The sequence below is a fragment of the Crinia signifera genome, chromosome 4 (assembly GCF_055691185.1).
Source record: "Crinia signifera chromosome 4, ASM5569118v1, whole genome shotgun sequence".
NCBI lineage: Eukaryota > Metazoa > Chordata > Amphibia > Anura > Myobatrachidae > Crinia > Crinia signifera.
In genome coordinates this window covers 41,146,949-41,268,844 of record NC_139220.1, presented here as the reverse complement: position 1 = coordinate 41,268,844, position 121,896 = coordinate 41,146,949, and the positions used below count along the sequence as shown (strand labels likewise).

The 121,896-nt window shown below is 45.4% G+C and overlaps 3 protein-coding genes across 6 annotated transcripts in view; 2 read left to right on the top strand and 1 right to left on the bottom strand.

Annotated features, from left to right (window-relative positions):
- The first annotated feature begins 209 nt into the window (after positions 1-209).
- On the top strand, positions 210-31,282 carry CENPK (centromere protein K). 2 transcript variants are annotated; one of them, XM_083181632.1, is made up of 12 exons: positions 210-620; positions 2,366-2,531; positions 10,650-10,676; positions 12,349-12,486; positions 15,784-15,846; positions 15,978-16,050; positions 16,763-16,809; positions 18,432-18,514; positions 20,903-21,001; positions 22,837-22,972; positions 24,866-24,919; positions 29,553-31,282. In XM_083181632.1, the coding sequence occupies exons 3-12, from the start codon at positions 10,656-10,658 to the stop codon at positions 29,709-29,711; spliced, it is 873 nt and encodes a 290-aa protein (XP_083037758.1). In that variant the 5' UTR covers positions 210-620; positions 2,366-2,531; positions 10,650-10,655; the 3' UTR covers positions 29,712-31,282. The 2 variants fall into 2 exon arrangements, with proteins under 2 accessions (XP_083037758.1, XP_083037757.1); XM_083181631.1 differs by lacking the exon at positions 2,366-2,531 and having other exon boundaries at positions 213-620.
- A 10,295-nt stretch (positions 31,283-41,577) lies between these two features.
- PARP11 (poly(ADP-ribose) polymerase family member 11) lies at positions 41,578-61,594 on the bottom strand. 3 transcript variants are annotated; one of them, XM_083181627.1, is made up of 9 exons: positions 61,430-61,593; positions 60,142-60,278; positions 58,234-58,356; positions 56,016-56,136; positions 55,010-55,085; positions 51,052-51,124; positions 50,837-50,967; positions 49,763-49,914; positions 41,578-41,897 (listed from the first exon to the last, which is right to left on the bottom strand). In XM_083181627.1, exons 2-9 carry the CDS (start codon positions 60,193-60,195, stop codon positions 41,584-41,586), a joined length of 1,044 nt encoding a protein of 347 aa, XP_083037753.1. In that variant the 5' UTR covers positions 60,196-60,278; positions 61,430-61,593; the 3' UTR covers positions 41,578-41,583. The 3 variants fall into 3 exon arrangements, with proteins under 3 accessions (XP_083037753.1, XP_083037754.1, XP_083037755.1); XM_083181628.1 differs by lacking the exon at positions 61,430-61,593 and adding an exon at positions 60,773-61,101; XM_083181629.1 differs by lacking the exon at positions 60,142-60,278 and having other exon boundaries at positions 61,430-61,594.
- Positions 61,595-67,276: 5,682 nt separating this feature from the next.
- The window catches only part of CCND2 (cyclin D2), a 565,323-nt gene continuing 510,703 nt past the window's right edge, over positions 67,277-121,896 (top strand). Inside the window, exon 1 of the mRNA XM_083181626.1 lies at positions 67,277-67,415. The gene's annotated coding sequence lies outside the window, so the exon portion shown is untranslated. The remainder of the gene's footprint in view (positions 67,416-121,896) is intronic.

Genomic DNA, 121,896 nt, shown 5'->3' with positions numbered 1-121,896 from the left:
GGGCGCTGTGAGGATGAGGGCCGGCAGCCAGGGGGCGCTGCGAGGATGAGGGCCGGCAGCCAGGGGGCGCTGCGAGGGCCAGGGCCGGCAGCCAGGGGGCGCTGTGAGGAAGAGGGCCAGCAGTTAGGGGGCGCTGTGAGGATGAGGGCCGGGAGTCAGGGGGCGCTGTGAGGATGAGGGCCAGCAGTCAGGGGGTGGCAACTGTTAAAAGGGTATGACCGTATGAGGATGAATGGACAGGCACCTTTCCGCTCCCCTATCTAGGATGCCTTGGGTGTAAGGGGACTGATCCAAGCCTAATCTGCTCCCTGCCGCTGCTGGTCCTCCTCATCCCGCTGCCGGAGGATGAGGAGCTGGACCTGATGCTTCTCCGTGTTCTCCGCTTCCTCACCGCCACCTTCTCTCCGCGCGTCACCACGCTGCGACTGACACCAGCCGGCGACCTCGAATGATGACGTCACGGTCGCCCGTCAGCCAATCCACGGCTGGCGCGCCGAATCTGGGATCTCTAGGCTATGTGCTCGGCCAAGGCTGTGGTGTGAGGAGTCTCCATCTGTACCTAGCAGACGCCGGAGAGCGCCGAGCGGGGGCCGCGGGGTTGCCGGATCTGTGTCACCATGGTAACGTGCATAACATTGCATTCTGAGATCTGTAGTGCCTGTCACAGTGTGCGACGCTCACACACACCTGCTGATACACACACAGCTCTTCCCTGATTCGTACTGTAGTTACTATACAAAGACACACACACACAGCTCTTCCCTGATTCGTACTGTAGTTACTATACAAAGACACACACACACAGCTCTTCTCTGATTCACACTACACACACATCTTCCCTGATCCACAATTTTCTCACACACACACACTGAGCTATTCCCTGATCCACACTACGCACATACAGCTCTTCATTGATATACACACACACACACACACAGTTCTTCCCTGATCCACACTACATACACACAGCTTTTCCCTGATCCACACTACACACACACACACAGCTATTCCATTATCCAACCTAGACACACCTCCCTGATCCTCAATACACACCCCCCCAAATCTACAGACTTTTCCCTGATCCACACTTCACACACACACACACACACACACACACACACACACACACACACACACCTCTTACCCGAACCCCACTACATCACACTACACACATGCAAATCCCTTTTCACTGATTCATACTGGGCACACACACACACCCCTCTTCCCTGATCTAAATTACTCAGACACACAACTGTTACTTGATTCATGTTAAATGTACACATTCACCCACCTGGATCTACGCAATACAAATTGGTCCACTATAATTTTTGTGTCACAGTTAGCCTGATCTACTGTATGAACAAGGCATACAGTAGATACTGGTGTGTGGATGGGATTGATGTATGTACTGGATGAATATGATCTAGATACAACAGAATATACATAGGTATAGTTAGTGTTCATTCTAGCACCCTGCACCTTTCAAAACATGTGCAGTTCCTCTTTTCTGCCTGGGGAGTCGCTCACTGCTGTGGTGCTACTAGCACATTCTGACATATATTTCAGCAGAGAAATACAGATCAAACTGTGATAGAAGCACCACACCGGAGCATGACACCCCAGGTAGAAAAGAGGAACTGCATGGATTTTGAAAGGTGCAGGGTGCTAGAATAAACACTATGGGGGAAATTTATTAAGATGGGATGTTGCTATGGGCAACCAATCAGATTCTATCTATTATCTTCTAGATGGTGCTAAATAAAAAAGAAATAGAATCTGATTGGTTTTTGCGTAGCATCCCATGTGAAACAGATTTCCCATCTTAGTAAATGTCCCCCTATATGTTTATGTAAAGTAACCATGCGTCCGGCAGGTGGTTGTTTGGCTGAATTATACAGCATTTTCAAAGTAATTTATATAACACACACATCACTCTTTGGTTTACAGAATATTCCAGTCATTTATATTAGTCCCTGCCCCAGTGCAGCTAACCATTTATGTGCCTAATTCAGCATGAATGGCTAATCTGAGAATTCGCAGATCTTGCGATTATTGATACTATTTTCCCTTGCATGCGCACAGGAAAATAGAAACTGAAAATGCATATGTATTGTAAACACAAAGTGGGTGGAGCTTGGCTGGGGGTAAAATCTTGCGGTTTCTGGGTGTGTCTGAAAAAACACTGGGCAGCCCAGGAGGAGGGTTTCTGACATTAAATACTCACAGTCTCCTGGTGGGTACACATGGTGAGATTTGGTTTTATGTTTGATTCTAGGAAGGAGATATGAATCAAATTCAGCAGTGAACACATTAGATTTGCACTGTATAGTCATGCCTGCCAAGACTATTTTTCTATTCAATTTAGACTACAAGGGAGCACGCAACGGGATCGAATCTGCATTGAAGGTGGAAAAACCATTCGATGTCCCCCCCCAACAATTTTTTTAATACTTACCTAGTCCCCCGGCGTCCACGGCAGGCCTTCAGCTTCGTCTCCAGCGGTCCCAGGAGTGCATTGCGCGAGTTCCCAGGCACGTTGGCTTACAATCTATAGGGAAATAGGCATTGATATATAAGGATAGATGCTGTATTCTTTATTGCATAGTTTCCACCAGAATGCAAGGTACCGTGACTGGTTCTGAAATATGATAAGCTTTCCATTTTACTCTGCTAAACTCCATGCTTTGGGTGCGACAATTAAGGGGTGCCTGAAACAATTGAATTGCTATGTCGGGTGATTCTACTTTGTGACAAACATAGTAATGATTTGTAGAACTGCAGGTAAAATTTGATGCATGATCAAAAATAATGATGAGTTCCTAATAGTGGGCAAAGGCCTGCACTCACCATAAACTTAGTGTGAGACCCTTTTCCGTGAAGTTAGCCTGGGTTTTTTTGGTACTTGTTGATTATCACGGCTCCCACGATGGCCATCGTATGCGAAAAAATCGCATGTGATCGCATCGCATGCGATTTGTTCGCATGCGATCGCATACGATTTTTCACTGAAAAGCATCCAAATGCATTGGAATTAGTATGAAACCTGTTCAATGGCCCCCAAATGGAATTTTTGAGGCTGTACCACCCCCACTATCAACGCGAACCCGAAGCGTGGCGAGCGCAGCGGTACGCGTCCTACGACCTTTTCATACCCCCACTATCCACATCGGCGTGGAGTTGAGAATAGAAAGTGTGGCGTGCGCAGCGAGCCACGGAGCCCGAAGCGTGGCGAGCACAGCGAGGGGGCGCGGATACCTTCACCAAGCCCGAAGCGCTCGACACGCTTCGGGCTTGGTGGCTCTCTGCGCTCGCCACACTTTCTATTCTCAACTCCACGCCGACGTGGATAGTGGGGGTATGAAAAGGTCATAGGACGCGTACCGCCGCCCCTCGCGGGCTCGCTACGCTTCGGGTTCGCGTTGATAGTGGGGGTGGTACAGCCTCAAAAATGCCATTTGGGGGCCATTGAACATGTTTAATACTAATTCCAATGCATTTGGATGCTTTTCAGTGCAAAATCGTATGCGATCGCATGCGATCAAATCGCATGCGATGCGATTGCATACGATTTTGTCAAAAACGGCAAAAATCTGTAAAAATCGCATCGCATGCCACTATATATGGCATGCGATGGGAGCCGTGATAATCCACAAGTACCGTTTTTTTTTATAAGATGGGAGATCTATTAAAGATGAGATGTTGCCCATAGCAACCAATCAGACTCTACTTCATATTTATTTATCACCTTCCAAAAGATAATAGAATCTGTTTGGTTGAGCAACATTCCATCTTCAATGGAAATCCCATTTTCGTGAATAAACCGAAGTCCTATATCATAAGACATATATCGGTTAGACCCTCTACTCACAACATGAAAACTGAACATGGCAGTTGCTAAGAATGGACTTATTCTGGTTCCTTCGCCAAGGCAAATTTTTTCTCAAGTGGACAAAACCATGTGCACTGCAGGGGGGGGGGGGGGGGGGAGAGATGTAACTTGTGCAGAGAGAATTAGATTTGGGTGAGTTATTATGTTTCTGTGCAGGGAAAATACTGACTGCTTTATTTTTACACTGCAATATAGATCTGGGTATGGGTGAAAACCGGACCAGGACAAAACCCCCGGACTGAACAACAAACGCTGCATTTTGGGGCTTGTAGCCTCTGGTCCGGGGGTGGCCTGTCTGGGGGGCTGTCTGTGACACCTGTCACCAGGTAGAGGAGGAGGGGTAGAATAAAGCCTCCCTGTATGGTCCGGGCATGTAGCAAAAACCAGACGGTCCGGACCACACGGGGAGGCTGTAATCTCCCCTCCCCCATGTACCTTGTCATAGCTATAACAGGGACCCCCCTGGACAGGACACCGCCCGGACCGGACCCTACAAGCTCTGGACTTCAGATTTTGATGTCCTGTCTGGCGGTCCGGAGTGTAGTCCAGGTCCGATTTTGACATAGTCCCTAAAGATCTCATTTTGAAGTAAGACCCCACCCAAATCTAACGCTCTCTGCACAAGTTACATCTGCCCCACCTGCAGTGCACATGGTTTTGTTCATTTGCGAAGGAATTTGCCTTTGCGAGTGAACCAGAATAAGGGTCAGTGGTTCTCAAACTTCTTTATTTATTTATTTTTTACGCAATCAGTGTTTATTATGATAAGATAACAAACATACATTGTAGTATATACATTTTCAATGGGATACAAAGAGTATCAAATCAAAATAGCAAACAGTCTGTATTGTTGGTAAACATATGTATTAACATTGTAAATCGAGGAAAATAACAAACTTTAGAGTGATGCTGCTTTCCCACTGCTTAAACGTGTCGTTTCCCGTTTTTTCTAAACGGGTTTTTAAACGGCAAGAGCCATAAAGACCCTTTCCCACTGCAGCTTTTAAACGGTAAATTACCGTTTAAAAGCCGTTTTTGGCACATTCACAATGCCGTTTAAAAACCCGTTTCACCCATAAAATATATGTGGGGGGGGGGGGGGGGGATTTAAAAAAAACCAGCGTGGGTTCCCCCCCACAGCTGTAACCAGCACCAAGCTGAAAGAGCCGGGGCCGGTAATTAAAAATCAGGGAACCCGACGACAAATAGGGTTTCCCCGATTTTTAACAACCAGCCCCAGGCTCCAGGTCCAGGGCTGGTTCCAAAAATATGGGGGACAAAATTAGTAGGGGTCCCCCGTATTTTAAGAACCAGCCCCACGCACAACCAGCCAGCAGGGTAATACCACAGCCGGGGGGAGACTTTTTATACAAGTCCCCCCGGCCAAAGCATTAACCCTACTGACCAGTCAGCCTGGCCAGGGGCCCTGGGGGAGTGGGGACCCCCCCAATAAAGGGGTCCCCCCCCCCCTCCAGGACTTACCTGACCAGGCTGAAGCCTGGTGCTGTCCCCGGTGGCCCTGTGCGGTGGCCACCGGGCTGATCATTGTGTAAAAAAATAGATGAAAAACCTATTGTTTTAAACTGTAGAACTATGAGTTCCAGCAAGCCTCCCCCCGCAAGCTGGGACTTGGAGAACCACAAGTCCCAGCCTGCGGGGCATTAAAGGGCCCGCTGCGTCTTGTAGTTCCACAGTAAAAAAAATTGATAAATAAATACACACTGACACATTATAAAAATAAAAGTTTAATACATACATTACACAAACACACTGATACTTACCTATCTTGATCCCATAGGTAGGTCCCAGGGTCCGGGGCTCCAGGGCTGAAGAGTCCGGGGTCCTGGATCCGTAGTAATCCAAAGGGGTACCTGGGGAAAGAAATCCTACTTACCTGTCCTCTGGCATCCACCCCGGCATCTTCACTTCAAGACGCGCTGCTCCCGGCTGTTGGTACCCGCTCCACTCCACTGTATACTAGAGACGCAAAGATCCTTCTTCCTCTGCGTCTCTGCTCAGAATGAATTCTATTGGCCGCCTAGCGGCCAATCAGGAGCCAAGAAAGTCGGCTCCTGATTGGCCAGAATTCATTCTGAGCAGAGACGCAGAGGAAGAAGGATCTCTGCGTCTCTATTATACAGCGGAGCGGGTACCAGCAGCCGGGAGCAGCGCGTCTTGAAGTGAAGATGCCGGGGTGGACGCCAGAGGACAGGTGAGTAGGATTTCTTTCCCCAGGTACCCCTTTGGATTACTACGGATCCAGGACCCCGGACTCTTTAGCCCTGGAACCCCGGACCGGCCCCGGAACCAAGCCACCGGACCCTGGGACCTACCTACGGGATCAAGATAGGTAAGTATCAGTGTGTTTGTGTAATGTATGTATTAAACTTTTATTTTTATAATGTGTCAGTGTGTATTTATTTATCTATTTTTTTTACTGTGGAACTACAAGACCCAGTGGGCCCTTTAATGCCCCGCAGGCTGGGACTTGTGTTTCTCCAAGTCCCAGCTTGCGGGGGAGGCTTGCTGGGACTCATAGGGCCTTATTCTGATCGGTGCGGATATTCCCGCATGCGGACGGACCGCCGATGTTGATCGTCTGCGCATGTGCAGAGGTCACTCTGCGCATGTGCAGGCGATTTCGCCGCACGGATTCTTTATACGCCGCACAGGGGGCGTAGAGGGGCGTGAGGGGCTACTTAGCCTCATTACCCTATGCATACGCCCCGCGTTTCATGGGCGTTCCCATGCAAACGCGGGGCGTATGCATGGTAATGAGGCCGTGACGCGTGTGTAGGGGGCGGGCATCTGACATCGCCGGATGTCAGCTGCCCGCCCCCATACATGATTTCACACGGACAAGTGTCCGTGTGGTCTTGTGTTGCGGGACCTGGTGGAGCGTGCGGCCCTGCATTCGATGTTCGGCGACCATCGAATGCAGGGGCTGCTCCCAAGACGGAGGAGGCGTATCCCCGTCCAATTTCATGCGGATCGCCACATAACCGCATACGGACGGCAGGTGGCGATCCGTATGGAAGGCGGGGATTCGCCTGCACGGTTGCGGCCGCATATTCTGATCGGGCCGCACTGATCAGAATAAGGCCCATAGTTCCACAGTTTAAAACAATAGGTTTTTCATCTATTTTTTTACACAATGATCAGCCCGGTGGCCACCGCACAGGGCCACCGGGGACAGCACCAGGCTTCAGCCTGGTCAGGTAAGTCCTGGAGGGGGGGACCCCTTTATTGGGGGGTCCCCACTCCCCCAGGACCCCTGGCCAGGCTGACTGGTCGGTAGGGTTAATGCTTTGGCCGCGGGACCTTATATAATAAGTGTCCCCCGGCTGTGACATTACCCTGCTGGCTGGTTGTGCCTGGGGCTAGTTCTTAAAATACGGGGGACCCCTACTCATTTTGTCCCCCGTATTTTGGGATCCAGCCCCGGCCTTTGAGTCTGGGGCTGGTTTTAAAAAATCAGCGAAGCCCTATTTGCCGGGTTTCCTGATTTTATTTTATTTTTTAATTCCAGCCCTGGCTCTTTCAGCCTGGTGCCGATTTTTTTTTTTTTTTAACTAAATACCATTTCAGAGGCATTCCCATTGCCTCAAAAACGGTATTTAACCATGTAGGACTCTGCTTTTAAAACGGGTTGAAATACCGGTTATCTTTAACCGGTATTTCAACTCTGGCACTTTCCCACTGCAGCCTTAAACGTTAAATTGCGCTGAAAAATCGGCAATTTACCGTTTTAGACCTGCAGTGGGAAAGGGGCATAAAAGCATGAGACAGGAAAATAAAGGTAGTGATAGAAGAATGTAAAGAGAAAAAGAGAGAGAGAGAGAACGGAAAGAGCAGGGAGAGGTAGAATCCAACCAGTGTCGTGTCATGGTTGTGGGGCAGGCGTCAGTGAGGGAGTACCAACATATAATGCATAATCGTGGCTTTCTTTAAAGAGCAGCCAAGGGGACCAGGTGGTGGTAAATGTATTAGAGAGCAGTTTGGAGGAAGAGGAAGACTTAAGGTCTTCCATGAGCATGTAACGATCTAGTCTCAGGAACCAATGGGAGATTGGGGGCCGTGTTTGGGTTCTCCAGAAACATTCATTAAGTATCAGAGAAGGGATTTCTTAAACCGTGAGATAGAAATATCCATGTAGTTGAGCAACCAACATTCTGGAGTGTGAGGTAAGGGAGTACCAGTAATCAGTATGGATAGTCTCCTAATTGTCGTCCAAAAATCAGTCGGCTCGGGGCACTGCCACCAGATGTGCAACGGGGAGCCTTGGGAGCGTTGACATCGCTCCTGGATAGTTGGGAACATCCGGTGTACATGTACCGGACATCTGTACCACCTTGAGAGGATTTTGTATTGGGTCTCAAGAATCTGAATCGAGGATGAACTGGCAAACGTACATTGGAATATGGTAGGCCACTGGTCATCTGGTATAGGAGTTGTCAACTCAGATTGCCATGCCTTAACAAAGGGGAGTAGTTCAGGCAACAGGGCTTCTGAGCACGTTTGATAGATTATAGATACGAGGTGTTTAGGTGGAGTGTCATCTAAGCATATTTGTTCAAATCTGGTTGGGTCCCTCTAAGTGGAGGGTTGTGGGAAGATTGGATGGGTATTTGTGTAATATATGGGCGCCCGATTTTTTTCATCGCATCGCATGCAATATAGTGGCATACAAATCATGCGATGCGATTTTTCATTGTAAAGACTCAATTTTTAATTGTATAGTCACCCATGGGTGATTTCATACCCCCACTATCCAACTACGCATGGAGCTGATTTTATATAGTGTGGCGAGCCCGAAGCGTGGCGAGCGGATGCAGAATACATGTAAAGTAATCCGCGTCCCCTCGCGGGGCTCGCTGTGCTCGCCACACTATATAAAATCGATCTTTACAATGAAAAATCGCATGCCTTAAGTAGTGGCATGCAATGATAAAATCAGGCGCCCAGATAATACACAAGTACCATTGGATGTAATGTCAAAATTTTAGGTATGCCCAGAACGAGCTTGCAGGTAGGGGGAATACGTCTGTTGGAGGTCAGTGAAGGGACATAGGCCCAAGTTGGACAGTAAATGGGAGACGCGGGAGATTCCCGCTATGGACCAGGTCGTCAGGGATGGGGAGGTGAAGCCAATAGGGAAGTCCGGATTACCAAAAAGGGTGTGGGAAGGGAGAGTCCAGGACTAAATAGGGTATGGTGTTTAAGCTGGGTGCCAGAAGGGGTCCCGAAAGTCATTTACCCGACGTCTGGATCCCGACTGTTAAAATACCGACGCATGGGTTCCTGATGGCCACCGGCTATTCTCCCTCGTGGGGGTCCACGACCCCCATAGAGGGAGAGTAGAATATGTGGCGAGCGCATCGAGCCCGCAAGGGGCTTTGTTGCACTCGCTCGCCACAGCACTTTTAAGCCAAAAGTTTCTTATTGAGAATTTCAGGATAAAATATATTTAATTAAATAATTTGTGTTTACATGTCATCCTTTTAGGGTCAGTTATGTAGTGAGGAACATGGTTTACTTCTGTTTGTCCGCATATTTTAGGATTGGATGCTACAAATAGTGGTTTTGCCTATTAAATTGTCCATAAATAATTTGAATTGGACCTGGAACACCAACCCAAGGCACCACTGCTACTAGCATGAGGCAACACTAGGTGCCAGGGCACACCGTTTGGGAGCCACTGTACTAAGTGAATGAGCTTAAGTACCCAAGGGCCCTAGCGGTATGGAGAGTTTGTAAAATGTAAAACTCAGTCTTCTGCACCCTGGACAATGCACATTTTCCAGGTCTCCTCACAAAGGGCCTTATTCTAGTTCACTCTTTCTGACAAAATCCTTCTTAGATAGACAAAACCATGTGCACTGCAGGTGGGGCCGATGTAAAATGTGCAGAGCGAATTAGATTTGGGTGGGGTTTTACTTCAAAGTGAGATCTATATTGCAGTGTAAAAATAAAGCAGTCAGTATTTACCCTGCACAGAAACAAAATAACTCACCCAAATCTAATTATCTCTGCACATTTTACATCTGCCCCCCCTGCAGTGAACATGGTTTTGTCCAACTAAGAAGGATTTTGTCAGAAAGAGTGAACTAGAATAAGGCCCATAATCAGAAGTGAAATAATTGGCTCCACCTGATTTTTAAAAATATGTCAGGAAGTAATTAATACACCTGTGCACCTGCCAGGTGACCTGGAAAACGTGACCTGTTCGAAGTCCTGAGCACCTAGTTTCAGAAATACTGCTTTAGACAACCCAGATAACCTGTTCTATTAAATGGATGTCCCAGAACATATACTATACTTTATTTTAGCCAGAAGGAAATGGGTATTTCATTTGTTATTGAGCTGCAGCAGACCACTATGGTGTGTCATTATTTATTAAAGTTCCAATTGTCTTTTAAAAGCCACAAAAACAAATCAGACCGGGAAAATAAAACCACAGTGTTGGTGAAGGGATTGCTGTGCACTGTAAACAACTCATTTATTGTTTGGAACTCAGGGCCAGATTTATTAAGCTCGGTTAAGTGATAAACTGTCTGGTTTTTATCACCATCCAATCAGCTCCTACCTGTAAAGCTACAGGCTTGGATTGAAAAACGACAGGTAAGAGCTGATTGGCAGAAAAACCAGACAGTTTATCACTTCACCGAGCTTAATAAATCTACCTCTCAGTGTTACAGTGAATAAAATTATGAGTTGACCCTTTCTGTACTCATTTTTTCATTCTGTTGTCTGTTCGCAGGACGGTATGGAAGACCTTCTGAGAGAGGTAGGTGCTCACAACAGTATAAACAAGTGACTAATTCAGTGTGACGAAATGTCACACTTTAAACACACAACCACACATTACAACTGTCCTTCTTTTGGAGCAAAATCCAAACTGTCTGGCATTTGCTGATTTTAGTGGCTGACTCAGCTTCCAAAACTTTTGCCAAAATAAGAAACCACAACAGGATAACATGATTTGTTTGTATTGCTTGAACTTTCAAAATATCTCTACGTATTTTGTGATGGTTTATATTCCCAATGTATGGGCACATACAAAAGTATTTGCGTGAATGGAATAAATGTATTTACATTAAAAAAAAAGGAAATCTGTCAGTATCATATAAATCAGGCATAGCCAAATTGTAGCCCTCCAGCTCTTGTGAAACTACACATCCCAGCATGCCTTGCCATCGTTTTAGCATTCCCTAATAGTAACACTATTTCACAACAGCTGGAGGGCTGTCGTTTGGCCATTCCTGATATAGATCCATCTCTGTTCGTTTGGATGCCGAATGTCTCAACGACAGTCGGGATTCCGACGGTTGCTTCTCCGACATCGGAATACCGACTGTCAGAAGCACGACAGTTGGAATACCGACTTACACTGGCTTAAAATAAGGACATTTAAACAGTTTGGCTGAGTTGATTTGCAACTTAGTTTACCTGCGCTACGTTCATAAGAGGTGTGACCTCAGATCTATGTATTGCTGCCTATACACTTGTGAGATATTGCATGCAATCCTTTGATTTCGATTACATCTGTTCGATAAATTGAATGATTGTATGCACATTTTATGTACCATTCATCGCGATGCGCAGGCATGCCGGTCGAACTTTGCGCCTCATGATCTTATGTCCTATTGTCCATTCATGTGCCCTGCCTCATCTGTATGTCCTGATGTCCATTCATGTGCCCTCCCTCATCTGTATGTCCTGGTGTCCCTTCATGTGCCCTGCCTCATCTGTACGTCCTGGTGTCCCTTCATGTGCCCTGCCTCATCTGTATGTCCTGGTGTCCCTTCATGTGCCCTGCCTCATCTGTACGTCCTGGTGTCCATTCATGTGCCCTCCCTCATCTGTATGTCCTGATGTCCATTCATGTGCCCTCCCTCATCTGTATGTCCTGATGTCCATTCATGTGCCCTCCCTCATCTGTATGTCCTGATGTCCATTCATGTGCCCTCCCTCATCTGTACGTCCTGGTGTCCCTTCATGTGCCCTGCCTCATCTGTATGTCCTGATGTCCATTCATGTGCCCTCCCTCATCTGTATGTCCTGATGTCCATTCATGTGCCCTGCCTCATCTGTACGTCCTGATGTCTATTCATGTGCCCTCCCTCATCTGTATGTCCTGATGTCCATTCATGTGCCCTCCCTCATCTGTATGTCCTGGTGTCCCTTCATGTGCCCTGCCTCATCTGTATGTCCTGGTGTCCCTTCATGTGCCCTCCCTCATCTGTATGTCCTGATGTCCATTCATGTGTCGTCGTCGTGTTCCCCCCCCCCCCTTCCAATCAGGGCCAGTGCTAGGATGTTTGGTGCCTTTCTATACATTACAAAATCTCCCTAAATTTAATGTCCATTAATATGTTCCTAACCCCTCCCTTATCTGTATTCATGTCCATTCATGTGCTCTCTAATTCTTATTTACACACCCACATTTATCTTTTCAGACTGAGCACCTTGCAAGACATATGTCCCAGTACCAGCATGAGCTCGCACCGGACCTGACTTCCACCATGCAAATCAGCGAGGAGTCTAGGAATCACTTGTTACAGAAGCAGGAGGAGCTATGGGAACAAATCAAGCAGGTATGCTGTAAGTGCCGGACAGTGGGAGGCGCTTCTGCACTATGTGTACACCTGTTACATCTTACAGGAACCGCTCACGTGGTCTTCCACATGGCAATCTGGGTTCTAGATTTCTTCTCCATACTTGTTTGTGTGTTTTACTGTAATGTCCGAGTGATTTAGCTAAGAAACCAAATAACCAGTAACGGAGGCCTCTGCAAATGTAAAACAAAATATCCCCCACTTGATAATAAGATGATTTAGAATGTATTGTTCTTATTGTGGTAAAATATCATTGTGGTCTTGTGAGCTGGAGATTGCATGTAAATGGCAGTACAGTATAAAGGAGCAATGTCATGAAATATGAATTTGTGTCTAAAATCTTTTCTACCAGGCCATTGGCTACAGTTGGATATAGAATGTGCGCCAGGAATGGGTGAAATCGTCCCAAATCGAGTGTATGGGGGGGGCCTTAATATACTTATTTTAGCTGAAAGAAAGATTTGGCTCTTATAAGGATAGCCTTGTTTTCATGGAAAATTAGGAAGGTACAACTACAAGACAGACAATCCCCCCCCTTTCACTTCCAAAACTGATAACTGGAGATAGCCAATGAAAGAGACCGTTACCGAACTCCTGCTCAGCTGAATCCATTGATTCAAAAGAAAGGCGCTGCAAGGTTGTCCGCACCACATAGAGCGCTACTGAGAGACTGCCGATACATCACTCCCTGTAACAAGGTCTGCACTTCAGGAAAAAGACACTGAAAGAAAACTGATGGTTCAACCTTTACAAACTTGACCTATAAACAGTCTTCCAAACAATCCCGCAGACACAACAGTGAGCCATCCTAATGAAATGAAGAGCTACAAAACCCCATCACTACACACCAGGCAAAGTCCTGTGGGAGTTCTTGACCCGAACAAGCTTTGGAGTCATGAGCATGGTCTTAACCACATTTTCAGAAATATATTAAGCTCTACGGATCACGACTTCAACAAGCGCACTACTAAATCCAGCAGAGGAATCTCTGGTGCTCTGATTTAAGACGTTAGGTCTTGAAGGCAAGTACCACCTTGGACCCTCTGCCACACTTATCAGGCCTAAGCACTACACCTTATGATTCAGTGAAGCCCCCTTAATGAAGGGGCCATTCTCTGAGCTTAAGGTTCTACTAAGAGAGTCTGCTCCTACATTTCCACCCTGGGTACAAAACCGTTTTTATGGCTACAACTCGTTGATCCGTCCAACACATACTACCATTCTCTCATATGGCAATTGCACTCTTGGTACACCCTTGGTAATTTATGTGCAATGAGGCAAAGTCCGATTGGCTTTTGATGGCCTGAGTACCAAGCGTGAACATGTACTGTAAACATTAGATGTGGAAGGCATCTTAAAAGGAACTCTTCAAACTGCAACATCTCTATGGTGAACACCATACCTACTAATATACTTTCACAATATAAATTTCTCAGCTAAAAAACTGAAGTTTCTGTATACCCAATGAAGGCTGCCTTGGAACTTCATACTGTATGTATTTTGAGTGCCCGCCAGTGCTGTTAGGGAATGCTAAACTGAAGGGCATGCTGGGATGTGTAGTTTTCCAAGAGCCACAGTTTGCCCAGACCTGTCCTAGTGTTTCCAATGGCCCTCTAATTGGATGCCGGACACAATAGTTTTTTTTTTTTCCGTGACCAGCTATAACATGGCACATGAAAAAATGAGCAGAGATGTTTGGGAATGGGGCTCTGAGCTTTGTTTTCACCGTGACATCCACCTCTTACCCTCTCCCACATTGTATGTAAAAGGACTGCACAAGGTGTACAGATGCAGTCCTGCCATCTATAGAAGGTTAGCTAAGCACATTAATTATCATATGTATACTTTGGTTCTTGATTTACAAAGAGAACCCTTCTCTGCAATTGCTTCTTTAAAAAAGTTAGCAGCCTGTTAGCTTTCCTGCCCCTCCCCCTACTCTCTATCCCAGGCATTACCAACTGTGGCCCTCCAGCTGTTGTGGAACTACACATCCCAGCATGCCTTGCCATAGTTTTATCATTCCCTAATAGAAAAACGGTGGCAAGGCATGAAGGGACGTGTAGTTTTACAACAGCGGGAGGGCCATAGTTTGACCATGCCTGACCTATCCGCTACAACTGGACTTGGCAAGTAGCCAAAACATCTGTGAGTTGGTTATTTTCTTTTTATTTTGTATTTTTTTGCAGTCATGTTGCTGCACTGTACACAATAGTGACCCCACAGTGCTGCAGAAACCTGGTAAGTTTGACCGTTTTTTGTTTTATTCATAAGGGAACTGACACGTTTTAAGAAAAGTATTTACAAATCATTTTATTGTCAATTGGGGAATATCATAATTGAGTGTACTCTAAAGAAAATATTTGTTTTCCTCCATGTTAAACAATGTATTGCCTGTAAACAACCGTTCTATTTGCAGCAGATTTGTAAATCAACCTCTCCTGTCTGTATAGAAACACCTAAAGTTTACTGAGCACAAAGTTCGCTGCACTCGCCACACTATATAAAATCAACTCCATGCGTAGTTGGATAGTGGGGGTATAAAATCACCCATGGGTGACTATACAATTAAAAATCGGGTCTTTACAATGAAAAATCGCATCGCATGAATTGTATGCCACTATATTGCATGTGATGCGATACAATGAAAAAATCGGGTGCCCAGATATTACACAAGTACCAACTGATTTGTTGGTCAGTGAATTGCATATAGATTTGCAGGTGGATAGCTATCTGAGATATTTGCACAGTTCGTTTGCAGATTTGCATGGGAAATTTTCTCTATCTGCAACTTTGCATTCAGAATTAGGCCCTTACACCGTGTGCATGCGCGAGGTCCCCTGTTACAAAGCAGCAATGGCTAGCCATCCGCTCGCAAGATGATTGACAGGTGCCGGGCTTTTGTAGGCAGCACCCCAGCATTTTCTGATGCCGGCCGTCGAGAGGGAGGAACGCTGACCTCAGCTGCGGCCCGATTTCCTCCCCCCCCCCCCCCCCCCCTTCCATGGCCATCTCGGCACCAAGTAAGTCTGGACTTACTTGGCGCTGCACTCGGGGGGGAATACATTCAATGGTGAGTGAATTTGAATGGATTCCCTGAATTTGAATGGCTTCGAAGATTTGCTGCCCAGCCATCAGGCTGGAATCGTCTCCTAAATCTAATACGTTGAATTAATGGTGACAATTGCACTTACATTGAATACCAAATAAACTAACAAGTAATGAATGTAAACCAACATTTGTGTGTCCTGTATAACTGACTGACTGTTTTCTGACCAGTGCCACAGCCAGAATATGGCGTTGGAAGTCGAGACGTTGCCAGAATCTGAATCTGAGGTTCAGGTAAGACAAACCTCTCCCGCCGTTACGTAGATATATGGGGTTCATTTGTTTCCTCTTCCCGCATCGCTGTTCTATATCATTTTTACATCAATTTGTAATTGTTTATTTCACTCAGTATTTGTTATCTCTAGCTACATCTGCTGATGATGCAAGTGAAGGCCCTGATGGCAGAGCATAAGCATTGGCAGGAGAGGGAACCACGCGGTAAGTCTCTAAAGAGGAAATCTACAGAACATGGATCTTATATGGGAACAAAGTAAGGCGTGCAGATGTCTGGTTAATACATTGAGAATTATGGGAGAAACAGAACTGCTCACAGCCTAAACTGTATATTTAGTAGGCTCCGGTTCAGTTATCCGCAGGTTGAGTCCTGCAAGCGCTGGCTTTCCCTAGATCGCGGGGGCGTTGCCTATTAAACACAGGCCAAGTCCCGCTCAGCACACAGCATCGCAGTGAGCACGGCAATGTGTGCACCAAACGCTTCTCTTGATTTTGTAGACAGCGAGGATAATGAGAACTTGTCTTCTGTCAATGGGGGTTATTCTGGTTCATTTGCTCAGATGCAATTTCACATTCTTGCGAGTTAACCAGATTCCGCCTTACAAATGGTGGTGCGCCGGCTCACAATGCGCGTACTTTCGCACTGGCTGCTAATGGATGTTTTGCATAAATATCCATTCGCAGCCTGCAGGGTAACACCCACATCATTCTATGGCCGCCCTCAGTTGGCAAGGCTGGGTGCGTGCACCCAAGGAACAGTTTGTTTGCCGTGGCCGCACGAACCCAGTGCATGCGCAAAACGAAAACATCGGCCTACACGTGAAAGCACACGGCCGTGCGAATGGGCCTGAATAAGGTCTAATGTGTTGCCTTGGAAACACAAAACATTAACTGCAATTTATTTTATGCTTCTTAGTAATCTCCAGAAAGGCGGATGTTCTGCTCGTCGTTGGAAAAGAAGAGGTAACCATCTCATTGGCTTTTCCATAAGTAGTATATTTTATTGGCAGACTTATAGGGTGAGATTTAATAGGATGAGCGATTCAGAAAGTGAGAGATTTGGTGGGAAATTTCCAGGTTTTTTTTTTTTTAAAGCGGCAATCATTTACACTGCACAACCAGTTTGATTTTGAAGTGTAAATGATTGCGTCTTTAAAAAAAAAACAAGAGATTTCTCACCAAATCTTTCTTTTTCTGAATCTCTCATCCTATTAAATCTCACCCATAATTGTTATAATACTTATCGAGTAGGTTGTCTTTTCCACAGAATCATTTCTATAAGTAACACACTGCACAGCCGGCTCCCGGTTCTTGCTGTAGATTTAAAAGAATACATACATAATGTGAGTTTCCATTGTTGTTGCAGTGCAGAACGACACCTGTCTGCCATGTATTCATGTCATCGTTCATAAAAATAGATTTTTCTTTTATTACCCATGTCGACCAACAGATGGAGCCTTCTTCTACTAGCCTTCTCACCAAGGCCTTTTGTTCTCGGCTACAATACATAGAACAATACAGTAGGGCAGGGGTTCCCAAACTTTTTTGAATCACGGCGCCTAAGAACTTCAAAATATTTTCAAGGCACCCCTAGGCCAAATGCTTCTTATCGATAAATTCAGAAACAAATATTAAACATTAAATTAAGTGCATTGTGTTTATATGTCAGTTATCTGGTGAGGGTCAGGATTTGCTTCTGTTTGTCCATATATATTATGATTGGCAGCCACAAGCACTGGTTTTGCCTGGTACATTGACCATAAACAATATGAATATATCCCGGTCCACCAACACAAGGCACCCCTGCAAGTGTCCGGAGGCACCCCAGGGTGCCTAGGCACACAGTTTGGGAACCACTGCAGTAGGGGATTAGCATAGGATTAAGTCTGACAGCTCTGGCTCACTTAATCCTATTAAAGGGCTAGATGAGGATGGCTCTGTCTGTATTTCAGGCGTCAACCTAAGGCCTATGACCCATACCCATACTGATATGCTGAGATTAGTTATTAAACATAAATAAATCTACAGGAAGAACTCTAGGAAAACATACATTTCATAACTTCCGGTAGAACAGCGGTGACCCAGATGCCCATAACAAAGCCTGGAGAAGGTTTGAAATACATAAGCTGGACTTGAATAGGTGAATAAACTGGACAAGCCACAGTAGCTACTTGTTCTGCCTGTGTGCAGGAAATAGATTTTCCTACTGGAGATAAATACAATGGATAAAATATAGATTTTATCATCAACCTGTTGCAGTGCATCTTCTGTGTATTCTATTGACAATATTCTGGACTGTGGCTGTTACCTAGATCGGGCACCCTTCTGTTCACCTACATGGACTTGTATATTCAAGTTCTCCCAGACCTTATAAATGTTGCCAGCGACGGCACAAGGCCTTATACCGTCACAATGAGTCCAATACGTCAATTTGGTGATGGGTCTGTTAATGGATATGTTGGAGATGTGTGATCACTATACTTGCATGGTATGGTCTCTATACCCTCTGACATATATCTTAAAGGCTCTGATACCCTACTTTATTTACGACGCTATATCATTTTTACAGCATGTTTTCTTTGCAGTTACAAAACGTTGACCAAGAACTTGAGACCATGCTGTCCATCTGTCGGGCTGAAAGCAAGAAACTAAATAATGAATGTAAAAGGTATGCTCTCTGTGTCTTGGTGGTTCGGAGAAGTGACTCGCCTTGGTAGTGTGAAACGTATAACAGGCCTCACAAGCGGTAGGGTGGCTCTGAGAAGGCTGTGATGCTTGTGGAGTCATGAAGCTTCATATGCTCTATGGGTTCTCTCTTCACATACGGTTTTCACTGCTGAGGACCTATGGCTCACACACTCTGTTCATGGAACCAGTGGACGTTCCTCTTGGCACAACATTATCAACCAGGATTAGACCTCTGCTACATCAAGGCCCTTATTCTGGTTGCCTTGCGAGTCCACCAAGGACCGTCTGTCGCCTGCACGGCCGCCCTCCAAAGGCATGTGAATCGATGATTTGCATAGTCATCCATTCGCAGCCTTTGATGGTTGGTGACCATCGAATAATTTCCTCAGCGCTCACAGACCTGAGACACCTCTATGGCGTCACAGACCTGCAGACGCCCTGTGTGAGAACACGTGGCTGACGTCAGCTGCCCACACCCGCGTCACCGGGCAGTTCGCATGGGAAAGCCCATGAAATACTGGGCGTTCCCATATGCAAATTGCCCGGCCCCACGCCCCCCTCCCCGACTTGTGTGTGCGAGCGTCACAGCGGCTGCACATGCGCATAAAAACCTACGCGTAGTCACGAACAATCAGTCCCCTGTGCGAACGTGCAGGGGACCGACTGAATGTGAATAACCCCTTCAAAAGTAAGTCTCCCTATGAGTGAAGGGTTTCATCGAATAGATGCTGGGACTTCTACGGTGTATCAAGTCCAACACTCAATGCTTGACTTCTTTTGATCGGTTCCGAGCACAGATCAGCTGGACAATGCATTACCGCTGGACATTTTACCATCGACAAGTATCCGGTTCACCTATGATGTTTTGGTTATGCTAGAACCCCCAAGTAATCCCATAAACTAAGTTTGGTTAGTCTGTACAGTGCTTTATCGGCTTCAGATGACCTGGTGTTACTGGCTTGGTAGATGTATCATGTGCTTTACGGCCTGGTGTCAACCAACAGACACATTTGTTGTTATTATTCTTTTTTTTTTTTTTTTGGTTACAACCAAAAATAGTTTTCAGCATATTATGTTATTAGTTCTCACATCAGCCTTTGCCCCATTGGAGCCTGGAACTCCTAATGTGCATCATAAAGTTGGAATCTTTAGAGCAGTGATGGCTAACCTTAACACTCCAGCTGTTGGTAAACTACACATCCCAGCATGCTCTGCTACAGTTTTTTTATTTGGCCATGCTAAAACTGATGCAGGGCATGCTGGGCTGTGTAGTTCAACAACAGCTGGAATGTCAAGGTTAGCCATAACATCTTTAGGTTAATGAGGAGAACAATTTTATAACACAAGGTTAAAAAAACCAAAGAGCGCTGACTCAGGAGTCGCTCACTTAATAAGGAAATGGTCAGTCCCCTAACGTTACAATGGACGAAAAAAGAAAGATCAAAAGCAGCGCGCCAATACTAATAATAGGTGAATCAATTTTAAAAATAACATTTTAATAAACCATAATAATAACACGAGAATATCACTCGATTATAATGCATATATAAAACAACAGTATTAGAATCCAGATTGCGTATATGTAAGATAGCACCTGATGCTGGGTGAGTATAACCTGCACTGTCCAATGCAGCAATCCCGATTAATGGAGTCCACGCAGCATGTTACGTCCTGAACGCTGACTGAGGGAGTGGCTTGATGCTGGAATAGTTTTGTGTCAGGGAACTTTAGCCAAAGACATCCAGTGTTACGGGAACTTGATGGTCAGATAAATAAGCAGGTGAGTCCAACAGTGATGACCGCAAATCTGGAGAAGCTCCAACGCATTTCACTGGTCCAAACACCAGCTTTATCAAGGTGTCATCTGGCGGCACAAGAACACTGCCCCTCTGCAGATAGAAAGAGAGGGCCGGAACATTGCCGCTGCCACATTGGGAATCATCGGTCAACATGCACGCTGGGCAAAATCACCCAGGTGTATGGCCGTTTAGAAGGGATTTGCTCCTGTGCCATCTCCTATACCTAGACACACCTCTAATAGATAAATGATAGAAGCTGATTGGTTACTATGGGCAACATCACCTCTTTTTTCCTTTTTAGAACCTTTAGCAAATTTACCCCAAGGTTGGGAATGTACTGAAGGACGGAGTCTCTTAGTGAGCTCCCATTGCGCAAACTTGTGTGATAATGCAAAAGTGACATTACTACAAATCCTCATCGCGCCCAAAGTAAATGTGTGTTTATGCCATATTGAACTTAGCCTTAGAACACTTTTATTTATGGAATAAATTGCAAATAAAGCACCCCTGTGTATCACGCCTTGGTTCTCTGCTGAGAAACATTCTCTGTTCTGTTGTGTTCTCCCTAGAGAACAGCAGTGGTTGGGCGAACAGCAGCAGTTCCTGGATGGACTTCAGGCCAAGCTAAAGGATTTCGAAAACCTATATGCGAATATGTCTGAGAAAAGGTATTTCCAGAATCGAATGTGAGACCAGTATAGTACAAAAAGCATATTTTTTATTTATTTTTTGGGAGAAAATGTATTTATTTGGTTTTTGATATATGTCCATATAGATGCATTTAAAAAATCGTTACAATATCAGAAAAAAAAATAGACAACACATGAATATTATAGTGTCTTTAAGTGAGCAATAGAAACATGATTATATCTAGACAAGACAATCCGTACCTCCTGTAAACTTAATTGAATGGTCTTTATGATATAGAATTTTAGAATCAAAAGAGGAACAAAAGAAATAGAAGGAAAAGTGAAAGAATAAGGAAATAAGGGCAGTATTCAATCCGTGCCACTATTTCCGCCAGCAGAAATAGCGGCACTCGCCTTTAAAAGACAAATCCGAATTGTTAGAAACGGACGCTAATTGTCGAGTTTGTGGCTGTTCCATCAAAATGTGCCCATTCTGACACTCAGCAGTCGGAACATTGAATACCGACTGTCGAGTTACAGTGGGAACAGGTCGAAAACAGCCGTGAATCCGACTGTCGGGAAAGTCCTAATCGGGATTGAATACCCCCCTAAATGAGAGAAAATGGGGGTTAAGAAGGAAAGGTTAGATTAGGATAGAAATTATAGTAAATGGAGCGGTCAATGACCGCCAAACCCATAAAAAGGAGGGAGGGAATTATAGACATCACGAATATCTGGTGGGAAGAGATCATTGTGTCGGGTCAAATATAGCAAGGATTTATGATCCATCCCAGGTATAAAAGGGGACTATTCCAAATAGGAGTCAGTAGTGGGTGAAAAGAGCGTACGTGATATGATTTGGCGCAAAAACCCCAAATATTTAAGGTGTGCTGAGTGAAAGGAAGAAGTACGGAGGAGACCAGGCAGTTCAAGGGGGAGTCCACAATAGGGTATATAAGGAGTAGCATACTACATCATTATGCTTTTATAGGGATTTAATTTAAGAAGTTTGGAAGAATGTAACCAGATTTTTATTTTATTTTGACAATTTATTACTGTTTTATCTTTCTTGGAACTGGCCAAGCTTTTGATAGTCAGCTGTGAAGACCAGGCGTGACTGGACGATGTATGTGTTCAGTTCGTATGTATACAACATGCCAGAGGTTCCCATACCATTAACATTATGGTATCAGAGTGAACCCCAGTTACATTGAATGGTACAACGCTGTTACAGTAACCATGGCAACATTCTTGAAATGTGAATTTCGCTCTTTTTTTTTTTTGTCTTGTGTTGAGTGAGTGATTGTTGAACCATCACCAAATGAAGGCTATGTTGTGCTATGAACACGAGAGAGGAAACTATCGCACTAGGCCTTATTCTTTTTGTGAATAATTAACAGAGATTTAAACAATACAGAGTGCCCCTCTTATTTCTCTTAGGCATTAGTCACTGCTCTCATTTAGGGGGTGCGGCCTCAGACATCAGACACTTATAGATAATGAAACAGAAGAACAAAGGATGCAAGAATGTCCACTTGTGGCACACTTAATGGTCAAAATAACATAAAAAATTACTTTTAATCAATTTTAATACAATTTTTTTTTGATTAAAAGTGAATTTTTGTATTTATTTTGACCGTTAAGTGCGCCACAAATGGATATTCTTGTATACCTTTGTTCTTCTGGTAGTGCTATGTTAGCATTGTATGCAGTCTATGAGAACAGAAAGGCAAATTACAATGGTTAATGTACTGATCACGTCTGTCCCTTTTCTTGTACCTCACAGAGGGGAGCTGCCGTCAGCTAAGATACACTGGTGGCTTTCTACAGGCATTGCAGGAAATAACATTGGTTTTCTCTCTGCTTGATCCAAGTGCTAAGAAGGAGCAGAAAAAGAAACTCAGAAAAGATAGCGAATACAGGAAGGAGCTGTTAGCAGCATTTCAGAACTTCTTGGACCAACACTTCCCCCTCCCCGAGGAGAGCGATAAGCGCGCAAACAAGAAAAAGGTACCCGTTACCCTATATTGTCCGTCATTTTGCAAAAACAAACATCATTGTTTCCACCACCAGACAGCTCGAGCCATTTAGGTCATTGGTCATTTTGGTAATGATATTAAAATAGAGAAAAGTAGACTTTCAGTCGATATCACTGCAGTTTTTTTCACGCACCATACCCCCCACCCCCAGAGCAAGTCGGGGGGTGCCTCACCGGATCTTGTTGTTGTACCCTTCCTCGGAGGACTAATTAAGCATTTGGAAGTTTCCAATTATTCACTTCATTAGTTTGCAATTACTCACTGCTGAAGCGGTGTCTTCTCATCCAGCATCAGGATCCGGACTCTAAATGGATGCCCAGGTTAATTCCAATTGTTCTGATTGATATATAAGTCCACACTGCTAGTGCATAATATGACTCAGTCTGAAGACTTATACACAAGGGGCGATGTATGCTTAAGTGCTGAGTGATGTAGGTTTCCCTTGACCTTCCCGGTGGCTGGATCGCCCATACACACATCGCGATCTGTGCAGAGTAAAGAGTCATTTGTGCCAGGTTCAATTTTTTTTATTTTAAATGGTAAATAACTTTCGCTGATACTGTACATTCAGAGTGATTTCAACTCACTTGCTGAGCGATCTGACTAGTTTCTGACTGCATGTGCTAAAGATCTCTGCCACCGATAGCGACATGAGGGACTGCGCATTGCTATGAGTTGCACACACGGAGCCATTTGTGCTTAATTTCCAAGGGAGCTAAGGGGCATACACACGTAGAGATGTGTGCTAAGCTATTTAGTGTAGGCGATTTCCTGGTGTCCAGATCTCCCATGGGGAACACATACACATGCAGAGATTTGTGCTAAGCAAAAAAAGGCCGGTTAGTGGTTCAGAATGAGAGATTGCGATCAGTATCTCACATTCTGTACACACAGATATTTGCAATCACTTGCTAAGCAATCTGACTAGATTTTGACTGACTTAGTTAGCAGGAGATATTTAATCTATCAGGGCATACACACGGAGAGATCTGTGCTTAATTTCTAAGCAATCTAGTCAGATTGCTTAGAAAATTGCACAAAATCGCTCCGTGTGTAGAAATGTGTGTATGCCCCTTAAAAGTAATGTCTGTATGCAGGAGAAATCCTATAGTATCCAGGATATTGGAATGTAAAGAGCGGCTTGTGTGCCGATACAATGTAGTCCAGTAGTTGAGGGCAGCAGCCACCGTCCGATGCTGAGAAGTCTGACCCACCTGTGTCGTGATGACTGGGCTGCACCCAAGTGTAGAGCAATGTGGGGGGGGTGCGATATACCTGCATAGCATCGATACAGACTGGAATGGCAGGTGAAATTACCGGCCAGCAGTAGGAGTCTGTAGCGACGTTCAGTGTACCTGAACAGTATAGTCATGGGTTTGAATGTCAGACCGGCTGGGTGATGGCCAGCAGCAGGAATGTATGTGCTGTAATGTGATGAAGCCCTCGCCGAGATGAGGAGAGTCTCCGGGGAGCGCCTCTTTCTGTGTCAGCAATCACATCTGACATCAATGGATCCGTAGTGCGTTTCCCCACCTAACAGCTGACTTTTTCATAAGGTGATTGCTCCAAGATAGTTTCTCCTCCTGTTTATGGTCCACAATTGTAACCCTTATATCAACTGTGTTGGAGAATAAGCTCCACAGGGCCTGGGGGTTTTCAATGATCCAGTTAAGTTTTTAAAGACCATGGGGGTAATTGATACCTGTTCGCAGGGACACGAATTGCAAGGAGGACGATTTTAATGTTTTGTTTTTTTTTAAGGGGATGTTTAGAGATGGGTCAGTTTTTACTTTGAGTTGAACTTGTACGATGGAAATGAACACTTTCTTATTTTATCTAAATTTATTGTTTTTTTGCTTTATAGGGCCCCACTGAAGAACCGCCGGAGCAGCTGGTGACACTGAATGAGATTCTAGAGGTAAATATGATTTAGAGTTGTCTTATTGATGGTTAAAGGCATTGGCAGGGAGGGGCAGGGTGGCCAGCATGTCATGCCAGATTCCTTGGCCCCGCCAGCCGCCATGCAGCAGGCAGCCTGAGTAAGGTTAGACTTAATCAGGCTGCAGCCGCATATGGACATGGCAGCCGCTGAGTATAATGTTTCTCTTAAACTGCGATCACAAATCCGGGCAGGAGGTGGTATAATTGTGCATTGGCATTGCTAAGAATTGCATCTACTAACTTGCTGGTTGGCATATTCTTATTATTACATTTTTATGTATAAGGTGCCACAAGTGGTACGCAGCGCCGTACATATAGAACAGTACCGGGTACACAGAACTAAACAGAACAGCAACAGAAGAACTAAAACAGCACCAGTAACAAGTAGCAGCACAATTCTTACAGTACACAATGCAGCTGAGATGTAGGGAAGCGAGTGAGAAGAGATGCAGGTATAGATAGGTAGGTGAGTAAGAGAGCTGTGATTGAAATGCAAGAAGAGTGCTGTGAGAACAGGAGGGAATGGACAAAGTAGTGCTCTCCCTCCTCCTATCCTCCTCTCCACCTGCACCCTTGACCCCTAACAGCCCTGCACTGTGGCCCATGCCACAACACACCCGGCTAGGGGGCAGGAAGCATGCAAAGTGAATATGTATAGCACAGGATAGAGGAAACGTGGCTCTGTTACAACAGCGTAGTTCAGAAAGATAGTGTCAAAATGGAGAGAAGAAAGATAAATACAGAGTTAGTGTAAGTAGTGTGAGAAGCAGGTGTAGAGGAACATATACAGTGCAGAGAGAGTGATAAGCAGGTGTAGAGGGACATATACAGTGCAGAGAGAGAAAAAGGTGTAGAGGGACATATACAGTGCAGAGAGAGAAGCAGGTGTAGAGGGACATATACAGTGCAGAGAGAAACAGATGTAGAGGGACATATACAGTGCAGAGAGAGAGAAGCAGGTGTAGAGGGATATACAGTACAGAGAGAGACGCAGGTGTAGAGAGACATATACAGTGCAGAGAGAGAAGCAGGTGTAGAGGGACATATACAGTGCAGAGAGAGAAGTAGGTGTAGAGGGACATATACAGTGCAGAGAGAGAAGCAGGTGTACAGGGACATAAACAGTGCAGAGAGAGAGAAGCGGGTGTAGAGGGACATATACAGTGCAGAGAGAGAAGCAGGTGTAGAGGGACATATACAGTGCAGAGAGAGAAGCAGGTGTAGAGGGACATATACAGTGCAGAGAGAGAGAAGTGGGTGTAGAGCAGGGGTGGGGAACCTCAGGCCCTGGGGCCGTATGCGGCCCCCGTAGCCGGTTTGAGTGGCCCTCCCACCCGTTCCCAGGAGTCAAGTACAGGGGAATTCTCGCAAGAAGTAGGTAGTTCTTGCGAGATTCCTCTTAATTAACAGCAGCCAGAGACTGTCAGTCCTATTCAGTGGCAGCCGCCAGAGCGTCAAATGGCTGCAGCAGGACAATTTGTACGAGAAATTTTTACATATGGACCCCAAAGGATTTTTTCCCCTTACAAACGGCCCTTGGCACAAAAAAGGTTCCTCACCCCTGGTGTAGAGGGACATATACAGTGCAGAGAGAGAGAGAGAAGCGGGTGTAGAGGGACATATACAGTGCAGAGAGAGAAGCAGGTGTAGAGGGACATATACAGTGCAGAGAGAGAGAGAAGCAGGTGTAGAGGGACATATACAGTGCAGGGAGAGTAGCAGGTGTGGAGGGACATATACAGTGCAGAGAGAGAAGCGGGTGTAGAGGGACATATACAGTGCAGAGAGAGAGAAGCGGGTGTAGAGGGACATATACAGTGCAGAGAGAGAGAAGCGGGTGTAGAGGGACATATACAGTGCAGAGAGAGAGAGAGAAGCGGGTGTAGAGGGACATATACAGTGCAGAGAGAGAAGCGGGTGTAGAGGGACATATACAGTGCAGAGAGAGAGAAGCGGGTGTAGAGGGACATATACAGTGCAGAGAGAGAGAGAAGCGGGTGTAGAGGGACATATACAGTGCAGAGAGAGAAGCAGGTGTAGAGGGACATATACAGTGCAGAGAGAGAGAGAGAGAAGCAGGTGTAGAGGGATATATACAGTGCAGAGAGAGAAGCAGGTGTAGAGGGACATATACAGTGCAGAGAGAGAGAAGCAGGTGTAGAGGGACATATACAGTGCAGAGAGAGAAGCAGGTGTAGAGGGACATATACAGTGCAGAGAGAGAGAAGCGGGTGTAGAGGGACATATACAGTGCAGAGAGAGAGAAGCGAGTGTAGAGGGACATATACAGTGCAGAGAGAGAGAAGCGGGTGTAGAGGGACATATACAGTGCAGAGAGAGAGAAGCGGGTGTAGAGGGACATATACAGTGCAGAGAGAGAAGCAGGTGTAGAGGGACATATGCAGTGCAGAGAGAGAAGCGGGTGTAGAGGGACATATGCAGTGCAGAGAGAGAAGCGGGTGTAGAGGGACATGTGCAGAGAGAGAAGCGGGTGTAGAGGGACATATACAGTGCAGAGAGAGAAGCGGGTGTAGAGGGACATATACAGTGTAGAGGGACATATGCAGTGCAGAGAGAGAAGCAGGTGTAGAGGGACATATACAGTGCAGAGAGAGAAGCAGGTGTAGAGGGACATATACAGTGCAGAGAGAGAAGCAGGTGTAGAGGGACATATACAGTGCAGAGAGAGAGAAGCGGGTGTAGAGGGACATATACAGTGCAGAGAGAGAAGCAGGTGTAGAGGGACATATAAAGTGCAGAGAGAGAGAAGCGGGTGTAGAGGGACATATACAGTGCAGAGTGAGAGAGAAGCGGGTGTAGAGGGACATAAACAGTGCAGAGAGAGAGAGAAGCGGGTGTAGAGGGACATATACAGTGCAGAGAGAGAGAAGCGGGTGTAGAGGGACATATACAGTGCAGAGAGAGAGAAGCGGGTGTAGAGGGACATATACAGTGCAGAGAGAGAGAAGCGGGTGTAGACGGACATATACAGTGCAGAGAGAGAAGCGGGTGTAGAGGGACATATACAGTGCAGAGAGAGAGAAGCAGGTGTAGAGAGACATATACAGTGCAGGGAGAGTAGCAGGTGTAGAGGGACATATACAGTGCAGAGAGAGAAGCAGGTGTAGAGGGACATATACAGTGCAGGGAGAGTAGCAGGTGTGGAGGGACATATACAGTGCAGAGAGAGAGAAGCAGGTGTAGAGGGACATATACAGTGCAGAGAGAGAGAAGCGGGTGTAGAGGGACATATACAGTGCAGAGAGAGAAGCGGGTGTAGAGGGACATAAACAGTGCAGAGAGAGAGAAGCGGGTGTAGAGGGACATATACAGTGCAGAGAGAGAGAAGCAGGTGTAGAGGGACATATACAGTGCAGAGAGAGAGAAGCGGGTGTAGACGGACACATACAGTGCAGAGAGAGAAGCTGGTGTAGAGGGACATATACAGTGCAGAGAGAGAGAAGCAGGTGTAGAGAGACATATACAGTGCAGGGAGAGTAGCAGGTGTAGAGGGACATATACAGTGCAGAGAGAGAAGCAGGTGTAGAGGGACATATACAGTGCAGGGAGAGTAGCAGGTGTGGAGGGACATATACAGTGCAGAGAGAGAGAAGCAGGTGTAGAGGGACATATACAGTGCAGAGAGAGAGAAGCAGGTGTAGAGGGACATATACAGTGCAGAGAGAGAAGCGGGTGTAGAGGGACATATACAGTGCAGAGAGAGAGAAGCGGGTGTAGAGGGACATATACAGTGCAGAGAGAGAGAGAAGCGGGTGTAGAGGGACATATACAGTGTAGAGAGAGAGAAGCGGGTGTAGAGGGACATATACAGTGTAGAGAGAGAAGCGGGTGTAGAGGGACATATACAGTGCAGAGAGAGAAGCAGGTGTAGAGGGACATATACAGTGCAGAGAGCGAGAGAAGCGGGTGTAGAGGGACATATACAGTGCAGAGAGAGAGAGAAGCGGGTGTAGAGGGACATATACAGTGTAGAGAGAGAGAAGCGGGTGTAGAGGGACATATACAGTGTAGAGAGAGAGAAGCGGGTGTAGAGGGACATATACAGTGCAGAGAGAGAGAAGCGGGTGTAGAGGGACATATACAGTGCAGAGAGAGAGAAGCGGGTGTAGAGGGACATATACAGTGCAGAGAGAGAAGCAGGTGTAGAGGGACATATACAGTGCAGAGAGAGAGAAGCGGGTGTAGAGGGACATATACAGTGCAGAGAGAACTGATGTGGAATTTGGCACACTGAAAAGGTTACAGAGAATAATTGACTTGTGATATAGGTTGAGCAGCATTTTGTTAGACAGGGGGTCAGAGTCAGGGTGTGCAGTCTGCAGGTGTTGGTGGATTAGGTCATTCATTGCAGGGTGTTGATTGGTAACTTTGGTGGAGGTTGAAACGTTCTCTATCTCTCTTCTGTTTATCTCCGATGTTCATATTACTATAATCCTCATGCTGTACACTGCCATACTTCCCAGCTAACGGATTTCCCAAGCACATCGGTATATGCGATCATTACTGAATCAGGCCCTTTATCTGTTAATACGGAGCTATTCCTAATGTTCTATTGATAATTTTACGGTCGCTTACTCTTTATTTTTCAGACTCTCATCAACAAAGTGTTGGAAACACCCCACGACCCCTATATTGTAATTCAACCGGAGTACTGGCCTCCTTACATTGAAATGTTACTCCGCTATGGAATTGCATTACGGCACTCGGCTGATGCGAACCGAATACGTCTAGAAGCTTTTCACCAGTGACCATTTGTGCGGCAATGTACAGACTCGTTGATTTTAATAATGTCGCACAAACCCGGTCACTCTTTAAATATTTTATCCCTCTCGGAAATGAGCTATACAAACTGCGCGATGGAAACAACTGAAACGGACGGTACAATTGGCAGAAATACAGATATTTGATAGGGTAACCAAGTGAATTTGGATTACAATGACCTGATGAAGCTTCAACATCATCGCCTATACCCTACACCCAGGGGAGACAGCCTCCTGTAGGCCGAGCCTGTTTTAAATGGACTGTAGTCCTAGTAATTCCATAGGCACCAGTGACACTGAGGCACAAGTTATTGCGGTGCCTTAGTGGTGCGTCTGGTTCCTAGTGAACTCCTAGGCTGCATGGTCATGAATACTGGCTTGGAGCACAAACTGGCTGCCTGCACTGTGTATAGGTTATAGATGTACTCTCCTGTACCACACTTTATGATCAGGCTCCAGAGGTTGGAGCTGCAGCACAGTCCAACATTCAAATAGGGGAGGTACAGCAACTGCCCCAACTGTCACTCCTAACTGGAAGTTGGTGTGGCGCCCCTATTTGATTTTGGACTGTGCTACAGCTCCTCTTATGGAGCTGCCACAGCTTCTAGGTCTCGCAATATCATGAGCAAACTCATTTCTAGGAACTTTTGTTTTATTTACAAACTCTAAATACATTTTACATTATGTGGGCATATAGCAATTATATGGCTAAATTAATAACTTATTGTTTTGTTTAGAGGTTTAGGGGGTTATCTAATAGGCTCAGAGATTATGGAACCAGTGAGATTTCTGCTAGTTGGTTGCTATATTTAAGGCTGCCATCTGTTATAAGGCAGAACAAGTCCGAACTGATAGACACTTTTATTTATGCAGCGGACTCGCTGAAATTACCCCTGGTTCCATAATCTTGGAATCTATTCCATAACATTTCTGTACTGATTACTGGACCCTCACACAGAAAAATTGGTCCCTGAGATGTTTTTATGTTTGCTATACAAACTCTCAGGGGTAAATGTCCATCTAACCTGTGTATCTGCTGTCCTGTGGTTGCACATGACTGGTGTGCAATGGACCATCTGCTGTCGATCCTTCTTTAAAGAAGATCACAGTAACAAAGCAATATGTGTCAATTCACCTTAAAGCTTTAATTCTGTTTTCATATTCCTAATTTGCTAAATTTGCAAGCTGGAGGCCACAGCAAATCAAGAGAAAATTACTTTTTTTTTAACCTAGTAGACTTTTAAATTATATTATTTTGTTTTTAATTTACTGCTTTCATTTAAAGTACTGTAGCCAATGTCATTTGCGTTGCTTCTGCTTCAGCCTTACTACGATGTGTTATAGTGAATTACAGATATTATACATTGTTCACCTTGCCATTACCTTTGTTTGTGTTCACATTGAGATTTTATATTGTCTCTCGTATTCTGTACTGTGTTACGCTCTCATGTTATCTTGACAGTTTTTGTCTTGTTAGATACAAGAGCGCTTTTACTTTGTCTCAAAGTGTTTTGTTTTTACAGTTTTATCATGTTAATAAAAGTTTTAATTTAACTATCTATGCTATTTTAATTGTGGGTTGTGAGCCCAGGTGCAAATTTATTATTTGAGCTTCCCCTTATTCATCCAAACCCAAGTTCAACATGGCAGTGAGTGACAGGGAGAGTCAGAGGTTGACTAGAAGTGGAAGGCAGAGTGTAACAGGAGGAGGGTGACAAGGGTAGTTGCACCAATGGTAGTTCCGCCTCTGAATGGGGCAGATTTATTAAGCCTGGTGAAGTGATACATTGACTGGTGATTAAGCACCAGCCAATCACCTCCTAACAGTCAAGATACAGGCTGGGTTTGAAAAATGCTGGGAGCTGATTGGCTGTTGTGTTATCACCTCTTTATCACTTCTGGTTTACAAGGCTGGATTACCTAAAAATGGTTGAAGGAATCCAGGGGGTCCACACACTTGTGGGCTAGAGGAGGAGATGGTGGTGCTGTCAATGGGTAGATACATTGTAAGAAGTTAGGTTATTTGGAGAGTAGAAAGATTATCAGCTCCGTTTTAGACACAGTTCCCAATTTTGTTACCTGGCTGACATGATGACTTATTAATTCCCTTGAGGACAAGAGCCAGGGATAGGAAGAAAATTTTTCCATATAATTAGCGACCACTAAACCAATGACATTTATTCAGAGGGATGACCACACCCCCTATTGTCTGATCTTCCGTCTAGTTGCTGGGTCAGTAGTGTATACGGTACTTGATTCCTATCTGGGCGCCCATCGCGGGTACATCGCATGTCATTATAATGACATGCGATGCGACCGACGCGATGCCCGCGATTTTCCCATAGAGAACAATGTTAAATGGCTCAATTTACCCGCGATGACCGCGATTTACCATAGGAAACGATGTTAAATGGATCAATTTCCCCAAATTATCATAGGGAACAATGGGAAATGGGGCAAAAACCCCCCCGAACATAAAAATGTCCCCCCAAAAGTAGTTGACGCCACCCCGCCATCAACGTGAACCCGAAGCGTGGCGAGCGCAGCGAGCCCGCGAGGGGCGGCGGTACGCGTCCTCCGACCTTTTCATGCCCTACTATCCACTAGGGCGTGGAGTGAGAATAGAATAGTGTGGCGAGCGCAGCGAGCCACGGAGCCCGAAGCGTGGCGAGGGGATGCGGATACCTTGATTATGGGAAAATCGCGGGCATCGCGTCTGGCACATTGCACCCGATTTTTTATCGGCCGCGATGGCCGCGATGGCCCCGATTTTACCCCCGATGCCCGTGATTAAAATCGTGGGCGCCCAGATAGGAAACAAGTACCGAGTATACATGTTTTGTCATGGTTATTTACCATAGAGACATGGGGGCTAACTGAGGTGAAAGCAATGCAAAACACAAGCGACTTTGTATCTGGAACAAACCGAACTGTGATGAAAGTCACATTTATTTTTGCATACTTGCCTACACTTCTGGAACATCCGGGAGGCTACCGAAAATTGGTTGTCACCCAGTGCCCCAGAAAGGTGGGCAAGCCTCCCGCATGCACCCAGAACCCCGGAGAGGAGAATATAAAGTAGCCGGTATGATGCAGGGTAAATACTGGATACTTTTGCATGTAGCCCGCAAATACTGCACAGCTTTATTTTTAGACTATTTAGATTTCAGTTTGAACACCCCCCACCTGCAGAGCAGCATACCCAGGTGCATCACCACTTTCTCTTTTTCTTATTGCACCCAACTCAGAAACGATCCCATTGCCTCAGAGTCATTTGTGGTTCCTTATCCCTTGCGTCAAATTCATGTGATTAAGGCACTAAAGCAGGCATGTCCAACGTTGGCCCTCCAGATGTTGTGAAACTACACATCCCAGCATGCTTTGCCACAGTTTTGCTATTAGAGAATGCTAAAACTATTGCAAAGCGTGCTGGGATGTGTAGTTTCAAAACATCTGGAGGGCCAACGTTGGACATGCCTGCACTAAAGCATCCGGTTATTGCATACCTCCAATAAGCACTAATACGATGGCTCCTTTCAACTTTCAAATTGTCTCCAGGTTACACAATGAATATAAGGGTCTTGCAAACTCACCAACTCCCAAAATTATGATCAGTTGTACGGACAAAAAAAAAATATCTTTGTTCTTTAACCCCTTCAGCAGTGGTTTTTTTTTTTTTTAAGGGAGTGCTCCCCACTGGGCAAGTTGTTTTGGGGATCACTCCTAAAAAAACCACCACTGCCTCTCCCGGGTTGCTGCCTCTGGCAACCCGGCCCTGCCCCCAGCAACCCGGCTGTGTGCGGCATGACATTAACAAGCCAAGCCGCACACAACCGGGGGGAGGGAGGCGGGGCCGGAGCCGGGCAGCGGCTGAAGTCAGTGCTCAGCTCAGCAGCACTGCCCGCCACTAAGAGACAGACCGTGGCAATCCCGAGAATTTTCCTGGTTTGCCAGTCTGGGGAGTGCCAGTATAGGGGTTAAATAAATGTTCCTGTAGATCCTTTTGTTTTTATACTTAAACTGGGCAATAAATCGGATGAAAACTGGCAAATTGAATGTGTTTAAGATCCGATGCAATGTGCGGTCACGTGCGCATCAGGTTAGAGCCCCTAGATCACTATTCTGCGCTACAGATCTATCAGGGCCTGAGCCTTTTCTGGGACCACATTATTTTATATATATATATATATATCTCTCTCCTGCTGCCAGGTGGTTCAAGGGAAATCTTATGCCACTTTTCCCTCCGAGAAGTCGCATAAGTGTATAACATTGATGTTGGTTTTGCCTTTGAAATTATTTCTGCTTTAAAAAACGCAGGCAGACTGGCACAAAGTCCTGCACCTTCACAACTCGGAGGCTGTTACATTTAGCCCTAAAGGACCCCATACACGCTGCGATAGGCGCTCCCGCGGGCATCGCATTGCACAGTACAAAAAGTATGTGCTGCACATACTTTTTGTACTGCCCGTGGATCACATCACATCGCACGCTGTATGTGGGCCATAAGCCTTCTGACGCCTGGTTGGCACGGGATTGGTATGGAATCCCGGTGGTCAAAATCCCGACCGCCGAAATCCCGACCGCCGAAATCCCGACAAGGTGGGGACGTGGCACACTAATTTATTCTCCCTCTATGGGTGTTGTGGACACCCACAGAGGGACAAAGTGCCGGGATTTCGGCGTCAGGATTTTGACCGCCGGGAAAGTGACTGCATCCCGTTGGTTTGTAGAGGCCAGTAGTATTGCTTCCCTGCTCTGTAACGGGACTTATATGGTGCGTACACACGGGTGCAATTTCAGCACATATCGCTGGGAATATGGTCGCTGAGCGAACATATTGCCAGTGATTTGTTTGTGCTGTCGGCGATGAATCGCGTGTGCAGCCCCTGATGGTCGCAGGAGCTTGCTCCTGCGATCAGCTATTTCCCTGCCTCTTCCCCCGGCAGAGTCTCCTGATTATCAGCGACCATCTCTGGTCGCTGATGAACAGGAGAGACGCTCAGCAATATATTGCTCAGCAATATATTGCTAGCAATATATTGCTGAGAAATATATCTCCCCCGTGTGTACGGGGCATAAGTTTACATTTTGAAGCTTTGCTTTATTGTTTATGTTAATTGAGCTTATTTCTTGCATTTAAGTATTTATGTCTAGGCTTATCGGGTTAATTATTTTACTTAACTAATAATACTTTGAGATATTTAAATCCTGTTACAATGCTAATGATTTTGGTCCTTTGTTAGCTTCATAGGTATGGCTAGAATTCTTGTGACTGCGGTGTGTACAGTAACTAGTTTACGATTTTGTCTCCTCTACATGGCTGATCCCTTGTGTCCCCCACACCAACACACACACACACACACTTTTTTCTACTATTGCTATTGTATACTTATGCTGCATAACCATTTACGCTCCTGTTTAATGAGCCTTGTGCTTTATTTTTCTTACTTGTTTGCTCTTAATTCCTTTCATTCTAAAATGGCCCATAGATGTGTTAATTGTTTCACTGGCCTCCACCCAATATCAATTCCTTCTTATACATACCGCCACTGTTTCTGATACTTCCTGTTATAAGCGGCAGTTAGATTGGCCAGGCTCCACCCCACAGTGTTACTGCTCAGCAGCGTAAAGGTGCCGGTGAGATGTATCTCACCAACTGGTTGCATGCAATTTGCTTGCAGTGTAGGCAGGACCTTCCTGGGGGACAGGATCGAATATGATACATTGGCCCTTACTCAGATCTGATTGCAGTACAAATTTGTTCTCAAAATGGGCAAAACCATGCTGCACTGCGGGTGGGCAGATGTAACGTGCAGAGAGAGTTAAATTTGGGTGGGGTGTGTTGAAACTGAAATCTAAATTGCAGTGTAAAAATAATGCAGCCAGTATTTAACCTGCACAGAAACAAAATAACTCCCCCAAATGTAACTCTCTGCACATGTTACATCTGCCCCACCTGCAGTGCACATGGTTTTGCTTATTTGGAGAACAAATTTGTACTGCAATCAGATCTGAATAAGGGCCATTGTATGCAGACCTTTTGCATGCAATGTATCTCATGCGATCCTATTAGGACTGAACGGCCTGAGACAAATCTTTGTGGCAATCGCACCGAAACCACCTGCGACGTGCCAGTTTTCATGAGATGCGTCTCACCAATGTGTCTCAATCGCATGAAAACTGCCCAGATTGCATAGGTGTATGGGCACCTTTACACTTCTTCTTCACAGTGTGGAGGAATGAAGATGGAAGAGTAAGGAAGATGCTATAACAGGTTACTTCCTGCAAGGATCTGTCACTAGGGGGCTCACTAAAGCATGCACTGACCTGTGTAGTGGACACAAGACAGTGGGGTTTATTCTAGTTCATTCTTTCTGACAAAATCCTTCTTAGATGGACAAAACCATGTGCACTGCAGGGGGGGAGATGTAACATGTGCAGAGAGAATTAGATTAGGGTGAGTTATTTTGTTTCTGTGCAGGGAAAATACTGACTGCATGATTTTACACTTCAATATAGAAGTTACATCTGCCCCACCCGCAGTGCACATGGTTTTGTCCATCTAAGAAGGATTTTGTCAGAAAGAATGGACTAGAATAACCCCCAGCGTGAAGAGCACTCTAGTCTCCAACATTCCCCCTCGCTCAAATAGGTCTCCAGTCACATAAAGGGAACATGACATTTTATCAAAAACCACTGAACTACACTTCCTTACATTGCCTGCCATGGTTTTATCATGCCCTAATAGCAAAACTGTTGCATGGCATGCTGGGATGTGTAGTTGCACAGGTTGCCTATACCTCTCATAGGGGGGAATTTACTAAAATGGGAGTTCCTTTTAACATGGGATGTTGCTATGAGCAAAAATCAAATAGTGTCTATCTAATATCTTCTAGAAGGTGCTAAATAATGAAGTAGATTGATTGGTTGCCCATAGCAACATCCCATGTTATTTAAATGTTGGCCGTAGATTCAACCATCCTTTGTCAGACACTAGATTAGCTTTGCTGTGAATATTTTGGGAATGTTAAGTTAATGACAATACAGTCAGCATCCAGCTGCCATGTTTCGGTTACTATATACTTGTGCGTTTTACTAGCAGCTCTCATACGACTCAACTTGTGTTTGAGGATGCCCCAAAAGTAGATTCTAAAGTTTGCAAACTTGGAAGCAAATTCATTTTCCATTCAGCGCATACATATCCAATACATACATTTTTTTTTCTTCATTTAATAAACTTTTTTAATTTTGTTTATGAAAAAACTGGACCACATATAAAGCATAGCATGGTAAACCAAATACATCAAGTAGATTACATATATATATATATAACATACAGGAGCTTAAAGCTGCACACATGGGGGGCAATGCAATAAAATGGGACGCAGTCAATGTCATTGGGATGGTGTCTGCACCCTACTTCACACCCCCTTAGGCTGTTGTATGTACAGGAGATGTGCAGACAGCACATCATCTGCGTCTCACACTGGGGCAGATGTATTAAGCCAGGTGAGATAAAGTGGAAGGAGATAATGTACCAGCCAATCAAATCCCAACTGTCATTTTTAAAACAGCTGATTGGCTGGTGCGTTATCTCCTTCCACTTTATCTCTTCACCAGGTGTAATACATCTGCCCCACTGAAACTTAGGGCCTGATTCTGGTTCACTTGCAAAAGCAAATTCTCTCTCTAATGGACAAAACCATGTGCACTGCAGGTGGGGCAGATGTAACATGCAGAGAGAGTTAGATTTGGGTGTTATTTTGTTTCTGTGCTGGGTAAATACTGGCTGCTATATTTTTACACTGAAATATAGATATGTTTGGAGTACACAACCCACCCAAAATCTAACTCTCTGCACATGTTACATCTGCCCCACCTGCAGTGCACATGGTTTTGTCCATTAAAGAGAGAATTTGCTTTTGTGAGTGAACCAGAATCAAGCCCTTTCAGCCTAAAATACACAGGATATTTAAACAAACTGGTACAGAGAGGCATAAACACAGTTTAATCCAACAGTCAAAACAGTATTTAAAAGACGCAGACGGGGTCTCACAAAGATGGCCACTGCAGATCGCTGCTCCTAAAGATGCTTCATTGGATCAACTGCATGCCCACTGGACATCTGCGCAGCCCCCAGTTACTCAAGATGACCAGGAGATCACGCTGTTGAAGTCGCTGGATCTGGGAGCGCCGGCAACTTCCGCACACCCAGAAGACAGGAGCGGCACCCCTCTTTTCTGGAATGCTGTTGCGGCTTGCCTGTAGATCATGTTGTGACGTGTGGGGAATGCAAGCGACATCTCAGCCCCAGATCTGCACATGTAGTATGCGGCTAGCCCAAACATACAGACTTAAAACACTGGTGTTGTGTGTCAACGGGTTTACATACATCTCTGAATCAGGCCCTTGGCAACTCTCCTAGGCTAATAATGCAGAAAACTGTATAGTGGAATACAATTGGCTGCTGGAGTTCTCTGAGCAGCTTTCTGTCCAACGCTGCTATCCAGTCAGAGACATATGCACAAACCGTACACTACAGTATTGTTTGGTTGTATACAGTGGCGGATTTTACCTATGGGCTGCAGAACTGCAACCCCTCCAGTAAAATCCACCAATGCACTGTGCCAGTTGAGGTCCGCTATTGCTCTGACTACACTGTGACTGGCAGCAGCTTATTGGTAGTCCTACATGCCAATCAACTGCAGCACAGGCAGTCCCATTGGGAGGTGTTCCCTCCCTGTGAGACTGTCAGACCTGTAGGAAGCTACCTGAACTGGCTTCTATGTGCTGCAGCCGAGGCAGTATATAGAAGCTGGGGGCTTGTGCATGACTAGTTAAACCATTGCATGTGTGCAAGAGCTGGTCACTGGCAGCTCCATTGTGCAGTGGCCTGGATCCGTCCGGCCGCAGGCACCCCTCTCCTACACAAATACAGGATCTGTTGCTGATTGTATATACACCAGTTGCCAGAAAAGAGGGCTGCTATACATTTTAACTACATTTCATATGGGCTAGGTGGATTTCAGGTTACAAAAGCCATCAGAAAAGTGGTCTGCACTATATACAAGTCAATAGAAAAGACACTGCCTTGTGATGGTCTGTATTATTTACTACATGCAGCAATGGCGGTCTGCGTTGTTTTTCAAAACAATGTAAAAGGGATGTAAGTTGTTCTGTAGGCACCAGAATCTGGGTCTGTACTTGCTGTAACACAGTACATGTTATACAATAAATCCTAGGTCTGTGTAGTGGGAGTCTATCTACTAAGTCTTGGAGAAATATAAAGAGGGGAGAGATAAATTACCAACCAATCCGCTTCTAGAATTTTTCAAATACAGCCTGTAACATGGCAGTTTGGCTGGCACTTTAACTCTCTCTCCAAGGCTTAAAGTGCCCATACGTGCTTTTATGAAGTAGCTTTTGATCGGATGCAAATCGCATGCGATGCGATCTAGTTCAAAATGCACGGAAATATTGTACCATGTATGGGCACCATTAGTAAATTAGGCCATTTAACGCTGTACATAATGATGTTTTTTGCAATGTATGGTTTTTATGGAATGTGATCATTGTATAGACATACATTAGGTCTCCCAAGCATTAGGTTGACCACCAGGGTCAACATGACTGAAGATTGACATGGGTTAGGTTGACAGGTGATTATGTCAACATGGGGAAGGTTTACATGGGTTTTTAACTTTTTTTTTTTGTCCCGAATGTCAACACAGTCAACATAGACACTAAAAAAGTGCACTGTGTCCCCTCGCTACGCTTGGTGCACTATTTTATTCTCCCACCGCGCTATTGTGGATGGTAGGGCATGAAATGACGCATGTCGGCTCAAGAAAACAGTGAAAACCCCCATGATGACCTAATGCTTGGTAATCTAGTGACCGTACCCCGTTGTTTATATAGGACCAGCCTCCTATACATGTATTAGGTCAACACCACTAGGTCAACATACTGCAAGGTCGACATGGGACAAGGTCGACAGGTGATTAGGTTGACATTGTCTAGGTCAACAGTCAAAAGGTCCATATGGAGTTTTTCACTGTTTTTTTTACCCGAATGTCGACACAGTCAACATGTGCACAGTGTTCACTCGCCATGCTTTGGGCACACTATTTTATTCTCCCACCACGCCCTAGTGGACGGTAGGGCTTGAAATACCACCTGTCGGCACATGTCGGCTCAAAAAAAAGTGAAAAAAGCCCATGTCGACCTTTTGACCGTCGACCTAGACCATGTTGACCCAATGCTTGTGTCGACCTTGTCCCATGTCAACCTAGACCCATGTTGACCTTGCAGTATGTCGACCTAATGCCTGTCGACCATCTTTAGGTCGATGTATGGCGTTAATATATTGGCCACAGCCACTTGGATCTGATGGGTGTTCCAACTGCCTCCCACAATCCAAAAACATACTGGTACCTTAATTGGCTGGTTATTAAACTTGCACTTTTGTCAGAGAAATCAGAGCGTAAGATCTGCCGACATGTTCATGTAGAGTATAATAATCTGTAACTAACTGTTTCCCAACCCCGGTCCTCGAGGCACACAAACAGTCCATGTTTTTAGGATAGCCATGCTTGAGCACGTGACTAAAGGCAGGGCTGCCACTAGAAATTGTGGGGCCTGGAACGGATTTCTTCAATTGGGGGTCAGCCAATCAGAGCGGCTGCCAGTTCGCAAGCGCTGATTGGCTCACCATCTGGTTCCGCATTTTAACTGGCCGATGGTGCCCAGAGGTGAAGAGGCCTGTGTACAGGGAGCAGTGAGCTTCGTTCAGTGCAGGCAGCACAGCGAAGGCAGGCGGGGAGCGGGTCCTTCCTTCTCTGTCAGAGAGGCAAGGCCCAGGCCACCTGGAGCGTACACACTATACAATACAGGGTACAGCCCACAGGTACACACCAAACCATATCATTCAGTGCCATCACCAGGACCCTCGCGGAACAGAACATGCAGTTACTGACGATATCTTTAGATTGGACTGAATGATAAGCTGATCACGGTTATCGTAGATCAGGCATGTCCAAACTATGGCCCTCCAGATGTTGTGAAACTACAAGTCCCATCATGCCTTGCCACAGTTTTGCTATTGGGGGATACTAAAAATATGGCAAAGCATGATGGGACTTCACGATAGCTGGGTGGCCACAGTTTGGACATGCCCGTCATAGACGGTCTGCATGGGAGCACACGATTATCGATAGAGTAGGTACACACTGCTATGTAAATGTGCCTTGAGGACCAGGGTTAGAAGTTGCTGGTGTAATTTACAAAAATAAAAAAAACAAAAATGTACTTTGTTGATTCACAAACAATAAAACTCTGCAATACGATACCGCTCCCCATTTTTTACTTTTTTTCTCTGGGGGTTCACTTATTTTTATAAATACGCATGAAATGTGCCAGCTATTTTCTGAATATTCATGAAAATGCAAAAAAAAAAAAAATATGAAACACCCGCTAGACTGCCCGTGCCCGTCTGTGATTTACAGCATGCCCTGTATACCAGACAGGCAGATTTGTTTTATTATAAGCCCTTGTAAAGGGCAGGAAACAGGTGTCCCATTCATAAACACCTCTGCGAGGACAAGAGGATGTACTGAAAAGCACAGACTCCAACCAGGAAAAGCAGAGGCATCGTCGTATTTACCAACATATACAACTGCAACTTTTAATAAATAAGAATAGTGTGAAAACAGGAACTTTTATGTCGTTTCAGCTTTTGAGCAGCAAAAAGGATCCAAGTTAGTGGGTACTGTAGATCATTCTCCCGGGACCCGATTTTCTTTTTTTTGCGTCAATGAAAGGTCTCAATAGTTGTGTTACACATAAAAGCCTAGGAAACGAGTCACTCGAAGTTTATTATGTATTCCGGATAGATCTGATTGCTGTCGAAAATGACATAAATGAGCGGACAGAAGGGATTATCCACACAACTGTCGTAGAAGTTAACGAGGCTGCCGTCCTTGGATGGGGGCCGGATGTATTCGCTGTCTCCCGTCGTGTATTCCCCCACTAGCACTCTGGCCAGAAACATGGATTTCTTCTTCAGCGAGTGAGGGCAGTTGGTGGTAACTCCGTGCAGTTTCAGCGTCGGCCCGTGCTTGCCGCTGTTCTTGCAGTATTGGCTCGATAAGGAGGCGTTCTTCGCGAAGTATGTGCCTGAAACGTCAAAGAAAATTTTAAACTGAAAACAGTCCAATTATCATCCTTGGGGGGAGATGTATCAATACTTAGGGAGAGATAAAGTGGAAGGAGATAAAGGGGGTGATTCAGACACGCTTGCAGTGGGACAAAGGTGGGGGGGTTCGCTCCAGTATGGGAGGGAAGGGGGTGGAATCAGTGGGCGTGCCCATAGAAACGCTGGGTGTACACCTGCTTGGTGGTGCAGGGGGCTGATGTTAAATGACGTCAGCAGCGCCCCGAATTTGGTCAACTCCAGCCAGGATAAAAAAAAGTCTTTTTAAAAAAAGTTTAGACTGACTTATCTGCGAATGAAAAATAATCATTCGATGGTGAGCTACCATCAAATGATTTATCGACTGTGCAGCCGCATGCGAGTGGATGTGTAAGCGTACACATACACTCACATGCCAATGCAGGGATTCGTGCGGGGCTACCTGCTCACTAGCCTGCAAATATACGCTGCATAGCAAACAGGTCTGAATCAGGCCTAAAGGTGCCCATACACGTGGGCCCATAGGAGTGTGCTGTGCGTTTTGTACTTATTTTGGTGCTGTGCTAATTTGCCACTTGGCAATGCAATATGATGTGATTTAAGCCCTTTTTTTTTTTAAGTATATAGTCACCTAGTGGTCACTAGGTGCATCGCATCGTACTATGATGTAGCACAACAAGTACTGCCTGCACATACTTTTTGTGCTATACAATATCGCACTCGCGAGTACGTGCATCCCCGCAGAAATGAGGTGCGATTATAAGCACATTCAATGCGTTTTGAACTTAAAAGTCCAAAATGCATGCGATAATCCCGACGTGTATGGGCACCTTAAAAGTATCCAAACAGCTCCTGTCATTTTTCAAACACAGGGACAGTTGTATTAAGCCTTAAAGAGAGATAAACACGAGGGTGTTAAGGTGCATACATGCGGTTCAATTCCGTTTTGATTTCTATTTTCCATTCGATGTGCTGTTAGATTTGATATTGGATTTGCTTCAGGCAGGGTCTTGACATCGAAATTGAATGCTGCAGTGAACACATTAGATATCTACTATAAAAGAGTGATAAACACCCAGCCAATCACCTCCTAACTGCCATTTCCAAACAGCCTATAACATGACAGTTAGGATCTGATTGGCAGGGCATTTATCCCTCTTTATTACCCTCACGTTTATCTCTTTTTAACACTAATTACATCTGCCCCACTGACTGTAGAATGACAGAAGCGGATTGGTTGGTACAGTACTTTATCAATTTTACCTCTCCCCCAAGTTTTGATACATCATCCCCTTGATCTTAAAAGTGTAATAGAGCATATACACGGTGATATATGCACTATTTTTCTATTCGATTTTGCTTTTAGAAGCAAAATCGAATAGAAAATCGATTAGAAAATGTAATGGTTTTTCTACATTCGATCCAGATTCGATCCCAATGTGCTCTCCCGTGTAGTGTAAATCAAATAGAAAAATAGTCCTGGCAGCCAAGACTATATGGTGGAAATCTAATAGTAGATAGTACAAATCTAATGTGTTCACTGCAGCATTTAATTCAATGTCCATCTCCTGCCTGACGCCAGTGAAAATCTAATAGAAAATCTAATTTAAAAAAAAGGTACTTGTGAGTTATCCGGGCTGCCGATTTCGTCCTTAAGTTTGGTTAACTTAAGGACACCCGACCGACGCGATGCCCACGATTTAGCTCCAAATCGGGGGCATCGCGTCGGTCGTGGCCGTTATAAGGGGCCGCGACGCGATGCCCCCGATTTCCCATAGACAGTAATGTTAAAAGACACGATATCGGGGGCATCGCGTCGGTCGTGGCCGTTATAAGGGGCAGCGACGCGATGCCCACGATTTCCCATAGACAGTAATGTTAAAAGACGCGATGGACCCGATTTCCCATAGACAGCAATGTTAAAATAAAATTACAATGTGAAATTGGGCAATATGTTTTTAAAAAAAATGTTTCATGGCCCCCCACCACCGTTAACGCCACCCCGCTATTGACGCCAACCCGAAGCGTGGCGAGCGCAGCGAGCCCGCGAGGGGCGGCGATACGCGTCCTCCAACCTTTTCATGCCCTACTATCCACTAGGGCGTGGAGTGAGAATAGAATAGTGTGGCGAGCGCAGCGAGCCACCGAGCCCGAAGCGTGGCGAGCGCAGCGTGCCCCGCGAGGGGGCGCGGACACCTGTGAAGCCCGCAAGGGCACGCGGATACCTGTGAGGGTGTCCGCGTCCCCTCGCCACGCTTCGGGCTCGGTGGCTCGCTGCGCTCGCCACACTATTCTATTCTCACTCCACGCCCTAGTGGATAGTAGGGCATGAAAAGGTCGGAGGACGCGTATCGCTGCGCTCGCCACGCTTCGGGTTGGCGTCAATAGCGGGGTGGCGTTAACGGTGGTGGGGGGCCATGAAACATTTTTTTAAAAAACATATTGGCCAATTTCACATTGTAATTTTATTTTAACATTGCTGTCTATGGGAAATCGGGTCCATCGCGTCTTTTAACATTACTGTCTATGGGAAATCGTGTCGGAAATCGGGTCCATCGTGTCTTTTAACATTACTGTCTATGGGAAATCGTGGGCATCGCGTCGCGGCTCCTTATAACGGCCACGACCGACGCGATGCCCACGATTTCGGGCGCGATGAAAAAAATCGGCAGCCCGGATAACTCACAAGTACCAAAAAAAAATCTAATGGAAAATCTAATGGGAAATCATGGGAAATCGAAAAGGAGTAGAAAAAAAACGTCAGAGCAGGTCAAATAGTCCATATTTAATAGAAATCGAATCCAAAAAAGGAATCGAACAGTGTGTACACACCATTAATCTATCATGTACACATCCAAATAAACTGAAACCATTCCTTTATAGCAGGGGTCCTCAAACTATTTTGCTCTGGGACCCCATCAGACCATATAAATAATGACAGGACCCCAGCAGTTACTACAGAAGGTCATCACATCACATGTGCAGTCAGCACATGCATGGCAGCATTGCGAAGGCACACAATGATGGGAGGAGTCTGACATACCATAACCCATCACATGACATGTGTAGGCAGCAGACAGCACATACAGGGCAGCATTGTGGAGGCACAACACGATGGGAGGAGTCTAAAATACCAGACATTTCAACTGATTTTTCAGACTCCTTGAATCACTGACTGAGATTAGAAAAGTCATCAGCCTGATGGTCAGCAACATGGAGTTGTGACCCCATGCTGAGAAGGTCGGGACCCACTTTGGGGTCAGGACCCACAGTTTGAGAACCGCTGCTTTATAGGACAATGTGCAATAATCCTTTGTACATTATCTATGCTGGTGCTTAGTTTTAGTAACATTTAATGAGCAAATATCTACTGTAGATAGATTCAGGTGGAAACAACAGGTGGCCAGGATTTGCTGCTGTAACAGCCAATAACAAGCTTGCTATAGTACACCCAATGACAGGTGTAAGTAAGTTTTATTTATATAGCGCACTTTCTCCAACAGGACTCAAGGCGCTTTACAGACATTAAAAATAATAATGCACATACTGCAATCATAGGCGGATCTAGAATTATGGTAATGGGTGGTCCCAGATCTAGACATAATAGAAGGGGGACCTTTGCGCGGCGTAGCCGCGTGGCAAAAAGGTGTGGCCTCATGGGAAGGAGGCGTGGCATCACAAAAAGGGGTGTGGTATTACACTTTAGACCATACACAGTAATGCCCATTACACATTTTACCAAACTCCGTAATACCCATTACACATAAAGCCACACGCCGTAATGCCAATTACACATAAGGCCACACACCATAATGCCCATTACACATTGTGCCACATATCATGATGCCCATTACATACTATATAACAAACCATAATGCCCATTACATATTTGCCACATAAGTGCTGCTTACCTACGTGCTCATTGCTAGGGGGTTCTTGCTTGATGGCACCATAGTACCCATTACACATGATGCCGCACACCATAGTACCCATTACAAATGATGCCGCACACCATAGTACCCATTACACATGATGCCGCACACCATAGTACCCATTACACATGATGCCGTGCACCATAGTACTCATTACACATGATGCTGCACACATAATGTCCCTTACACATGATGCTGCACACTGTAATGCCCCTTACACATTAAGCCTCACATTATGCATAATGCCCCCAAAACTTGTAGCGTCCCTTAAGCAATGCCCCCAAAAGTGCCACGAACTGTACATTTTTATATGAGCCTTCGCTGCTGCTGCAGGGAGAGATGGAGAGCGGTGCAGCTGCTTCTATGGGGAGAGGAGCAGAGTGCAGCGCAGAGCACGCTCCCACTCCCCTCCTGGTGTCCCCTTTAGCCGAGTGGACATTTCAAATATTGTGCACGCTGTTGTTGTGCGTGACGTCGGGGGAGCACGCCGGGCGCCGGCACCACATGATTAAGGGGGGGGGGGGGGGGGCTGAGCTATATCTTTGGAACCAACTGACCCATTTACATGAGACCAGTATCATATTGAAGAACTTTTGAGTTGGCTTCGAATGATTTTGGTCCCGTTAAACTGGGCTGTTTGGTTCCAGAGAAATCTGCCCTCAAGGAACATAAACAGTCATGAAATTACATTTAAGAAATGAAAAGAAAAAAAAACACGGTTTAACCTCAATATCCCTGGAACCAATTAACCCATATCAGATTGAAGGCCCAGCGATTTGGGTTCGACTGAGATCAACCTTGAGCTTCAGTGATGCCGAAGGGAGAACTGGCAGCTGTTGAACTGGGCGGGGGTCCCATGTTATCCTATAGTGAAAACGTTCCAGCTTTGCCTGGCCGTATCTCCGGTTCCCAGAGGGCTAGAGACACGGGGCTGGGCTCGTTGGAAAGCACCATCCCTCAGCTACAAAATGGGCTAATGGGTGGTCCTGTGCACCCCCGGACCACCCCCTAGATTCGCCTATGACTGCAATACAAAGGGTTATCGGTACAAAGAACAGGCAACAATGGCAGTACAGATGTACATCACACATACAGATATGCACAAGACGCATTCTAATAAGGGACACGAACATTGGGAACATATTTACCAAGCTGTGCAGTACCCAGGCAGCCATTCAGCGGCGCCACATGGTGATTGCACAGCAAGTAACAGTACTGATATATATATATATATACTAGATGTACTCTAATGAGGGACACAGACATGGGGAACATATAATTACTGATCTGTGCAGCACCCAGGCAGCCAATCAGCGGCGCCACATGGTGATTGCACCAGCCAGTACTGTACATATAGAACACAAAAGAACAGTAGAGGGTACACAGAACTAGACATAACATAATTAAAGCACAATTCTTAGTACACAATACAGCTGAGATATGAGATAGTGAATGAGAATATATGCAGGTATAGATTGTAAATGAGTAAGAGAGCTGTAGTTGAAATACAAGAAGAGTGCTGTGAGAACAGGAAGGAGGAGGGCCCTGCTCTAATGAGCTTACAATCTAGAGCAGTGGTAGCCAACCCTAACCCTTGAGAGCTACCAACAGTGCACATTTTCCAGACAACCTAGCTGCTGCACAGCTGCACTCATTAATCACTGACACATTTTAAAAGATCCACAGATGGAGCTACTTAGCTCACTTGTGATTCTGTGAGGAGACCTGCAAAACATGCACTGTTGGTAGCTCTCGAGGACTAAGGTTGGCTACCCCAGATCTAGAGGGAGGGGGAGACAGACAGATGACATGAGGTGCAGCTAAGGAGACCTGAGGCAAGAAGTAAGCATGGCAGGGATGGTCAGGACATGAGGCAGCAGGTAAAAAGAATGGACAAAGTAGTCCTCTCTCTCCTCCTATCCTCCTCTTCCCCCTCCACCTGCACCCTTGACCCCTAACAGCTTTGCACCGTGGGCCATGCCACAACACACCCTGCTAGGGGCAGAAACAATGCAGAGTGAATATGGAATGCACAGGATTGAGGAACCTTGGCTCTTGTACAGAGATTGGTTCAGTATGGAGTTCATTGTCCTGGCTGTGCAGACTGTAGGTGATGCTGGGTCAGGTAACTCACTGCAGAATTCTGGATTTTCAGTGGATGATGTTTAATTTTATGTCCTTCTGGGTTCCTCCGGTATTTCTTTATGTAGTTGTTCAATGTTTGTTCAACTGTTTCTTTAACTGTTCAGATAGCACCCATAGTTAAGAACACCCTTTGTTAAAACAGCAAGCTGAAAGTCAGCAAGCTGCCTTGCTTCTAACCCTACAGAAGGGCAAGGTCAGGCCAGACCATTTGCCCACCTGATTGAAATGCTAATTGTACAGAGATCATAAACTAGCCTGATTGGCCAACCAAGAGGTATGCTAATATTGCCTTGCTTAGAACCTTCCAATCTATACATACATCTAACAAAATACAATCATCTATTGATGTACATACATTTACAGCAAAAACATGCCAGAAGATTATGCAGAAGCTAGGCTGGGATCTGTAGTGCAGTGGATGTGGATGTTACATACATTTACAGCAAAAACATGCCAAAAAAAGGTGTCATCCCCATCCAGGGTAAAAAATAAAAAAAACCATTCAATGCTCAGCAACCATCGAATCACTTTACATCCCGGCAGTCCAATGCGAGGAAATGTGTGTTCGCATACACATCCTCTCGCATGCTAGCGAGGAGATCCGGGTGGCTGAGGATGCCTGTTCACTAGGCTGCGAGTATATGCGCCATGTTTGCTGGGCAATCTGTGCGAACCACTGTTTTCTATGTACTTGCTAGGCAAATCGGACTAGATATAAGGTCTGCTCAAATGAGGAGACTTTTGCTGTAGCGGCGTTGTATCAGTGGGTTAGAGTGTGCGCCGATAGATGCCGTGGCGGTTTTCCCCAGTTGCGCATGAACGACTTCACCTCAGTTTCTTCATTCCTGGACAGACGTTTTGTGCGTTCGGATGCCTGAAGGATTCCTCCAGATCAGCGCAAAGAGTTGTTATCCAATATCTTTGTGCAGGAGGCGAGCATGCTTCAGAAATGTATCGCAGGATCAGGCGGTGTACGGAGAACAGGGTCTCCACATAAATTTCGGATCTCATTCGTCAGATCACCATGCGTGAAGTTGCTGCTGCACTGCAATATCAATGAAATCTATTCCTTGCTTCGCGCCCCGAAACAGGTGGGGTAAGCAAACACTGATTCTCGCCAACTTCTGATTCTTTGACATTCTTTGCTTGGGCACCCACTGTGCACAGACTTTGCCATAACCAAGATTGTTATCATGTGATGTACAGTTCCCTAGCTTATCGACAGTGCAGCAGCCATTCAGGTGCGGTGATCTCACGATTCTGATGAACCAGATACGTTGAGACACTGCTCTAAATATCCGAGCGGGTCATGGAGACGCGCAGACCCGTGCACCATCGCTAATGGGCATACACACAGGGCAATATGTGCTTAATTTCTCAGTGATCTAGACAGATCGCTTAAAAATGGATTAAATCACCACATGTGTATGGGTCTCTAGACACACGGAAGCTGGTTGCGATTTTCCCCCAAATTTTTAATTTTACGTCGCTAAAAGTGCACTTGGCCGCTGATACTAGATAATAGGCCAGATGCACTAAGCTTCAAGAAGTGATAACATGGAGAGTGATAAACAACCAATCAGCTCCTGCCTGACATTTTTCAAACTTAGTCTGTGACATGGCAGGTAGGAGCTGATTGGCTGTCTGTTTATCACTCTCCATTTTATCACTTTTGAAGCTTAGTGCATCTGGCCCTTAGGATTTTTTGCTGTTGTTGCAAAGGAATTGCCAATACAAATGTTTTATAAATAGAACTCTGCAGGGCCGCTCACCTTTTCCAAACACCGCACCATGTATCCCATTAATTCTCCAGTCAAAGTTGTGACTGCATATTGCATTCACAAATTCATTACTTGTTCCATGGAACAGCATCTCCTCTGCAATATCAGCTGCGCCTTTCTTCTTTTTCAGCTGAGCTTTTTTCCTACAAAGAACACAAGACCATAATAGGATTTCTATTCATTATAGTTCATAAGCATCCATTTGAGTACATTAATAATTGCTTCCAATGACCACATATCTTACTTTTGGTAAAACAGGAACATTTATTTTTAGATGTCAAAAGCCTATATTTTATTGGTGCTAATTAAGTGTGTGTGTGTGCCCTTTAGTTATTTAGTTATTTATATATATATATATATATATATATATATATATATATATATATATATATATATATATATATATATATATATATATATATATATATATATATATATATATATATATATATATATATATATAAAAAAAAAAAAAAAAAACTCTCAGAGGCCACAAGACTAGCCCCATAGCCTTGGATCATAAAACATGTTTTAGATCAGCTATGAAGAACCTTGGCACTCCAGCTGTTGTTGAACTACACATCCCAGCATGCCCTGCGACAGTTTTGCTATTTGACCAATGCGAAAACTGTTGCACGGCATTCTGGGATGTGTATTTCAATGACAGCTGGAGTGCCAAGGTTCTCAGAAGCAAGGCACCTAGTCCTAATGTTCACATTTTCAAGTCTCAACTTTTTCCATGTCAACCTAGACCATAGTTACCTCCGCTCCTACATTCTGCAGGAGACTCCCTGAAATAGCAGCAATCTCCCTCTCTCCCTCATTAGTCTAGCAATCTCCTTCATTTCACCTAACTCACATTACACTTTTGGGGAAAAAACACAAAAATATAACAAAGATACAATAACCTGCATAGAGCCAAAGCAAATCCTGGTTCCAGAGCAGTTTCATGTAGTGGGTAAGTACCGATGCCCTCCCTTTACTGCCCAACAACCACCTGACTACAGCTCCCGTTACCCTCAGAACATTGACAGATGTGGCAGAAGGTAACACAATGAGACTCACCTGCAGAAGAATTCCCAGAGATCTAGATTTTGTACCCTTATGATATTTGTAATGCGGCTCCGATCCATGGATTGTCCAAAGAGACTGGTTACTTTGTTATACTCATTAGAGATCTTTATCAAAGGAATGAGCTGACAAGTAAACAGAATATTTTAATTAACCAGTAACACATCACAAGACCATCTACTTTACCCGATGGCAGTCATAATGCCTACCTGATATGGTTCCGTATCGGTCACATGTTCCCAGTGAGTTGGTATGGGAATTGATCCATTTTCACAGATATAACTAGAACAGAAAAATACATGTAAACTGTATGTATGTATACCAATAAATAATTATATATACAGTTGTGCTCATAAGTTTATATACCCTAGCAGAATCTGTGATTTTCTGGCCATTTGTCAGAGAATGAAAACTCACAAACCTTCCTTTCCCTCATGGTTAGTGGTTGGGTGAAGCCATTAATTGTTCAAACAACTGTGTTTACTCTTTTTAAATCATAATGACAACAGAAACTACCAAAAAGACCCTGATCAAAAGTTTACATACCCTGGAGATTTTGGCCTGATAACATGCACACAAGTTGACACAAACGGGTTTGAATGGCTACTAAAGGTAACCATCCTCTCATGTGATCTGTTTGCTTGTAATGAATGTGTGTGTGTGTGTGTGTGTGTGTGTGTGTGTGTGTGTGTGTGTGTGTGTGTGTGTGTGTGTGTGTGTGTGTGTGTGTGTGTGTGTGTGTGTGTGTAAAGGTCAGTGAGTTTCTGGACTCCTGAAAGACCCTTGCATCTTTCATCCAGTGCTGCGCTGTCTGGATTCTGAGTCACGGGGAAAGCAAAAGAATTGTCAAAGGATCTGCGGAAAAAGGTAATTCAACTGTATAAAACAGGAAAGGGATATAAAAAGATGTCCAAGCCATTGAGAATGCCAATCAGCAGTGAAAAATGAGGGATTCTGTGGAAACCAAATCACGGTCAGGTATACCAACACAACAGCCAGGAAAATTGTTCGGGACAGTGAAAAGGTTGACGTGAGTTTTTCATGATTTTTTTTTTAGCGGATGCCCTACCATCCACTACAGCGTGGTAAGAGACTAAAATAGGGTGTCCGAAGCATGGCGAACGCAACGAGCCATGCAAGGGGACACCGGACTGCTGGTCATATATCAGAACGACATGCTCAGGATCATGATTTCCCTTGAACTCCCTGGCAGTCCCAGACTCATTAACTGATGATTTTTGGGCTCACAATGTGCACACAATCGGTCATACAATCCAGCTTCTGCATATGACCGGTCGCCTCACAAAATCGATTGTTTGCACCTAAACTGCCACTCAAATGACGACGGTCCTATCAGCCGTCTAACGAACGATTGCATGTGCAATCAGCTTCCAATCACAACTGATCAGACGTGCAGCACGACTGATTAAAGGACCAGCCATTTGACCTGCGGGACTGCGCATTGAACGACTGCACACATGATGTGCATACAATCCGTCGTACAACCCCTCAAGATTGAACACGTGTAAAATCTTGTTCTGGTGTATGGGGGTCTTGAGACTGTGTCCATGTCGACTATTGTCAGTCACCTAAATGTAAAAAGTTGTGTTTTTGTGGTCGATGTGTATAGGGGAACTATATTAATCTGTGCCTGGCTTCCATGTTTTGCTCTGTCAGTGTTGGTCATAAAGGTACCAAACTAAATGGATGCTTTGTGAGGGTATCACACATGAGCAAGCTAGAGAAGATAAAGAGAAGGCATTAAAAAGGATACAGAATAATAAGGTTTCCCTTGTGAATTTAAAAGGTTTGCTATTTTTTATCTAGATTGTATCTAAGGTTTATAGAAGATGCAGTCGTTTAGGTCAACAGTTATAATGATGACAATTCAAAACGTTGCCTGTTGTGTTGACATTATTACTTTTGGCATTTCAAATGTCGATATATTCCATATTAACACTTTAAAAGACTGCCTACAGGGCTAGGCAAAAGGTATGGAAGGTTAGGCATGGGTGTGGATTTTTAAATAGACACTCAATAGGTCGACAGAGTCCAAATGTCAACATGAAAAAGGTTGACGTTTAAAAAGTTGTTTTTTTTTATTTTTGGGTGTCAACTGACGACATGGACCCCTAGATAGTGTAACGCATATGCTCGCCATGCTTCGTGGTCGATCTCTCTCTAAGCTGACAAAGTATAAAATAGTAAAAAAAAAAAAAATAAGCCGGTTTAAATAAATAAAAAAACCGTTCATGTGTCTACCTTTTTCATGTCGACCGTTTGACCCGCATGTCTAAATGTTGGGGTAGACCTATTGACTCTAACTGGACACTGTCTACCTATCAACCGGAACCAGTTAGGCACTAGGGCAGCCATTGCCAAACTATGGCCCTACAGCTTGTGTGAAACTACAAGTCCCATCATGCCTTGCCACAGTTTTGCCATTAGGGAATGCTAAAACGATGGCAAGGTATGCTGGGAGGTGTAGTTTCACAACAGCTGGAGGGCCACAGTTTGACCATGCCTGCACTAGGGGGAGGGTTAGCAATACCCATTGCCGGAACTGGCACAGAATCACCGAAGTCACCAACAGCTTAACACTGGACCAACGACAAAGCTGGAAACAAAGAACCAGGTAAGTCACAACTGGACCAATGGGAACATTATGTCGACATTCTAATCATGTCGACATTTCATCAGAATTGCCATGATGAACGTTAATGTGGTGAATGTCAGCATAACATGAATGACGATAGTTATGTCGACGTGAATTTCTGTTTATAGAAGATATTATACAGTCTGGCAATGGGCAGTAGCATGGTTTACTTTCTCTCTAAATATGATCCGTACAGAATTGTATAGTTCCCAAATAAAAACACATTAATCTACTACAGTATATTTGATCAACTAACAGATCTAGGGGGTTATTCTGGTTCACTCGCAAAGGCACAATCACTCTCTAATGGACAAAACCTCGTGCACTGCAGGTGGGGCTGATGTAACATGTGCAGAGAGAATTTGATTTGGGTGGGGTTTTACTTCAAAGTGAGATCTATATTGCAGTGTAAAAATAAAGGGTACTTGTTTCCTAGCATGGCCACACCGATTTCCATCGGGGTGGTCGTGTCGGAAAAATCGCGTCGGTCGCATGCGATGCGACCGACCCGATTTTTTTATTGAATCAAATGTGAATAGGGTCCCTGGGACCCGATTTTACATTGGATTCAATGTAAAATATTCCCTAGACCCCCAATTTTACAGCGTAAACCCCACCCCAAGATTGACGTGAACCCGAAGCGTGGCGAGCGCAGCGAGCCCGCGACGGTGCGCATCCTCCGACCTTTTCATTCCCCTACTATCCACGTCGGCGTGGAGTTTAGAATATATAGTGTGGCGAGCCACCGAGCCCGAAGCGTGGCGAGCCCCGCGAGGGCACGCGTATAACTTCACAGGTATACGCGTGCGCTCGCCACGCTTCGGGCTTGGTGGCTTGCTGCGCTCGCCACACTATATATTCTCAACTCCACGCCGACGTGGATAGTAGGGGAATGAAAAGGTCGGAGGACGCGCACCGCCGCCGCTCGCCACGCTTCGGGTTCACGTCAATTGTGGGGTGACGACGGGGCCATATAGAATGTAAAATGGGTCATATTGGCCCATTTCACATTTTTTACTATGTGAGATGGACTTCAAGTCCATCTCATCTTGTGCCATTATAATAGCACAAGACCGACGCGATGCTCCCGATTTCAATGTTAAAAAATATTTTAACATTGAAGCCTATGGCAAAATCGCGGGCATCGCGTCGGGGCCAATGTTAATGGTCCCGACCGACGCTATGCCCGCGATTTTCCCTTTAACGGCAAAATGGACCTGATTTCAAAGGAAATCGGGTCCATCGTGTACCTTAACTTAAAGGTACACGATGGCCGCAATTGTGGCCGTTCTAGGAAACAAGTACCAAATGAAGCAGCCAGTATTTACCCTGCACAGAAACAATAAAACACCCAAATCTAACTCTCTCTGCACAGGTTACATCTGCCCCACCTGCAGTGCACATGGTTTTATCCATTAGAGAGTGATTGTGCCTTTGTGAGTGTACCAGAATAACCCCCCTAGTACAGTGCTAAAAGAGGTATTTATAAGAGTGGCAACATATCCAATTACCTGAATGCGGAAATGGAAAAGGGGGCTCGTTTTATGGGTCGTTTTTTCCCTGTGCATAAATTGGTTTGTTTCATTTCTGTACCAGGAAAAAGGAAAGAAGATGAATAGAGAGAAAGGAAGAAGGGAACAAAGCATAACTGTCTGCCTGCAGCGTTTCGGGCCGCAGAACGTCTGTCCTGAAGACGGGCTATCGGCACTCTTCAGACTTTTAGAAAATCATTTTAGTGATATAATAAAAGCAATCATCAAGTTATAGTCATCATATCGACGTTTCAAGGTAATATGCCTTTTCTTCAGGACAGACTATAGAAAGTGCGCAGTGCATGGGCCGGGAATAGTCACCTAAAATGCATCTAATGATAATTACTATGGGGGCATTAAATCATTGATGTTTTTTTTTGGCCAGGCAAAAATAAAATAGCAATGATTTAAATAGACAGACGAAAATGTGAGAAAATGCCTGAAAATTTTGCAAAACTCGCTGTGCCGGCACAGAGATTGAATAGGACAAATCAAGGGTGTAACTACCATAGGTGCAAGGGGTGCAGCTGCTATGGGGCCCATCTTTACTGTCTACGTAATATGTTTTACATACATTTATCACCATCGGTTGCTAAATAGGGGGCCCTTACAAACTTTCGCTATGGGGCCTACGATTATCTAGTTACGCCCCTGGAATGAATGTAATTTGTCCTTAATTGGTAGGCCAAAAGGAAAACTATATGGACAAAAATCACACAGGGATTTACCTAACAGTGTATTGACCATACAGAATTTTACAAAGGTAATACAACTAAGCTTCAAAAGTGATCAAATGGAGAGTGATAAACAGCCAGCCAATCAGCTCCTGTCTGACATTTTTCAAACACAGTCTGTGACATTGCAGGTAGGAGCTGATTGGCTGGCTGTTTATCACTCTCCATTTTTATCACTTTTGAAGCTTAGAGAATCTATCCATTAATCTGAAACGTCTGTTTAGGAAACAACGATTTATGTAAATGCTCACCTATAAAGTCTAGACTGTAATTGAACTTCATCGTTCTAAAGTTCACCGATCCGTGTTGGTTTACTCTGTAATGTTGTTCAATATCTTGGCTGCTTATTGAGCAGCATGCTGTTGTACTGGTCTATAAGACACCATAAGTAGGAAAGACACGTTACAGCACACAAACACATAATGTAGGTTGTACAGCATTATAAATGCCCTCTCTCTGCACAATATAATATTCCTGCTTGCCTCCTGCAAGTCATGGCTAAAGTGTATGGGACTTATGTAACAGTCTGCGAGATGCAGGAAGGGGGGTGATTCCAGCAAACTTAAAGAGAAAATAATTTTGTAGGTAAACTACCCAGGAATCTCGCTTGTGCTTGCATCTTACAGGCTATTAATATAAGCCCCTGTGTGGGGTCTCAACTTATATTTATTTTTTAAACTGTATTATTTATTTGCTTTTTAAAGTTGTATATTTTAATGCCTTAGAATTGCAACAGAATTCCTAAAATAGTAAACTCACTGCGTAATATATGCTTTTGAGGCAGCCTATATACAGTTTAAAGGTGTGATACCACTAGAGCAGGCATGTCCAAACTGTGGCCCTCCAGCTGTTCTGCAACTACACATCCCAGCATGCCTTGCAATAGTTTTAGCATTCCCTAATAGCAAAACTGTGGCAAGGCATGATGGGACTTGTAGTTTCATAACAGCTTGAGGGCCATAGTTTGGACATGCCTGCACTAGAGGGTACCTCTAAAGACAAAATAAGGTACTTGTGAGTTATCCGGGCTGCATAGACAGTAATGTTAAAAGACGCGATGGACCCGATTTCCCATAGACAGCAATGTTAAAATAAAATTACAATGTGAAATTGGCCAATATGTTTTTAAAAAAAATGTTTCATGGCCCCCCACCACCGTTAACGCCACCCCGCTATTGACGCCAACCCGAAGCGTGGCGAGCGCAGCGAGCCCGCGAGGGGCGGCGATACGCGTCCTCCGACCTTTTCATGCCCTACTATCCACTAGGGCGTGGAGTGAGAATAGAATAGTGTGGCGAGCGCAGCGAGCCACCGAGCCCGAAGCGTGGCGAGCGCAGCGAGCCCCGCGAGGGGACGCGGACACCTTCACAGGTATCCGCATGCCCTTGCGGGCTTTACAGGTGTCCGCGTCCGCTCGCCACGCTTCGGGCTCGGTGGCTCGCTGCGCTCGCCACACTATTCTATTCTCACTCCACGCCCTAGTGGATAGTAGGGCATGAAAAGGTCGGAGGACGCGTACCGCTGCGCTCGCCACGCTTCGGGTTGGCGTCAATAGCGGGGTGGCGTTAACGGTGGTGGGGGGCCATGAAACATTTTTTTTAAAAACATATTGCCCAATTTCACATTGTAATTTTATTTTAACATTGCTGTCTATGGGAAATCGGGTCTATCGCGTCTTTTAACATTACTGTCTATGGGAAATCGTGGGCATCGCGTCGCGGCCCCTTATAACGGCCACGACCGACGCGATGCCCCCGATTTGGAGCTAAATCGTGGGCATCGCGTCGGTCGGGTGTCCTTAAGTTAACTAAACTTAAGGACAAAATCGGCAGCCCGGATAACTCACAAGTACCCAAAATAAGTAGCAAAGGGATCTAATTACTAAGCACTGGGGAGAGATAAAATACCAACCTAATGTCAGTTTTCAAACAAACACCAGCCAATCAGCGATCCCCATTTTTTTGAATGGCAGTTTTCAAATTTTCTGCCCACCGCAGCGCCGATATGCTCTACCACAGTGGCGGGGGGAGTAAAGGAGAGTCTTGGAGGTGCAGAGAAGGGAGGGCACTTCATAGCTTTGCAGGCTAAAGGGGGCTGGTACACACCTACGGATCGGATGCGATTTGGCCTATTTTTATCTCATATTTCGGCCCAATCCGATGAAAAAGGGTCTAATTAGACCTGTGTATGTGGGCCTTCAGAAACGGGGTGAGGTCAGGGGGTGTCATGAGAGTAGGGGGTGAGGACAAAGGGGCAGACGTATGAAGTGAAGGTGAGTGGGGCACGTGCCTGGTCCCAGAGGAGGGGCCCACTTACAGTAACTAGGCACGCACTGTAATGACCGGAGCTGGGGGGGGCGCAGGGCCCTGGAGGCAGTTGGAGAAGGGCCACAAGAGAGGCGTGTCTGTTTTAACTGCATGTGGCAGCCGCACTGCGCCCTCATCCGATTACTTTGACAGCAACAGCTACCTCAAACATATGCCACTTTCCGCATTCTGCCAAATAGAACCAGCCCCACTGTGTGTCGGAAACGTCCATCTCCATAGGCTCGGAGGCCGCCTCCATTGTTTCCGGTGTGTGAACTTTCCCAACCTGAAATACAAATTATAATTAATAACAAAACACGTTCTAGGCATATGAACTGCGGCACAGTGGTTACTTTTTCACCTTTCGGACAGGAGATGCAATGTTCCTGCTTTGGCCACTTAAATTGGATTGACCAAAGGTAAAATGTAGCCATTTGTTGTTGTCATTCCAGCCAGAACGGAGCAACAATTGAATTGCTCTGACGGTCACCCAAAACAAATAGCTGTGGTAAAAACAATGTCTACCACCCTTCTGTCCAGTTCATTCCAAACTAGCTAGATGGAGTATTAGTCTGGACACTGTGCTGTGCATTCCATGTTTTGAAACCTAGCCCCACTTCTTAGTACCCCCACCCCTAAATCACCCCCCTTCCCTGACCTAACCTACCCCACATACATTTGCTGCACAAGCTGGCGGTGATTTGGCAGCACAACCTGGTGGGCACATGTAAATTCTTACCCAGTTATGACATCAGTCATGACTGAGCAGGCTGGTGTGGATCATTAGGTCTACAGCAAGATGGTCGACACCATTAGGTCGACATGGATCTAGGTCAACAGGTCATTAGGTTGACAGTCAAAAGGTCAACATGGGGTTTTTCACCGTTTTTGTTACCCGAATGTCGACATGGACACAGGTTAAAGTGCACTGCGCTCTCCATGCTTCGGACACACTTTTTTATTCTCCCACCATGCCCTAGTGAATGGTAGGGCATGAAATACCGTCTGTCAGGACATCGGCTAAAAAAAAACAGTGAAAAACCCCATGTCGACCTATTGACTGTCGAACTTGCCCATGTCCACCTAATGCTTGTGTCAAGCTAGACCCATGTCGACCTTTCAGCATGTCGATCCAATGACCGTATCCCGAGCAGGCTGCGTGTACGCAGAACACAGTGTCCGATCTGTCTAAAGCAGTGGTTCTCAAACTCGATCCTCAGGACCCCACAAAGTTCATGTTTTCCAGGTCACCTGACAGGTGCACTCTTACTGACTGACACATTTTAAAAGATGCACAGGTGGAGCTAATTATTTAACTTGTGGTTCTGGGAGGAGACCTGCAAAACTGTGTGGGGTCCTGAGGACCGACTTTGAGAAGCTGTGGTCTAGAGATATATCTGCAGACAGATTGATCCGAACATATATTCGTAGATGTGTGCCCTGTTTATCATATTAATTTCCATATGCCTTTGTGCTCTACCGACTGACCCATTACCACCCATAATGACATTACATCCAGTTCCTTAGGCCAGGTATATCGGAAAGTATGTATGCAGAAGAACTATACTGCATACGCCTTACCAATCTATAGACTGGACGGCCTGCCAGATAAGGGTGTACCCGACCTAAGTGGCATCAGATTGGTCACAAGCTCTATGTAATTGTTTAACTGAGAAGTAATAGGAATGTATTCTTTCACCAAGAACTAAAACGCTTTTAAAATTGCACATGATAATTTGGAGTATTTTACAACCTCAAAGCAGATGTTCATAGTATACAAAGTGCATACGGAAATGCTGTCATGTTGTCTGTGCCAGTGATGGCTAACCTTGACACTCCAGCTGTTGCTGAACTACAAATCCCAGCATGCCCTGCAACAGTTTTAGCGTGGTCAAATAGCAAAACTGTAGCAGGGCAGGCTGCGATGTGTAGTTCTACAAAGGCTGGCGTGTCACGTTTGCCAAGGTGATGCCCAGGACTAGCTGGTATTTGCTTTTATTTCAGTGGCACAATAAATCACATAAGATGTAACAGCACTTGGAAAATATAATACATAAAAAAGTGTCTTTACCATCTCTGTCATAGTGAACTGGAAAGGACTCCCAACTAGTGTACAAAAGACCATTATATCGATAGTCGTTTCTGAGCCATTCCTAGGCCGTTTTACAACATTACAACCGACTTAGCAGTCCCAGCACAGAATGCGGTCTAAAAAAGAATACAATTTTTTAAAAAAGGATTACAGAAGGACCAAGGTGACCCCTATTTTATGTTCGTCCCCATATAACTCCCATCTTAGTCAATTTCCGACGGAGAGCTTAATTTCCCAAAATATCTCATGGCCAAAAGAATGTGCATTTATCAAGTTGATCTTTCTTCGGCTCTTTTCTGGTATCCTTGCTTCTACTGGGATGTGGTCTGGATGCTGGTGTTTAATCTACTGTATGTATGTGTATACAAATATATTATATACACACACACACACACACACACACACACACACAGGACCGTCGGTGTTCTGAATGCCAGCATCACGATGGAGGGAAGACTAACAGGGGTCAGCTAAGTATACTTATGTTGCCGCTGCCCCCCCCTACCCCCCCCCCCCCATTCCCCTCCACCTACTAAACCTAACCCCATTTCTTAGTACCCCCACCCCTAAATCACCCCCTTCCCTGACCTAACCTACCCCACATACTTACACCAGGATTCCAGCTCCAGTCTCCTGGTGGTAGTCAAGATGCCAGCGTTGGTATTTTGAACACCGGCATCGCCACCGCTGGGATGCTAAACGCATCACATGAGCGCATACAGTGCAGCAGATTAGTGAGTGAACTGCTGTGTCACAGGATGAGGACAGACACAGTGTGACATGGCAGTGCTGGATAGAGTAGTGACACGGTTTCCTTATGTGGATTATTATTATATTATTATGCTCTGTACTCAGGAACCAAGAGAAGAAATCCTTATCTGATCCTGCTGGAGATGTCCTGATCCTCTGCTCGCTACAGCTCACCCACCCACAGACCCCCAACAGCTCATTAACCCACTGATCCCATGCTCCCTACAGCTCACCCATTGACCCCTCTGTTCCCTACAACTCACCCACACACTGACCCCCTGCTCCCTACAGCTCACCCACACACTGACCCCCTGCTCCCTAAAGCTCACTCAGACCCTGACCCTCTGCTGCCTACAGCTCACCCACCCTCTAAACCCCCTGCTGCCTACTGCTATATTAGCCTCTGACCCCCCTACTCCCCACAGCTTACTCACCCACCCACTGTCCCCACCTCCCAACAGCTCGCTGACTCCCTGCTCCCTACAGCTCACGGAACACCTGACTCGGTAAAGCTCACCTGCTCTTAGCACCATTTCCGGCTCACAGTTACACAGCTGTGCAGAGCAACAAAACCGGAGTAGGCGTGACGGGAACTGCGTGTCCGGGGCCGCCCCTCGGTGTGATGACAGGAGTACGGCAGTCAGTCAGTGTCAGCGGCAGGAGGGAGACTGTTATACTGGCGGCTGCACCGTGCGCGTTACACACAGCAGCCTGCTACCGGCGGCATCACGGCTCCCACCTGTGTAGTGCCACTGCAGCTCTGGTGTCTGACTCCCGCATACCTCCATCTTCCTCCCGTCTCCCCTCTTCTATCCCCCACTTTCTTTTCTGCCACTCTGCCCGTAATACTCTGTGTATGCTCTCTGCTCCACTCCTGTCATTCTCTGCCTCTCTCATGCCTAACCCCCCCCCCTCCCCAAATGTGTCTGCCACTCTCCTGCCTCTTTTGCTCTCTCCTGCCCCCTCCCCGTGTCTGCCATTCTCACTTACCCCCCCCCCCCCCCCCCCGTGTGTCTTCCATTCTCTTCTGCCCCCCCTGTGTCTGCCATTCTCTCCTGCCCCCCTTCACCCTTGTGTCTGCCATTCTCTCCTGCCTCCCCCCCATGTGTCTGCCATTCCCTCCTGCCCCCCCTTGTATCTGCCACTCTCTCCTGCCCCCCCCCACCCCTTGTGTCTGCCACTCTCTCCTGCCCCCCCCCCCCCCCCCCCCACACACATTTATTATGAATCACGTATGCAATGCGATTTGGGTGGAATATTACCATAGGCTACAACAGCTACCACCATCTCAAAATGGCGGTAGCCCTGGGACCCAATGCGATGCTGCCCAATGTTGATACTTCGGGCAGCATCGCATCCCCCATAGAAACCTATGGGGGATGCGGCCGGCAGGAGGGATCGGAGAATCATGCTGCAATCTCTCCTGATACATTCAGGTGATACTTAATATTTACGGCTAACCCCCAAAAACGGTGTTACGGGGAATAAGCTGCAAATATTTAATGATAAATGGGCCCCTAAGTACAAGTGATTGGAACATGATGCATTGAGAAAAACACATCTCATCTGAATGTATGGGTCATTAAAACATACTGAGGAACCCAATGTTATTTTTCGGCCCATTTACTTGCAGTGTACTAGCATTACAAACACTATGCAGTTACTGGCCGAGCATATGAGGGCTAACCAATCCTTTTCCCCATCTGGAACCTAAGCAATAGTCTACACAGGAATGTGCCTTGCTTGGACTTAAATAGGGAATAGCTGGTAATGAAATAGTGAACAGCTGGTAGGATATTAATATTTAAAAAAAAAAAGCGAAATAAATTGTGTTTAAAATCCAGTAACGGAGAATGGAGGCAGGATACAAAGGGCGTTAGAACTGCAGTACTACAGGTAGAATTAATTAGCCATAACAAGGGCGAATTGCGATTGCAACGATGGAGGGAAACTATCTGGTTCTCCTCCATCATTGGCTAAACTATTTTACATCGCTCATAAACCATTGATGATTTTGAATCATCGATGGTCACTGGCCTGCTCTACTCTAATAGTTGGCAAACCAATATAGTGGCTGATCACACCCTCTCTGGAGACTGGCCACACCCCTAAACATAGACACCTTCCACTGCATATACCCCGGGTGGCCCTTCATGTCCTCGTCCGATACTGGTTGCAACAGTGTCAAAGTTTTGATCACGGCATCAAAACTCGCCAAACATGGCCAGACTACACTATGCAACCTCTACGCGGGGAGAAGTTGCATACAGCCCCCATTGAGCTGCCTGGAAGGTTCCCGGGCGTCAAAATCCCATACGATACATCATATGTAGTCCTTTTGCATACGATGTATCGTATGCGATCCCAGCAAGGCATGTGGGACCCCATAAATCTATAGTGCAGGCTTGGTAATCTCTGATCTGATGTGCATAGGACCTCGGTTCTGAATCGGAGGTGAAACAGATGCAATTTACACTTTTCATCCAATTTACCAGAGGTGTGGTACAGGGGTCCGACAGTCGTGATCCCGACAGTCATTAGCCCGACGTCGGGATCCCGACTGGCCGGACCCAGACAGCATGGTGAGCGCAACTAAGCCCCTTGCGGGCTCCCTGTGCTCGCCATGCTGCGGGCACGGTGGCTCCCTATTCTATTCTCCCTCTATGGGGGTCATTGACCCCCATGAGGGAAAATAACCGTTGGGAACCCAGCTGTCGGTGTTTTGGCAGTCGGGATCCCGACGTCGGGTAAATTCCTGTCGAGATCCCGACTGTCGGGACCCCGTCCGGCACCCTTTACCAGACTGACATATCAGAATCAGATAAAAGCACTAGTGTCTTTACTTACGCCACACGACCACTCTGGATAAATAAATTGGTCGCACTAGTATCACTGTTGTATTAATCTGCTACAATCTGAGATTTTCAGCACCAATATGCAAGAAATATTTTCAAACCAGTTTACGCAACTTGCATCACTCCAGATGTGAAACTAAAAGTTCCAGCAAGCCCTACCAACCAAATGCTGGCAAAGGTCTAGAGACCTCAAGAGAGCTAGGACCAAAGTCACAAAGGTTACCATTAGTAACACCCTAAGTCGTCATGGATTTAAATTCTACAGTCCCCAAAAGGTCCCCCTGCTTAAGCCAGGCCTGTCTAAAGTTTGCCAGTGACCATCTGGATGATCCAGAGGAGGATTGTGAGAATGTCATGTGGTCAGATTAGAGCAAAATAGAAAATTTTGGTATAAACTCCGCTCGCCGTGTTTGGAGGGAGAAGAATGATGAGTGGTATCCCAAAAACCCCATACCCACTGTGAAGCATGGGTGGAAGCATCATGCTTTGGGGCTTCAGCCTGCTTTTCTGCAAAAGGGACTGGACAACTGATCCATATTAAGGAGAGGATGAATGGGGCCAAGTATCGTGAGATTTTGGCCAAAAACCTCCTTCCCTCAGTAAGAGCATTGAAGGTGGAACGTGGCTGAGTCTTCCAGCATAACAATGACTCCAAGCACTCCGCCCGGACAACAAGGAGTGGCTCTGTAAGAAGCATTTCAAGGTCCTGGAGTGGCCTAGCCATTGGTGGGATCCAGGGATTTGGCCCCAAAATGTCTGGGATTGGAGTATTCAATCCCAGGATTTCGGGATTAGACTGCGCATGTCAAGCAGCTTCTGAGCACCCTCTCAGAAGCTGCCCAGCTGTTCCCGAACCCGGCGTGCGGCCTGCGCAGCGTGACCGTTGACCACGCTGCACAGGCCGCAGCGTTCTGTCACAGCTGACCGCTTCCTGCTGCACTGTTACTCCTGGCCTCTCCTCCTGCCCAGCTGATGCTGCCAATACCCGCACGGAGGCACCAGGCAGGTGTGCCCGCCTGCCCATGTAAGTAAATCTGTGGGGGGGGGGGGGGACGTGGCGTGTTTTTTTTTGTTTAGGGATGCCCAAGAATCCTGGGATTGAGCATTTTTCAATCCCGGAACCCGGGATTGAAAAAAAAAAAATGCCCCTGGATTGGCATCCCTACCTAGCCAGTCTCCAGACCTCAACCCAAATGAAAATCTGTGGAGGGAGTTAAAGTCCGTGTTGCCCAGCGACAGCCCAAAAACATGACAGATCTAGAGACAATCTGCATGGAAGAGTGGGCCAAAATACCTGCTACAGTCTGTGCAAACCTGGTCAAGAACTACAGGAAACGTTTGAGCTCTGTCAGTGTATATCTGCCGGTGTCTAACCAGCTGAAGATGCTCCAGGCAAGCACCCTGTAGTCTCTGCAACCCCCCCCCTTCTCCCCACCAGGAGCGTCCTGAGGACCCACTAGGCCAGTGGTCAGGGAACTCGGTCCTCATTACTCCACGCAGTGCATGTTTTGCAGGTCTCCTCACAGAATCACAAGTGAAATAATTAACTCCACCTGCGGACCTTATAAAATGTGTCTGTGAGTAATTAGTACACCTGTGCACCTGCTGGGTTACCAACAAAACATGCACTGTGTGGGGTAATGAGGACCGAGTTCCCTGACCACTGCACTAGGCAGTGCTGGGCTTTCTAGAACCTGTGTCTTAACTTAATCACATTATCTGTTGGCAATATGGCTGTCACAAGGTGAAGCAAGTTTATGGTATCAGTCAACATTCTTACTATGGCTCGTATTCAATTAGCCCCAATCATTGAACAGGGGTAATTGTGTCACCGTGTCACTCTTGTGTCACTGTGACAGGCAAAGCATAATCCCCGAAAACAGCCTTGTTTTAAGGTGAAAGCAGAGCTGTTTCTAGTGAAAACACACAGATGTTCTTTTTGCGTGTGTCCAAATTGGATAGTCAGCAAAAAATAATCGGAGAAACAATCTTTTTTTCGCATCTGTTGTTTCTTCGGCATCTAATTGAATACGGCCCATATGCCAACTTTAGCTATGTTGACATTCATATGGGTTGAAATGTCAACATGGTCACAATGAAGACATATGACATACACAGTGGCGTAACAATAGACCCACAGACCCCTCGGTGGCAGGGAGGCGCTGAATAATTGTGGGCTCTTCATGCTAATGAAAAATTGCTCTCACAAAATGTCCACCCACTTACAGCAGACAAGTTTTGAGGATTCTATAGGAGGCGGCCTCCTCTAGCATCCTTAAAAATGGTCTGCTGTTATTGGCAGCCATTTTGTATGGGGCATTCTTCATTAGCAGCAAGAGGAGCGTCGCGACCACAGGCAAGTAGATCTGCAGGTCCTGGCCACAGACCCGGCAGTGGCAGCAGAGGGGGTGAATGAGGTTTACTTTTACTTGGGGGGCACATATTTTGCAGTTATGCCACTAGACAGGCCATTATTCAATTAGCATCGGGTGCAAAAAATGGATGTTGTTTCTACGATTTTCCCGATGCGTCTCCGATTGATATTGTTTTATATGGGTTATAGAATTTGGACACCCTAAAAAAAATGTCCTAAAACGATGCTGCTTTGGGGTATTCTGCTAACAAAATCCCCAATAATCCGCAGCTCCTGCCGGGCCTTATTGGGGCTAATTAATTAGCCACCAGCGACTCAATTACCCCCAATGCAAATTGGATACCAGTCATAGGGATGTATTCAAAGCTTTTTGCGAGCTGTGACAGCAAGCAGTGCTGACTGCTCGCTGTCACAGCTCGCAGGGTCGTTATTCAACTGACCCCCTGCACACTCCATTTCCACATCGCTAGGTTTTTGTAGCGAGGGTCAAACAGCGTGTGCAGCCACTAAAACAGCAAGACTTGCGGCTAAATGCAGCGGGCTCCATGCATTATCTGCGAGCCTTGCTGTTTGGGGGAATCCTCTCCGTCTTGTGACAGCGAGGATTTCCCCAGAACGTAGAATAGGGTGAGCGGCCGGTGCGGGGGTTAAACGGCAAGGATCGCTTGTTTTCAGCAATCCCAGCCGTTTAACCCCTTCGCCGGCCACATTGAAAACAGACCATTGAATGGATACCTCAGGTTGCAGTGTTCAAGAGCAACCCTCCAAAAGCAAGGAGGCACTAAGTGTGGGTGCAGCTTTTAGCTCCTGCAGAGAGAGGTTAATCAGCGCACTTTTAATGCTGTGTATTTTGTAGTGTCTGCGGCAGCACTGTCCTCCTCAGTTGAGCAACTATGAACCAGTGACATGCAGAAGGAGGGGCCCTCTGCCCTGAGGGATGGCCCCTGGTAATTTCCTGCTTTGCCGAAGTGTAGTAGGCAGGCAGGGCCAGAGACTGGAGAACAAGTAGTACACATACACACTCGCACTACTACAACAACAGCACACACACAATGATCTGCCCTGAATGGGGCGTGGCTGTGAGGAATTTAATGCAAGAGAGGGCGGGGCTTGCCCTGATCTGCCAATCTGGGAACGCATACTAGTTTGTAAACAAGTCCGGCTGCTGGAGGTTTAACTGCACGCTGCTCCCTGTACACAGCTGCTGCGGCTGGGGTTCTACTACTACAGGTCACAAAGTCAGTGGCTGCATCCCAGGAGGGAGGCACAGTGTGGTGAGTACCTTATGTGAACTATTTCTGCAGGAAGGGGGCAGGGGGGACATGGAGGGGGCTCACACACACATTCACACTCATAGCATTATTCTGCTAACTGAGCAGCTCACTGGTAAATAGCAAGTAGGAATCAACATGATTGTCCCTCTGTGTGACATAAGTAGAAAGCTATTCTCAGTTATAGCAGACTGAAGTTAGATATCAGTGTTGGTGATATAATACTGTCTATGGGTTGAGAATGGTGCCACTGACTTAACATGGGGGAAATGCTATTGTTTTTTTGCATGCATGTAAGCAATGGGTGTCCCCTGGAATGATTCTTTTGTTGATGGGTGCTAGTGATCCGAGTGTCCAGCGATGATGGGGAAAATCGCTGGGCTGAGAATCGCTCGGTGCATACACACTGAGCGATTTTCATCCGCCTAAGCAATTTTCCTGGGGGTATGACGGCTTTCCATAGCAGGCCGCTATAGAAAACCTTCCACCCTGTCGCTCTCCTTCTGGTAATGATTCGGGACCAACCATTAGCACTCACCATTCATCGCCGGCCCGTAAACACTGGGCGGCTTTTGAGCTGAAGCAAAACTGAGCTGCTTTCAGCTCAAACCGCCCAGTGTGTATGGGTCTTCAGTGATCTCCAGACTTGAGGACCGGTGCCTTCATTAGTACCTCAGTTAATTTGATTTAACCATGTGCACTCAAGTTTGGATACTGCTAAAACCTAGACTGTTAATTCCCATACACACAGGCCCTTATTCAGATCTGATCGCACTACAAATTTGTTCTCAAAATGGGCAAAACCATGTGCACTGCAGGTGGGGCAGATCATGTAACCTGTGCAGAGAGAGTTAAATTTGTGTGAGTTATTTTGTTTCTGTGCAGGGTAAATACTGGCTGCTTTATTTTCACACTGCAGTTTAGATTTCAGTTTCAACACACCGTACCCCAAATGTAACTCTCTCTGCTCATGTTTCATCTGCCCCACCTGCAGTGCACATTGTTTTGCCCATTTTGAGAACAAATTTGTACTGGGATCAGATCTGAATAAGGGCCAAGTGATATATCATTAACAATATGAATGATAAATATTTAACAAAATATAGTTCATATAGAGTGTGTACGTTAAATATAGTTAATGATGTGATTCCAAAAGCCGTTAACGATATCTACTTTCTTATACTGTAGTCAACAAGGACTTAAGCCCCGTACACACGGGGGAGATATATTGCTCAGCCATGTATTGCTAGCAATACATGGCTGAGCAATATATTGCCCAGTGTCTCCTTTTCATCAGCGACCAGAGATGGTCGCTGATGAAAGGGAACGTCTGCCGGGCGGTGCCGCAGAGGTAATTAGCTGGTCGCAGGAGCAAGCTCCTGCGAGCAGCGATAACAATGGGGCTGAAAATGGGAGCGCGCACCCGGCGATTTATCGCCGGGGCACACTTCCATCACTGGCAATATGGTCGCCTGCGACCATATTCCCAGCGATTATCGCCCCCGTGTGTGCACAGCTTTAAATGTAAATATCGTCAATGATTGCATTAAAGCCAGAGCCGTGTGACGTCTCTGAATGAAACCTTTAACAAAATCGTTCAATGTGTATGCACTATATCGTTCCTCTTGGAGTTCCGCTGATATTGTTGACGCTATGGTTCATTGAGTATTTTGCCTAGTGCAGTGGTGTCAAACTCGCAGGCCAACAACTGTTGTGGGACAACACATTCCAGCATGCCCTGCCACAGATTTTATATAATGGATTGCTAAAACTGTGGCAGGGCATGCTGGGATGTGTAGTTCCATAACAGCTGGAGGGACATGAGTTTGACGCCACTGGTCTAGTGTGTATTGGGCGTAAATGTGTTTTGACACCTGAGGTTAGGAATGCCTGGATTGCAATAATACCGTGTTGGTTGCTGCAGTGGGGAATACATTGCAACAGCAAAAATGGTCAGTTGTGCACTATTCTAAAGAGCTTGCATTTTAATATTTGGTGCACTGTAAACATTTCAGTAGATTGTAAGCTCCTTGGAGCAGGGCTCTGTTCTCACAGCTGTTTTCTTCCGCACTTCAATTACAGCCCTCCCGTAAGGTGCCCATACACAGGTACGATTTCACCTGGTTCTGACGGATCGGGCTGATATATCAGGTGAAATCATCCCAAATCAGAGGTATTAGATTGGACAGATGGGATTCAATGCGTGTTCCTGTGCACATCCGATCGGATCCTAGACATCTTATGTGCTGCACATAAGATCAGTCAGAATTGGACCATCGCATCTGATTTCCCTTGAACTCCCACAGCAGCTCTTTTTTTTACACCCGATAAAATTGCGTGTGATTTATCACATGTAAAAAAAAAAGTGCCAGGTCGGAAGGAGCCCCCCAGGGAGCTGCTGCGGGAGTTCAGAGGAAAACAGGCATGACATGTGCTTCAGACAAGTCGGACCTGTGTATGGCCACCTTAACTCCGTGACCGTATGTAACCGCTATTCTTGTCACTTGTAGAAATGTAAGCCCAGGGTATGCTGAGACTTGTAGTCCTTCTATAGCTGGGCACCCACACTGTATTGATGTCAGCCGTGTACTGTAATAACAGTGTGACCAAGGCATGAATGATATACAGGTTGAGTAACCCTTATCCAAATTGCTGGGGACCAGAAGAATTTTGGATAATAGATGATTCCGTATTTCGGAATATTTTTATATTTCACTGCGGTATCTTGCATTTATGTTGTATAAACACATCAAACACACACAAATATATTTATTTGTGCATGAAACAAGGTTTCAAAACATTAAACAAAGTTTGTGTCCTATCTCAGGCACTGCTGCCCTTATTCAGATCTGATTTGTTCTGAGAATGTGCAAAACCATGTGCACTGCAGGTGGGGCAGATGTAATGTGCAGAGAGAGTTAGATTTGTGTTAGTTATTTTGTTTCTGTGCAGGCTAAATACTGGAGGCATAATTTTAACAGATTTCAGTTTCAACACACCCCACCCAAATCTAAACTCTCCACACATGTTACATCTGCCCCACCTGCAGTGCACATTTTTTTGCCCATTTTGAGAACAAATATTTGTACAGCGATCAGATCTGAATAAGGGCCTGGATGTAAATGCCAAGCAATCATTTTCTTGCACACATTTAGTGCCAGTTACATATCCTATCCTCAGTAGTGCCAGTTACATATCATATCCTCAGTAGTGCCAGTTACAGATGTCCCAGTAGTGTTTTTTTTTTTGCCACAAAAAAAAATTTACAACGATGGATAAGGAACACTCAAGCTGTATATGGAATGGATAATTTGACAGCAGGCTGGCTGAAGCTGTGCTCATTCACAGACTGTTACATTCTGATCTACTTACTGTGTGGAAGTGGAAAGTTGGAGGTCCTATGTTCTGAAATAACCCTTCTGCTTCTCAACTCCTTGCAGCCCATAGTGAACAATGCTGTTGTCAGACCAAAAAAAAAAATAGGTATACATTGTTTAGTGTCCACCAACAGACTGCTCAATCCTATTGTCAGGAGGACCCTTTGCTGTCTTTTTGTATCTCTTCACATAGCACACCCGTCTTTCCAAGGGTAATGGTATCATTAGATCTATCAATAACATCTAGGTCCGCAGTCATGCGGTCTACCTGGAAAAAGTCGACATGAGTTTTTTTTCTTGTGTTTTTTTTTTGTGTGTCTATGTCAACATAAAAAAAATGTAAATTAAATAAATAAAACATGTCGACATTTTGACCCTGTCGACCAATAGTGGTCAACCTTATGACTGCCGACCTAGACACTGTAGATTTAATGACTGCATACCCGCTCCAAGATCTCATACCCTCAGTATGACCTACATAGACTTCTTGGGGTTTTGGAGGTTCTTTTGGCACATGTTATCTTGTAAGAGCAGGCGCTGTGTGTGCCAACGGCACAGAATTGAATGAATGACTAAAATCAGCTCACGTGATAAGAGCAGACACACATCCAGGACAGGAAGTACTCTGCAGTTATCAGCACATGCTGCATGGAGACAGGCGGTTCTGAGTGCCGTATGCAGAGCATATGTCCTGTGGGAAATAGTGCAAATACCTCAGCATGCAAAACAAACGGGGTCATTCAGACCTGATCACATGGGACCGAATTCGTTCCCTGGTAGTGGAGGTCCCTGGGGTGTTCACTACAGGGGGGAGGGGGGCGGGGGCAGCGGCAGGGACAGCAGAGTGTTTTATGGGCGTGCCCCCATAGAAACGCTGGGCGTACCCCTGCAAACGGAGGCGCGTCCGTGCCTGCTCGGGGTGGGCGGCTGACATCACATGACATCAGCGCCCACCCTCAATTCAGCATAAATCGGTCATATGAACAGTAAGTATAGACTTAACTTTACATACCGAAGGGTGGAAAAATCATTCGATGGTGAGTGACCATCGAATGATTTTTCCTCCGTGCAGGTGGATGTGTAAGCATATCTTGCATGATAGCGCAGAGTTTCGGGGGGGGGTACCTGCTCACTAGGCAGCGAATATAAGCAGCCTAGTGAGCAGGTCTGAATTGGGCCCAAGAAGTGGTTCTGTGCAGTTTACATGCATTAGCAAACCTGCACATGCTGGAGTTGGATCATATGGTCGACGCCACTAGGTCGACTTGGGTCTAGGTTGACATGGGACAAGATCGACAAGTCATAAGGTCGACACAAGCATTAGGTTGACATGGTCTAGGTCGACATGGGGTTTTTCACTGGTTTTTGACCCGAATGTTGACAGTCGACATGGACACAGGATTAAGTGCATCGCATGGCTCGCTGCGCTCGGCACACTATTTTTATTCTCCCGCCACGCCCTAGTGGATGGTAGGGCATGAAATACCGCCTGTCGGCTCAAAAAAACTTTCACACTAATGCTTGACCTTATGACCTGTCAAACTTGTCCCATGTCCACCTTGCGGTATGTTGACATAGTGGTGTCGAACATCTGTAGGTCGAACAACCGACCGTGTCCCCACATGCTGGTAGGCAAAAAGCATCAAATGACATTAACAAACAAAACTGTGGCGTGGATATCTAGCCTGGCTGTGGTTAATATAGGTCAGGGATGGGCAACCTTTGACCCTCCAGCTGTTGTTGAACTACACATCCCAGCATGCCCTACTATAGGAATTGTGTGTGCCACAATTTTCTAGTGAACATAAGCCCATAGGAAACAAGGTATTAGCAACTGGAAAGTGCATTAACAATGTATAGATGTGACAGAACCAGCAAGGGCTATACATTATGGAAGATGTGCAGCTGCCAATAGGGCTTCTGCATTCACAGTGGTACAGGACCACCTCATCCTTACCCCTGTAGTATTGGAAGACCTCCTTCTGATAGCATTAATGAACCTCTTCATTGTAATTGTGCCAGAAGATTGAAAGGTGTTTGCCATTGAACCGTTCTTTGCCTAGCAGGGCAGGGATGAATAGGTGTGGAGGTGCTTGATGGAAAACAGAGTGTTGGAGTAAAGTAAATGCATTCACAGGAATGGAAAGGTTACCAGTGGGGTACCCCGGGGATCTGTACTTGGACCAGTGCTTTGTAATATCAAACTATGCCTTTTGCGGATGATACAAACAGGGTAGACACACCAGGAGGGTTAAAACAAATGATTGTTGATCTAGGTATTAATAATAATATTACAGTTTAATGGTAAAAATGCAAAATCCAAAGGCTAAATATAGTATAAATGGCACTATAATGGAATCCTACTGAGGAAGAGAGGGATCTAGGTGTCACTATTGATATTGCTAAAGTCAGATGCTTGGTTGCATAGGGAGAGGAATCAGCAGTAGAAAGAAAGAAGTAATAATGCCACTGTATAGGTCATTGGTACGACCTCACCTAGAGTATTGTGTTCAGTTCTGGAGGCCATATCTCCAGAAGGATATAAATACATTAGAGCAGGGGTGTCAAACCATACCTCCCACTCTGCTGCTGCGCGCCGGAGGCGTGTTGAAATTTTCGGGGGGGGGGTGTCTGTGTGTGGCCTAATTTGGGGCGTGGCCTATACTCCCGGCTCCCCTGCGAGGCCACGCCCCCATTTTGCCGCTCTGTGAGCCTCTAGCCATGCCCCCAGCCCCCTGGCTGCGGGAATAGACGCTGTGCGCATGCGCACAGCGTTTATTCCCCGCTGCTTAGCAGCTGACAGGGGGGACTCCCAACAGCCCCCCCACACCGCGGGACACTGCCGCCCGCGGGTGGGACAGCGGGACAGGCCCTGACAATCGGGACTGTCCCGATAAAATCGGGACTGTTGGGAGGTATGGTCAAACTCAAATTCATCGGGGGCCGCATCAGCAGTTTGGTCACCCTCAAAGGGCCGGTTGTATCTGTAGGTCCCCCTGTATAATTATAATGCCATGACACCACAGGCTGCTCCCCCTGTATAATATAAAATGAAGGCCATGACACCACAGGCTGCTCCCCCTGTATAATAATAATGCCATGACACCACAGACTGCTCCCCCTGTATAATATAATAAAAGTAATGCCATGACACATAAATGATTATACAGGAGGAGCAGCCTTTGGTGTCATGGCATTATTATTATTATACACGGGGACACCGCAGGAAACAGCAGATATATATATATTTTTTATTGTGAGTGTGATCCTCATCCTCACTTACTGTTTCTCTGTCTGTCCTGCAGCTGCTGTGGCTTCCAGCTTTTCTTCACTGCTTGCTGCGGCCACACTGTCCCCGACTCCCGGTCCAGCTTCCCTGCCTGCTCCTACTTCTCTACAGACGCATGGGTGGGCGGCGTCATCGTCATGACGTCCCCACCCAGTGTCTGTCACTGCCGGGCATCAGAGGGAACAGGCGGCTGGGCCCTCCTCCACGTAGCCGTGGAGGCCAGCGGCCATGTTTCTGTAGCCGCATACATATGTGCCTACAGGAACATGGCCGCTGACAGTGGAGGAACAGGTAAGGTGGACGTGGACGCGGCCCGCAGCACTCTTGTTTTAGACACACTGCCCCAGCGTGCTATATCCTTGCGCGGGCCACATGACGAGGTCTGGCGGGCCGGATTTGGCCCGCGGGCCTTGTGTTTGACACCCGTGCATTAGAGACTGTACAAAGAAGGGCAACTAAAATGGTGCATGGCCTACATCACAAGACATACAAGGAAAGACTAAATAATCTCAATATGTACAGTTTGGAGCAGAAAAGGGAAAGGGGGGACATGATAAAAAGTGTCACATATACCAAGGGTTTTAGCAAGGTCCAGGAGGAAATCATTCTTCAAATGAAGAGAAGTACAGATGGACCAGCTCACATAGGAGCTACCCGCCGCCAGCCAACAGACAGGGGCGCACGAGATGCCCACGCGCCCGGTTCTGTCAGAGCCCGCCACCAGCTCCCCGCTGCTCCCCCCCACTCACCCTGCCCGTCTCCCTGAAGTGAAGATGGGCAGGGAATCTGCTCCCCGCTGCCGTGCTGATGGAGATGAGTCCCCATCACATGGAGCGCCTGTCCGCCAGCCTGCACCAGCTCAGGACATTTTGCGGTACTGCAGGCTGGCTGGGAGGCGCTCCATCTGTATTAGAACACGAAAACATGCACTAACACTGGGTAGTGGACAAGTGCAATAGCCTCCCATCCGAGATGTAGAGACTAAGGGGGCATACACACGGGACGATTTCAGCCTATTTTCTAAGGGTTCTGTCTAGATCGTTTAGAAATCGAGCATGGTTCGCTCCGTGTGTATGCCCCGTAGTGACGGTGATGCGCGGTTCCGCAATTCTCCATCGTCTGCTCAGATCTTGACCAACATGTAGTCAGATCACTCTACATGTGGGTCAAGAAACTGAGTAGCACGGATCGCTCTGCACACATCGCTGGTGCGTAGCATCTGTGTCAGCGACGTGTGCTAAACTACATCGCTCTGCATGGAGCTGAAGTTGTCCCGTGCGTACAGGGCTTAAGACGGTAAAGCAATTTAAACATGTATGGGACAGACCTAAGGACATCCTTACAAAGAAATAAGGAATGAAAGAGTTTGAGGTAACAATGTGGTTAAAAAAGGGCAGACTAGTGCTGCTTTCACATTGCCTAAACGTTTGAGACCCGGTATTTTGAAACGGTATTTAAAACTGTATATTACCGGCACACAGTGGCGTAGCTACGTTTTGGGCGCCGCCCCACCAAGCACCCCTACCCCGCCGCCCATGCAAACCCCCCTCAATCCCCCACAGCCTTACCTATCGCGCTGGTCCCGGCGGCTCCGTTCTTCTGCTGAGGACCACCACTAAATGGCCGCCCTCATACAGCACACAGTTTCAGAGAACTGTGTGCTATATGGGGGCGGCCATTTTGTGGTGGTCCTCAGCAGAAGAACGGAGCCGCCGGGACCAGCGCGATAGGTAAGTCTGCAGGGGATTGAGGGGGGGGGGTTTAACTATAGCACCGCAGCCCCCGGCGCCCCCACATGCACAGCGCCCCCCCGCGGTGGCGGGGGCTGCTGTGCTATAGTTACGCCGCTGCCGGCACATAAATACCGGGTCTCAAGCAGGTTTGCATTGTGAAAGCAGGACAGACAGTAGCTATAAGACAGCATAGTGCATATGTAATGAACTGCTCATTACATATGCAAATATGTAATGAGCACAGTGCATATGAATGAGCGGCTCATTACATATTTACTGCACTCTCACAGCTACTGCCTGAGTCCTATATACCGGTTCAGAGCCATTCTCACTGCATAAAAAAACGGCTCTGAACTGTGTAGGACTCTGCTTTTTACCTGTTTGCAAATACCGGATATTTGTAACCGGTAAAAGCAGACTGGCGCTTTCACACTGCAGCTCTAACCGTTTTAAAAGGCTAAAAAAATCGGCAATATACCGGTTAAGAGCTGCAGTGTGAAAGGGGTATAGATGGGCCAAATGGTTCTTATCTACCATAAGTCTATGTTTCTATAGCTGGGTACACACCTACAGATTTATCTGACCAAACTCTCTGATGGGAACAAAATCAATCCCTGATATGTGTACAGTTGTGCATACGTGCAGTGGCTGCTAGGTTCTGGGCCGCACAGGAGATTTTGCAATGGTTGTTAGACTCCAAGACTCAACCAACAACTGAAATATATTGATATTATTTGTTCGATTTATCTGTAAGTCCTGTGAGTAATCATACCATACTTGGATCCTTATTTTAGTTCACTCTTTCTGACAAAATCCTTCTTAGATGGACAAAACCATGTGCACTGCAGGGGGACAGATGTAAAATGTGCAGAGAGAATTAGATTTGGGTGAGTTATTTTGTTTCTGTGTAGGGTAAATACTGGCTGCTTTATTTTTACACTGCAATATAGATCTCACTTTGAAGTAAAACCCCACCCAAATCTAATTCTCTCTGCACAAGTTACATCTGCCCCACCCGCAGTGCACATGGTTTTGTCCATCTAAGAAGAAATTTGTCAGAAAGAGTGAACAAAAATAAGGCCCTTGGTATGATTGCCCACAAGATTTACAGGGTGGCGTTTTCTATCATGCTCTCTATCATGCTGATATGCTAAGTATACCCCTGCTCCTGTCGATGTTTTTATGTCTGCTTTTGCACTGATTATATGCCATTAAAAGTATTTTTGATATTTTTCACTAAATCCGGATGCTGCTGGCTTACTAATACTGCATGTATTACACCATTTTGGAGCCTGGCACTCTGGTAATTGACTGGATTGGAGAGTGCAGCCTGGCCTCAGGACGTGTGTGTGTGTGTGTGTGTGTGTGTGTGTGTGTGTGTGTGTGTGTGTGTGTGTGTGTATATATAATATATGTCTTTATCAAAGAGCAAGGCATTTATTATCTGGAATTGCCATCTGCAATATTTATAAAATGGTTTCTCCGTGGAGAGGGAATAGATCTGGAAACACCCTCAGTATCCTATTCATGTATAGGGCAACAAGCCCGATTTGCAGAGAGGATTACCTTTGGTTTGCCCTTAAAAAAAAAAAAAAAAAAAAAAATCATCCTACAAATGTGAATTTTAAATCCTCTTTCTTATGTAGAAGCCTTATTTATCCCTATCTCACTTACACTGTCCAGTTACCATGGCAACGTGCATCCATTTTCATCACTGTTTCCCCGTCACCAGTAGGGGTGTTGGTCATGGAAGATTTGCCCTCCACCCTTCTGGTGCCTTTAAGGGTTGAGAACAGTCTGCTGTTTTATGTTATTTATGCATATTTCTATGTTCATGGTTCTATGTTCTGGACGTTACAGAATGTCCTTTCAGTAGAGAGGATTGGATGTGTAGCTTTTGTGTACGTTTAATGGGTGAAATATAAACTCCAGATGCACAATGACTCAGTGTTTGCCGGAGATTTGAATCCCTATTACACATCTGGAAAGGATTAGCGGCCAAGGGAAGTGTGACACCCGATAAAATGAAGGTTCCTTTTCTTGTGAGGACCAAATTCCCCTCTAAATTGAGTAGCCTCTGACAAAGGCAAGGATTAAACATGGTCTAGAAGTGTAGTTTATTACAAAGGAGAACTCCCAAGGGCCTCCTGTATTCAGAGTACGCCGCTTACAATACTTATACGTCCATGTGTGAGGTCGTCCCTCATCATTATTAGTATGCATTAGTGTTTGTTCTATCCTTCATGCAATAGATCGGTCTTAATCAGCCAGGTTCCTGCAGATACTCCACCGTTCCGCCTAGAAGACCTGTCCACGGTACTCCTATATTTTTATGTGTGGAATCCCCTTTGTGGGCCAGTTACACCCACCCAACCGCAATTGGATCTGGCTGAATCCCACTGACTGAACAGCCTGCAGAGATGGGTATCTGCACCTGGGAAGCCCTTGGATTATGTGTGTAAAATGGCAGATATGACCACGTGGGACTATGGTGGTTATTCTGGTTGATTCTCAAGGCTAAGAATTTGCAGCCTTGGGAGTCCACCAGACACCACCCTGCGCAACCCCCCCCCCCCCCCCCCCCCTGCACGCCAATTTTGCCAGTTTGCTGAGGAGGTCTGAACAGACGGAAATGCAGGGTCCCTGCATTTTGAAGTCTGAAAGGGGTATGAGTGGTATGAAGCACTGATAATGGAGAAGTGGCCAATAGCAACCAATCTGCTGCTCTGTATAATTTTAGATTGGAAATAAATAAATAAATAGTCTCTTATATAGCGCAGCAGATTCCATTGCGTTTTACAAATGTTGACAACACTGAAAGTACAAACTAGGTAAAACAGACAGACATAGAGGTAGGAGGGCCCTGCTGCAAGCTTACAATCTATAGGGACATAGGAGGGAAACACAAGGACAGGCACCAGTAATGGCATAGCAGTCCCACCAAGTTGCAAGTCCAGAAGGGAAGCTATATAAAACTATATAAGTGCCTCAGAGGTTTATGCGTGTGGAACTTAAATATGATACGCTTGCCTGAAGAGAGTTTTCAGGGAACGCTTGAAAGTTTGGAGGCTAGTGGAGAGACTTATTGTGCGTGGAAGGGCATTCCATAGGGTGAGTGCAGCTCTATGAAAGTCCTGTAACAGTGAGTCAACGGCGGGCGAGTCACTCCACAGGGAGGGGGGGGGGGGGGTTGCTCACCTCCATTCTGCTCCCGCCGCGTCACTCCAGTGGAGGGGGGGCGATCGGCGATGTGGCGGCCGAGTGTCTCCACAGCAAAGGGGGGGGTGACCAATTCACCTCCATCCATCCTGATGCCCTCCAGTGGCCGGCGCCCCAGGCAGATGCCTAAAGCTGCCTAGTGCTGGCGCCTTGTGATTACCCCCTCCCCTCCCCCCATTAGGCAGAGACAGGACCTGTGGTAGCGTTTTTGGCATCCCCTGCAAACTAGAATGCTTTTCTGTGAGAATTACTGTGCAGGGCCCATGTGGAGGTTAAAATGTTCCACCTCACCATTAGAGGTGGTGGAACTCCGTTCCACCCTATTCCCCCTCACTTTAACCCCTGCACCGCACCCATTTTAGCTATGTCACTGGCCAGGTGCTCCACGCTGAGCAGGTGCAGCGAGCAAATGGGGTTTTAAGGGAAGTCCGAAACTATTTTAGGGGCATCGCCGGGTCTCTGTAACGCTGTTAGGTGGTTTTCTTTTCTTGCTCGTTTTCTCATACGCCATTGTTCCATCTGTAACTGGCAGCTGGTTGTTAGTTGCTTTTTAAGTCGTTCTTGCCATGCCTCAGCTACACTGTACATTAATGTTACTACAGGGACACAGTCATCTGCTGTAAATGCCTCTATGATTTAAGCCTCAGTCAGCCGGGGGTGAGCAATATGTGAGGTGGTTAAGAGCACACTTCCTACACTTCCCACAAGCGCATTGTTATCGTGATCATCAGAGAACATGATGTTCTTTTCCGCACACTTGGTAAAATGTGTTATTTTATAGCCTGTCTGATAGGTGGAAAAACAATAATAGAGTAGTAACCGTAGTCTGCTGATTACTGCGGTCAGTATTTTTTCTTTTTGTTTTTATTATTACGAGTACACACGAGGGCCTAATTCTGTGGGTATTTGCAAGCTGCTCATGTACTGTAGAAGGCAACCACAGACTGCGCATGCGCCTTGCTATATACTCGTATGGGCATTGTCACAAAGGGCCTTATTCTGATTAAATCGGATGGCTCCGAATGCGGACGGACGACCGATGGTTGGTGTTTGCGCATGTGCAGAGGCGTATCTGCGCATGTGCGAATGCCGTGCTCGAATTCTTTACAATCCGAATGGGGTGGAGAGGGGCGTGAAGGGCTGTTTGGGCTCATTACCATATGCGTATGCTTCGCATTTCATGGGCGTTCCCATGAAACCGCTGGCCGTGCGTATGGTAATCCACACACATGTGGGGGGCGGACATATGACATAGCCGGATGCCAGCTCCCCACCCATATCCCTGTGTTTGCACAGAGAAATGCCCGAGTGGTCTGGAGCACTCGGTGCTGCCTGACCACTCGGTCGGCGACCATCGCAGGATGGGGGAGGTTCCCACAGATGGGGGAGGTGTTCACATGAAAAATCCACTCGCGGTCCGTTCGGTCGGCGTCTTACCGCATACGGACGATCCGTACGGAAGGCGGAGCTAAGAACACTCGGTTCCTGTCCGAAAATTCGCATCCGACCGAATCAACTAGAATAAGGGCCAAAGGGCCCATTGCAGATCCTGCTTGCTGGACTGCATGTGTTTGGAGCCCAGCAAGCAGGTTACCGCCGAACGCACTTCCCCCGCCGTCAGGGCTGTGAAAGGATGTGTACGGGTACACATGAGTCCACAAGCGGACGCACAGAAGAGTAATCATCCGATGGTTACTTACCATCAATTGATTTCTCCTCCAGTCTCTGGAGCTCACAGCCGCCGCGTGAACCAGGAGTCACGCGGCGGCTGCTAGGTTTTAAGCGTAATCGGGTTGGGCACGCCCCGATCAGACAAAGGGACGTCTGTGTTTATCCGGCCACTCCCAGCATTTCTATGGGCATGCCAACAGTTTTTGTGGTGCACCCCAGCATGCCCCAGCCTGTCCATATGGAGGCTTGTTTCTGTGCAGGGTAAATACTGGCTGCTTTATTTTTACACTGCAATATAGATCTCACTTTGAAGTAAAACCCCACCCAAATCTAATTTTCTCCCACCCAAATCGAATTACATCTGCCCCCCCCCCCCCCCCCTGCAGTGCACATGGTTTTGTCCATTTGTGAAGGAATTTGCATTTGCAACCAGAATAAGGGCCATTGTCGGATGACTCCTTGAAATTTGTATTTCTGGACCTCTACCATGCAGTCGCTTGCTACTAGAGTAACATGGGCATGTAAGCTGCCTTCCGAGCTGGTTGGTTGGGGAGATGGGACGCATCTTTTGCTGCCAGCATGGTGTGGTGAGAAATCCTGACATTAACGGCTGCGGGTGGAAACACGTTTGTGGATCCACTATCCAAATAAAGATGGACGTGTATTTGGCATTAGATGGATGGATACATGCATTAGCAGAATTTAGGAAACTGGCTGTCGCGGGTATTCAGAAAGGTGGCGGTAGAAGTGTGTGTGACACTGAATCAGGCCCAGTATAGCCATAAGCTGTGAATAGGAGTGCTTCTATCTTTCAGATTTTTCCTGTTTCTCTATTTCAACCTTTTACGAGTAATTCAAAATGTTAAGATCTAGAAATAAGGTTTGAGTATTGTATGTGTTGGAGAGAGGTACAGCAGCAATCGGTCAGATCCTGTCATGTTACGGGCTGTGTTTGATTAATGACAGCAGCTGTTTAGTTGGCATTTTATCCATCAACAGCATTTCTCCATTATTCGGTTGGCTGACAGACAATGAGCCTAATTCAGACTCAGGCTGATTCAGCCTTGATCGGACAGGGCTGAATTCCACCTGTTCTGATGGTGGGAGGGGTCTGCACATATTTGCCACTTCAGCCATTCGTGGGGGTGGGTGTTCGCTCACCCAACACCCGACGGCATTTACCCACTCGCTGAGCAGCAAAAGAAAGCTGCTTAGTCAGTGGACCTGAATCAGGCCCTTGATCACAGGGCAAACTTTTTCTCAAATAGACAAAACCATGTGCATTGCAGGTGGGGCAGATGTAACAGGTGCTCAGAGAGGTAGATTTGGGTGGGGTGTGTTCAAACTGAACTCTAAATTGCAGTGTAAAAATAAATCCGTATTTACCCTGCACAGAAACAGTATAACCCACCCAAATCTACCTCTCTGCACCTGTAAGATCTGCCCCACCTGCAGTGTGGCATGGTTTTGTCCATTTGAGAGAAAATTTGCCCTGCAATCAAGTCTAAATTAGGCCCAATGTATAGGATGACCGTCAATAGGTTGACAACATATGGTCAACCTGGTAAAAATGTTGACACAAACTGTATGTCGACACGTGAATATGTCGGCATGAGTGTTATTTTTGTTTTGTGGGGGAATCTTAATTTTTTTACCTCCTTATATATTTTGCCATCCACGTGGAGTCCGATTGGGACCGGTACCGTGTGCAAAGCACAGCGAGTGACGTGGTACACTAATCAGGGGTTCACGTGCTCAGGTGTTGACATTGACAAAAAAAATCACTTTGGGGTCGATCTGGACATTGTCAACCTGCTATATACAACACCCCATTTCTCCAAAGCGAGGTTAGTGAAGCAGTCACAATATGTTTTTTTGTTTCCTTTACATATAATTCTAGATGTACATCACTGATATAATGGCAGATTTTTGGTTATTCCTGGTTCTAGTTCCATTTTAGTTTACAAATGGTGCTACATATGCATTTATTTTTGATATGTAGTGAGATTATTTTTTTGTTTGTTTTATATGACGGTGCAATATCTGGAATGCCAATATAGCTAATTGTTTTGTTTTTTGTGACAAACAGCCTTGTTTATGTGTATGCTATTAATTGAATACGTGCTTAAATGAAGCAGTGCACATTTTTGGATATGCTCAATTTGTCCTCGGCTCAAGGGAAATCATCAGTGGAAATGCCTTGATTGGCAGTTGCTCAAAGATTATGTTTGGGACTAAAACGACAAGTACCATTTTTTTTTTCTATTTGGTTCTCTCTATCTACTGGTAGGACTTGTGTGGAAATCTGAGGTAGTTCAAGGCCAAATTTCAAGAGAAATATAGAAAATTCTGAAGGGCTCACAAAAGTTAAGGCACCACTGTATGTAGTATGCGCCTATTCCACATACAGCTCATGTGGCTGGAAGTTCCAATTCCCATATTAATGATTTTAAGATTATTATTATTATTATTATTATTATTATTATTATTTATTTTATTTATATAGCGCTCGTTTTCCAATAGGACTCAAGACGCTTAACAGATACAATTAATGTAATACAGTACAGGAACAATGAAGTACAGAAAAGCTTTTCATAAACTATACATTATGGAATTACAGAAATGCTTGCATAAACGGGAAAGTCTTGAGTCTGGTTTTGAAGGATTCAATAGTGGGGGCATCTCAAACGGTGTGGGAAAGTGAGTTCATAGAGTCGGAGACTCATGGCTAAAAGGTCGCTCCCCCTGATGAATTACGGTAGACTCTAGGTAGTGCTAAAAGTCCTTTATCTACAGATTGCAGTAATTGAGTGAGACAGTATGGAATCAGAAGCTGCTTCAGGTTCCTTGGGCCTTGGTCATGTAGAGCTTTGAAACTCAGGAAGTTGATCTTTAAGATGATTTACCATTTTATGGGCAGCCAGTGAAGGGAGTAGGGAATGGGAGTTATGTGGCTAGAATGGGTCTGGTTGGTTAACAGCCCCATTGATTCTCGCTATGTCGCTCAGATTAAAGAATGAGGATTTGATTGTGGCTGATATCTGATGTTTAAGTGTCAGGCCAGCATCCAGCACCACGTTCAGAGGGAAGAACCAGAAGGACAGCGAGACATGCTTGTACTTACCTCCCAACTCTACAATGGGGAAAGCCACACCTACATAGGAACGGCCACAGCCTGATGGGGACCTTGACCTTTGACCCAGGGACTGTACCTGTTCATTGCCATGCACAATAGTGGCAGGTGTAAAGAGAACATACCAAATTTCCCACCAGTGGAACAATGATGCCTCTGGTTTGGATGGCAGGAGATGGCTCTCAAATCAAGTTTATCCTGCATAAAGACCGTTGGATAGTATGGTTTTTCCATGTGGTCAGTTATGTTCAGAAGAGTTCTCTATAATCCTTTTCATTGTGTGGTTCAGATGGCGTCCTTCGCCTTGTAGTAGAACTTAACTTTATTATCTTACAAAGTGAGGCAGACTGGTGAGATAAGGTTTTAGTGTAAAGGCCCCCATACATTAGGCCGACTTGTCCTTAGGACAAGTCGGACCCAATTCTCCCCGGGAGGCTCAAATACAATTTGGCACTTGATGAGCCAGTTTTTACATGTGATAAATCGCTTGCGATTTATTACATGTAAAACAAATGGGGAGCTGCAGGGCGGTGAGGAGCAGTGGGGCGGGCGGGCAGCGGCAGTAGTGGGGGCGGGCGGCGGCTCTCAAATGAGTTCCCGGCGGGTGCCGGGTGCGGCGAGTGATGCTGACCTGGCCGGGCATGCTGTGATCACAAATAGCAGCGCTGCCGCTACGGGACGGGACGCACAGCGGCGGCTATTCGATTTTCAAAATACCTGTCAAATGACCGGCCGTTCTGTGATTGGCTGAGAGAGCTCTCAGCCAATCACAGAACGGCCTGTCATTTGACAGGTATTTTAAAAATCTAATAGCCGCCACTGTGCGTCCCGTCCCGCAGCGGCAGTGCTGCTATTTGTGATCACAGCATGCCAGCCAAGTCAGTGTGTCTGCCCGCCGTGCTCCCCCGGTGTCTGCATGCATATGCCTGTCAGGTGGGCAGGCATATGCATAGCATACAGGGAGGTCGGATGATCTTATGTGCTGACCGTCCGACCTCCCTGATCCGGTCCGATGCGCACAGGACCGCGCATCGGATCGGATAATATATCACACACCTGCGATTTTGGGGCGATTTCATCCGTTATCGGCCCAAAGTGCCGAAATCGGATGAAATCGTCCCAAAATCGTATAGTGTATGGGGGCCTTAAGTGTAAATACAACTGCAACGCCATTTAAATTGCTTAATAAAACTTAAGAATGAAATTGTTGTCTAGACCGTTTTAATCCCAGCATTTCCTAATATGGTGGTTTGTGTGACTCAAGTAAGTATTTTCTCCTCAGCTAAATGTAGTGGTAACACAATCCTTGTAACTTTCTGTGTGTGCGTGGGTTTGCAGACCGAGATCTGATTACCTCCCAACATTGAGACATCCAGAATCAACGTCTCTGAATCAGGCCTTTTGTTAATACCTGTGCAAAGGCCCATACACACTCAGGGGCTCCGTCGTCAGTTCAAAAGTAAGCACGGAGCCCCCGAGCTCCGAAACGTTTTGATCCCTGCACAAGGAATAAATATTCCTACTGGTTTCACCGCTTAAACAGCCTCTGAGTGCCGCTTATTTCTGCAATATACTCCTTGAGGACACATCCCCTCTTGAAAGAGGGCACCGGAGCCAGTTCATTTGGCATTACCCCCAGACCTGAGTGCCGGCCTCTCTGATATATATATATATATATATATATATATATATATAATTTTTTTTTTTTTTTTTTTACCGAAAATCCCACTATTATACTGCTTTCACATTGCAGAAACTGGTATTGACCCGGTATTCTTAAATGGGACTTTAAAACGGGTCTGAGCCTTGAGACCTTTCACATTGCAGGTGAAAAACGTTTTAAAAATCATTTAACCCCTTCCTGACAGAGCCAGTTTTTGCGTTCCTGACAGAGCCCTTTTTTTCAAATCTGACATGTCTCACTTAAGTGGGGATAACTTTTTTTTGCTTTTACTTATCCCAGTTATTTTGAGATTGTTTTTTCGTGACACATTGTACTTCAAGTTAGTGGTAAATTTGGGTCGATGCAGTCTGTGTTTTTTTGTGAAAAATACCAAAATGTCGTAAAAAAATGGAAAATTTAGCAATTTGCAAAATGTTAAATTTTCTGCTTGTGAGACAAATAATCATACCACTCAAAATAGTTAATAACTAACAAAGACCATATGTCTACTTTATGTTGACATCATTATTTCAACTTCCTTTTAATTTTTTGGGACACTAGGAGGCTTACAATATGAATAGCAAATTCTCAAATTTTCAAGAAAATTTCAAACACTGATTTTTTTAGGGACCAGTTCAGTTCTGATGTGACTTTGAGGGACTTGTATGTGAGACACCCCCATAAATGATGCCATTTCAAAAACTGCACCCCTCACAGTATTCAAAACAGCATTTTGGAAGTTTGTTAACCCTTTAGGTGTTTCACAGGAATTAAAACAAAGTGTAGGTGAAATTTCAAAATTTCTTTTTTTTTGCAGATTTGCAATTTTAATACATTTTTCTAAGGAACACAGTACATTTTACTAGAGAAATGTGACTGAAAATTGATTCCCCCAATTCTTTTGTTTTCATAAATATCCTATATGTGGCCCTAGTGTGCACGGTGACCAAACCACAGGCTTCATAATAGAAGGAGCACCTACTTGATTTTGGAGCCTCCTTTTTATGAGATTATTTTTTAGGCACCATGTAGGTTTCTAGGCACCATAAGATGCTAAAAGTTAGGAACCCCCCCACAAGTGACCCCATTTTGCAAACTACACCCCTCAGGGAATTCATCTAGGGGTATAGTGTACATTTCAAACCCCCAGGGGTTTCACCAATTTTGATACAAGTGGGCAGTGAAAATGAAAAATTACATTTTTTTACACAAAAATGCAGTTCTGGCTCAAAATTTTTCATTTTCAGAAGGTATGAAGGAGAAAAAGCACCCCAAAATATGTGCCCCAATTTCTCCCGAGTACGGCAATGCCTCACATGTGACCAAAAAATACCAGTTGGGTGCATGGCAGGACTCAGAACGGAAGGAGTGATTTTTGGATTTTGCGGCTCAGATTCTGGTGGAATTTTGGTGGGTGCTATGTCGCATTAGCAAGACCCCCCAAGCACCAATACAGTGGAACCCCCCCACAAGTGACCCCATTTTGCAAACTACACCCCTCAGGGAATTCATCTAGGGGTATAGTGTACATTTCAAACCCCCAGGGGTTTCACCAATTTTGATACAAGTGGGCAGTGAAAATGAAAAATTACATTTTTTACACAAAAATGCAGTTCTGGCTCAAAATTTTTCATTTTCAGAAGGTATGAAGGAGAAAAAGCACCCCAAAATCTGTGCCCCAATTTCTCCCGAGTACGGCAATGCCTCACATGTGACCAAAAAATACCAGTTGGGTGCATGGCAGGACTCAGAAGGGAAGGAGTGATTTTTGGATTTTGCAGCTCAGATTCTGGTGGAATTTTGGTGGGTGCTATGTCGCATTAGCAAGACCCCCAAAGCACCAATACAGTGGAACCCCCCCACAAGTGACCCCATTTTGCAAACTACACCCCTCAGGGAATTCATCTAGGGGTATAGTGTACATTTCAAACCCACAGGGGTTTCACCAATTTTGATACAAGTGGGCAGTGAAAATGAAAAATTACATTTTTTTACACAAAAATGCAGTTCTGGCTCCAAATTTGTCATTTTCAGAAGGTATGAAGGAGACAAAGCACCCCAAAATCTGTGCCCCAATTTCTCCCGAGTACGGCAATGCCTCACATGTGACCAAAAAATACCAGTTGGGTGCATGGCAGGACTCAGAAGGGAAGGAGTGATTTTTGGATTTTGCGGCTCAGATTCTGGTGGAATGAATGGTGGGTGCTATGTTGCACCAATACAGTGGAACCCCCCCACAAGTCACCCCATTTTGCAAAGTACACCCCTCAGGGGATTCATCTAGGGGTATAGTGTACATTTCAAACCCACAGGGGTTTCACCAATTTTGATACAAGTGGGCAGTGAAAATGAAAAATTACATTTTTTTACACAAAAATGCAGTTCTGGCTCAAAATTTTTCATTTTCAGAAGGTATGAAGGAGAAAAAGCACCCCAAAATATGTGCCCCAATTTCTCCCGAGTACGGCAATGCCTCACATGTGACCAAAAAATACCAGTTGGGTGCATGGCAGGACTCAGAACGGAAGGAGTGATTTTTTGATTTTGCGGCTCAGATTCTGGTGGAATTTTGGTGGGTGCTATGTCGCATTAGCAAGACCCCCCAAGCACCAATACAGTGGAACCCCCCCACAAGTGACCCCATTTTGCAAACTACACCCCTCAGGGAATTCATCTAGGGGTATAGTGTACATTTCAAACCCCCAGGGGTTTCACCAATTTTGATACAAGTGGGCAGTGAAAATGAAAAATTACATTTTTTACACAAAAATGCAGTTCTGGCTCAAAATTTTTCATTTTCAGAAGGTATGAAGGAGAAAAAGCACCCCAAAATCTGTGCCCCAATTTCTCCCGAGTACGGCAATGCCTCACATGTGACCAAAAAATACCAGTTGGGTGCATGGCAGGACTCAGAAGGGAAGGAGTGATTTTTGGATTTTGCAGCTCAGATTCTGGTGGAATTTTGGTGGGTGCTATGTCGCATTAGCAAGACCCCCCAAGCACCAATACAGTGGAACCCCCCCACAAGTGACCCCATTTTGCAAACTACACCCCTCAGGGAATTCATCTAGGGGTATAGTGTACATTTCAAACCCCCAGGGGTTTTACCAATTTTGATACAACTGGGCAGTGAAAATGAAAAATTACATTTTTTTACACAAAAATGCAGTTCTGGCTCAAAATTTTTCATTTTCAGAAGGTATGAAGGAGAAAAAGCACCCCAAAATCTGTGCCCCAATTTCTCCCGAGTACGGCAATGCCTCATGAGTGACCAAAAAGTTGCAGGACTCAGAAGGGAAGGAGTGATATTTGGATTTTGCAGCACAAATTCTGGTGGAATGATGGTGGGTGCTATGTCGCATTAGCAAGACCCCCAAAGCACCAATACAGTGGAACCCCCCCACAAGTGACCCCATTTTGCAAACTACACCCCTCAGGGAATTCATCTAGGGGTATAGTGTACATTTCAAACCCCCAGGGGTTTCACCAATTTTGATACAAGTGGGCAGTGAAAATGAAAAATTACATTTTTTTACACAAAAATGCAGTTCTGGCTCAAAATTTTTCATTTTCAGAAGGTATGAAGGAGAAAAAGCACCCCAAAATCTGTGCCCCAATTTCTCCCGAGTACGGCAATGCCTCACATGTGACCAAAAAATACCAGTTGGGTGCATGGCAGGACTCAGAAGGGAAGGAGTGATTTTTGGATTTTGCAGCACAGATTCTGGTGGAATGAATGGTGGGTGCTATGTTGCACCAATACAGTGGAACCCCCCCACAAGTCACCCCATTTTGCAAAGTACACCCCTCAGGGAATTCATCTAGGGGTATAGTGTACATTTCAAACCCCCAGGGGTTTCACCAATTTTGATACAAGTGGGCAGTGAAAATGAAAAATTACATTTTTTTACACAAAAATGCAGTTCTGGCTCAAAATTTTTCATTTTCAGAAGGTATGAAGGAGAAAAAGCACCCCAAAATATGTGCCCCAATTTCTCCCGAGTACGGCAATGCCTCACATGTGACCAAAAAATACCAGTTGGGTGCATGGCAGGACTCAGAACGGAAGGAGTGATTTTTGGATTTTGCGGCTCAGATTCTGGTGGAATTTTGGTGGGTGCTATGTCGCATTAGCAAGACCCCCCAAGCACCAATACAGTGGAACCCCCCCACAAGTGACCCCATTTTGCAAACTACACCCCTCAGGGAATTCATCTAGGGGTATAGTGTACATTTCAAACCCCCAGGGGTTTCACCAATTTTGATACAAGTGGGCAGTGAAAATGAAAAATTACATTTTTTACACAAAAATGCAGTTCTGGCTCCAAATTTGTCATTTTCAGAAGGTATGAAGGAGACAAAGCACCCCAAAATCTGTGCCCCAATTTCTCCCGAGTACGGCAATGCCTCACATGTGACCAAAAAATACCAGTTGGGTGCATGGCAGGACTCAGAAGGGAAGGAGTGATTTTTGGATTTTGCGGCTCAGATTCTGGTGGAATGAATGGTGGGTGCTATGTTGCACCAATACAGTGGAACCCCCCCACAAGTCACCCCATTTTGCAAAGTACACCCCTCAGGGAATTCATCTAGGGGTATAGTGTACATTTCAAACCCACAGGGGTTTCACCAATTTTGATACAAGTGGGCAGTGAAAATGAAAAATTACATTTTTTTACACAAAAATGCAGTTCTGGCTCCAAATTTGTCATTTTCAGAAGGTATGAAGGAGAAAAAGCACCCCAAAATCTGTGCCCCAATTTCTCCCGAGTACGGCAATGCCTCACATGTGACCAAAAAATACCAGTTGGGTGCATGGCAGGACTCAGAAGGGAAGGAGTGATTTTTGGATTTTGCGGCTCAGATTCTGGTGGAATTTTGGTGGGTGCTATGTCGCATTAGCAAGACCCCCCAAGCACCAATACAGTGGAACCCCCCCACAAGTGACCCCATTTTGCAAACTACACCCCTCAGGGAATTCATCTAGGGGTATAGTGTACATTTCAAACCCCCAGGGGTTTCACCAATTTTGATACAAGTGGGCAGTGAAAATGAAAAATTACATTTTTTTACACAAAAATGCAGTTCTGGCTCAAAATTTTTCATTTTCAGAAGGTATGAAGGAGAAAAAGCACCCCAAAATCTGTGCCCCAATTTCTCCCGAGTACGGCAATGCCTCATGTGTGACCAAAAAGTTGCAGGACTCAGAAGGGAAGGAGTGATATTTGGATTTTGCAGCACAAATTCTGGTGGAATGATGGTGGGTGCTATGTCGCATTAGCAAGACCCCCAAAGCACCAATACAGTGGAACCCCCCCCACAAGTGACCCCATTTTGCAAACTACACCCCTCAGGGAATTCATCTAGGGGTATAGTGTACATTTCAAACCCCCAGGGGTTTCACCAATTTTGATACAAGTGGGCAGTGAAAATGAAAAATTACATTTTTTTACACAAAAATGCAGTTCTGGCTCAACATTTTTCTTTTTCAGAAGGTATGAAGGAGAAAAAGCACCCCAAAATCTGTGCCCCAATTTCTCCCGAGTACGGCAATGCCTCACATGTGACCAAAAAATACCAGTTGGGTGCATGGCAGGACTCAGAAGGGAAGGAGTGATTTTTGGATTTTGCGGCTCAGATTATGGTGGAATGAATGGTGGGTGGTATGTGGCATTAGCAAGACCCCCGAAGCACGGTGAAATTATGAACCTAATAATCCATAGATGTGTGGTATATTTTAAAACACTCCTTTATACATAGGCCGGGTTTGTCGGGGCAAGTGTCACACTGGAAAATAGTTTGCTTTCTTATTCCCTTTTTATAGCAAACTTTGCACCTTTTTTGTGTCCTGCCCTTTTTTCCAGTGGAGGGGATTTCATCAGGAAAATGCTGCCCTGGTACAATACGGGGGCCAGTACTAGAAGTACTGGGGCCCTCAGCCTGCTGGTTCCCAAATATTAGGCCCTTTATGACTTCCTCTTGAAAGTGCATAAATGTCCCCCTCTGGCCGGTAGAACGGAATAGCACGTAAGCGTTATACAGTGCCATCTGGATGATATACACGGCCAGCTTCTTGTACCAGATTTTTGTTTTCCGCAGGGCACTGTACGGCTTCAGTACCTGATCTGAAAGATCCACTCCGCCCATGTACCTATTGTAATCCAGGATACAATTAGGTTTTGAGGTGTGGGTACTGGTACCTCGTACAGGGACGGAGGTGGTACTGTCTCCGTGAATTGTTGTCAGTATAAGGACATCCCTCTTGTCCTTATATTTGACCAACAACATATTTTCGGTGCATATTCCCCTGCTTTCACCCCTTCTCATTACTTGGGCAATGTGCGTTTTTGGGAGGCCTCTTTGGTTCTTGCGCACAGTACCGCAAGCTGCTGTACCTCTTGAACCAAGGGCCTTAAACAGGGGGATGCTGGTGTAAAAGTTATCCACATAGAGGTGATAACCTTTATCCAGGAAGGGGTGCACTAAATCCCAGACAATTTTTCCACTAACACCTACGAGGGAGGGGGGGCATTCTGGCGGTTCAATTCTTGAATCCTTCCCTTCATATACCCTAAACCTGTGGGTGTACCCTGAGGTGCTTTCACACAACTTATACATTTTTATGCCATACCTTGCCCTCTTACTGGGAAGGTACTGGCGGAATTTAACCCTTCCTTTAAAATGTATAAGGGACTCGTCTATGCAAATGAATTTATCTGGGATGTACATGTCTTCAAATTTGGCACTGAAATGATCAATGACCGGCCTGACTTTGAATAGCCGGTCAAAGGTGGGATCATCTCTGGGTGGGCACTGTGCATTATCGTTGTAATGCAAAAATTTAAGGATCGTCTCAAATCGAGCCCGGGGCATGGCCATACGGTAAAATGGGGTGCTGTACAGAACATCTGTACTCCAATATTGCCTAATTTCTGGCTTTTTTACTATGCCCATATGAAACACCAGACCCCAAAACGTCATCATCTCTACTGCATCTACAGGGGTCCACCTAGCAAATGATGACGTGGGGTTTTGAGAAATAAACTGCTGGGCATATAAATTAGTTTGGTCCACTATTAAATTTATAAAATCATCAGAGAAAAATAATTTGAAAGTCAATTTCTCTGAGACCTGTGGAATCAAATTGGATTCCTGGCATGGCCAAAAACTCAGGAACCTGGGGCTCAAAATTGTCTGGTGGTGGGGTCCATACGAGATCAATTATTGGGGGGGGGGTCTCAGCTGCTCTACGGGGGCGTCTTTGAGGGGGTCCCTCATCACCAGAGGAGGAAGAGGAGCTTAAGGCGAATCCTTCAAATTCCCCGCTTGCATCACTGGCTGTGTCAGAGTCAGAAGCAAGCAGGGCATATGCCTCCTCCGCTGAATACATTCTTCTGGATGACTGGGATGACATTTGGGATGACATTTGGGATGCCATTTTTATTTTTGTGTTACTGGTAGTGAAATGTTTCAACACGTGTATAGTGTAGGGGGGGGTACAAACTTTATTTCAACCCGGGGGGTATGTAGTGTGTAGTGTGTATGTAGTGTGCAGAAAAAAAAATACTTTATACAAAAAAAAAAAATGGAGGGGTTAAAAAAAAAAAAAATTGAAGGGGTTAAAAAAAATAATTGAAGGGGTTAAAAAAAAAAAATTGAAGGGGTAAAAAAAAAAAAAAAAAGGTCCTGCGCCAAAAATTGAGCACAGATGTTGGTCAGTAACGTCCGTCACTGAACAGCGCTGAAAGGCAACAGGAATTTGATCCAAAAAAAAAAAAAAAATAGATCAACCCTGTGCCGAAAAAGATGATCAGTGATGTACGTCACTGATCCGCGCACAGCGGCCACAGGACACCCACAAAATCACAGTGTGTGTAAAAAAAAAAATTAAAAAAAGACCCCACAGCACACACAAAAAAAAAAAAAGGTGATCAGTGATGAGACACTGATTACCAGTGAGGGGCAGCAGGTGCAACTGACAGTGCAACTGGCAGGTATATATATAAAAAAAAAAAAAACCTCTGCACCCCTAAAAAGTTGCTGATCACCTCAGATATAGTGATCAGCACAAAAGGCGGGGGCAGCAGACACAAAATTTAGCACTCTCTATCACTCTCTGTCGCTATCTCTCTCTATCTCTCTATCTCTCACTATCTAACACTATATGACACTGCAGCAGCAGCAGTGACAGGTATATATATATATAAAAATACCCTGCGCCCCCAAAAAGTTGCTGATCAGTTAATTTATACTGATCAGCACAAAAGGGGGGGCAGCAGTCAGTTATATAAAAAATAAATAAAAAATATATAGCACAATCTGTCACTATCTCTATCTATCTCTCTCTATCTCTCTCTATCTCTCTCTATCTATCTATAACTATCACACTGCAGCAGCACAAAATATAGCACTCTCTGTCACTAGGCCTCTCTATCTCTCTCTCTCTATCTCTCTCTATCTCTCTCTATCTCTCTCTCTAACTATATCACACTGCAGCAGCACAAAATACAGCACTCTCTGACACTATCTGACACTATCTCTCTCTATCTCTCTCTATCTAACTAACGCTATTACACTGCAGCAGCACAAGTTCACAGGAAGTCACAAGTAACAGGATCCAGGAAGCATCCAGCACACTACAAGCACAGATGAAGCAGCCAAGATATTTGCAAGGATCAGGTAAGTATTTTGCAAGGTTCTGGTCAGTATATCGCGGCAGATTGGCACGGTGACCGCACTGCACGCAATTCCAGACCGGAATGGCGTCTGCAGTGCAGTTACCGTTAGTTTAAACCCCCCTCCATGGCTGTGATTGGTCCGTCGGTCCGACGGACCAATCACGGCCTTTGGGGGCGGGCGGGGTGAGGTGGGGTGACACCAGTGTCACCCTTACACCCCGCGGTGATTGGTGCTGTACTTTACAGCACCAATCACCTCCGATCGCGTGTCACCGGCGAACGTTATTCGCCGGTGACACAGAAAACGCTGTAATTGGCTGTTCACACTGAACAGCCAATCACAGCGATCGCCGACGGGGGGGCGGCATCGCAGCCCCCCCTGGGCATGCACGGACATGTCTGCTGTCAGGGACAGCAGACATGTTGAAACTGTCACCGCGTCTATAGACGCGGTGACAGTTAAATGCCATGACGTACATTTACGCCATGTGTCGGGAAGTACTTCCCGACCATGACGTAAATGTACGTCAATTGTCGGGAAGGGGTTAATAACATTCAACCCGTTTAACCCCCAAGGGACACGTTTCAAGCCATTGAAATAGAGCTGTTCAAACTGCCAAAAAAACGGCTTTAAAATGTGTAGGACTCTGCTTTTTAACCGTGTTGAAATACCGGTTAACTTTAACCGGTAAATCAACTCTGGCACTTTCACATTGCAGCCTTAAACGTTTTAAAATGGAAAAAAAAACGGCAATATACCGTTTTAAAAGTGCGATGTGAAAGGGGTATTAGTTATCACAATACCTTTGTTCACTTTATCTTGAAGGGTTACACTACCCTTCCCCTAGCAGCTGCTTCTAGAAAACCAGCTTACCAAAGTGCCCGAATCCCTATTGTATATACAAAGCACTGCGATCTATAGCCTCAGGACCGCGCATCGCTGTGGCCTGTGGTTACACATATGAAGCAATCTGTGCTTTTATTTCTTTTTTTTTTTTTTTTTTTTTGAAAATATATTTATTGGAGAATTTTTTCATATTAAAACATGAACACAAAGAATGTTGAGCATAACGGGTACAGTAACTGCGTTTGCATGTAGTATACAATAATTGGCATCTCATCCAGCGTTGGATATAGTACAATCAGTTTGGGTTTAACCCAATCAGCTAGAGATGGAAGGAAGTAATTAAATATTGGGTAACAATACGTATTCCAAGTAAAGGGAAACCATCCCAGAACATTGTTCAGAACTCAACATATGACATTAAACCTGTGCTTTTATTTCTAAGCGATCTGATCAGAAATGGGTTGTTTTATTTTAGATAGTGTTGAATATCTTCATTGCGTCAGTTGTTACTTCAGTGTTCTCGTCTGTTGTTTTTGTTTCACCCAACACCTGATGACAGTGTATCGTTTTACTGCCCAGATGCTGAAACCAGGGCAGCAGGATGTGGTGAGATGTTTTGTTGTGTTACATTTTGTCTCTGAAACTGATATTGTGGCATCATTCTTAATAGTTATCTCTGATACGTGAACACGTTTTACTTTACTGTCTATCTAAACATTAAATCCACTGACAGTTGAAGTGAATAATTTGATTATCTCACTACAGTTTGAGTATCCCTTATCCAAATTGCTCGGGAACAGAAGCATTTTGGATAATGGATTATTCTGTATTTCGTAATATTTTTATATTTCAATTTATGTTTTTATATTTCAAGGAGGTCCTCAAGACACCTCGTCTTGAGGACCTCCTTCAAATATAAAAACAACATAAATGCACAAAATGTATCTATCTTGTTCAAACACATGAAATACACACAAATATATTTTTATGTGTGCGTGAAACAAGGTTTCAGAACAGGAAACAAAGTTTGTGTACTATCTCGGGCACTGAATGTCAGTGGCAAACGCAGGATTTTCAGAAGGGGGTTTCCAGAGGGGTAGAGCAAAGCACGGAGATGGACACTTAGGTGACCCAGTATATGCCGGGCCAGTTAAAGTATTATAGATAGACCAAATGTATATAAATAATAATAATAATAAAAAAATAATTATATATATATATATATATATATATATATATATATACACATACATACATACATACATACATACATACATACATACATACATACATACTGTAAGACAGTGGCAGGGAAAGTCATAGACGGCAGGTACCTTTCCCCTAGAATCCTGTCTTATGGCATATAGACTGCAGGCTATTTCAATCTGTGTGGTAAGCTCCGGCTTACAAAGGGTGTTCTGTCCTGGGCTGGTAATCAGGAGAGCACCTGATTCTTTAAAAAGGAGTCAGCCCTCTCCATAGTGCTCTCTCTCTCCCTGGGTGTTGGAGGCAGTAAGCTGCTGCTAGAGAGAGACAAGGCTGTAAGTACTGCATTACTTGATCTATATCTGCTGTATGCGTCCAGTGTCACATAGTGTGGCCCTGGTATAGAGAGGGACGTTTATTCGGTTTAGTTAGAGCTCAGACGAGCAGGTTTTTGTTTTCTGTTTTGCCTGAAGTGTAAAGGCTGTTGTTAGTTTCTTGCTCTGAGTGCTGCAATAAAACTCAGGCAAGCCCTGTTTTGGACCCAAGCCGTGATGTCACTGTCTAAGTCTGTGCCAAATCCTCACCTGTGCCTACCCGTTTGATGCTAAAACCCCACAATACATACATGGGCATCAACAGCAGTGTAGACCCCTGGGCATAGCAATGTATTGGGGCCCCTACCGATACTCCAGCAGTAGGGGTGGGGGAAGCTTTGCTGTCCCGCGGGTGGTAGGGGGTATTATATCAACCGCTCTGCATGTAGGGCCTGGATCAGTAATTTCCACTAATTACCCCTTTGCTGCACAGATGGTGGGAGATGGAGTGGGAGAAGGGGGCATTGGGCTGAATGAAGGGGTCCTGCTACATAACTTCCAGGGTGGTAGAGGATGTTTAATATGCAAAGGAGGGGTGTATAGTGGAGCAGGCTTATTATTCATAATTTTCTGGTGGGAGGACAGCTTGCTTGACTGCAGATATCTCCAGTTCCCGGAATCATATTTGGAATTAAAAACTAGAGAATCCCACCTACCAAATGGTACTGGGGACTAGGGGATCAGAGTTCAGGAGGCAGAGCAATCTGCCAACGAGAATATAAAACTACATACCAGGTGTGTGGAGCTGGAGCAGTAACCAGCTGCCGGAAGGCTGATATCTCTGGTTCTGGGAACAGTAGAGTCAAGCTACTAGTGTCCATCAAAGGAGGAGAGTCCCAGCTTTTGGAATATATCCTCAGAAAAACTCTAAGTCAGACAGAACCTGAAATATTTGACTGGGAAGGGCAATTACTAGGCTTGGATGGGGACCACTGCTTTGAAGTCAGATATCTCCGGTTCCCAAGGGCCGATTTTTACAATTCTTGTACCCATGGAAAGAGGGGACCCTCTGCTTTCAGCTGAGGCCCTTAGACTCCTGAGGGGGTTTCTGGGTACTCAGAAACCCCCCCTGCGTGCGCTACTGAATGTGAATGCCAAGCTATCATTTTCTAGCACATATTTAGTGCTAGTTACAGATCATGTCCCCCAGTAGTGCCAGTTACAGATCATGTCCCCCAGTAGTGCCAGTTACAGATCATGTCCCCCAGTAGTGCCAGTTACAGATCATGTCCCCCAGTAGTGCCAGTTATAGATCCTGTCCAAGTAGTGCTTTTAGCATAAAAAAAGTACATTACAGAAACAATGGCTTTAGAAAAATTTGGGTAACCTAGATCTCAATGAGGGATACTCAACCTGTACCATGGCACCTGTTACAGAGTGTGTGTGTGTGGGATATACAGTATTCAGTAGCAAATGAACCGTCTTTGAACACAAGTTCATGTGTTCAAAGCAGGAAATATGGTCAAGTGCAAGGATGGTGGTGAATTCAATTAGGTTCCGGGAATATTCATCCTGACTAATCCACACTATGGTGGCGAGGATCTCGCTCAAAAGTGCTCGCTGCCCCATAGACCGCAAGCACTTTTAGGTGACTCTGGCACTGGGCTGCCCCCATTGAATCGCCGTGGCAACAGTGTATTCACACTCTTTATATCTAATTGATGTCTTTACAGGTTAGAGAGGTTTTAGTAGCATGAGGGTGGACCTACACAATATTAAGAGGTGGTTTTAGTGTTTTTTTCCTGATGGGTGTATATATTATGCCCCTTGAAATGACTGTATTATCAGCATTTTATACTTTTCAAGGTAGTGTTACTTTTTTGTGCTTCTGTGTCAGTGTTTTTTGTCCCCCGTATTTTTGGAACCAGGTCCGGTCCAAGAGTCCAGGGCTGGTTTCAGAAATACGGGGGGCCCCTATGCTTTTTGTCCCCTGTATTTTTGGAACCAGGTCTGGCTTAATGATCCCGAGGCTGGTTATGCTCAGGAGGGGGGACCTCACGCCATTTTTTTCTTACGCAAATTCGCACATTTTCATGACTAAAAAAATCACCCATTATCGCACTTTTTTTCCTGGAATACGCAGCTCATTAAAATGCAAATTCGTTGCAAAAAATGCGATTTTTAAAAAGTGCGATAATGGGCGATCTTGAAAAGTTACTGTGTACTGTAGGGACTTGGTTCACCTCTATGGAAAGTACACTATTTGTCCTTTCAATCAGTGGGGGGTCACAACACACCCCTGTCCCCTCTTCTTTTTGGCTGTGGGCATTTACATAATGACCACAGTTCCTGACCATGGGTTGGAATGTTCTTGTAGCTCTGCTGTCATTGGGTAGTATTCAATGCGGCCGGCGAGGGGGTTAAACAGCGATCCTCGCTGTTTAACCCCCTCGCCAGCCGCTCGCCCTATTCAACGTTCAGGGGGGATTTCCTCGCGATTCCCCCAAACACCGATATCCGCTGCTAATGCAGCGAACCCGCTGTATTTAGCCGCGAGTCTCGCTGCTTCTGCAACCGCATACGCCAATTCCCCCTCGCTCAAAATATGGAGACAGGGAATTGGCATATGAGGGGGGTGAGTTGAATACTGACAGGGTGAGTGGAAGCCCTGCTCGCTGTCGCCGCTTGCCCACGGCATTGAATACACCCCATTAACTGACATAATGCAGTTCTCATTGAATTTTAGACATTGGCCATCGATACTGGGATCCCCTATCACATGTACAGTGCATTAATGTGGGTGCGTGCGTGTGTGTAAATAATATAGACATGCTCACCATTATGTGCTTTAATTATTATACATTTTATGCTTCATTACAGTGCATTATTCATAGTTACTATAAATATATTTAAAGGTGTCCAGACCATGGGTTTTTAATGGTTTTCCAAGCCTTTGTAGTGACTGGCCACACCCCCTGTGGTTGACCACACCCTTTATGTAGTCAGAAACTGCTTTTAACCCTTTGAGTACCAAAGGTGCTGTGAGAGATTCTCAAAATATCCGCTAAAACTACTAGCGCCGCTCACAGCGACTGTTCTCTTTTTGGGTGCAATATTTAACTAAACATCAAATCATTGACTTGGTTGTATTTGTATTTCTTTATACTAAAAGAACAATCGCTGTGAGCGACGCTGGCATAATTAGATGACATTTTGAGGATCTATCACAGCAATGTTGGCACTCAAAGGGTTAAACCCCTTCTTTACTGTCTCAACGAGGTTCATAGCCAAAATCGCTTGCATGAAATCTGATTGTGTGTTAGAATGTAATTAACCCCTTACCGACGCAGCATGTTTTTGCCTTCCTGACAGAGGCCTTTTTTTCAAATCTGACAGGTATCACTTAAGTGGGGATAACTTTTTTTTGCTTTTACTTATCCCAGTGATTTTGAGATTGTTTTCCCGTGACACATTGTACTTTAAGTTAGTGATAAATTTTGGTCGATACAGTTTTTTTTTTTTTTGTGAAAAATACCAAAATGTCGTAAAAAAAAATGAACATTTTGCAATTTGCAAAATGTTACATTTTCTGCTTGTGAGACAAATAATCATACCACTCAAAATAGTTAATAACTACCAAAGACCATATCTATACTTTATTATTACATCATTATTTCAACCTGCTTTAAATTTTTTTGGACACTAGGGGGCAGCAGAGTCAAAATTATGCACATCACACAGTAAACGCTGCTTTTGGCTGTTCACGTTTGAACAGCCAATCGCAGCGATCGCCCATGGCGGGGGGCATCGCTGCCCCCCCTGGGCAATGAGGGAAGATGTCTGCTGTCAGGGACAGCAGACATCGTCCCTCTGTCACCGCGTCCCTAGACGCGGTGACACTTTGAAGTCATGACGTACATTTACGTCATGTGTCGGGAAGTACATCCCGACCATGACGTAAATGTACGTCAAATGTCGGGAAGGGGTTAACATGATCTAGATCAGTGTATTTAATGGATGTTTTTAAACACCCTGACTTCCGTAATAGGGAGTACAATGCATGACTTGGTGTGCTTTCAGTTATGGAACAACTGCTTCTTATTTAACTCTTCAGTGCCCATGAAACATAAGCACAACCTGTAGTTGAGGGAACAGGGGTCCTGGTGCACAACCTGATTAATCTCTGGGAAAACTCTTTAGAACAGCGGTGGGGAACCTCCGGCCCGCGGGCCGTATACGGCCACCGCAGCCGGTCTTTGTGGCCCGCCCACCCTCCCGGCGGCTGTGAAGGGAAGTCAAGTACAGGGGAAATCTCGCGAGATTTCCCCTGTATCAGACTCCCTGCACAGCCGCCGGACCACACAGCCCAGCGACTCTCAAACTGCCACAGCCGCCGGAGCGTTGGACGTCTGCGGCAGGGCAATTTGTAAGTTTTTCTTATTTTTTTTAAATGTCCCCTGTGCCATTTTCAACCAATGGAAATGGCCCTTGGCCCCCTAAAGGTTCCCCACCTCTGCTTTAGAATATCTTTTGAAAGTACCTGAGTAACAGGTATTGGTAGTCCTCCCCATCTCCACTTTTGGTTCTTCCTTTGGAAAAGTGCTGAGCTCGGTGTAGGACAGACATGCTGCTGAGCATTTCAGCTGCTGAAATTCTTTACTAACCAGTGAGAAAAATGGTAATAAGAGGCCTGTATCTCCTGGTGCACTACGGAAACCAAGTATGGAATGTTTTAGCTATACCTATTGTTGCCAGGTAGACTCATTTCTTTATGGTGTTTTTGACCAAATTCTTTATGGTCTTATTAGTGTTATTGAATTGGTGTACCCAATGTATCTGATAATCTTCAGTCGTTTTGGCTGCTGACTTTTGTAGAGCCTCAGATTGGGACACTGAATCCACTTTTGTTTTAGCAGACTACAGAATTTTTGAAGAATACCCTCTCTTGGCAGACTCCGATAAAGTTTTGTTGAAATATAATGAAGTAATTAATTTGTCATTATCCTTACAAATAAGGACATCCAAAAAAGTGTATCTGGGATAAATTCCTCTCAAAATGTAAATTTGATGGGACACTGTAAATTGTTGATCCTCTCCACATGCTGTCTAAATCCTGCCTAAGAATATGTCCACATAAATAGCACATCGTCGCTGCAGCATGTATAAAAATGACTATATAAAGATCTCTCTGATGTATGAAATTAATGTTTGTTCAATCAAGAATATAAAGGCAATCTCGTAAGAGGGTCCGATGTTAGAACCCATTGCACACCCCGTACGCTGAACAAAATATTCTCCATTGAATACGGAGTAGTTCCTCATTAAATTAAGCTCAAACTAATTGATTAGCAAATCAATCTGGGGTCCAGTGTATAATTCATTATCTTTGAGTAGAGATCTTGTAGAGGCTAGTATTTTCTGATTGGGGATTTATTTATTTATTAACAGTTTCTTATATAGCGCACACATATTCCGCAGCCCTTTACAGAGAATATTTGAATATTCACATCAGTCCCTGTCCCAGTGGAGCTTACAATCTATATTCCCTACCACATGTACACGCACACACATACATTCTAGGGTTAATTTTTGTTGGAGCGTCCTCAGTGCTGTACAAGCGTCCTCAGTGCTGTACATTGGGTACTAAATAAAATGTAGAAGTTTGGACATCTCTGTACCACCTTAGCCAGTTACATGTGTCTTCCCTACAAGCCGACTTGTCCAGACCTTATTTCAGCGGCAGCTCCCCAGGAGGGCTCTGACACAATTTGGCACCTGATGTGCCAAGTTTTGCATGTGATAAATTTTCGGGAGCCTCCCGGCCATTCCGGGAGGGTAAGCAACCCTGCCTATTACAGGTGTTAGGAGGGATCCTAGGACAGGCAAGATTACTCTGCTGCCGCAGCAACGGGTGCCTTACAGAGCTCTGTTGAAAGAGCAGCAGTCACACTTGGATACCGCTGGGAACCACACAGCTGCTGCTGTACATGCAGGTCAACATGTGTTTTTCTTTTTCTTTTGTTTTTTTTGTGCTGACAGTTGGTATTTAATGCCCTACCATTAACTAGGGTGTGGAGGGAGAGTAGAATAGTGTGCGGGGCACAGCGAGGCACGCTTTGCACTTTGACGTCCATGTAGACCACAGGTCTTCAACCTGTGGCCCTCCAGATGTTGTGGAACTGCATGTCCCAACATGCATTGCAACATTTTTTTGGACTAATTGAAGGGAAAGGCAGAAGTTTTGTCTCACTTTAAAAAGTCCATGTGGGCCCCCATTATCTCTGGGGCCCACACACCATGTATCTATTACAGATATGCCTGTGGGTATGACCTTGATATAGGTTCTACCTTTATTAAACAGACCTGTGAGATTTGGTCCGATTTGACCCGATTCTGATGGAGCGGTCTGATAAATCGGACCAAATCTCATGTTTTGACATAGGATAAATCTTATGTCCAGCCCGGAGCGGGGGGGACTCTGGGAGCTGGCAGTGGGGATGTAGTGGAAGTTGGGGGACTCACAGAAGCGGCGAGCGAACACTGGTGAGGGTAGCAGGATGACGGTGTTCTCAGAGAGCCAGGCACGGGAACAGGGTGATTAGCTGCAGAAGACAAAAGCCATACAAATGAATGGGAAAGGTGGGCAACCCTCCCAGATACCAGTATGGTGTGCTACAGTATATAAAACAGCAATAATGATTTGTTTACTGTAAACCGGTATATAGGTGACAACTTTTCATGGATTCTAGATTACATAGTTTACAAAAACATTATTTTATTTAAAACCATGTTGGTAAAATCTAATTGTAGACTAATATTATATGAGTTGATTGAAATAGAGGGTGCACCCACATTTTCTGACCACTAGATGGCACCAAAGTATTAATAACTTGCATAAAGTTACATGTTCTTAGGACTTGAAACACTTCAGGGCCCATTTACTATTGAATATTTGCTGCTAATTCTCCGAAATTAGGGCAGTGTGGTCAGAGTATGTCCTAACCACACAAGTGCAGACCTCAGGCGAAGCAGATCGCAGGGACCTAATTACATTCCGCTGAGAGGAGCACATATTGCAATGAGATCCTGGGCGGTAGATCCCGCCCAGATCACATTGTATATGCGATCCTATGGTAAATGGGCCCCTTCATCTTTACTATTTCTGTTATTTTGTTTGGGACAACGGTTTGGACGCAGCACATTGCGCTTGTTGAATGGAGTTTGTATAAAGAGGGATAAATGTCAAATTCAATCTATTTTTATTGCTTTCAGATGGATTTAGTTTGGCATCAGGGGTTAAAACATATCTCTATTAGCCAATAAGAATAAAACTATTTTTTTTATTCAATTGACATTGATTTGAAATTGATTATAAGCAATGGAATAACAACCTTAAATAAACCCGTAGGCTTGTGAGGGGGCAAATCAGTTGGTTTCATTTGTTTTTGTTTTGCGAGGGGAGAGTCCATCAGAGCAGTTCAGATGTTGGTCCGATTGGGCACCAATACTTCTGAAGCGCCCAAAAGCATTGCTTTGCGCAGCTAAACCCAACTGATAAACTTCCGGTACTTGTTTCCTAGCACGGCGCCCACGATGTTCAGTCGTATGGCATCTTATGCATTGTATCGCATCGCATGCCATATACCCGCATGCGATGCAATGCGATTTTAAATTGTATAAGCACCCTAATGGGTTTTTTCCATGTTAAATGCCCCCCCCCCCCCCCTATACAATTTTGGTGGGTGGTTACAATATTAAATGCACCCCCACTATCAATGCCCACCCGAAGCGTGGCGAGCGGCGGCGGTAAGCGTCCTGTGACCTTTTCATACCCCCACTATCCACGTCGGCGTGGAGCTGATTTTATATAGTGTGGCCAGCGCAGCGAGCCACCGAGCCTGAAGTGTGGCGAGCGGACACGTATTACTTTACATGTATTCCGCGTCCCCTCGCGGGGCACGCTTCGGGCTCGGTGGCTCGTTGAGCTTGCCACACTATCTAAAATCATCTCCACGCCGACGTGGATAGTGGGGGTATGAAAAGGTCGGAGGACGCGTACCGCTGCCCCTCGTGGGCTCGTTGCTCTCGCCACGCTTCGGGTTGGCGTTGATAGTGGGGGTGGCGTGGGGGTGCTTTTAACATTGTAAGAACCCATTACTGTGCTTATGCAATTAATAATCTTATAGGGGGACCATTTAACATTGAAAAAACCCATTAGGGTGCTTATACAATTTTAAATTGGATACCATTGTATACAATGGCATACAATGCGATGTTATACAATTTAAAATTGTATAACAATGGCATACAATGCGATGGTATACAATTTAAAATTGTATAACATCGGCTGACATCGCGCAACATCGCATCCCATCGCATACCATTGTATGCCTTATGGTATATGGTAAGCTTGCGAGCAGGGCCCTCCTACATTTTAACTGTCTGTAAATACCCTGTTTTGTTGTATCATTGTCTCCTTTGTAAAGCGCAATGGAATATGCTGCGCTATATAAGAAACTGTTAATAAATAAATAAATGGTATACGATGCGATGGGCGCCGTGCTAGGAAAAAAGTACCAAACTTCCCACAACGTGCATTATTTCTGCTCACCTCCTGTCCGAACAGCCAGACAATTAGTTGCCGGTGGGCTCCCTCTAGTGGTGGGCACCCAAATAACAATTGATTCAGTGTTCTGTGGCGTTTCACACTAATTTCTTGTAGTTTTGCTGGGTTTTTTTTGTGCTTTATAAATAAACTTTATTCCTATAAATAAAATTCTAACGCTGCTTCTCCCCTCTGTGGCAATTCGAGTGTTTTACATGCTTTCCTCATCAAGATGACACCGACCAAGCAATTTATGTTGGTCTATTTTGGCACACAAAGCTGCCGGCGTTGACATTATTAAGTTGTTTCATAATTTTGACAGGCTGCTAACTAGTATTAATATAATAACAACAACATATAAAGGGTGACCATTTCATACCTCCCAGCTGTTTACTGGCCCACAGCAGGACCCTTACGCGCAAATGAAATTTGGGGACGTGGCCTGACGGCAAGGTGTCTACAAAGTGCTTCTCACGTGAGTCCACTCTCCCATTTTGCTGCTGTGGGGGCATGGCCAGTGTGTCTGTATAAAGGTACATTATACATGTGCTTTTTCTTGCGCACCCCACTTAGCAGCTGAAAAGGAGGTGAACATCCTTATTGTAAGGTAAAAGGATTTTGGACACAGGACCTAACTCATATCTGTAAGTAAAGCAAAAAGAGCAAGTAACTTGGGCCCCATTCACACCACACCTCGGACCTGGGATACTGTATTGCCGGGTTGCTGTCAATACTGCCTGGGTCCTGGACGGATGATATTGTGCGTACGCACTGAACGATGTGACGAACGACAAGCGATCTAGCTAGGCACTTTAGCTTTTGTGGTGAAAGATAGCCAAATTGATGTGTCCGCATAGTAGTCGAACAACCTTGATGAACGATCGGCAGGACCGCGCATGGTCGTTTGTCGTTTGTAGCATACACAATGGTCGATATTTTGACCAATATCATTCAGAACAATATTGGTCAAAAATTTGTCTAGTGTATATGCAACCTACAGTAACTCTCTGCACATCCCCCAGCTACAGTGCACCATAGTTTTGCCCAGTTGATATATATATATTTTTTTTTTTTGCTGTATTTATACACGTGAACCAGGCCAACAGTGCAGAGTCTCTGATGCATCTTTCCTAATGGGCATAGGGTCACTAGGTCGACATGGGGTTTGGTCGACATAAGCATTAGGTTGACATTCAAAAGGTCGACATTGGGTTTTTCACTTTATTAGCCAATATGTGCTGACAGGCAGCATGTCATGCCCTACCATCCACTAGGGCAGGGGTGGGGAACCTCAGGCATGGGGGCCGTATGTTGTTTCCGACAGCATTGAAGGCATTTTCACGACAAAACAGAACTGACTTTAAGCAAGTTGGATCTGGGTTTTTTTTTGGAAACGGCCACGGATTGTCTAATTCTGTCTTTTTTCTTTTTTTTTTTATAAACAATCCACGGCCATTTTCACCAATCCTTGGACTTTACGACACTCGATAGTCCGAGCATTGAATTTCGGCAGTCGAGTTTCAGTTGAACTGAAGGAAAACGGCCCTGGATTCCGACTGCCGGGACATTGTCAGTTGGAATCTTATATTGAATGCTCCCTTAGGTCTGTTTGCGGAAATCATTTCAATTCTTTCCCATAATTCCATTTGGGACTGTCCGTTCTGGTAGCATTTCTAGCTTTCTGTAATACTGATTTGTTCATTTATATGCAGTAATGTTTCATGTATACATTTTGTAAGCGTTACATATGTGTAGTTAATGCATCGTTATTGTAATACATATTAGTTAGATTATATGTTTTTTTTGTTTGGAATATTGAGCGTTTATACAGCTTTACATTACTTTATTCAGTTTCGGTTATAAGCCAGCATGTCGGAGATATTTTGTTTGGTTCCCTGTATTCAAGGTGCCCGCAGTTTCTCGCTTCACCAGCAGCAGCAGCGGTTTTCCAGATTATCGACTTCTTACCCTAATTAGGGAAAGTTTCTAGTGTTCTATCTTGTATTCTGTGAATTCAGAGGTCATCACTTCAGCAAAACTTGCTAATGCACCGGAATAATTCACTGCTGTCCATTACTATGAACGCGAGATACCAACTCCTCACTAAGGGCCTTATTCTAGTTCACTCTTTCTGACAAAATCCTTCTTAGATGGACAAAACCATGTGCACTGCAGGGGGGCAGATGTGCAGAGAGAATTAGATTTGGATGGGTTATTTTGTTTTTGTGCAGGGTAAATACTGGCTGCTTTATTTTTACACTGCAATTTAGATCTCACTTTGAAGTAAAACCCCACCCAAATCTAATTCTCTCTGCACAAGTTACATCTGCCCCACCTGCAGTGCACATGGTTTTGTCCATCTAAGATGGATTTTGTCAGAAAGAGTGAACTAAAATAAGGCCCTAAGCCACAACGTGCAGGGTTAATGCATTCGGGAAATGCGATAGAAACCCAGAAAATGGGTGTTTTACCACTTTTTTTCCCGGTAGTGCATCCTGCTTACAGTCCTTTTAAAGTAGCATTAAAATGGTATAAATTTAAGCTCAAATTTAGATAAATTGCGGCCGTTTCAAAAGTATCTGTTTATTCATTGTGTTGGATTGACTCTTGATCTATGGCGGGTTGGAAGATGTATGATGATCCCCTTCCGTCCAAAAATATTACATAGACTGATTTTTGCCGTAAATTCACCTGTCCAAACGATTTTCACGGGGGGTGAACCACCTTCCATAGTAGGAGTGGTATGGGTCATTGGGTCGACATGCATTGGTTCGACCACTGAAGGTCGACATGGCTTAAGTTGACACCTGAAATGGGTCGACATGCCTAAGGTCGAAATGGATGGAAGGTCCACAGTCAAAAGGTTGACATGGGGGTCTTCACTTTTTTTGGCCTGAATGTCGACATGGACACTGTATCAGTGGCTTGCTGTACTCGTTATGCCTCGGGCACAGAGCCTCAATATGTTCAGCACACTGTTCTGTTCTCCCTCCACGCTGTAGTAGATGGTTGGGCATGAAATACTGCATGTTGGTTCAAAGAAAAAAGAAATACCCATATCGATCTACTGACTGTAGATCTTCAGTGGTTGACCCATGCATGTCGATCTTAGGTGTGTAGACCTAATGACTATATACCACTAGGAGACTATGGAAAGTGCTTCACATGGCTGATAAAACAGGCCGACGGCTGGCAATGATGCGGGAGCGTGCATTAGCCATACACACTAGATGATTTCAATCTGAAAACACAAAAGGGGAGCTACTTGCAACTCAAAATTGCCTAGTGTGTATGGGCCTTAAGACTCGGCAAAAAAAGATTCCCAGCACTAAGGAGGCTGTTTGGCATGACTGCAGCCATGATGTCAAATCCGTACCTGGACATGCTGAGCAGCCATGTGACACAGATTACACAAACGCCGAGCGCTGGGGTTGCCATGGTTCCAATCAATGTTTACTGATGACACGATTTATCGTTTCACACTGATGATACAAATCATTAAGCCATGTGAATCTTTTTGTATACCTGCGTTCCCCCGCATCACCACGTAAGGTACAAAAATTGGATATTTAATTACCAGTCTAGACCAGTGCTGCCTGAATTAGCGAATACTTTGAACATTATATACAGTATTGCACCACGATCGTTCCATAACCGCATTGCAATCTGTAGCAGATCACTTTTTGCAGTATCTGTTACCAATATCGAAAGAACCAATTCTCAAAACCACAAGAAAAACATTTAACATAATTTGTTTCCTCAGAAATTGCTGTTGCCGGTGACCACCGCCTCAGTCTTCCTCCTGACAGGGCATCCCTTGACTTCTCACATGCATCATTACAGCAAACCAGGCTGCTCATAAACCCACCGTCGTATAAATTATGTACATTCTTTACAGCCTATTAAAATATCCCACTCTGACGTAAATCATTTCAGATGCAATGGTTTCCTTCCCCCAAATATTCCCGGCATGAATATGTAATATGTTAATGGCAGTACATCGCTGGTATATAACCAGTGTTCTTTAACCCGATGTACCCTCCCTATGTATTTGCAATATTTACAATCTCCGTTACCTCAGTTGCCGTGTTTACTGTCTAATCAATATTAAATATTCATTGAGCTTCTGTTTTTTTTTTTTTTACTTTATTTGACACGTGCACTAAAGACGTTACATGTTCAGCATTCGTCCACGGTGTCTATGTAAATATTCAGTGGAGCCACCGTGAACTGCGAACGCTTTCAAAGGGTGCCTTAACCAGCTTGTATAAACAGGACTGTGAACTTAAAATCGTTGGGATTTGGTAAATACACTAAAGTACTGTGTTGTACGTCTGCAATGCTGATATACCGCATGTCTGTCAGGATTTAATCACGCTTCTCCGAGCTTTGAAAATGGCTAATTTATTTGTGAAAATGCTCTCTGTACACTTGACGAATGTGAAGAGAAGCATTTAGGCATATTTGTGCGGTGGCCTAACACTTTCCTGTGTGTTGTGAGTAATTGAACTAGTCACGACTAATTATGTTTCCGGTGCAATTTCTAGACGTTGTGGCCCAGTTAGAAAAAAAAAAAAAAGTTATTAGATAATGCTGGCCATGTGTGGTCTAGTGGCAGGCGAAGCAAGCGGCAGAGTGGTACAACACGGTGGCCTGTTCCATTGTTTTGATTGATGCTAACTGGAGTGTAAAAAGCGTCTAGGTCTCATTAAACGAGGGAGAAGAAATGACAAAGATTATGTCAGAGTTAATGATATTATCACCGTTGGCTGTTTTTTTACGTTGTGCGGAATCTCTCATCCCGGTAAATTCATTAGGACGCAATGTTGTAATAATTAGAACTATAGGGAAGCACGTTGCTGGTCCTTTTACTGTAGAATTATTTATTCTCACAGAATGTCCAGGAGACTTCCGAAATAGCGGGAGGTCTCGAGGACTCCCTAGCAGCGGTGAAGCTAGGTGCCATGGTGCCCGGAGCAAGGGCATATTTCGCGCCCCCCACCCCAGTAATGAATTGGGGGCGTGGCTAACATGTGTTGGCATGTTACATTTGAAATATATAAGACACTGTAACGGAATCTGCTGCACTATATAAGACGCTGTAAATATATATGTGTATATATATATATATATATATATATATATATATATATATATATATATTATACAGATAATGTTGTATACACAACAGAAGGGCGGCAGCAGCAGCAACTTAGAGAGGAGTGAGTCAGCTGCCCTCATTGTCCGTGATGTTTTGTGGCAGAGACCGGGTGAGCAGGGAAGGAGGCAGGGGTAGGGCAGCCGCCGCTGCCCGTTACTAGTAGTACTTAGTATGATCTTAGTGCAGGGCTCATTTGCATAGGGGGGGGCGGGCCGGCGGCCCAATTCGACCAATCGGCGCTCGGAACGCAGATGGGCAGCTGCCTGCCAGGGACGAATGGCGGATGCTACAAGACATCAACTGCCCACCCCATTCTCGGTCCCGGAGGCCGCACAGGCTGAGGTTTGCACGCATGGTCAGGCGGCATGAGAAGGCTCACTAAGCAGTGAATTTACCCTGCTTTGGGAGCCAACCAGAATCACCCCTTTTATTTCTCTCTCCAAGCCCAGATGAATGTCCCCCTTTAATTGGTATTGCAGCCCACACTTTCTCTGAAGGTAAAAAAAGAACCTATAAACTTAGAAAATGCCACCCTTGTTTTTTTGGCACTGCACATATTCTGATGGCAAACTTTCAATGTAAAAGAAACTGTATCCAGAGAAAACATGACTGGGTATTGGGCCCACGTCAGACGCTCGACTGACCTGAGACGGTCCAGTGAAGCGAACACCGTTCCCACGACTTAAATTAGCCGACGACGCGTATTTCAGAACTATAAACAATATGGAATCCAGGGGGCGATATGACACGGTTTAAAGTACTTTAACTTGAAGTCAAGCCCATGCGCTACAAGGTTATGGTATAAAGCAGGGATGGGGAACCTTTGGCCCATCAGCTGGTGAACTACACATCCCAGCATGCCCTGCTACAGTTTTCCTAATTTACCATGCTAAAACTGTGGCAGGGCATGCTGGGATGTGTAGTTCAACATCAGCTGGTGGCCCAATCAAGGTATTAAAGGTTGACATGAAATGGCTGACATGCACAGGGTCTTCGTAGACCTTTTGTGACATTAGCCAAAGGTAGACATGGAAACTGTCGACGCATGAGAAGGTCAACATTAATTTTGTGGGTTTTTTTGTTTTTTTTAAATTTTTTTTTGGGGGGGGGGGGTGTCGATTTGTAGATTTAATCACGTGGACACCAAATTAGTGTACCATGTCCCTTCGCATGGTTTGCTTAGCTTGTCATGCCTCTGTCACTTTATCAGTCCCAACCGGAGTCCTTTTGGATGATTAAAGTATGAAAATGTAAAAACTTCATGTCAACCGTCTTCATGTCAACCGTGCATGTCTATTTTTTTTCAGACTTGTCGACCATATGTTATCGACCGGATACTGATCTACCAGCCTCCACATACCCGTTGGCATACCATACATATTTCAAGTGTCTTACTCACTTCTCATCCTGCCATTTGATAATATGCCACTTGGCAATGGATGGGGGCCTGAGTAAATATTCCAGGTGCCCTAGGCTAATACACATGTAGCTCCATTTGTAATTCTGCTAAACACACGTGTATGGACACCCCCCCCCCCCCTTCCCCTGTGTGGGATTACATCCTTACCCCCTGGGGTGCAGGGATTCCCTGCCCATATAGTTCCTTTTTATTTTTCCATATACATTCTTTATTTGGGGATCATATTTATTTATTTTATTTATATGTTTACAATGTGCATTAATATCACTTTTTATGATGGGAAAAATAACTTTTTACAGTTAATTTTCTCACTTTTGTACAAATAGGAGACATATATATTCCTAGAGCTAAAATTCATTCAGCCTGCAGGTGTCACTGTTGCTTCTCCGTACTGAGAACTCTCTGACATTTGGCAGTGCTGCCGCATACAGTACTGTAACCCCTGTAATCTGACAGAGCCTCTCCTGTCAGAGGAAATCCTGAAAAGCAAAAGAATTCTTACTTTATAAAAACAATAATAACATGTTTTCTAAAATGCATATTTAATATAATGTGCCAGAAAATGTTAATGCTATAGCCATTATCTAAGCACATGTGAGATTGCCAGTGTTCATCCACTGGGAAATAGGCCTTTCCCTGAGGCATGAGGTGTAAAGTAGCTACTGCCACAGAGACTCTTCTAGTTCCCCCTGAATTGATGGGCTACATTTTCATAAAAAATACATTTTTGTGTGTGTGCATAGGCATGCACATGTGGGGTGCCAGGTGTGCCCAACACCCCCTCGCTGCTGCTGTGCTTCTTTTGGAGGGGGCCGGTCCCAACAGAAAGTGTGTGCGGCTTGCTGCGGATTGAAGGCCGGACGTGGCAGTCAGAGGAGCATGGCGCGCTGTTTGGAACTCCCTGGGCCACGAGCATGTATCTCCTCCCCACCCTGTCAACGAGTGCGCAGGTTCCCTTGTCAACGAGCGTGCAGGTCCCCTTGTCAACGAGCGTGCAGGTCCCCTTGTCAACGAGCGTGCAGGTCCCCTTGTCAAGGAGCGCGCAGGTCCCCTTGTCAAGGAGCGCGCAGGTCCCCTTGTCAAGGAGCGCGCAGGTCCCCTTGTCAAGGAGCGCGCAGGTCCCCTTGTCAAGGAGCGCGCAGGTCCCCTTGTCAAGGAGCGCGCAGGTCCCCTTGTCAAGGAGCGCGCAGGTCCCCTTGTCAACGAGCGCGCAGGTCCCCTTGGTAACGAGCATGTAAACCCCTCCTGGCAACTCCCCCTGGCGCCGAGCATGTAAAATAACCCATGTTGTGTTTTATATTATTTGTAATGGGCAGTGTGTGGCATTATGTTTAATGGGCATTACGGTGTGGCATTATGCAATGATATCCTCACCAACGCTCAGGAGTGACCAATCAGTGGCTTTTGGAAAATGCTAAGTCTAAAATCCCACTAAAGCCTACCTGCTAAAGACCCGCTAAAATCCCTGCTTGTGTCCTGGGTAAAAATCCTAGGTAACGCGGTGTTTCCACTGACCACATCCTGGGTAGGTGCGCATTCATTTGCAAAAACCCAGACTTTTAGTGGAAAAGCGATATAATAGCAAAACAGGTTGACTTTGCCTGACCCAGCACAGGCTTCTCTAGTAAAAGTTCTGGCAAGTGTACACTAAGGTCTGACTGGGACCACAACCCTCTAGTACAGGGGTGGGCAACAGGTGGCCCACATGCCACATGTGAACCGCAGACAGCTCCTGACTGGCCTGCCGCTCGGCGCTGCTGTGTGTGCATGTGGCGTAGTCCTGTGTAGCTGACGCTCAGCCTGTGTGTAGCAGGTGCCAGGCCCGGCACTTGCTTGAAAGGCCACAGGACTATGCCGCACGCACACACAGCCTCCATCGGACACACGTACAGCAGCACCAAACCGCCCACCACCCGCATGTCACTACGCCGTCGCTGAGGATGGGTGAGTCGCTGTGATTGCATGGGGCTGCAATTGGCACAATTTCCAAGGCTGGTACGCAGTTGTTTGGAATATCTAAAGAGGGGCAGGTGTGTGGCACTACCAATGGGGGCAGGCACGTGTGCTCCAGTGACTGAGATCCGACTTTCTGTCCTCAGGCAAAACTCATTCATACTTTCAGGCAGTGGTGCAAGTAGAAAAAATGTCTTAGTGGTACTGTGCTGGTCGTGGTCAGGGGCGTGGTCATATGCCACAAGGGGGAGTGGCTACATGACAAAACTTATGACCCCAGGGCCAGATATGCCCCCACAGTGCTAGTTATGCCTCCAGTGCCACACATATATGCCCCACAGTGCCAGATCTGTCCCCACAGTGCCACACACATGCCCCCACAGTGCTAGTTATGCCCCCAGTGCCAGATATGCCCCCAAAATGCCACACATTTGCCCCCACAGTGCTAAGTATGCCCCCAATGCCAGATATGCCCCCACAATGCCACACATATGCCCCACAGTGCTAGTTATGCCCCCAGTGCCAGATATGCCCCATAATGCCACACATATGCCCCCACAGTGCTAGTTATGCCCCCAGTGCCAGATATGCCCCCACAATGCCACACATATGCCCCCACAGTGCTAATTATGCCCCCAGTGCCAGATATGCCCCATAATGCCACACATATGCCCCCACAGTGCTAGTTATGCCCCCAGTACCATATATGCCCCATAATGCCACACATATGCCCCACAGTGATAGTTATGCCCCCAGTGCCAGATATGCCCCACATATGCCCCCAGTGCCAGATACGCCCCCATAATGCCACACATGCCCCCACAGTTCCACACATATGCCCCCACAGCCCACAGTGCCAGAAGCCAGCAGCAGCACAAGAAGTAACTCACCCTTCTGGTATCCTGGTCTCCTCTTCTCCCCCGCCGCTGCTGCTTCTTCAGGGGACAGGGGAGCGCATCATGCGTCTCTCCTTCCCCGGCTTCACTGTGTCCGGGCCGCCAGCCAATCATACCTAAAGGGCTGGCTCCTGATTGGCTACCGACCCGCGAGCTATGATTGGCTGAGAGCCCAGTCACAGTGATACAGGGAGGGGAAGTATTGATGCGCGATGCGCTCCCCTCCCCTTGGCTCCTTTCCCCCTCGGCTCCAGACAGTGGCGGCGAGGAATCAGCTGTGGCGGGGCAGCAGAGGCCACGCCCCCGCCACTTAGATATGCGCGCATGCGCATTAAGCACTTTGCAGGGCATTTGTTATGGCGGTACGGGGTACCGGCACAATATGTTTTACCGGTACGCCGTACCACCCCGTACCGCCATACTTACAGCACTGTCCCTACTGTTAGGTCTGGGCTGCGCTGGGGATCTCGCGTGAGCAGCGAGATCCCACGCATGCCCAGTGCAGCCGGCCGGGGGACAGGAGACTGCGCAAAAGTGTAGCTATCTCCAGGAGGGGACATCGCCGGAGGGGGGAGTTAGCGTTCCCCCGCTTCGGCGGACAAGATGTTAATACATCTTGTCGGTATCCCCTCCTGCTTCGCCTCGCTAATGAGGTGAAGCAGGAAGTATTATAGCGGCGCTATAATACATCTGCCCCACTGTCCCTATAACAAAATTAAACTAGATTGATTGATTTATTATCTGAAAACTTACAACCATCAGGATTAAATTTAGATCTTCTTCTATTCCTTTAGAACATCATTTTAATTCACACACATGGGAGGCGATTTTTTTTTTTTTGCGTTTTTTTCCGCAAAATATGCAGTTTTCGGGCATTTCCCGAAAATCGCATATTTTTTAGGGTGCGATTTGCAGCAAAAATCGCATTTTTTAAAGGTGCGATTTTTAGTCTAACTAAATCTAACTATCCAGATGTTTTCCCATTAAAAAGTATAGAACTCGCATATTTAATGGGTTGCGATTTTTAGTAAAGGTTACTAAAAATCGCAAAAAAAATAGACCAGGTTCTGACTGGCGATTTTATCAGAAACATGCACAGATCATTGAGATCTGTGCATGGTTCTGTTGTAAAAAAAATAGTTAAAAGAAAAAAAAAGAAAAGAAACGGCGTGCGGTCCCCCCTCCTAAGCATAACCAGCCCCGGGCTCAAAAAGCCGGTGCTGGTATCATAAAATCAGAGGGACAAACAAATAGGGGTTCCCTTGATTTAATGAAACCAGCACCAGGCTCAAGGTCCAGCGCTGGTTCCCAAAATACGGGGGACAAAATGACTAGGGGTCCCCCGTATTTTAAGAACCAGCACCAGACCCAACCAGCCAGCCAGCAGCGTAATGCCACAGCCTGGGGACACTTATTATATATGGTCCCGCGGCCAAAGCATTATCCCCGTGGCTGGTCAGCATGGGCAGGGGTCCTGGGGAAGTGGGGACCCCCCCAATGAAGGGGTCCCCCCCCCTCCAGGACTTACCAGCCCATGCTGAAAGTCCGGGGCTGTCCCCGATGCCCCTGGGCGGTGGGCATCGGGCTGATGAAAAGTGTAAAAAAAAGAATAAAAACTATTGTCTTATACTGTAGAACTATGAGTCCCAGCAAGCCTACCCCGCATGCTGGGTTTTGGAGAACCACAAGTCCCAGCATGCGGGACATTAAAGGGCCCGCTGGCACTTGTAGTTCCACAGTACAAAAAATAGTTAAATAAAACACACTGACACCCTGAAAAATAAAAGTTTAATACATCCACAGCCCACACATACTGATACTTAGCTACCTTGAGCCCGTAGGTCGGTCCCTGGGTCCGGGGCTCCAGGGCTGAAGAGTCCGGTTCCGGGGCCTTGGTCCTGGTTCCGGGGCTGGTCCGGGGTCCTGGGCTCCAGGGCTGATGTCTCTGGGGTCCAGGATCCGAAGTAATCCAAAAGGGGTACCTAAGGAAGGAAATCCTACTCACCTGGTCCCCGGCGATGACCCCGGCATCTTCTCCGGCAGACGCGCTGCTCCCGGCTGGTACCCGCTCACGGACTGGAGAGGCGCAGAGATGTTCATCTTCCGCGCCTTTCCTCCGGATGATTCTAGCGGCCAATCAGGAGCCGACTTTTTTTTTTTCAACACACCGCACATTAATGAAAATGTGCCGATTTTCATGACTGAAAATCGCACATTTTCAGGACTTAAAAATCGCCCGAAATCGCACCATATCGCACTTTTTTGCCGCAAATTCGCATCTCATTACATATGCGAATTCGCCGCAAAAAATGCGATTTTTAAAGGTGCGATTTGGTGTGATTTTTTTTCTTACGAAAAAAATCGCACCCTATTACATTTCGCCCCTGGTATATACATAGGTATTCTTTTATACATTTACATAAAAGGCACAAGGTTGCGGTAAATTTTTTGTCTACCGCCTGGCACTTGGTTTTGTTTTTAAAACTGAATTAAATTAAGATTTATTTAGGGGTAGACCTTAATGCACAGCTGCCAATTATGGATATACTGCGCATGAATACAGTTCTCAATATTCCTGTGCAAGGCCATCTTGCAATGAAGTCCTGCAACATTTTCTAAACACACGGCACTGGCAAGGTAGGAAGTAGGCAGGAAGTCGGTGTGTGGGGGTGGAACGGGACAGTTTGTGGGAGTGTTCTGAAAAACGGAGGTGTGTCTCGAAAGTGTCCGGGAAACCGCTTAGCATGCCTGAGCATTTAGGGGAGTGTTTGTGAGGTCCGCTCCAGGCCGGATATGCCTTTATCCATCGCACTGCCAAATAATTCTTGGGTTATATGGCGCATGCGATGAGTTGTGTAAAACTCATTAGATTGTGAGCCTGTTATACGGTTCCGAATGTAGCCGTATACGTCCATACGCACAGTGTTCACATTAATTCTCAAAGTGGGATTTCTCTCTAGCGGTTTGGTGGCGTCACGATGGGCACTGTGAAGCCGCAGCCGTGCGGGAGGAGTATGGAGACCTGATGCCGGAAGTTGCAGTGAACAAGTTTCAGGACAGCAGCTGTGAGAATGGGGTGTGGTATATTTCCCCGACAGTCGGGATTCCGACAGTCATTAGTCAGACGTCGGAATCCCGACTGCACAATGAAGCGCAATGAAGCCCCTTGCGGGCTCGCCACGCTGCGGGCACGGTGGCGAGCTGCGCTCGCCACCTATTTTATTCTCCCTATATGGGGGTCGTGGACCCCCACGAGGGAGCAGTCTGGATTCCGACGTCGGAGGAATGACTGTCGGAATCCCGACTGTTGGGGAGCCGTCCGGCACCCATGAGAATGGAGGACTGCAGAGATTGGCAATATTAAGGGATATCTAGCTAATCTGACTTGCTGAACAATGCCACCTCACAGAGTCATAATTAAGAACCCGCCATACAACCTAAAACAATTTCCCCAAATAGTGCTTAAACCATTAATAACAATTTTAGGTACTTATGTAATATCTGGGCTCCCGTTTGTCTTATGAGACCGCATCCCCTCGCGGGGCTCGCTGCGCTCGCCACGCTTCGGGCACTATATAAAATCAACTCCATGCGTAGTTGGATAGTAGGGGTATCAAAAAATGGGGTGCATTTAACATGGGAGCCCAGATAATACATAAGTGCCCAATTTTATTACTTTTTTTTTTTTTTTACGGTATTTTTTTTTCTAAAGTTATTGCATTTTTATTACATGTAGTGCTTTGTTCTTCACATTTTATAGTGTCCATCCATAGTAACCAATAGGCTTCTACATAACATTTTTTTTTTTATAAAGTTTGTTTTGATAAATGAGCTAGAAGGTGATTGGTTGCTTTGACAATGTCCACTTTGACATGTCCACTTCTCCACTTTTTAGGAGATTTCAGATGTCCACCCTCTGGAGTAGGGATGGCCATTGTCTGTGACCAATGTTAAATACTTTTGTCATGGATGGGGGAGAACCAAATGGTTTACTGCCATCGATGATGCCCAAGCAACTCAACAAGATGGGCTATGAGCTGCCAGATCAAGGAAATTAGATGAGACAGTTGGGTAGAAATATGAAGCCATGATAAGTGTGTGACAGTGGAGAAGTGTTTCATGGCAACCAATCAGCTTTGAAAAAACATTTATCAAGTGCATTCTATAAATTTATACAAAGCCGCTGATTGGTTGCCATGGTACACTTCTCCACTGTTACCACCACTTCATACAGTACATCTGCCTCCGTGTCCTTTTCTCCCTGGCAGCTGTGCACAGAGGGGAGAACACACCTCCCCAGTGCACTTGCAACAATGTTAAAAAGTGTTCAACCTCTCCAGAATAATCCATAATAACAGTGGTAGCATGCATTCACCTTGGTTTAAAGGGACAAGGACATAATTACCCCCAGCTGTATTGTGTGCTGGGGGTAATTATGTCCTTGAATTAAATGATGGGAAAAACATCATATATTAAGTTGTAAGGTTGACACTGTTAAAATGCTCTAAATTGCATTACTATCATTTTAGCATGCTGTGTTCCGCCAATCAGTGGCTGCCATTAGTGATCTGTTTGCATGTTGAAAATTCCTGATTTACCAATCTTTTTATTGGAATCAGTAGATCCGGGAAATTTAGTTTGCTGGATTTCCCTGATCCCCACCAAGGTGTGGCTGGAGCTATGCAGTAAGAATACAGTAAAGGCCCAAGGGTGCACTTAATGTGAATTTCTGTTCACACCCTCCTAAGGTACGAGCATAAATCTGGGTTAAGTGAATGCTTGGGGCTTACCGCAGGCAAGAATTGAATAAGTCTTGGCACATAACCCAGCTGATAATAGCCTGTGGTAAGTCTTGCGACTAATTGAATCGTTTCCAATTAGTTGGTACAGTATCCATGATTACTGACCGTGATAGGGAATATCTATTCCCCAAGGGGTGGCTCTGTAAGTCCAGTCGAGTTATTTAGAGTGAGTGTCCGTCCCCACCACTTCCCCTAGAGCCACCATCAGGGAGAGCTTCCAATACGCCAGCCCTGGGGGGCCAAGAGTAGTACGGCCAGAGGTATAACCAAGCATGCTGGGGTATGATAAAGTGTCCCGGGCACCACAATTTCAATTGGCAGCCACGCACTTTATGATTCTGTGCCATCTGTTATAACAATTGTTTCCATTTTCCAATGGAAACTCTTGGGAGATTTGTACTCCTAGTACTGAGATTGTAATGACTAGTGTGTAGGCAGAGGAGGTATATTGGATACATGCGTCTGTGGGTGGGAAGAGCCTAATATCTGTTGCTCTTGCGGGAAGTGACACCTGAGATGAGGCTCACCACCCTCATCCAATGGGAGTAATGGCTCCTTTATCCTGCATACCGCACAAGAGAAGTGGTACCATGCAGTTGATGGTACAATATACAGAAGCGGTAACGGATAACGAGAACAGAATAGAAGCATTGCCTGCAACATTCAGAACAAAAGGATGTCTACTGTGCATCTGGTGAATATTAAAAAGTAATGGAAACCCTCAAGGGGGGAAAAGCTTATTATAAATTATGACTCATAAGAAATTAGAGACTGTTGGCATCAGTGTGCTTAGTAAATGTGGACATGGCTAATACTATAAATATTTACCACCCCTTTATTAATGGCTTTGAAGTTTTTGCAAAGAGGGTACTAGTAGCCATTATATTCTTGGCACGGACTTATCACTGATCACTGGTATATATACAACATGTTTAAAAACTACTGCTTCAAGTCTTGTCACTAACATCCCCTGATACTGGCCATAGACCTGTCCATTAACGCTCTGCTTTCTGGGTGGTGTGAAGAAAACGGTAGACATTACTATCCAATGATATCTGTTCTTGTTATGCTACCGGAGAAGGGAAATCTGCGCAGGTCCTGTAATATTTGACAGTTTGAGTTGGAATACATTTTGGGCATTTGACTTTTTTTTATTTTTTATTTATTTTTTTTCATTTTTTTTTTTTTCGGAATCTGTATAGTAGATCTTCCTTTTGCACACGCACCCAGAACCTGCTGTGATGGACACGCATTAGTTATCTAAGTGGCTCCTTTGGTATAGGAGTCGAGGGGGGCGTATACGCCCGTCACCATTGGTCGGAGCATATGCCCGTCATAAGAATGAGCCGGCTGATTGGGTGTCTCCGGTCTCTTTAGGCTGACAGCGAGCGCACCTGGACCACGCCCTCTGACGAAGTGTTACCACGAAACGCGTAGGGGCGTGGCCACGGTGACGCTCGCTGCTGTTGTCATCCAGGCTGCTTCTGGACCATCTGTTCCCGGAAGGACCCGGCGCGCTGTTACCTCTTGAGGAAAGCAGCGTGGGCTGTTTGGTCCCTGAAGGTGCCCCGGATCGGTGTCAGCTGTTCAGGCCTGGTAACTTTGTTTATAAAACCTTGTGGTATCCAGCCCACTGCGGATGTAATTATTGGTACGAGCAGTACACTTTGGCTTGTATTGTTTTTAAACTGGTTTATATTAAACGGTATTTTATACACTATGGAGCGCCCCTCTCCTCTTCTATTTGATACAGATATCCACTACTTCTGAGAATCCCAGGAGTCATTTGTTGAGGGTGCAGCAGTCCGGATTACTGGGACTTATAGTGAACTTTGGTGACCCTAGTAAGGGTTCTTTGCTGGACTGAGACCTTGAGCGCATATATCCTTCATCTTTTTGAGTACAGTGGATATATTTTACAGGTACATTGCAGGCTGGCAGTACAAAAAATGTGGTGCCCTTTAACAAGTGCCACCACTAGGCACGTGCCTAACAGGAAATTCACTATTGTGGGGCCTTCGTGCAATCTGAGGCATGAGAACATTCTCTACCCGCCTCCCAGTCTGCAGCCCAACCGTGTTTGGCTGTCAAAATGCTGATTGGTGGATATCAATCTGGGTCCTGCCAGCCAATCACTGTATGGAAGCATGTGGAGAGAAGATGTGGAACTTCAGGAGGGAAGGGACATTTTTTTTTTTCAATCCCTCTGCGAAGGTTGTAAATGGGACTTGATCCAACACTATCCAAATTAGAAATGGTATAAGATACCGTTGCCTGTGTTCTCCTTTGATTTTTACACTAACTACTAACTAACTATTATCTCAATTAATTAGATAATTAGATTTGAACTCCAGTGTTTCAAGGAATAGAAATGAGGAAAATAGAATAGAATTTTGGATCGCAGATTATTATTATTATTATTTTTGGGTTGGAAACGGACGCTAATTCAACAATTTAGTGGTTGTTTCCAAAAATGCAGATCCGACTGATTTAGAGGTGAGTTGATTGATCCTGGAC

What these genes read in the sequence shown, in the direction of transcription:
- CENPK (XM_083181631.1), top strand. An exon ending in GCGAATATGTCTGAGAAAAG is followed by an intron (nt 21,002 to 22,836) that starts GTATTTCCAGAA and finishes GCTTGATCCAAG; the next exon opens with TGCTAAGAAGGAGCAGAAAA. An exon ending in AGCGCGCAAACAAGAAAAAG is followed by an intron (nt 22,973 to 24,865) that starts GTACCCGTTACC and finishes TTTGCTTTATAG; the next exon opens with GGCCCCACTGAAGAACCGCC.
- PARP11 (XM_083181627.1), bottom strand. Translation starts at nt 60,195, where the DNA reads ATGGTCTTTTGTACACTAGTTGGGAGTCCTTTCCAGTTCACTATGACA. An exon ending in AGTTCACTATGACAGAGATG is followed by an intron (nt 58,357 to 60,141) that starts GTAAAGACACTT and finishes TTTGTATTTCAG; the next exon opens with GTTGGGAAAGTTCACACACC. An exon ending in TGGTGCGGTGTTTGGAAAAG is followed by an intron (nt 41,898 to 49,762) that starts GTGAGCGGCCCT and finishes TTGACGTTTCAG; the next exon opens with GCACATACTTCGCGAAGAAC.